The 144179-nt window shown below is 40.8% G+C and overlaps 3 protein-coding genes across 4 annotated transcripts in view; all 3 read left to right on the top strand.

Annotated features, from left to right (window-relative positions):
* Nucleotides 1-869, top strand: part of LOC141804995 (claudin-4-like) — a 1637-nt gene extending 768 nt beyond the window's left edge. Inside the window, exon 2 of the mRNA XM_074689658.1 lies at nucleotides 1-869. This exon is cut by the window's left edge and continues 357 nt beyond it. Within this exon, the coding sequence (XP_074545759.1) occupies nucleotides 1-499 (499 nt within the window). The 3' untranslated portion in view covers nucleotides 500-869.
* A 4054-nt stretch (nucleotides 870-4923) lies between these two features.
* Nucleotides 4924-16927, top strand: slc25a10b (solute carrier family 25 member 10b). The gene is made up of 11 exons (XM_074689646.1): nucleotides 4924-5504; nucleotides 10523-10642; nucleotides 12028-12142; nucleotides 12234-12282; nucleotides 12393-12434; nucleotides 12518-12561; nucleotides 12651-12721; nucleotides 13837-13929; nucleotides 14008-14085; nucleotides 14177-14233; nucleotides 15054-16927. Exons 1-11 carry the CDS (start codon nucleotides 5415-5417, stop codon nucleotides 15153-15155), a joined length of 861 nt encoding a protein of 286 aa, XP_074545747.1. The 5' UTR covers nucleotides 4924-5414; the 3' UTR covers nucleotides 15156-16927.
* An 18760-nt stretch (nucleotides 16928-35687) lies between these two features.
* On the top strand, nucleotides 35688-113734 carry gcgrb (glucagon receptor b). Of its 2 annotated transcripts, none has more exons than XM_074699066.1 (14): nucleotides 35688-36075; nucleotides 92541-92688; nucleotides 92770-92866; nucleotides 93760-93867; nucleotides 97281-97369; nucleotides 99816-99922; nucleotides 100398-100554; nucleotides 102222-102381; nucleotides 104689-104749; nucleotides 104850-104919; nucleotides 108755-108843; nucleotides 108980-109124; nucleotides 109848-109889; nucleotides 110150-113734. In XM_074699066.1, exons 2-14 carry the CDS (start codon nucleotides 92635-92637, stop codon nucleotides 110570-110572), a joined length of 1602 nt encoding a protein of 533 aa, XP_074555167.1. In that variant the 5' UTR covers nucleotides 35688-36075; nucleotides 92541-92634; the 3' UTR covers nucleotides 110573-113734. The 2 variants fall into 2 exon arrangements, with proteins under 2 accessions (XP_074555167.1, XP_074555176.1); XM_074699075.1 differs by lacking the exon at nucleotides 35688-36075 and adding an exon at nucleotides 76290-76353.
* Nucleotides 113735-144179: the final 30445 nt, after the last annotated feature.

Raw genomic sequence — 144179 nt, forward strand, 5'->3', positions numbered from 1 at the left:
GACCACGGGCCACATCCAGTGTAAGACCTACGACTCCACCTTGGCCCTGCCTATGTCCCTCCAGGTTGCCCGGGGCCTCACAGTCCTCTCCCTCCTCCTCTGCCTCCTGGCCCTCATGCTCGGGGTGGCTGGGGCCAAGTGTACCCACTGCATGGGTGACGGGAATCAGGCCCAAAAGGCTCAGCTGGCGAGGATATCAGGGGTACTCTTTCTTGTGGCAGGTCTGGCCTACTTGGTACCAATCTGTTGGACTGCTTATGCAATCATCAGGGACTTCTATGATCCGAACGTTGCAGCTCCTTTGAAGAGAGAGCTGGGGCCAGCGCTGTACCTGGGCTGGGGAGCCTGTTTGATGCTTCTGGTCGGGGGCGCTCTGCTGCATGTGGGCTCTTCTCCACCAGCAGGAAAAACGCTGCCTGTGGGAAGAGCAGCAGCAAAAGACAACCCACACACGGGGGCAGCAGGAGAGGTGAAGCAACAAGAGAAATCCTTTGTATAAGATGGATTCATGGGACATGTGAGAAACAAGAGATAGGTCAAAACCAAATATGAAAACCAGCTGTACGGTGTTTCATGTCCTTGAATGCACAGTTAGTTCATCTTTTCTGTAATCATTTGATAAACCACCATGTAACAGGGTTTTAATACAATCTGAATCATTACAAAGTGTGGGCGTTAACATGGACATGGGAGGATAATAGATGTTTACTAATGTGTGTGACTTACATTTCTTAAATTCCACACTGCCTCTGCTTGTGTGTGTGTTTGTGTGTGTGTGTGTGTGTGTGTGTGTGTGTGTGTGTGTGTGTGTGTGTGTGTGTGTGTGTGTGTGTGTGTGTGTGTGTATGTGTGTGTGTGTGTGTGTGTGTGTGTGTGTGTGTGTGTGTGTGTGTGTGTGTGTGTGTGTGTGTATGGGTATATGTGTGGGTGGTCTGTGTACATCACTGTATGATGAAGTAATAGCTCAGAATACGAGTGGGCAGCCAGTGTGATGCTTGTTTATTTATTTTATCTGAATTGTTCAGTGTTTCTGAAATTCATTTTTTAATTCACTATAATATTTTTTAAGTAGGGTGTCATTTGTCATTTACGTTTTGCTAACATATGTTCCCACAGCTCTATTTTTTTTATCTTGGGCTATTTGTCAACACACTTGAGATAATGATTATTGGTTTTGTGGTATAACTTCCACTTTCACATGTCCACTTGGCTGAAATAAGTATGTTTACTAACCCTGCAGTCATATCACAACAATCTACTGGCTTGGTTAAAATAATAGAATAAATGGAACATTTCTCAACTTGCCTTTTTGTTTCAGTTACTTCTTGCCTTAGAAGAGTCATCAAGGTGTTTTTGAATCCAAGTTTTCCGTGCTTCTTATACAAAATAAATATACAAATCCTTTTTTTCTTTTTGTATTCCTTATATCTATGGAAATGTTATTTTAGAGACACAATAAATTCTGCCTTCATTGTGCTGTACATCCTCCGTCATGCTTTCAAAGAGTATATAGCCAATGGGGATAAAATGTGAATCTACCAACGATGTGTTTGTTTTGCTTCTTTGTTTCCGAGAGGATCTAAACAGTCCAGAAAAACACTGAGGGCTATGAGCTGGTAAAAACAAGAACAAAACAAACTTTCACAGAGGTTGACATTGGGGCCAGTGCAGTCAAAATGAGACGCATTCACAAACAAAAGGCTCTATAAGACGATAGACAACGCAGCATTCCCAGAAAGTGGATCAAACTGTTTTTGAGCTGCTCCTTGAACTCAAATTTAACTTTTATTCATTTGAGACCATTTATACAGTCAGGCAAAGTGGCCTTGTTAGAGCCCGAAATGTAACAATGGCCTATAAAGTAGTTGGAAAAAAAATGACACACAATGTAGTTTAAAAAATGAAATAAAACCTGAAATTTAACAAGTAACCCCAAAAGTGAGAAAAGTGCTGAGCCTTCATCCCCAAAATGTAACATGTTGTTACATTTGGGGTTTTATCACATTGTTTTTAATTACATTTTGGGCTCAGCACTTTTGTTTAATTATCAACAACTTATCTAATTTCAGGCTTCATTACATTTTTTTTTTTCGTTACATTTCAGGTCATTGTTGCGTTTTGGGCTCTAACAGGCCTCCTGAGGCCAAGCCTGGGTGTAAATGTCTGTCCCTGCCATGTGAATGGAAGAATTTGCCCTGTTTATGTTTCATCAGTGTTACTTTTACATGAAGCACGTGTCGGACAAGTTAGCCAACTTCAGGAACTTTCAGGTAGATAAAAAAAAAAAAAAACTGTTACAGAACGTTAAAAAACGGGGTATCTATGCATCCTGCTTACAGGATGGTAATGAAGCTGGTAAAGTGAAAGTGTAATCGATGATTGAACATTTCTCGATAAACTGATTTGAAGATTTTGGTTCTGCCTGTTAACTTCTGTTTGGATAAAATAAACAGCTCTCTCCATTGTTTCTCCCAACTTGTGCAGATATATTTTGATTGTGAAAAGAGTGAAAAGAAGTGTGCTATTTGGCACACACTCAAGGCTCCACTTATGTACACAAGACTATGATCTGCTGCTGCTGACTGTGCCAACCACTGAGACTTGTAAGTTGATTGTGTGATCTGATTGGTAGAAGGGGCAGAGAGGAGATGGAGGCATGCAGACAGTATGTACAGTATAAATACTAAATGTTACACTGTCAATCTTGACTCAGTGTCTGTTGATATGAATAACAAAATTAACTGAGTGAGATTTTCAACTATTATTAGACGAAACAGCAGGAAAAGTGGGCCCAAAGACAAAACGAAACAAAACACTGAGGTCTTAATGCTAACAGATAAAGAGATATTCTCATGTTTAAGTGTATGCTTGCTGTGAATGAAATCTGTATGATTCCTTTGTGTGGAAATGTGGCTGCTGCTCATTTGAATTGAATTCTTTCTATTTTCTCATGATATTTTTATTTGGCCTGTGCTCCCATTCATACAGGTTTTTTGGCCTCTTCAGATGTCATCTACTTATAAAGGCGTGTTCCAACAAGAGCCACCAACAGGACATGTTTGCAACTGTCCCTAAGGGGTTTGTTGCTGATTACATCTGAAATGTTAAAGCTCTGTTTTTTTGTAGGAATGCAACATCTGTTTCGTGTCTGACCAAGGAGACTAATCAAAGGCAATATTACTCAAACCATTGCAGCAAGATGCAAACAGGAACAGATACGTATCATGTAGCTTGCCTGCTGTGACAACTCTGCACAACACCCAGCTAAAAGAACAGAACAGACTCAGACTTGATTATAGGGTAAGAACCTGTTGCTCTTCTGACGGTGCCAGATGTTTGTCTTTCTGTCTGGAAAAAAAAAAGAGTTGTAACTCCCTGTAAGACATTTAAACATGCTGATCATGAACTCCTCCAGCCAGGTGGTTTTATGCTAGATTAACCAGGCACAGTCAACAAACAACTTTATCACTCTTTTATTTCAAAACTAGAAGTAGTGGAGAATTAAAGTGTCATGGAAAAAGCCACAAGATCTACAGCCCCACCTAGTGGTTGCTGCTATAAAAGTTGGGCATAGCCAAGCAGCAACCCCCTGTCTTGAAACAATAGGCTAACATGGAAGTGCTACAAAATTAGAAAAGAAAGAAAGAAAGAAAAAAAAGCTGGGCCTGCATGTTCACAGCCTGGTAAATAGATTACTTTTTGTCTGAAAAGTTGATAAACTAATCAGTCTTAAAGTAACACATGTAAACACAAGTGTGGCAAATGTTAGAAAGGTACAGCCACCACTGGTTACCATCTGTCAGTTTTACAAGACACTACATGTATATAACTTTGTCTCTTCTTTCTAAATCAAATACTGACAAACCCCACTGCCAGGCTGCTATATGTCATCTGTGCTTGTTGACATCTGAAGAGCACAACATAATATCCTCATGGCAGCTCCTGCTTGATGGTGCATTTATGTCAAAAGCTAGTTTTAGCAGACTAAAAGACAAACCTAGCTTGCAAAGGTGAAGATATTTGTTTAGTTGAATGGAAACTGACATCTAGTTTATATGCAACACATATCTGGCATTGCAGGTCTCCTTCACAATGATGCCACATCAAGTTTTTGTATGCATCACTGAATTTTGTATGCACCCCCCACCCCCCTGTAGACAAGGTATCTAAAAACTTTGGTTCTGTGTGAAATGGTGTGTTTAGCACAACAGGCTAGGGGCACTTTGAAATATCTGTAGACACAGGGAAAACACATTTTCAGCTGTTATTTGAGTCAACTCAAGAATAAATTGAGCAGATGCTTGACTATATGCACAACCTGTACTGGTGATGTTAACCCTCATTAAACAGTTTACAATTATGTAAAAGTTACACCTTGCATACCTCAGTACCTACAAAACATTCTTAAAAAAACAGTAAAATAATGTTTTTGTTATTATTATTATTATTATTATTATTTACACTTCAAACACGTGTCAACAAAGCCTGTGTAAAACAAATAATTGTAAAAAGGAACTTGGATTGTATTAAGAGCATCCTAAAATTCACAATTATTATCTAAGTGATGACAGTATTGCCACATCTATATCAAATATGTGCCTTATCTTGTTTTAGAATTAAAGTTTAATGTGTGTTGGGGTGGGGGGTCTATTGGGTTGCATATTTGTGCTGTCACTTTTGCTTGTTTAGGGCTCGCACATAATGTTATCTTTCTTAGGTGTTTCTGGGTAAAAGCTTTACATTATACACAAGACCCCCTCAAGGTGCATGGGCTTTGCTTTGTCCACATGTCAGAACTGGTCTTTCGGACGGCATTTGCATGGTTAACTCACTGAATTTTTTTTACTCATAGAGAGAAAGCCGACGCTTGTCCTCTTAAAGAGACAGTACCGGTGTAACCTCTCCACAGCTGTACGGGTGGGGTGTACCACTTTAAATCCAGCATGTCAGTTCGCAGTGGTGAAAGTGGGCTGTGTGAGTTCGGGCTGTCAGGGGCTCTAGCTTTCTCATAGCCCTCCATCGACCTTTGGATCTCGGACCCCGGGGCGGGTAGGCTGCTCCGTCGTCTTTGGAGCTAATTGGCTGCTCTCCTCTCCACTACTTCTTCCGTACATCGTGGTCCTAACTCAGCAGCCAGTGCGCACACAAACACACGCACAGACTTGTATACGCACACACGCACAACATGTGGCGTGTGTGTGCGCGATGCTGCTCAAAGTCCCCCGGTTCGTGGAGCTTGTCCCTTATCGGAATGTTTGAAGATTAACGAGGTAACCCGCGTCCTGTAGACTACAAGACCGCCAGCTGTAACCTGCAGGCCAGGAAGCCGACAAAGAAGGCGGGCAGTGTGTCATAGCGGACCTGACGGAGGAAAGCCACCGCTGTAGCTGCTTCATACCACGGAGCCCTGAAACATGACCGAGAAACGGATGTCGCGGTGGTATTTCGGTGGACTGGCGTCCAGCGGAGCCGCTTGCTGCACGCATCCTCTGGACTTGCTCAAGGTGAGGGGGCTTGATGGGGGGTAGAGAGTGTGTATCCCTCCGCTGCTGACTGGAGGAGAGCAGGCCCGAACAGCAGGTTACAGCTGTTTCCAACAGGAGTCATCGAGGACAGGATACGTCGCTGTTATTTGCCCCCCTGTCGAGTCATCACATTACTGTATGCCTGTATTAGATATCCTGGCATGCTTGCTGGGGCGGCAGCGAGCTTCTCGTAGCCATGCCATGCTCTGGGCTATCGCATGTCTTCTGTGGCATCACTGAAATGTCGATTGGGATGTTGTAGGCTGGGAAAATAGAGCACAGGCCAGGGCAAAGAACACTGGAAAGCCAAACTGACACTTATGATGGAAATGTCCAGAGAGTAATAACAGACTGACAGAGGGGGGGTTTATGGCTTGGCCACACAGTTACTAGTTTATTTTCATAAAACCCATATAATATCAGCTTACATGAAGAAATTTACTAAAGGAAAATAAGTATCTCTTCACAAGCTGTCTTGTCATCATCTGACAGTGAAGAGTGTGTGTGTGTGTGTGTGTGTGTGTGTGTGTGTGTGTGTGTGTGTGTGTGTGTGTGAGTGCCAGTGGTTTCATGCTTGTTCATTCTTGTTAGTCCTTGCCTGTGCTGCTCATAGGAGTAAATCTGTGCTTATCCAACAATGCAAAATCCTTCCCTCACCTTACTTACTTCACTTTTGGTTTAGTCAAGGAGAGCAGCACATGACCCTGATAACACTAAGTGGTCACTAGGAAGTCATGTGACATTTAATTGTTTAGACAAGGCCGGTAATCACCAAATTACAGTAAAACTGCTCTCTGCAGGCTTCATTTCTGCCCTAAACCGGTTGTTGTCTCGCTTTAATGTTCGCAATTAAAGTAGAAAAAATTAGAGTGCAGTGATTCAATGCCACAATGTGCCCAAAGGTCGTCATAACATGCAGCAGAACTGACTGGAATTACTGGAAGAAATTTCCTTAAAGTGCAGTTGAGTGGTTTCATAAGCCCTTCAGTGTCAGTTATGCTCTTTCTTTATTTGGTTGAATTCAACTAAAAATCTTTTTAAGCACAAACACAACTTCTCCAGTGTAACCAGGCCTGTACAGGAGCTCCCAGTATCCAGATAGAGTGCACATAATTCTGTTCAATAGGTGTTTTATTTTTTAAAAAACAGGAAAAGCAAGGTTTCTGTTGAAAGAGGATGAAACACCTTGGGAGCTGGATGCAAAGGGTTTTTGCATTGTCAGCACTTTTGATCAACCTATGTGAGCAGAAGGTTTGCTTTGAGAGTCTACTTAGCCACATTGTCAGCTGCTTGAATGAAAATAAATGAAACAGCTGTTTTCACAGATGCTGCAGCTCATTTTGAAATCAGTTATTTCCTATCCGTCATCAGCTGTCCTTCAGTAGAGTAAAAGTAATAAAAAATGAAGCAAATTGTCTCTGTGGAGATAAGATAAATTTCACCTCAAGTAACAACATGAGAAATGAAAACACGTTTATCTGATCGTTTATTTTAATCTGACAGCTATGATCATACAGGAGTATTGACTCTTAGGTGTAAGATAACCCTTCACCTTAACAGTGAAATTGTAATGAACATTACTTTTCTGAATGAATGTCATGCCACACAAACTTTGTGTGTTGCTGTTGCTGCGATTGAAGTTGTAACAAATTAATTCCTTAAAGTTTATGAGTTAACTTCCTGCTTCATCAAATAGTTGTAGCCATTTCAAACTTTGCCCCCCCAAAAGTATGAAAATGTTGCTAGACAAGGACAAGATGACACTTTCCCCTGATCATGCAGTTTGGGCGACAGCAGCTCCAGACTGAAGCTGAGTCAGGACTTCAACTTTAAAGTCATCATTTCCCTTCAGAGACATTTCGCTGCTGGTAAAACAACAGAGCGTGTCACTCCACAAATACTAACAGTGTATACTCTGCAGTCATGTGGTTTCACTTCGGTTAAAATGCTGAAGTTACACTGAGGTGAGGAATGTTACAGGTGTTGGTGCTTAGCTTTTCTTTTTCCATTCACTTTGAGAGCTGGGTCTTTGAAGGGTCTGATGTGACCCAGCTGGTGAAAAGGAGGATTTCATTCAAGTGTTGATGTTCATAAAAGAGGAGTTTTTAAGAAAGCTCAAAAACCCCTGAAGAGATTGAAGACATCTTAGGAAAATACTGTAAGAGAAATCTCTTTCTTTACTCATAAGATGAGTAAACTGCTCTGTAGGTGGAGGCAGTCTGTATATTCTGTTAGTTCATCTACAATAGTTCACACTGTTGAAAATGGAGTCGCACCACGCCGGTGACGAATAAGTCAGCTGTTGTCTCACATGCTGATATCACTTTGTCAAAATGAGACAGTGTGATGAAAGCTGATGGTTGCTTTAAATAAATATTTGTGCAGCACACTGGATCCTTTTGCACATAGTAAACATTGTTTACATTTGCATAATGTTTAGTGCATTGCTCCTGAACTTGCGGTCAGTGTGTGCTGCAAGCTTTAATGCGACTTCACTGACAGAAGAACTGGACTTTTGCAAGAATATGTTTGACTCCTGACGTCATTCAGCGCCTCTTCTCATAGTTGCTCAGCAGTTGCCACATCTTTCAACATAAATGAGAGAAATGTCAAAAGTTTTGATGCTTTTTCCAATGCCATTACTCATGGTTTGGGTTATATTTGTTGTTTTCAGCAGCGCAGAGATGCACCCAGCCAGCTCTGCTGCTGCTGTTGTGCTCATTTTTGCAGCTGAAAAGAGGTTAACAGACTCTTTTTCCTGCTCTGATATTGCAAGACGTGCAAGACATCAGGTTGTCCTCGGTGAACATTTTACTGTTGAGGATAGGGATGCACCGATCCAACTTTGGTATTGGGTGTCGTAAAACTCAGCTTAGATATTGGTGGCAATAGACCAATCCACAGGTCTCATGTATTTAACTTAAGTTAGAGAAGCCTAAAGATGACAAATCATCCTTCTCAGTCTCATCCTTTTCAAGAAATAGAGATTTCAAAGTTGATGCTGGTGCATCTGGAGTTGAAAATTCTTTTAGCAGATACTTCAGTTTTAAAAGCATCACATAGGTTTCACTTTTATTAATAAAATCACATTTAATATTTGTAAGCAGTGATCAAACCAAGCTTGTTATTCAAAACAAATGTTAGTAACTAAATTTATGACTTTTTTATTCAAGCTTTTCTTTTTGTATGAAACTACAACATTAGGTTTAATCTCCACTGAACTTTTCTGCTGTAAAAGCTCAACAATCAAGTTATAGATCAGTCAATCATCAGTCATACGTTGCAGTTTAAAGAGATCATTTGTTTGTTTGTTTGTTTGTTTTTTATTTTTGTGTAACTTAAACTTAAGTGGCCTGTAGTGCAAAACTGCAAATCTTTTGAGTTGATTCCTTAAAAAGAGCTTCAAGCTAACCTCTGGTTGTCAAGCTGTAACTGTAGACTTTTCTCAAAGTTCAATAAACAAGGTTGATCTCAAAGTTTATTCCAGTGAGGCAGAGGAAAACTTTGTAGCCAGAACCTGCAATTCTTAGAAAGCAAAGGGTTCATAAAGCTGCACAATAATCACACACTTACAAATACTACCTATATTTAAGTGAATAAACTATAATTTAGTTGAGATAAATTTGACTTTCAGTAGGAAGCAGGGATTGACAAAGCCATTCGCTCATGTTATTCTTCGCCCTTTTGTAAAACCACAGATCCATGACACCATCAGATAGACTGTTGTCATGCCGCCATGTGCTGATACAGAGCTGCTGAACCAGATTTTTCCAACCAGATCTCAGAAGACAATCTCTTAAGTCCAACACTTATTAACTCATCTAGCTGTAATGTTTACAACAGTGTTTATGTGTGTTTGAGTATGAGTTTGTGGGATCCTGTCTATTTGTACACACACATTCACTTTCCTGTGGCTGTTTGACCATGCTTATGCTTTTGTGCTTTCCAGCTACAAGGAAACAACAAAGACAAGGCAGAGTTCAATTCTTCCTCAACACATCCAGATTACCTAACAGCAGGTCATTGTAGTGATTGATAAAAGGAGTGAAGAACAGACAGGAGAGAAAACGTCTTTTAACATAGGCAATCATGGACATGTCGTAAATTTCCAGAATGTGGCATCATATGGTAGAACTGTTGTCACCACCACCCACTTGTTGCAGTGGTTTTCCCCTCTGTAATCGCACTCTGAATCACTCTGACGTCTTTCAGATAGTTCCCTAAAAAAGGCTGCATCATAGTGACGTGTTGTTAATGAAAAACTCTGAGTACGTGCCTGCTCCTGTTCGAGAGTTAGCCCCCTCACCACCACCCTTCTCGTTGTTGTTGTTATTTAATACACAGACAGAATACAGGTTCCATCGCTCGGCCACAAGCCCACCACGCGTTGACTGAGTGCTGTTTTGAAGTGTCCGCTATGCGACCACCTCCTAATAAAAACCAGTGATGTGACAGGAAAACATTGTGTTCTGAAGAGCCCAGTGGTCCCCAAAAGGACAAAGGCCACATTGTCGAGCTGCTGACCTCCTCTGACAAGGACAAACAAGACACGCAGGCACTGACACACACACACACACACACACACACACACACACACACACACACACACACACACACACACACACACACACACACACACACACACACACACACACAGTTGGTTTGTTAGATTGTATGCAACACTTTGTGCTACTTCTGATGAAGGTTTTATAAGAGGGAAGAATCTCATACATGTTAAAGTATTATTCTGCCATCTATTTATAATTATTACTTTGCCAACCTTGTTTTTATCTGCACTTCATGGGGTTTTTTTGGTTTGCAAAATTCCTTTTTTATTTTTGAAATATAAAATCTATTCTATATATATTCTATGAAGTACCTGAAAAGGTGAAACAAAAAAAGAATAAAGCTTAGGTTTCAGGTTCAGCCCCCACCATGTGTGTGCTCACAGATATGTCGTGCCTTGCTAGCATGCTGACACAGGACTGTCTCTACAGGTACACCTGCAGACCCAACAAGAGGTGAAGAAGAGGATGGTGGGGATGGCTATTCATGTGGTGAAGAACGACGGCGTGCTGGCTCTTTACAACGGCCTCTCTGCCTCCCTCTGCAGACAGGTTTGTGTCTCTGTGAGGAGTGACTGAAACAGGATAAAAGTCATAAGAAGAATTTAGACGAAAGGTTTTTCTCTACTAAAATAGATAATATGTGCTTAAGGCTTAAGGAGGCTGGAAACTGACTTGTCAGGATCTGTGTCATCCATTGTACATTTCTAAAGTTTATACTGTCCCTTTGGTGAACTCATTGTAGCTTTCCGGGATTTGTAGCTAAAGAAGTATCATGTTTTTTATCACTTTGGCTTTTTAGAAAACTCTTATTTCAGCCTCTGTCTGCTTTATTTTATCTGCTTTCTTCATGATTAGCCAGAGCTCTTGAGACCATGGGCAGACATGGTTTTTTCATAAACCAGCTAGGAGATCCTGATGCAATGACCTTGTCGTTTTAGTAAATCATTTTGAGCAGTTTACAGACAGATTCAGGGATTTCTACAACATACATTATCTCAACATATTATACTAAATTAAAACAGTACCTCAGAAAAAAATCTAAAAATGAATCTGCCTGAGAGCATTTCAGATATGTTTTTTTTTTGTTTTTTTTTACGAAATCGATCTGTAAAAGAAAGGTTTCTTCTTTTTTAAAATCTGCATTTTTCTCAAACAAGTTCAAAAATATAACCACTAAGGAAATTTTAAAACACAGAAAGTCTGTAAGAGCATTCAAACAGTCGATTTGAAACCGAAACACATAATGTGTCATAGAAGGGGCAGAAGGAAGGAAAAGCTTATCTGGTCTGACTCATTTACTCATGGACTGTGTAAGCGACAACTCACTGCACCCTACTATTATATATTTATTTATCAAAAATACAAAAAAAACTAAGCAAAAAAAATGTATTCTTAAATTGTCCTATAAATATCTGTGACAGGTTTGAGATTAACAATGAGATTGCACACACTAGTGGCAGACTTCTGTTTTTTTTTACATGAAGCTTGTATGCTACAGCATATTCATAAAAAACAACGTTGTAGGTTTCTGTTTGAGGGAGATAGAGGGGGTGGGGGAGAAAGGAAGGGGAGGGGTTGTTAGACAGGAAGAGGGAGACAGATGACAGACTCTAGATATAACGTTTTGAAGACATCTCCTGAGAACGTTTTGATGACATTTATGCTCTCCTGCTGTGGATTCAGGGATTAAATTGTGTTTTTTTTTCACCTGAGTTTATTTATGAAATTACAGAGACAGGCAGTTTGTATTACATCATGGACCCTTGTCATTTATGAGCTGGGGAGGATGGGTAATGTCCAACCTTTTTCAAAATCTGTTTTGAGAAATGAGATGGTTATAAAAAGTCTTTTTCTGATGGGGAAATTAATGTTATTAGTGTTTTCACAGTGTGTGATATATCACTCTGACTCATTTGGCTCTCCTCTCCTCTCAGATGTCTTATTCCCTCACCAGATTCGCTATCTATGAGTCGGTCAGGGACATGATGGGGAGCAAAAGCCAGGGCCCCATGCCTTTTTACCAGAAGGTCATGCTGGGAGCCTTCGGAGGTGGGGACACACTACACACACAACACACAACACACACACAAACATTCGCATTCACACTTACAGCGTCACTCATGTACCGCTCTGCCTGCAGGTTTTACTGGTGGCTATGTTGGCACGCCGGCCGACATGGTGAATGTCAGGTAAGATACCTTGACAGCTCAAACACTCTTTAACATAGAAACGCATATTAATCTATTCTAAACAAGGAGTGGTATCTGTAAATCTCATCTAAGCTATTTTTTGCTTCCAGGATGCAGAATGACATGAAGCTACCCCCAGAACTGAGGAGAAAGTAAGATTTACTCTTTGAAGATTGTTCTTGCTTTCTAGAAGCCTTGAGTTTTTTAACCCTGCCTGTTGATGTACTTCTTTCAGCTACAAACATGCCATCGATGGGCTCTACAGAGTCTTCAGAGAAGGTACATGAAGTAGCATAATTTATCTAACATAAAATTCACAGTTGAATACATTCTGACCTTTGACCTCTGCTTTGCCTCCTGTCAACCAGAGGGAGTGAGGAAACTGTTCTCAGGAGCCACCATGGCCTCCAGCAGAGGAGCGCTGGTCACTGTTGGTCAGGTAGTTCACGCTGCTGATTGGCTGATAATCATTCATACAGAATCAAAGACACAACAGAGGTTTTTCTCCTGCAGTTTCTGATTTCACTTCATTCAACTTGAGCTGACACTCAGTCTCTGAAATACATTAAAAAGATATTTGGTATTCTGGTCAAACCCAGAATCTGTTTATAAGCTCAGTAATAAGTGAGCCGAGTTAAAGAGCGCTGAATTAAATGTGCATGAAATAATTCATGTGGAATCAATCTCCTTGATGAATAGGCTGCCTCTTTAAATGGTCCATATCTAACCAATGCATAATACATTCATCCATAAAACCTCAGCTTCACTTATCTTTCAAAGTGAGTATTGAAAAGAATATCCAAAGGGAATTAACTTCAGTCAGCTCACTTACATAATGTCTTACATCTCTACCCTAATCTCACGCAAAGCTTTAACATGACTTGAGATGATTCATTTATTTAACTGTTTTCCTTAATTCCTCATAATTACTTATTTGAAAAAAAAGGAAATTGTTTCTCTGTTGTGGGCTGCACAGTGGTGCAACGGTTAGCGCCCATTTGTTTGTTTTTGCATGTTCTCACTGTGCACTGGCTTTCCACTACTCTCCAGAAACCTCATTGGGTTGAATGGTCTCTCTAAAATGACCCATAGATGATGCATGAATGATTATCTGTCTCTACATGTAAGCCCTGTGATTGGTTGGTGACCTGTTCCAGGTGCACCTGACCTCTCACCCAATGACAGCTGAGATAGACCTCAGCCCTCCATTGATCCCAATAGTATAAGTGATAAAGATAACGGATGGATGATGGATGGAAACATTTGTAGTGAAGATGTGCTTGTTTTAAACAACCACTAGGGGGACCTTAACATTTAAGTACAGTACAAAAAGCACAGGTGTTATGTTTTGTTTTCACGTTTTAGAAATAAAGCAAAAGACTGTATACGACAGATGTAATTCCGAAAGAACATCAGAATAACAACCATCCTTCTGTTAAAAATCTATTTTCATGTGTTTTTGTCTGATTCAGAGCCAGATTACTTATACGTTAAATATTTTATCATCAAAATGTCACTAATTTTCACCTTTTTCCTTTTTTTTTGCACTTTTAGTTGGCGTGTTATGACCAGGCCAAGCAGCTGGTCCTGGGAACAGGCATGATGGGCGATAACATATTCACACACTTCCTCTCCAGCTTCATAGCTGTACGTACAGTTTTAAAGGGTGACTCCCTGTAAAGTTTTAAAAGCTCTTTTCTTCACTGACTGTCTGCTCCTCTGCAGGGAGGCTGTGCTACATTCTTGTGTCAACCTCTGGATGTGATGAAGACGAGGCTCATGAGCTCAAAGGGAGAGTACACTGTGAGTGGACCCTGTGATTCCTCCTCTACACCTCTTTCCATTTCTCTGATTCTCTGATCCATGTTTTTCTTTTTTGTGTTTCTGCATTCAGGGGGTGCTGCATTGCTTAAGTGAAACTGCAAAGCTGGGCCCACTGGCCTTTTATAAGGTAAAAAAAAATCTTCTACACACTGTAGTACACGTACTGTTTTTTTAGCTGTCGCTCAGCCATAATAATTGCCCAAAGTAAAGCTTCAAGTAATTTAATTCAAAAACTATAGAGGGAGGTATGGGTAGAAGATGATCAGATTTAGGTGTAATGGCATCAATCTGATGACAAGCTTCTCTCTTCTCTAACCTCAGCATATTGTCAAACCAAGTGTGACTTTGAGAGAGCACTTATGGTGTAAACATGCATCTCAACTGGTCCAAATACCTTGACTAATGCTGAAGTCAACGAACATTAAAAACTTTGAGCTCAATTTCCCTCTCTTCCACAAATCTGCATTCATCCAATCTGCAGTGGCTTGTGGGATTTAAAGTGATAATTTGTGCCCCTTCTAACGGCTTAAAAGCTTAGTAGTACTTTCCAAGTGTCATTTTTTTAGGGTGATGCTTAAGTTGGCAAAAGGCTGTCTGCTCAAGGTTTTCTCTAGCCACCAGCGCTCTGGCTCAGCTGTCAGTCAAGCAGAGACTCACACATTCAGAGACCTTTGGGCCAAGTGAGCTTTACTTAGTGTTTCTAATTTATTTCTTAAAATCCATGATTTGAATCCATGGAATAATTTCACTAAAGATACACTTTGACACACAAGAAGAGCTGAACCTGAATTTTTTTAAATTCTTATGAAATGACAGTAGCCACTGGTCCATCTCAGTGATCACATGGTTTACTCTGGATCTGAAGTATTTCTAACAACAGGAGTTTGAAGTTTGCAGCGTGTTATGGCAGAACATTTATTTGACTCTTGTTTTTGTTTTCCTCCTAGGGTCTCATTCCAGCTGGAATCCGCTTGGTTCCTCAGACAGTGCTCACCTTCATCTTCCTGGAGCAGCTCAAGAAAAACTTCGGCATTTGCATCATCTCCTAAGCTCGCCCTGATACCAGCTGATTATCTAACACTCACCAACTCTGCTGCTCACAGCTCCCTTCAGCTCCTTGAATTACGAGTGAACTAAGAAGGAGAAAGGGAGCGATCTGTGGTTTATAACAAACCTTCTTTTTTTTTGCTCTACCTCTGTCACTCAGCTAGTAGTGAAACGATTTGATTATTTTGAGCAAGAAAACCACCAACTGGATGGGACAAATACTGGACAGAACAAACTATTTTCTCTATTAGTAGAGATAATCAATAAGCATGCTAGTGGTGATATTTAACAGAAAGATCTTACTGTGTTTGTTTATAATAAACTGCAAAAGTGAAAAGGGGAGAGTAAAATGAGCTCTAGATGACTAGTGATGTAGTTGTTCAGCGTAAGATGTCTTAGGTTGAGACACATTGAGATTAGAGCTAATTTTTAGTTCAGGAGCAATATACCTGTGATCTTTAACTAATTCCAGATCAGATTTTATGATTCGTGTGAAAATCCAAGCACCAGTACTCACACATACTGGTGTGTTTTGTCTCTTTCAGGATTATGTTTCCTGTTTGTCCTCACCAACATTTCGAAGCGTCACTGTAGGCCAGGGTGGAGTTTAGCATTTCGCAGAAATGTAAAATGTAAACACAGTGTAGCCTTGTTGTCTGTGCCATTCTTATGTACCTGTCAAAAAGCCATGGAAAAACCACATCATTATAAATAGTTTATTCAAGATCATTCCCAACAGTGGGGACCAAATGAGAGGCATCCTGAAATGTAACAGGAATTATTTCTTGTGCTTAATGAATAATGTGGAGCTGGGGATTGACTTTTTGCAGGTCACATGTTTTTCTTGTTATTCCAGTCAGATGTTGTGATTTCACTCCCAGTCCTGATAATGAAGGGGACCAACCTTGTGTGTTTCATCTTTAAGCATACCATGAGTTTATTTGGACATGTTTTGCAAATGGAACAGCAAATGAAAAGTCAAACCAAGGTACAATCTAATTTCAGCTCTTTTATTTTTCTGTCAGACCTGTTTGACCACTTGTTCTCTTCACTGTTAGATTAGAGATGCCTGTAGAGATCTACTGTAAGACTATACGAGTGTACATTTAGCATTTCTGTCTGTAGCATCACTTCTTAGCTGATTGCCAGTCAGACTTTGACTCAGGATGCTTCTGTTTTATACGGCACTTTATGAAAGTCCCTGGACTCCTTCTGACTAACCTGCTGCGTAGAAACACATGCTGCAAACGTAAACATGCTGTAAAAGTAGGATTTTTTCACATGAGTGTTAACGGTTCCAGCTGTTGGTACTTGTGTTGAAGGTTTGACAGTTCAGTGATAAAATGCATTTTTTTCTCCTGTGCCTGCTCTGACAGACTTTGCAAGTCATGTTGCCTTACAATGAGCATCCTCCAGGGGGGAGTATTGTAACGTGTAAGTTAAAGTGATGCCACTTGAAGAGACCTCTAGAGGGTTCTGCATCTCTGTAAGAGGGTGTTTTAATGAGAGGGGAGCCACAATCCCAGAGAAGCCACAGATTGTGATTGTGTGTACCTGCATGCCCCTAAAGCTGAGCGTTCCTCTATAATGTGAGGTACTGTAGACCTGCCATAGTACACTATGCTAACGCCAACTCTGTTCATACGCACAGAAATAAAACTGGAGGGACCCAAAGTTGTGGGTGGTGTAATTGTGTATTTTGTAGAACACTGACTAATGACTTTTGAATTAAACAACTAATGGAAAACATGACATTTATTTTGTTTGTGTTGTTGAATTTGATGAAAAGTTTGTAAGATTTTTCTTGGGAGTCACAATAAATATTAACCATTGATAAAGTATTTCCTGTAATTCTATAAATCTGCTGGCTCTGTAGGCATAATAATAATAATAATAATACTAATAATAATAATGTATTTTATTTAAAAGCACTTTTCAAGACACTCAAGGATGCTGAACAAGATTAAAAAAAAAACCAACCACAGTAAAATCAACAATAAAAATGAAATCAACAAAAGAAAAGCACAACAAAAAAGGGCCGGTTTGGAGAGGGGAGGTAAGTTATTGTCAAGTTGCGTATGCAGCCCTGAACGGGTGGGTTTTGAGTCTGGACTTGAAAAGAGACAGGGAGGTCAGGTTTCGGAGGTCTGGAGGAAGGGAGAACCAGAGCGGGGGAGCAGAAGGACTGAAGGCCCTGCTCCCCATGGTGCTGAGGCAGGCAGAGGGCACAGTGAAGTGGGCAGAGGAGGAGGATCTGAGGGAGCAGGCTGGGGTGGTGATGTGGAGGAGGTCAGACAGATATGAAGAGGCGAGGTTGTGGATGGCTTTGAAAGTATACAGAAGGGTTTTAAATTCTATTCTGGCTTGACTGGTAACCAGTGGAGGTGCTGAAGAATTGGGGTGATGTGATGGTGTGAAGGGGTCTTAGTGATGATGTGGGCAGCTGATTCTGGACCAATTGGATTTTATGGAGTGACTTTTGGGGGAGACTGAAGAGGAGGGAGTTACAGTAGTCTTAGCAGGAGGTAACAAGGCTGTGGACAAGAATGGAGGTACTGTGAGGAGTGAGGGAGGAGTGGAGACGGTTGATATTACAGAGGTGAGAGTAAGAGGACCGGGTGATAATATTGATGTGAGCCTGAAAGGAGATTGTGCTGTCGAGGGTGACACCCAGACTCTTAACCTGAGGGGATGGGGGAACTAGGGAGTAGTCAATGAAGAGAGAGAAGCTGTCAACTTTGGAGAGTGTGGATCTGATGCCAATGAGAAGGAGTTTGGTTTTATTACTATTTAGTTTCAGGAAGTTGGAAGTGAACCTGGACTTGATATCAGATAAGCAGGTGATAAGGGAGGGGGTGAAAGCATGGTGGTCAGTTTGTAGAGAGGTAGAGCTAGGTGTCATCCACGAAGCAGTGGAAAAGAATATTGAACTTACGAAAAATATGGCCAAGAAGGAGGAGATACGTGATGAAGAGGAGGGGCCCAAGGACGGAGCCCTGGGGCACACCTGTAGTGACTGGAGAGGGCCCTGAATGAACTGAGTGCATCCTGTGAGGTGTGAGTGGAACCAGCTGAGGGGGTGTGGGTGTTTCCAATGGAGGAGAGACGACCAAGGAGGATGGGGGGAGAGATGGTGTCAAAGGCTGCACTCAGGTCAAGGAGGATGAGGATGGACAAGGAATCAGAATCAGCTGCAGCGAGGAGATCCTTAGTGACCTCTAACAACCTCATTACTCATTACATAAGTCTTCGTCATAAAAATGACGTCAACTTTGTTTCTTATTTCTTTCTTTCTCTTTCAACACCAGGTTTTTCTTGCTTTACTCTCTAGGATTCACCCTCGCAGGAACAAGGACATCCTTGAACGTGCCTGCTAATGTCCAGACGTCAGATTTGAGACCACTGCCAAGTTTAACCAGATTAAAGTCTTACCACCCAGCACAACCATCCTCAGTAAAGTGATATCCAGCTATAGTGATGAATGGCACCTACATGTGGCTCACTTCTTCAGCCCAAATGAACACTGCTGTCCATTCCTTTATTAATGCAATCCATCACACGCAAAGCATTAATGACTGCAGCCACTCACTCTATTAGCACACGCATGTGTGGGAATCTTCAGCCATATGTCTCTGCATACACTCCCACATTCACACAGTCAGGGGAGCTATTTTTGCAGTGTGTGTGTTTTAGAATTAAAAACTGTGGGCATTTTGTAAAAGTAAAAACTCTGGGAAGACTGAAATAAAAACAAAATGATAAATATGAATGAAATAAAGAATTCAGGCTCTGTGTCCTTAATTAGTTATTATTCTGAAGTCAATCTTTTTTTTCTTCCTTAACCCTTTCTTGCTTTCTTGGTGTGGTTTTAACCAGCTATGTCACATGACAGGCTGTTTCATTCTGTAAGGAAATCTGTGTTGCGCATGACATATTTTGTTTAATGCATATTTAGTACTGGCGCAATGATAATCATACCACACGCAGGTCAGGATGATGAAATATTCATGTACCTACGTTTTGTCAAACCTCACCAGTGAACACAATCAAATGTGTCGTTTCTTCACTCATGGAAGAAGAACAATAATAAGATGATAAATCAACCTCCCAGAGGAGCAGTGACCTGCTGAGCTCTCCTGGGACTTCATGATCTTGGGAGTCTGCTGTGCTGCATCTCAAAAACAGCATGAGTGGGGTATAGTGTGTACCATCAAATGAAGCTGAAACAATACAGTAAACATGGCATATTTCACCACTTTTCATTGCCCTAATACAACAATATATAGAAGCCAAAAAGGCAGCAGCCTCTGACAACCTGAAGCTAGTTGAAGGTACGTCAGCCATTTGTTGCAGGGCATGTTTTATCATTCTGTGGTTCTCTGTGCGTGTGCTGTGAGGCTTCACTGCCTCTTGTTCTGGCAGGATCCATAAAGGGCTCAGCAAACACTCTCTCCAGCCATATGGGAGGCAGAGACGAGCATCTTAAATGAGTAACTTGGTGTTCGTTTGGCAGGGGTCAAGGACTATTGGGCATAGAAGAGCAGGGTTAAATTTCTCTGCTCGCTGAAGCCTGTGGTGCTCGTCACGCTGAGGTGTAAGCTAAGCAGCTGGACATATGGAGCGACTGCTCTGCCTGCCTTTAGTGTGTGGTCTGCTGTGAATGTGTACATCTGAGCATGTTTTGAAATGCACTGCTCTACTGAGGAAGGGTCCAACAATAAGTAGCTCTTTTGTCTTTTTATCCACTTATTTTTCCAACAAGTCCAGATTTGTGATGGACTTGGTTTGTTGATTACAATTTCAGAAACTTAATATTCTTTCAGCTTGGTTTCACCCTGAAATGTATCCATGATGTCAGTCAGTGATTGATTTGAAGGCCGTCTATCTGGCTTAAAGACTCAGGTCTCTTGCTCCATCTGTTTGGTTTACTTGCTCCGTTTTGGCCTTGCCTCATGTTCACAAGATCCTGGGTTTCTATAATTTTGCTAAATGTAACATTGTCATCTAGAAATCCAGACCATCAAATGATCCATTACAAATTTGTACATAGATTTTATTACACCCCCTGGAAATTATTTCATATGAAACTTAAAGACAACCCCTATTGTGATTTCTGTCCAGACAAACGGTCAGGACCTTTATTCACATGGTTTGGCAATGCCTCGAAGTCAGAAGGTTTTGGGAAACTGTTTCTGACACCTTATCTAATATCCTTGGAAGAATGGTCCCTCATTCTTAATGTCTGTTGTTGCTCAATGACACTTCATCTCTAGCACTATCCATTAACGAGAAACGACTTTTGTTGGCTGGCATTACAGCTGCGAAAAAAAATGGTAGCTTGTCGTTGGAAGCAGCCACATACACTGTTGGTGAGAGAATGGCTCCACACTTACAGAGATATCGCCCAGCTGGAACTCTCTACAGCTAGGTTGCACTTTACTAAGAAAGAAAATTCTTATTTTTTTAATTATTATTTGTTGGACACAACTTTAACTGATTTAAGAGGCAAGACACTCCTGTCTTTTAAGACAGCTCCATGTACACTGCCATCAGATGGGGCATCATCTTTGTTGCGTTCATATGGCCAAAGCTGTTGGGAAAAAAAACAAAAACAAAAAACTAATCAATAATTGATCACAAAAAATAGATCCTGTGTTTCTGCAGTCTTTTTTCTCAAAGTACCTCAAATGATGAGACGTGAGGTGAGGCAAACGCAGAGCTCTACCTTTACTCTTAATGTCAGTTTAGGCTGAAGTAACAGGAACACAAATGGGGCCACCTATGATTTGTCCGATAAAGTCTTACTACGGAGCAAATCGACCACCATGCTTTGGACTTGCTTGTGTTCTCCTCCCATCACCTCCGGCTGGTCCATGTCTGGGAGTGGATTGCATCTCGGACCTTCCATCACCTTAAAAGAGAGCTGCTGTAACAGGCAGCCACAACGGAAAGGTGCCTAGCAACATGTAGTCCCAAAGCCTGTGTTACATGATCTTAGCAATGGTCATAGAAGGCAGAATAAATCCATTTGGGTCATGCTGCCTTGGCGGTGTTTGGTTTATGACCCCCTATCATTTGTTTCCATATAACTTCCAGTCAACAAACCAGATGAAGAAAAGCTAAAGCAGAATAGAGTAGAGGTGGATATTATGACCTGGATATTATCTCCAGGTAAATTTTGATTTTGCTGTGATATTATTTCATTATTGTTTGGTATTAAAAAACAAAAGGGCATCAAGCATACAAGTGAATGTTCCCTCACTACTGGTGTTTCTGATTTTTGCCATCAAGACTTAGTCAAAGTACTTAGACAAGAAAACAGTCAGGAAAACAATCAGAGTTGGATTTCACAAAGAAATATTTTCTTCCAACGAGAAAAGAGACAAGAAACCTGGTTAAGCCAAATCACCCCCTGAACAGCTGAAGCAAAGCAGTGCTCACTTATGATGACAACAACAACAACAACAACAACAACAACAACAACAACAACAACAACAACAATCAAATCCTGGGAAATTTGATCCAGAAACTTAAAACACATCAACCTTGGACCTCAAATGCACTTTCAACTTGAAAGAAAAGTGTCATTTGGCCAAAGCAGAGATTTATTTGATAATCCGAGGTGCTAGAAACACAAACAGAGTGCCATTTTGAGTCAGGGGAAGCAAGAAAAAGTCATTTAATACATCAAAAAATACACACAGCCTGAAGTACGATAGATGTACTCCACTCCAGCACTATGAACAGTGCCTCATTTACCCATTTTGTAATTCAAATCAAAGGGAATTCAAAACCACCTTTTCCTCTCCGATGTCACACATAACAAAAATGTCACCCTTTCACAGCTCAAACTACCCACTTACACCAGCATTCACAAACATTTTAGGCTAAATTATTTAGACATAAAACATGCTGCAGCATAGAGGCAGTGGTAATAAAAGAAATGTAGGCTACGTGTTTATTCACTCAACACAGACCACAAAATGGCCAGGCATATTCAGAGACACTGATGTGACTATGAATGCCCACTGATAGAAAAACAGAAAACTAGCACAGAGAGCTTTGCATGCGGGGGAGTGACTGAGCAGCAATCATGTGCACAGTGTGTGTCTGTGTAGCAGCATTGAAATATTTTTTTCTTTATGTGATGTGCTGCTTCACTTGTCAACCAATCATGAGGCTGGGGGAGGGTATTTAAGTAACTCGTCGAGAAGCTCGTTCAGAAGCTGCGGTTGCCTTCTGTTGGGCTGAGCAGGATAGACTGAAGACAACACAGCTTCGCTCCTAGTTTGCAGCAAGAGCTTTTACTTTCCGTTGGCGAACACCTGAACCCGGTGGATAAGTTTCATCAAAGCCTGGGTGTTTGGTTTTGAAGTGCCTCTACAGGTTATAGTCCTTTGCAACCGCAGTGCACTCATTGCAGAGCAAACACATTGGCTTGCCCTCAGCAGTTTCGGTGTACACGTATTTCTCTGTCCAGTCCTTGTTACACTTGGGATTTTCTGCATCCACTTTCCGTTTCTTTTGTGTTGACAGTGACATTTCGCCTTACCCGATACATGTATAACTCTGCTAGCCATAAGCCCTCCACCACACCAGTAACAACACATGCTTGTGATTGGCTGCATGTACAGGGTCAAAGATGTTCTCTTAGGACGCGGTCACACTGGCCAATCGTGCCGTGCCTAAGCACGCTTCAGCCGTAAAGCACGTTTGAAATGGCCAGTGTGACCCCAACTGTGCCGTGCTCAAGCACGAATCCCTTCCGTGCTTCGGCACGCTTTGAAGAGGTGGGCTTTGGCACGGTTTACTTCATGCATGAGCACAAGCACGCGGACAGCGCGTGCGATCCATTACGTATAATCACCGCGAGCGCATCTTTCGACGATCATTTTAAACGAAGCGGGGTGTTAGAGGGCTGTGTCGGGCAAAAACGACTTAATATAAGTCCAAAAGTCTCTAGAGTTGTAGCAGTGCTCTCTGTGTCTCATTGTGCTGATTCTGATGAGATCGCACTTCATGTAAACAGATGCTTCACGATGACGAAGGCGGGCTGTGCGCGTCTGTGATACCTGCTAAAGTCTGGTTCATATTGGGGTAGTGTGACCGCTGGCTGTACTCTACAGCTGGGGAACAGCGCTGCAGGGGGGCAATCGTGCTCAAGCACGGCACGTTTTGGATGGCTAGTGTGACCGCACTCTTAAACAGGAGCGCTCTGTCAGGTTGCACTCATAACCATGAGTGCAACCTGGGAGCGGATGAATGATGCTCTGGGCTGTGCTTGTGGTAAGATGCACATGAGCAGCATATTTGCAAGCTAATGTAGCTTTTTAACATCATCTCAACTCATGTCGGTCTTCTAGGCTTTTGCTAAAATCGTATTTGCTTTTGCAAAATTTTGTAACGATCTATTACATTTCCATGGGTTCTCATCTCTTCCTATTTATGTTCACATAATTATTTTCATTGAATTGACATTCATTTACAGATAAACTTTTTAAGGGGACATCTTTGATGCTTTTCATGATGTTTTCTTTTCAAATCTCCTGAAATTCTCTTAAATTGCTCCATGTATGAATGTTACAAATGCCACACTTGCCTTACTTTACCAGTTATTTTGCAGCTCTTGTATCTTTTTCAACTGCTGGACACAGAATACATCACAAGTTTGTGTAACTTTGATTTTCCAGAAGAACTTTACATCTACCAATATCTCCTCATAGCAATGTCGGATAGAGTTTGCCTTTTCTACAGTAGTATGGTACAGAGAGACTGACCGCATGTTCCTGCCTTCTGTGATGCATTGGCACGTAATGCTTGGGTAAGTCAAAGCAGCTACACTTGTTCATAAATCAGTGAGGAGGGCAAGCTTTATGTTGTTTTGTTGCCATTTTTACTACCTGGAAAAGTCTCTTTGTAGTTTCTCTCCATGAACTCTGCTGAATAGGTCCTTGAGAGAGGAGTGTAACCAAGGTTCAGGGTGTGGATCATTGCAGTGAAGCCGTCATCTTCAACCATTGGTGGAGATGTAATGTCAGTGACCAGCATGATAAGGATGTCATTCATCAAGAGGGCTGCTCCCCAAGGTGAATAAGACAGGTTTCCCATCAAGTGGCTGCTTGTGCTTTGCTGCCGTTCACTCTGAAATGAGAAAGACTGTCCATGTAAAGGCCTGACATCAAACTGCAGATTATGAATAAGAAACTGCTAACAGAGAAGTGCAAAAAGTGACAAATCTCTTGTGAAAGAAGGGGCATCATTTTCCAATATTTTGAGCTTAAGTAAAAAGTAACATAGCTGGATCTCAACACTAAAAGCCTCAGGCTGCTACGTATTCATATGTTGTGGAAATCCCTGAATTTGTTTGTAAACTCCTCTAAATGGTCTGTTCTTAAAAAACAGGAGATCTACATAAGACTTGCAGAAATGACGAGATCATCAAATAAGAATCTGCTCATTGTTTCATGGCATGATCGAAGAACAGGCCTCAAACACCAATGTCTGCACATAGCTCTGCCCCTACTATGCTTCCAGAGAGCTGACCAATCAGAGGGAGGGGGGTTTGGACGTTAAAGGGACACTAGCTAAAATGGAGCGTTTTAAAAAGAGGCTGATAAAAGCTTTTCTAAAACACTGACGAGAAAAGAAGAGATCAAGACAATCACTTCATGATTTTATTACATGAATCACACAAAAAACTAACGCTGCTGAAGTTTACCCTGTTTTACAACATTGCTCACAGTTTTAGAAACCTTATGTAAATGATGTTTGTTCCGTTATCAACAGCAGACAGTCAAATAAGTTAATGTTTTTCCATAGCTTCAGTTTTAAATGGCTGAAAATCTCCTGTGGGAAACATAAAAAAGCAATACGCTGTGTGTGCACGTGTTGTGGTGTGTAAGAATTTGTCTGCAACAAAATAAGTAGTGTTAAAAAGAAGATCTGATCTACATTCATTTTTCAATACAAGCACTCGCCTTGTTAAGAGTCACGTCATTATGAATGTGTGTGTGCAATTCCAGCAAAGGTGTCGCTGCAGTTCACTTAGAACAGATAGCCTGCACAGTCCCTTTAAAAGAATGAATAAAAACATAAATAAAAACATGATTCAAATGTTTCCTCTTTTTCAGATAAACCATCCAACCTAACATTGGTTTAATGAACTTCTCCTGTTTGTCAATGAAGAATGAATCAAGAGTTGGCGTAAGATGAACAAACAGAAAACAAATTACACTCTTTCACTTTAAACCTGAACATGTTTGCTCTGCTGTTGAGCTATCCTCTTCCTCCTCCTCCTCCTCCTCATTGTTAACTTCAACATGTTTTCCTTTAAAGATGCTGTGTCATTGCTATGCCCCTGCAATGCCACATGCTTTTGATAAAGTTTGCTAAAAACATTTTTTTTCTTGTTTTGCTAAATGTGCTCTGCTCCCACACTTCAACTGCTCTTGGTCAAGCTGTTTTCTACGCCTTCATCATATTTCATGATTTCTTTTTTTCCCTTCCACATACTGCCTCAGATCCACCTCCCTCCACTGCACACTGCTGATGTACTATCTACTCATTCATTTCATCACCCAGCCGAGTGTTTCCAGGTTTGTATCCAAGGCTTTGCAACTTTAGCACATTTCATGAACTGAACAGATGGTCCTGGTCAAAAATATGCTCATGGTGTAAATACTGTTTGTCTCATTAGGAGAAATATTTGTCTCTGACTGTACATAATACAATAAAGAAACATTTGCAGTCTTTGGCATCTTGAGTCAATAAAGCGTGTCTGAAGAGGGAGCATTAAGCTTTTCCATATTTCAAATATAGATACACTAAATGTGTGCAGATTTCCAAACCACATCATGAGGTCATCACATAAGGATCTCTTCCCTGGTTTATGACATGTTGGAGGGGCAGGTCTTACACAACAAGATTTACATTTCAGTAAAAGGCACAGATAAGGTTTTTCTAAAATACCAGTGTGAGACAAAAACAATCGTTTTTAGTCCCTGAATACAATATGACCTCTGAAAAACATGATTTCCCCTTATTAAATTATCACCGTACTGTTTATATAGAGAGTCTCATCATGGCCAAGCATCCGTATCTCAAATACTAAATGTCAGCAAATTTTCTCTCTGTATATAACCACTTAGTACAAGATTTGGCCTTCAGCACAGCCAGGATACATCACTCTTAACACTAGACAATATTCAACCTTTTCACAACCTCTTTGTCCAAGATTCAGGAGCAGATCTACAAAAAAAACTGCACATGAAGAGATGGAGAATTGAATTACAGACACTCTTCACGTGGTTGAAAAGAGTGTTGCTGTCGAGCTATTCGTTCTTCTGGAGGGTTATGATGGGGAACAGCGTGTATCTGAGTGTTTTTTTACTCATACACAAAGACATATTCAACTCACACTGCATGGCTCCAACCTTTGAGAATGATGCTACAACAGGGTTATAAATTGTGTGCAAAGGGGGAAAAAAAGTCTCTCTAATAAACACACACACACACACACACACACACACACACACACACACACACACACACACACACACACACACACACACGCACACACACACTGCCTTCACACATAAAGAAACGTCTGAATTCTGCTGCAGCCCCATGATGATGTATGATCGTTCACATATTTCTGTGTGTGTGTGTGTGTGTGTGTGTGTGTGTGTGTGTGTGTGTGTGTGTGTGTGTGTGTGTGTGTGTGTGTGTGTGTGTGTGTGTGTGTGTGTGTGTGTGTGTGTGTGCGCCCCCCCGAAGCATGAGGTTAAGATAAACATCAGGCTTTGTGCTTTATGAGCCCGGAGTTAATCCCCCTGGACACGGCCATACACACTGATCACCCTCTTGTCACCAAAGCAAAAACAACTGTCCAAGACTGGAAGATAAATTGTCTCTGCATGGTGTAATTACCTGTCTTCTCTCCTGTGTGACACATCTTGCATGGTGTGTGTGTGTAGTTGTGTGTGTTGGTGTGTGATTAAGAGTATCAGGAAGGATTAGGATCAGAAGAAAGGCTAAGACATGTTGAATTTATTAGTCTGGGGTGTGTTTTCTGTATGTGTACACATGCCTTCTATCGTGTGAAGGGGTGTAGCTCCCTGTAGGAAACCTGACTTCTCTTTATGTGTGATCGAAGTGATGAATCCCTGTAAAATCTATTGAATTGATCCTCCTCTGTTTTCAGTCTGCTCCATTATCCACAATCATTGAGTCTTTTTTCTTTAAGCCACTTTCTCTTTTTTCTGTTCTCTTTTATATTTTATTGCCTATGTGGCCTAATCTGGGAATATGTGTGTATGCAGATTGCCATCGTATAATCTCACAGAGCTTTAGCATCACAACAGAGTCAGTTAAACCATATTTCATACAAATGAAAGGCGATGAGAGGAACGATGCTGGAGAAGACAAGCCCAGAATATTTGCATACGTGTGTGCTGATCCACATTCACAACTGTTTTGTTTCACAACCAGCTGCTTTACATAGAGGGCAAACACATTTTGTTGAAACAGCAATAACTGTGGCAGTATCTCCAAACAATGATTCCAAAAACATAATTTCATGTCAGGAAGAGATTTTCAAGCTTTAATCAGGAGTATTTATTCTTATAAACAGGGGAACGGGGCTTTGCAGATAAGATTGCCCTTTGAATCTGGCTTTGACTTGTCTTTTTGGTTCTTTTCATGTTCACCCACCACCTCTACCACTGAGTCCAATTTCACACATTTAAAGCTGGATCAACAGGTGAAAAGCATCTAGAGCATTTATGGTTTAATATCCACAATATATATATCCCACATAAATTGATACACTGACTTTTAGCAGGGCAGGGGTTAAAAAAATGAGGCACATGCAGCGTATTCTTATCACTGAAGAGGGTACTGAGTACATGGTATTTTCAAGGAAATTTGATTCATATTTCAATGTCAGGGTCAGGGTCAGTTTATCATGTTTTCTCCACCTAAGAAGACAGTTCAGTGTGTTTTTTTCAACCAAGAGGGCACTTTAAAGCACTTAAGCATGTTTTGGCACATGTTATTTTAAACAACTGGGACATGAGAGGGGGCGACTTCCCACCCTGCCCCTCCCCTGTGCACACCACTGTCTGTTAATCAGGTTTTAAAGGGGCTATGAGGAGTTTCTATGTGATCTTGAAGAAGTCTCCATTCTAGAAATATGCCTGATCATAACTCACGCTTCAAAATGAGATAACCAGGGCCAATAAAGGTTATTCCTAAATGCTACTTTGTGGCTTCCCCATCGGGTCGAGCATGATTGGGTTAATTTACGGAACGATGGTAGAGAGAAGGGAAATCTGTGTTTTTTTCAGCTGAAAACTCTTTCTGTAATTAATTTTGTAGTGATGGTGGACACAGGAGCCTAAATGTTGGAGAGAAAAAGGGCAGAAGAGCAGAAGAAAACTTAACGGGAGAGTGATACAGCCCAAGCTAAAGGCTAACACAGGAGCTAAACTGTTTGTGATAATGTCCATTCCAACCCACAGTCAGCAGTTATTCTGCAGTGGTCTGTTCAAACTTGAGAGTCTATCAATAAAATGAAGAGTGAGGTTTCGTTAGCTCTGCTTGGTAGATGACTGGCAGGACATGACCACTAATGTTACACATTATGGAAATGTCTCAGAGCACCGGGCTGTGAGTAACGCTACATATAGCCGGCCACTGACGTACAGCACAAACTTACAGTTTGCTTGTTGTCACATTTCAAACCGTAACGCTACACAGCTGCACTGATAAATTCCTTACTGTGGCACATTGTTAAAAGTTGTCTTAGGTAAAGAAAACCTTTTTTTTTGATCCAATTACTATTTAATTCCAAAACAAACCCACTTAAAAAAAAAAAAAAAAAAATGTCTTCATGACAGTGTACGTGAGACTCTGGTCCAAAAGGTGGCGATGCAGTCCATTTCAAACTGATCCTCCTCAAAGCATCTTTGAGCTCTTTTTTCTCAGCTTCTCCTGCAAAGTTCTTGTCCTAGGTTGCTGGATGTACTTTTTCATCTAGTTAGCTTTTAGCCCTGCTGCTCAGATACTACACTTACCTTTTGTCTCCCTCTCATGTTTCTGCCAAACTACTTCCTGCAACAGAATCTGACAGCCTGAAGGTTTGTGAACACAGACAGAGACAATATACCTTAACGTCCCCAAAAACAGTGTACTCCAAATAAAATCTACATATTGACAACCATCTACAGAAATACCTTAGTGGAGAAAACATTGTGGACCAAGAGGACAATCATCAAAACCATGTGTTGCATTGAAACACCATGCTTCACAGTGCAGCCCGACTTCCCCCTCTGACATCATTAAGACTTCAATTAGACTGAAATTACTGATGATCAGATAATGCTGCTTATTATAGAGAAAATCTGTTTGACTAATGAAGGAACACAGTGGGCTCTAGTTATGCTGATGAGGTAAAAAAAGAAACTCCCTAGAGAAAGGAGCTCTTATTAAAAACAAGGCAGAAAATTAAACATGCATGGTAATATTTGATGAATAATTGATGAACAGCTCATTGAAAAAAAAGAAAACTTTTGTCACTTATTTTTAGCAACAGTTGCAATACCAGGAGACTGAATCATGTTTCATTTGTAAAATTGTCAGTTTAAAGTAGAGGACCTCTTGTTTTAAGATAATACTGTCAGATTATGCAGAGATTTAAACCCTCCACTTTTTATTTATTTTTTCATCTATTTTTATTTATTTTTTGTATCACACATCAATGATCACGTACATTGCTATTTGACCAAGAGATTTTATAGTATTACCAGCACCCCTGACCTTCCATAGTCGTAATCTTATTATCCTTTCTCCCATTGGCCATCCTGTGATATCCAGGCGATTAGCCAGAGCTGAAAGTCATGGGATTGTGGAGAGAAGATAACAAACAGGATCTCCAGTATCATTTTCCCCATGAGTCTCGCTGCTTTTTCAGCATGTGGGCGCTTTGACACAATCCCTCTCTTTATGTCTCAGAGTCTCATCCACCTACAGGATCAAACACCAACGAGGAGGAAGGAATATGAAAAGAAGAAAAGAATGGTGCTGCTCCATTTGTATCAAAGTATAGGACCGGGGAATAAATCGATTGGAGAACTCCTCCTCCAGCCCCCCTCCCCTCATTTTCCCCTTGTTTTTCTTTTCTTTTTTCCGAGTAGAGTTTAACATCAGATGACTGAATCTTCCCACAAACACACCATCACAGTCTTTGTGCCCCAATACATTTCTGAATAAGAAACATGCACAACTGCTTCAGCCAAATTTTATCGGTCGAGTAAAAGCATCACTGTTTCAGGGCAAGTGCTGAACAGTGACACTGCTTTACCGCTGAAAATCAAGCCTGAACACTGATATCTAGTTTAAAGAGGGGGTATTATTAAAAAAATTTAATATGGAAATAAAGTTACAACTCTGGCTTTCCATATTAATTGGATTGCCATTGGCCGACGGATACAGGAATTTCTGCAACTAATAAATATGCAGTGATTTGGAAATCTGCACATTCGGCATTGTTACTTCATCCATGTTATACATTTGGGGAAGCTTGATACCCCCTCTTTAAAATTATAACTGACCCACCACTGATGATCTAACTTTACTTTGAAGGTCATAAAGAGGCATCAGGGTGAGTAAGGCTATTTCAATATCAGCGGTAAAGTCTCCACAGTCAACATTTATTGCTCTAACAAGCATTGTATAGCAGCATATGAGACACTTTGGGCTCTAATTTCGTGGCGCAGCACAGGGGGCGCAGGCCTGACGCACCCTGTGCAGTGTTAATTTTGTGCCAAAAACAGTGCAGAAAGTGCGCTGAAAGCTTGCCAGCTCCAACCTGGTCTATTCTCGGCGCAAAGCGGACAGGCGCACATGTGCACACATGTCAATGAAGCCTCAGAGGCAGGTTTCCAGAGTGTCAGGCACATTTTAATGCAGTAAACAATCACAGCAATCACTATTTAATGTAACCCTCTGAACCAGCATATACATTTATATCTATATAAACTGTCCCGTCACATCTGATGTCAGATTGAAGCCGTTTGTCATAATGGAAAGTTAACCTAATGGCAGCTGGAAGTTTGAAGCACATCTTACAATTAAACAATAAACAGTCTTAACATCTGATACTGAGTATATCTGGTTCTCTCATTTCATTTAATTCAAAGAAAAGAGGGGGAGAAAAGACGAAGAAACAAAATAAATGTATATCACTCAGGATTTACCCATGATTTCCCATATTTCTCTGTTTTAGTCTTTAATTTTGATGTAATCTAAAAAGATGAAGTATATTAGTGTAAGGATTGATAATTTTGTTCTCCTATTAATGACAAAGGGACACATTAAATCTGTCCCGGGAGCTGGCCCACACGGTCATGCGCTTCGTGTCCTCCAATGCGCCCAGCTGTCCATTCTCCTGCTGCAGGGACAGTGGCTCTGACCGTCTCCGCTATCGGGTCTTTCCAGCACACTCTCCGGGGTGTCAGGGTTCAGTCAGACCAATCAGACGCTGCGCCTCGGCCGCAGGGCATTTAAAGGCGAGGAGAGGCGCTCATTTGATTGGTGAAAACAGCGCTTGGCTGTGTTAAACCCACTCACGGCTTTTCTCCTCCTTCTCTGCCATTTGCGCGGAGGGAGGCGTGGACATGCTCCTCTGCTCCTCTCTGCGCCTTGACTGCGCCTCTCTTGGCACTGCAGGAAACTTGCAAAGTGTGGCGGTCACGCAGGCCAGCGCAGGGCGGGTGCGCCTGCGCTTGCGCCTGTTCTACGAAAATAGAGCCCTTTGAGTTGTTACTGGAGGAGGAGGCGATCATTAACAGAGAACTTTTCCACAGTTTGAAGAGGACCCTGATTCAGCAGCAGCAGCTCTGACACTGAGGATTACAGAACACAGCTGTAATTAGAGTGAGTGATCAAACCTGTCTGACTAACTCAATCTTGTTATTTGAAATTAGAGCAAAGACTGGCGTGTATCCATTTTGTAAATTGCAAAAAAAAAAAAAAAAAACAGGTAAAAAAAAATCCTCTGATTCATGAACACCAATAAAATGCAGACTGTTCCAACTGATCCTTTATCAGCTCAAATTAAAGCAACATTTAAATCTACCATTTAATCCAGACTAGAAGTCACACTGTGGTTCTCTTGGGGAGAAAAGGGTTAAAACTGCCACAACGTGCAGTGTCAGTGAAACTTTGTATAACCATGTGAGTCTTTATCACCATGTTAAACACTTGAGCCTGATTGGTCAAACCCCCATAACAACAGTCTTAAATTCTGAGTAGAAAGAGTGACGCCAGGGACAAACTGATCACAGATGTCAAATTGACTCAGTCTGCAGGAGAGAGTATGGCTCAGTATGGAGCGAATATATTTAATAATACTCTCAATTTATTTAGAGAGGACAGAACTTGCCTTTGATTCCTGGAAGATTATTGATTCGGTACCAGCAGAGAAAAGAAGATGAGATGATGAAGAGCTGAGTCCAAGTGAGCAACTTTGAACTACAACATGTTGAGCATTTAAGAATGCTATTTACCGTAAAAATAAATCTCAGTGAAATTAAAAGGGAAATACTATAAATTCATGACCTTAAAAATGTAAATGAGAAAATGGTCTAGCACTGTTAAACTTACAGTAATATTCCGCAAAATACTGAACTAGAATAGAATAGAATAGAATAGAAAATACTTTATTTATCCCCGAGGGGAAATTCAGGAGTCACCGCAGCATTTAAGAAAACAAAAGTAAGAAAGAGTATAGAAAGAGCAAAAAAGTCCATAAGAAATTAGATGACGACATCCCGTCCACCACTCGTCCACCACTCTCCAGCCCAGCCAGTCTCCACCTCCACAGGGTCCAGGACTGAGCCTCCCCAGAGGTCTGTTCAGTCTCTGTCTCCTGGATCTTGTCTGCTCACAGCAGGCGAAGCTCCTCCAATGTGGCGCCAGCGTCCGATGTCAGCTCTGTCAGCCACGTCCGTGAACAGCACAATACCGCTGGGTTAGCACAGCTAGCTCGTCCATCCCCCGGGGCTAGATTCCACGTTCCCAACAACGATGGATGGAAGGACAGGTCCACGTCGTCACCTCCCAGCTCACATCCGAGAACCAGCACGTCGTCCTCACCTCCTCCTCCTCAGCTCGAGGGAAATCATTAAGCCCTACACTAGTTAGCATTGACATGCTACAGGCTGCTAACAGCTAATTTTGCATGTAAACAATGCAGCCATGGTTACATGTAGGATCTCCAGACAAACACAGGAGAAAAGTAGTAAAAAATACCGCCGAAGCCACAAAAAGTTTGGTGTCCGTGACCGACAATGAACCATACAAAGTGATGATCCACTCCAAATACAAAGATTACGAAAAAGAGACGAAAAAATTACAAGAAACGGACAAAGACGAGAGAGCTGCTGCAACAGGCAGCTACTTGGGTAGCGCCTAGCAACGGAAAAACAAAACAAAAAAAAAACAAAAAAAAAAACTAAGTACAACTGTTAATTTAACAGTATGAACATGTTAAAAAAATCATACTTTTTTGTAATATTTACACATTACTGTTGGTTAAACACAGAAAACCGTAATACAATAAGCAATGCAATACAATAAAAATGACACCATGAGGGTGTCAAAATCATGGTTTTTATACATAGATTTTTTTCCCAGCCTACGGAAAAGAAATGTATTTAATTTTTCAGATTAGTATGTTGCAATCTACAGATTAAATATTTTAAAAACAGGGTCAGCTATAACATGTCGTTGACATCGCCAAGTGCTGAATTATGCCTTATGCATTGCCTCTTATTGCCTTTGGATTCATGAGAGGTCAAATTATCCATTATATATATATATATATATATATATATATATATATATATATATATATATATATATATATATATATTTATATATATATATATATTTATATGTGTGTGTGTGTGTGTGTGTGTGTGTGTGTGTGTATAAAATATACAGGTTGTTTGTCTTAATTGTATTTATATATGTACTGTATTTTTTATGGAATTCTCCACAGCTACCAGTTTTTCAGAAAAAACTACGGGATGTTTTTTTTTTTTTTTTTAAGTGTTGGTAACTACATATTATCATGGTTCAAAGCAGTCTTTAAGCTTTGACGAGCTACTGTTTGTCTTAGAGCCCTCGGTCTAGCTTGTGTTTCTCTGCCTTCCATTGTTATCCTGGTCCTGCCTACCTGTTGCTGGCTGCAGCCCACACCTGCCTAAGGGTCACCTTTAATGATCCTCCACCCACCTCCGTGCTCCTTCCCACACAGGACTCTGCTTTTGAGCATTATAGTACAACATAAATCATTTAAGTACATAAAGTTAGAAAAACTTAAACAAGGATCACCTCGTCTAAATCTCCTCACACTGTTATAAGGTCATTTCTCTATCAATGCAGCGCAAAACAATAATATGCCACGACTAATTAGGCAGAGATAAATGTGTAAAGTTAGCCATAGCCAGATATGAGCTCACGGGATGTTGAAAAAATGGCACTTCAAAATAAGTTATAGTCGCCCAAACTATTTGAAGATCTTGACATTTTCATACTGTTTACTGAGTTTTTAACATGGAAAGCACTATTTGTCTGAACGGTTACCTGTTTGTCTGTATTCAAAATTGCTTGTTGGTGGAGGGGTATGACAAGTCTGTTGCCTTAAAAAGTGTGACACTAGAAGAAACAGCAACAGTCAGCCACAAGTGAAGTCTTTAGAATTTTGATAAATAAAAATATATATATATATATATATATCTTCATCACATTAAGGAAGCCTTAAGTGGCTATATCTATACATTTAATTTAACCCTGTATCCTTGTTATCATGACTCATTACCTTTGTTTTAAAAAATTATTTGTTTATTTTTGTTTTTAGATCTTAAGTTTTTCACCTAAAGTAACCCAATGAAAACACAAGACGTTTTTTTTAATTGTTGAACAATTCATATGATAAAAATTATATGTATGTATGTATGTATGTATGTATGTATTTATTTATTTATTTATTTATTTATTTATTTATTTATTTATTTATTTATTTATTTTTGCATAAGGAATGACAAGCAAGAGAAACAGAGTGAATGCAAGACATGGATCTCCTTGTGGGGCTTTCCTGCATGACTTAATGTACTTAAATAGTTTATCATATGTTTATATTTATATACTCTAAATGACTTTATATACTTCATATAGGATAAATAGTGGTTGTGGTGGAAGTTGTAGGAGAGGGTTGAAAGCCAGCCAGCTTCTTTTAGATTTGTTATACAAAGAATATATATATATATATATATATATATATATATATATATATATATATATATATATATATATATATATATATATATATACATATATAGTCTTTTTGCAAGTCAGACAGTGTGGGTCAAAGATGTTCTACATTAATTTTATTCTGAAACTCTCACCGGAAGTCATCTCGTGTCTTACATTAGCTTCACAAAAACAACAGCTGAGAGCGCAGAGCACCGATAGAGGTCTGCTCAGTCTCTGTCAGACCGACTCGCTTGAGCCCTCTGTCACAGGAGCGATATTAAAGTCAGAAAAGCGATTTTTAGAAATCTACAGAAAGTAAAATTAAAGTAAACCAAATAAAAAAGTGGGGGCTGATTTGGGCAAGAGCTAATTGGAGGAGTCTGAAATATTTTTAATCAAGACATTTATTAGACTACTTTCCTCTCTTACTTTTTTGCTCTTTAAGCTTTTTTTGTCCAACCCTGCGTTTGTGCCTCCGTCTTCGGACACGGTCACGCGTGTCAACTGAGCTCTGTGGACTTTACGGGCAATGGGCTGGACCAGGAGATGAGCGGCGGGCTGTGTGGGGGAACCAGGGGCGCGAAAGGAGGTCTGCACGCTGAGGTGAGAGCGAGTCTTGGAGCTTTGTCCGCTCCTCTCTGGGTCCTCACTCCTCTCCGCTCTTTAAGCTTTAACGAGCTGCTGTTTGGCAACTTTCTGTGAAAGTGGGAAGTTCAGTCTGTTTTCCTTTCCCTGTGATCTGCTCGGTGTTTTACTCTAAAGAGCAAAGATTCAGGCTTTAGAGGACTTAGTTTATGTGGATACACGACGTGATCATCGTTGTCAACACACAGCAACGTAATCTTAATCTTAAATCTTGCTCTTACAGAATGTTTATGCGTGTTTCATCATAGTATGAAGAAAACTTGAAATAGCCCTTCTTTTTTCCGTCTATTTTCACCTGCTCCCTGATTTATTCTGCATCACAGAAAACTAGTTTCATATGTGCCCAATTTTTTCATCTTTCTGTAATGCTGAAGTTCAGAGACTGATAAAAAAAAGTGGGTTTTCTAAAAAGTAAGGTCTAAGAGGTGCAGATGAAAACAGATGAAGTCATCACGAACCTGAGTTGTGTTAAATTTGCTATTATTTGAAAATATTGGCATCAACAGCTGAACTTGTAGTCCTTCCTCCTCTCTCCACTAAAGTGTCAAATAGAAACATGCCATTATTTACAAATTGGCAAACTATTTGTTGACTGCAGAATGCTTTTCTGAAAATCTCACTGTGCATGAAGAATGGTCTCTGCTGCTTCTGTTTCTGCTTAGATTTATCATCCTCTGGCTGTGCAGTGTGCAGGGGGGGCTGAATGTGGCTCTGCAGTCATCAGCAGTTAGTTTACACAGTCTCACAGTGGGCACAGTGGACATGTATTGATGGTACATGTTGTATTAATGGTATGTTATTGAAATGCGAATCAAGTGGACATGCATTGATTTGGACTTCATTAATGCTTTGTTAGGGTAACTGTTATTGTGAGGACATCGATACTATTTACTGGCAACTTCTTTTAATGACCAAAATGTTAATTGAGGGGGCGGGGTGGCATGTTAAAAGCACAGGTACATTACAGTCAACTAGAAAATGGTGGAAAGTAAGCTTATTTCTAAAGACATGGCACTGAACCATCATTGACTACAGAAACTTTACACAAAACTGAAGTCACTTTGTGTGTTCACTCTTCCTCCAGACCCTGAGTCCTTGATTCCCAAATGTAATGAAAAAATTACTTGAATGTGAAAAAGGACTTTGGCTCACATTTGTATCATTGTCCAGTTCTTTTTCTCTTTAGCCCAGGTAAGACTCTTTTGACACTGCTTTCGGTTTAGAAATGGCTCGACACGAGGTATGCAAAATTTGTAGCCAATTTGCCTGACACGTATGTGCATGGTGGCTCTTGATGCGCTGACTCCAGGATCAATCTACTCCATGTGAAGCTTTCCCAAATACTGCAACCAACTTTTATTTGACAATCCTTTCAAGGCTGGAGTTACTCCTCTTGCTTGTGCATTTGTCCTGTGTCAACTTATCATTCTACTTAACTCTTTAGCTGTGTTTCCGTCACACCTAGAATTGCGCAAAGCCTAAAAATTGCAATAAAAAAATGGTAATGGAAACGCCACATTTTCAAAACACCTCTCAAATTTCTATAACAGATTTTTAGGCTCTCATGAGGTGGTTTTTCAAAAGTTTTGATACTTAAGTTTCTTGCAAAAGTGCAATGGAAACACCTCTTTCGCAAAAGTTGTCATAACAACGCACCTCCCTCACCTCCTTGCACATGTCCACTGCCACACGTACAGACTGTGGCAGGACGGCTGTGAGCGGGTCAGAGAGCAGCAGGAGGGAGGGGCAGAGGTCTGTGTGCGTGAGTGTGAGTATGCTAGCTGGAGATGATGATCTTCATTTAGTGTTTTGTTCGTGCCTGTTATGAGTTAGCGTGATCAGGGCCGACAGTTTGAGCAGTGAATAGAAACACTAATGTTCAAGAATCTGAATCATCATGAGTGCAGCGTCCGGACGGACTTTATTTACTTTACTAAAGTTGTGCGCATTTCTGGTGGTAATGGAAACAACAACGGCAAGGCGAAATTGTTCTTTCAACTTCAGAAATATCGCTTGTATTTTGCAAAAAAGTGTAATGGAAACACAGCTAGTGACTGTCTTCTGAACAACTGTTTGTTAGCAGTCTTCCCCATAATTGGGAAGCCATCTGAACCAGACTAAAGCCCTCTACACACGTAGCCAGTTATTTTCAAAAACAAATTCATTTTTAAAAATACTTTTGTCCACATGTAGCGGGCTGATCCACTGGTAAGTGTGGCTCCAAGAGCGCTAAACCCATATCTGGCATTGCTGTCAGATGTGTAACCTGTGCAGTCCAATCAAAATGAACCCCCATCATTGAGCTGTGATGTTTGAGAACCAAAAAATTCAGTTTCTCAGCGTATTAACATAACCACGAAACCAGGGTTTCCCAAAATCTTTGCTTGGCCGTAGTTTTCAAAAAGTATTGTTTTTAGTGACGTAACACTGTGGTTTTGTGTGGATGACAGGCTTAGATATATAAAAATATATGTGGTTTTCCAGATATTTGGGTACATAGTCATAGAGACCATTTCAAGGCTCAGGAAACTTTTGCAGGTGTTTAAACTAATGAATTAGCTAGAAGATTGGAGCCATTGTTTACTCAATGAACAAAAGAAAGAAAGTTATTTAAATCAAATGCTAAAAGAAAAAAAAATCCACAACTTGAAATAGTCAAAATAAAAAAATCAAACTGTCACACTCTTACCTGCTGTATCTTTTCTGCATTCAGGTGGTGTTTTCAGGGCCAATAAATTTTGTATTCAGCACCATGCTCTGAGCCTTCACTGTCAGGTTTCTCCACAGAGAGGCTGACCTGGACTCATCCCAGACTATTTCAAAATTGTCTTGTGCTTTAAAAGGGGATGAGATAGAGGCTGATGTGATTGGCCTTTGCTGAGGCCTGTTCCCCTCTCTTCATCCTCCCTGAATCTTATTGTGCGCTGGGATCCCTCGCTTTGCACTTGTCCCTCTCACAGAAACTGTGTGTGCTTGTGGTCACACTTAGTTTCTACAGAGGAGAGCCCCTTCTCTCCTCCAGTGTTCTGTCATCCTCTTCAGTGTTTTTCTCTCACTCTTTAAGACACGGTATCCAGTGTTATCCTGCTTGTAGTGTCCCAAAAAATTAGACCACTCTTGTGTGTCTGTATCATGCGCACAGATTTGATCTGGGCTGCTGCACAGGGATGGGAACAAAGGACGGATATTGATCCAGAGTCCTTGTCTTCAAACATGAAAAGCTGGCCCAGAAAGCTAATGTCTTTTCCCATTAACTTGTTCTCCTTGCACAATCACGATGATGAGCTGAAGGTCTTACTGGTAAGCCTTTTTTAATGAATAAACATACAAGGAGGGGTTTGAAAGAAGCAGGTCCCTTTCAGCCTCACAGTGGACGCAGCCTTGAAGGACTCTAAAAGCTCTGACCCCTAACCTGCGAGCTGTTTCCTGAAGGGGCCAGTCTTAACCCCAGATCCCCTGTATGTGCTCAGAGACACATTTCTGGAATGAATGTTCATGTTGATTTATAAGCTGGTACTTGATTGGTCATTTTATCATGTCATGTCATCTTCCACTGGGTAGCTGGGGCAGCAGTGCCATCAGTAAAGACCAGTGGCCCCTGTCCCTGGCCACGTCCACGAGCTCCTCTGAGGGGATTTCAGGGCGTTCCCAGGCCAGTTCAGAGAGTCTCTCCACTGTGCCCTGGGTCTACCCCCGGGTCTCCTCCCAGCTGGACATGCCCAGAACACCTCTCCTGGGAGGCATCCGAGAGGCATCCTCACCAGATGTCTATACCATCTCGTCTGGCTCCTCTCAATGCAGAGGATCAGTGGCTCTACTCTGAGCCTCTCCCAGAAGTCCGAGCTCCTAACCCTATCTTCAAGGCTGAGCCCAGACACCCTGTAGAGAAAACTCATTTCAGCCACTTGTATCCGTGATCTTGTTTTTTCAGTTACTAACCACAGCCTGTGGCCGTAGGTGAGGGTCACAACGCCAATTGACTGGTAAATCGAGAGCCTTGTCTTCTGTCTCAACTCTCTCTTTACCACAACGGTGTGGTTCTTGCAGTATTTCTTGACTTGCCTGACTTAAAAGAAAAAAAAAAATGGCCCAAGCTAACATTAACTGTAGACAAACGTTTTCCACATCCAAAGCTGAGACCAAATGACCCACACCACAGATAAGCAACTGTCATCATAGTACTCTTTAAGACTTCACGTAGGATCAGCAGAGCCTCAGTTAAATGCCAGGAACAACAGCACAAGGACATTTTGTCACAAGCACTGATGATTGCACCATGCTGTCATTTCCTGGACGAGTTGAAGGCAATGAATGGAGCCAAGGACGGTTAGGTGAAAGCAGATTGAGGCATGATGCACAGAGGAGAACAGACCAGCACAATATGACACAATACCCCTGCTATCATGCAGGTGTGTTGTACATGGCATGTCCGTCGCATACCTGCAAATTGCACACATTCTTGTGGTTTTTACAAAAGCACTTAGGATTATATTGTTCTACTTACAGTATCAGCATGGCATGCTAAGTAGTGTGTTTGTTTTGCATCAAAAGGGTGCTGTCCACAATTATATTATAATACATACAATATATCACAATATCACAATGTATCTTCTTCAAACCTGATCATGGGAATGTATTTCTGTCTGTTCCTGATGTTCCAGTCTTAGTTTAGGTTGTGTTCAATAGTGTTGCTGTTGTCGAACTGGAAAGTTTAATTAGAACATAAATCTCTCCACCTCAAGACACAAGTTTTGGTTGATATACATTTATAAACAGATGGACAGTAGCATCATCACTAGAGGCTGTTAGTTCAGTGGTGGCTCCTCTAATGACCTTCCATCTTTGGTTGCTATGCGCCGCCCTGTTGGCTATGGCTGCCTTTTGCAGCAGCTCTCTCTTCTTTGTCCATTTCTTGCAATTTTTTCGTCTCTTTTTCGTAATCTTTGTATTTGGAGTCGATCATTACTTTGTATGGCTCATTTGTTGGTCATGGACACCAAACTTTGTGTGGCTTCAGTGATATTTTTACAACTTTTTCTCCTGTGTTTGTCTCAAGATCCTACTTGTAACCATGGCTGCATTGTTTACGTGTGTAATTAGTTGTTAGCAGCCTGTAGCATGTCAATGCTAACTGGTGTAAGGCCTGATGTCTTCCCACAAGTGAAGAGAAGGAGGTGAGGACGATGTGCTGGTTCTCAGGTGTGAGCTAAGAAGTGACGACATGGACCTGTCCTTCCATCCATGGTTATTGGGAACGTAAGATCTATCTCCAATAAAATGGACGAGCTAGCTGTGCTAACCAAGCAACAGAGGGAATACCAGAGGGCAGAGTAGCATCATGCTATTCACAGATATGGCTGACAGAGCTAACTGGACATGAACTCCACATTAGAAGAGCTTCACCTGCTGTGAGCAGACAGGATCCAGGAGACAGAGATGGAGCATGACTGAAGAAGCTCAGTCCTAAACCCTGTGGAGGTGGAGGCTGGCTGAACTGGAGAATGATGGACAAACTGTCAACATCTATTTCTTATGGACCTTTTTCCACTTCCAATACACTTTCTTACTTTTGTTTTCTTGATTGCTGCTGTGACTACTGAATTTCCCCTCGGGATAAATGAAGTATTTCCTATTCTAGTCTGTTCTGTTCTGTTCTATTCTATTCTATTCTATCTCTGATGGTGAGGTGAAGATGACATGCTGGTTCTCAGGTTTGTGCTAAGAAGTGTCAACACTGACCTGTTCCTCCATCCATCGTTATTGGGAACGTAAGATCTATGTCCAATAAGATGGACGAGCTAGCTGTGCTAACCCAGCAACAGAGGGAATACCAGGGGGCAGAGTAGCATCATGCTATTCACAGACATGGCTAACTGAGCTAACATCAGACACCAACGCCAAATTGGAGGAGCTTCACCTGCTGTGAGCAGACAGGACCCAGGAGACAGAGATGGAGCATGACAGAAGAAGCTCAGTCCTGGACCCTGTGGAGGTGGAGACTGGCTGAACTGGAGAATGGTGGACAAGCTGTCATCAACTATTTTCTTATGGACCTTTTTGCACTTTCTATACACTTTCTTACTTTTGTTTTTTGATTGCTGCTGTGACTTCAATTTCGTTGTACTTCTTACAATGACAATGAAGTTCTATTCTATTCTATTCTATTCTATTCTATTCTATTCTATTCTACTTCATTCTGTTCTATTCTATTCTATCTCTCCTCAGATCTTCGCTTCTTACCGCAGGGAGTGTGTTCAGCCACTTGTTTACATTCATATTTGACATCATGAGCAACACAAGTAGATGGATGCTAACACACATGACATGTTGACGGCCAGTCTGAGTGTATCTTTAGCTACAGCATCACACAAACACAGATAGGCCTGATAAGTGGTTGTGTTATGGTTGATGAGTGAGAAATAATCAACAGAGGCTATCTTTAACACGCTGGGTGCATCTGTGCATGTAGAGTCCACTTTAGTCTGTTCTCTACAGTCTGCTCTCTCACCATAGATAGATAGATAGATAGATAGATAGATAGATAGATAGATAGATAGATAGATAGATAGATAGATAGATAGATAGATAGATAGATAGAAGGGAATCATTCATTATACTCTGATTAGAAAATTCAATGACTGCGGCTCGGACACGTTAGTTTTGCACTCAGTTGATTATGTGATGAAAACAGAGGTCATGTATAATATTTATTGGATGGTCTCTTGGGGCAACTTCAGAGACTGGAAGACATTCGCATAAGAAAAGACGTTATGTATGAGCCAGTTGTGTATCTATTATGTATATTTCCTTTGTGGACTCCTCCACTTGATCTCTCTGTTATTTATTCATTAGGGTTGGCTGAGGTACATGGGGGAGTGATTACGCAAGGAATGTCATTGCATTCACTCTCCCCTGCTCACTCCTGACTGCCAAACACACACACACACACACACACACACACACACACACACACACACACACACACACACACACACACACACACACACACACACACACACACAGCTTTGATATATCCACAGGCAGTAAGATATAACACTCATTGTATCTCAGTTTTAAAATCACTAGTATTGACTGATCTGTCTCTCAAACCTCTAAAATGATATATGCATACACTGAGGTATCAATTAAAGATTATGGAAGTAATGATAATTTAATGAATAGAAAATAACATGCAATAGCCACACAGCATAATACTAAATCTATGACACACTTCCCAAGAGTTGTAAAACAGTGAAATGCTTAAAACAATAATAAATAAATGAATTTAAAAAGTGCAAATAATTTCAAGCCTATATTCAAACAACAAAAGTAAATTGAGATTAGATTAAAAGTAGGATTAAAAGTTAAAACTTAAAAATTTGATTGTTTTATCAGTGTGATGCACATCCTATTATGATGCCATCATCGAAAAGTAAAATTTGGCCAATCAGGAGACTAGGAGATACAAGTAAAATGTCTTTTTGTTGTGTTGTGGTATTTCAGTGTCTTTACAGCTTGGAGTCTTATTTATTGTATTTTTTATTTTGTAATAGGCCAAATGTTTCAATAGGTGACAAATCAGGGCTGCAGACTGGCCAATTAGCAATGGGAAAGTGGTTTGGACTGAAATATGTAGGACACGTGAAAGGCTTTATATGTGTAGTAACATCTGTTACTCCAAAACTTTATTAATATTGTCTATTTTCCAGGTGTGTACCCATACCATGGGTGGGCACATGCAACCCCATACCATCAGAGATAGAATAGAATAGAATAGAATAGAATAGAATAGAATAGAATAGAATAGAATAGAATGGAACAGAACAGAACAGACTAGAATAGGAAATACTTCATTCATCCTGAGGGGAAATTCAGAAGTCACAGCAGCAATCAAGAAAACAAAAGTAAGAAAGTGTCAAGAAAGTGCAAAAAAGGTCCATAAGAAATAGATGCTGACAGCTTGTCCATCATTCTCCAGTTCAGCCAGCCTCCACCTCCACAGGGTCCAGGACTGAGCTTCTTCAGTCATGCTCCATCTCTGTCTCCTGGATCCTGTCTGCTCACAGCAGGTGAAGCTCTTCCAATGTGGAGTTCATGTCCAGTTAGCTCTGTCAGCCATGTCTGTGAATAGCATTATGCTACTCTGCTCTCTGGTATTCCCTCTGTTGCTGGGTTAGCACAGCTAGCTTGTCTATTTTACTGGAGGTAGATTTACGTTCCCAATAACCATGGATGGAAGGACAGGTCCATGTCGCCATTTCTGAGCTCACACCTGAGAACCAGCACGTCGTCCTCACCTCCTTCTCCTCACCTTGTGTGAAGACATCAGGCCTTACACCAGTTAGCATTGACATGCTACAGGCTGCTAACAGCTGAGTTCACATCTAAACAATACAGCCATGGTTACACGTAGAATCTCCAGACAAACACAGGAGTAAAAATAGAGAAAGTATCACTGAACACAAAACCAGTTTGGTGTCTATGACCAACAAAAGAGCCACAAAAAGTAATGGCCTACTCCAAATTGAAAGATTACGAAAAAGAAATGGACAAAGAAGAGAGAGACGCCACAACAGCAGCCATGAGGAAGCGCCTAGCAACAGATGCCGGCTTTTCAACTGTTTCAGCCTTTTTTCTTAAGAACAGAGCATCCATGTCAATTATTTTTAAAGAATATCACATTTCGATCCTCCTGACCTCTGTCCAGTTTTCCCCTCACCTGCAGCCCTCTTTGAATGTGTTCACCCCAGAGGAGTCCTTGCCATTTCTCGATAATGTGGATCGTGTCCAACTTTAAACTTAAAATATTGGATGGGCAGTGTTCACAGACAATGGTTTGTAGGAATGATTTTGAGCCCATCGTTTCCTTGCTGCTTTATGTGCCCATAATTGCCCCTCAGGGACAAATAAAGTTTATTGAATTAAAAACTACATCCCAACCACCCATTATTGGTTTTTGGTCTTGAACAGAGAGCTCGACAGATTCTCTGAAACATTCATGATTGTATGAGCTGTAGATGATTAGATAACCACATTCTTTGCTAGAGGAACAGGAACACCGTGAAATTTGCTGAACTGTTTGCTCACACGGTCTCTCACTTAGTAATAATCGATCTGCTCCCTCTTAAGAATCCTCTTTTATACCAATGTTAATATCCTGTTGCAAATTGAACTTAGATTGGGAGGTGTTCTTATTGTTTTTTGAAGCATTACTCAGCTTTTCCACTGTCTGATGTTCCAGCCATAAAAAAAAAGAAAAAAAAAAGCAGTTGCTGACATTAAGTTCAAACTAGGCGGCATATAAAAATATATGCAGCTTCCCAAACACTTGGCTATGTGTGTACAAGGGTTTTGGACTTAGTGCTTATTTTATTTTACTATACAGTTGGTTCTGGAGTCTGGCTTCTGTTTTGTTTGTATTTGTTTTTTCAAAGCAGCTTGTTTTGTGTTATTACATTATTTTATAAATACATTTTTTTTCTGTTTACTTACCTTTAATTCTGTCCCTTTTTTGTCCTGGGTTCAGTTATTTGTTACTCCCCTTCACCATACCTTTAACACCTTCGGAGTCGTAACAGAGTTGTACCTAAAAGTTGTGGCACAGCTGAGCAAATGATAGTCCAGACCCAGGTAGCAATGAGCTGGGCTTGAACACAGATAAGGTGAATAGGAGGCTCCCACAATGCAACAATAAACTGACAGAGTAAGAGAGGAAGAACAGATTTCTAAATTTGACAACAGGGGCATGATTGGACAATAAAATATGAGGTTAATTGGTTTTTGTACTCAAAATGATGATGCTAATAATAAACTACTTCCTGGAGGAAAGAGATAGAGTTGGAGATGCAGCGGGGGAGAGGAAGCTGCATGAATTAATCCTGAGTAAATTAATGAATGAATGAACGGGGAGGGAACAGTGTAACAGAGGCTCATGCCACTGTCTCTACTCTTGACCTCTCAGAATGTAGTATCACAGCGTTTTCCTGCATCTTCTGAGTAGGAGGATCAGAACACCATCATCAGACTGTGTCTACAATAGTAAATAACATACATATACAGTGTTGCATAAGCTATCAAATCTTTATGCCAACCTTGTGAAGCAACTGTATACTACACACTTTCTATTATGTACAAAAGAATCTTGTTAATGAAGTTCAGAAGGTATAGTGCTCAACAAATTTATTAGGCCACCTTCCAGTGTAAGATGTTTGCCACCACTGCCCTATATTAAAAATATCAAGTTGACTACCAAATCACTTTTTTATGTTGCTGTGATGGTTAATCCACCAGGATGTGCAAGCTCTTTAATCAGAGTTATTTATCTAATGCTGAAATATAACTATCGTTGTTATCCATGAATTTTCAAATGCACCAGGTTGATTTACTGCACGTCTGGGTCTCTATGACAACACCAGGCCAGCTAGCAAAGTTTAGTAGAGAGAAGAGATAAAACACCAAGATCTGTGTTTTTCTCTGCTGAAAAAGATTTCTGTGATTAATTTTGTAGTGATGGTGGACACAGGAGCCTAACTGTCAGACAGAAAAAGGACAGAAGAGCAGCTATCACTCTATAACACAGGCTAAACTGTTTGTGATAATGTTCATTTCAACCCACAGTCAGCAGTTATTCTGCAGTGGTCTGTTCAAACTTGAGAGTCTGTCAATCAACCAGGATTCACTAGTGTTAACCATTACAGGCATGTCTTAGATACTGGGCTGCCAGCTGCACTAAATATAAGCAGCTACTAAACTACTTACAAACTGACAGTGTTTGCTTGTTGTCATGTTAGCCCACAGATATGTCGGGGCATCGGGCTAACACACAGCCGGCTGCAGTATCTGCTTGATGTCATGTTTAAGACTGTATTGCTGCGTAACTGATAAAAGCCTTACCTCAGTGCGTCGTATCTAGTAAAAGTTTCCTTGAAAAAAGAAAATGTACTTTGATCTGATCTTCATTTAATTCCAAAAAAAACACACCCCTCGCTGAAAGTAATTTACAACAGTGTGCAGAGACTCCGGGCCACAAGGTGGCGAGGGAGAGCAATTGAAACAGATCCTCCTCAGAGTTTCTTCAACAGACGCTTGCATACCAATTTGCACCCTTGGCTGGCTAAGTAAGGTAATTGTTATTATATGTTTTCAATTACTGTTTTCCATGTTGTATAGGGATTTAAAAGGATAATGCAATGTTGTAACTGACCAATGCCGTTTGTTTGGTCTCATTTCAACTTTGTATGACAAATGAAAGCCAGAAATCATTGACATGTATCTCAGATGAAAGAGTCAAAATGATATAATTCTGCATCAAAAGTGAAAGAAACCAAATGGTGTGACAGTGTAGCCCAGTGATAGATGCACTAGGCCTGTTGGTGTGTGTATGTGTGTGTTTGTGTGTTTGATGCCTGGGTGTTGAGAAAAGGTCTGCTCTATAAACACACTTGTTTATTTAATCAACATTGACCCGGACTGGTTTGTGACGCAGGCTTTTGTCCAACACACACACACACACACACACACACACACACACACACACACACACACACACACACACACACACACACACACACACACACGCACAAACACACACACACACACACACACACACACACACACACACACACACATATATATTCAGATCACATTAGGTGCAGATTGCTGCTGCCTGAGTAAACAGAGACACTTTAGCTGTCGGACAAAATCACATTAATTTACCTCTCCAGAGCAACACTGATGTCATCAATGTGAGACAACCCTTTGGCTAATTATTGCAGGAAATGGTCACAGAGCAGCAGAACATGAGGCTTTATGGGGGCCGTGTGCACCAGCTGGTCATACGCCTGGATCTGGCTGACTCTGAGCAACAAACAATAATTTAACACCTGGGTGAGAGCAGGTTTAAGTTTGTACTGTCTGACCAGTCGGCCTGTGAAAGGTGATACAAATGGAAAAAGATACAGTCACAGTGACTCAGTAGTGATTGCAGTGTCGTGTTTACAGGATGATAAATGTGCATACTTTGAGAGAGGAGATCTGTGATCAGACACTTGTGAAATAGTGGCATGATCCCAAAGTCTTATATTGTCTGGTACACGCTCTGGTTGAATGAATTCAAGAGCTCTCCTCTCAGATCCAGCATGTGTCAGGAACAGGGCGCTGTCCCTGCTGCAAGTGCTGATTGCTCTCTGACTCTGTGCAAATGAGGCAGTCAGCTCTGAGCTATGAACGCTGTCAGGGTCTGCGAAAATAGAAAAGAATAGAATAGAATAGAATAGAATAGAATAGAATAGAATAGAATAGAATAGAATAGAAAATACTTTATTTATCCCCGAGGGGAAATTCAGGAGTCACAGCAGCAATCAAGACAACAAAAGTAAAAAAATGTATTGAAAGTGCAAAAAGGGCCACAAGAAAATAGATGACGACAGCCCGTCCACCACTTGTCCACCACTCTCCAGCCCAGCCAGTCTCCACCTCCACAGGGTCCAGGACTGAGCCTCCCCAGCAGTCTGTTCAGTCTCTGTCTCCTGGATCCTGTCTGCCCACAGCAGGCGAAGCTCCTCATATGTGGCGCCGGCGTCCGATGTCAGCTCCGTCAGACACGTCCGTGAACAGCACGATGCCCCTCTGCCGCTGGGCTAGCACTGCTAGCTCGTCCATCTCACTGGAGATAGATCCCACGTTCCCAACCACAATGGATGGAAGGACAGGTCCACGTCGTCACCTTCCGGCTCACACCCAAGAACCAGCACGTCATCCTCACCTCCTCCTCCTCACCTTCAGGGAAATCATCAAGCCTTACACTAGTTAGCATTGACATGCTACACACTGCTGACAGCTAATTTCACATGTAAACAATGCAGCCATGGTTACATGTAGGATCTCCAGACAAACACAGGAGAAAAGTAGTAAAAATATCGCTGAAGCCACAAAAAGTTTGGTGTCCATGACCAACAAATGAACCATAAAAAGTAATGATCCACTCCAAATACAAAGATGACGAAAAAGAGCCGAAAAAAATTAAAAGAAACGGACAAAGAAGAGAAAGCTACTGCAACAGGCAGCTACTTTTGCAGCGCCTAGCAACAAAGTAAAGGGGGGGATTCTCCTGAAATTTGCTTCACACTATTGATGGACCTTCCCTGTTTTACTGCGGGACGTTTCTGTATGTTTGTGTCATGTTCAGTTTTGGAATGAAAACATTTTTTGTATTGTTTTTCTTTCTCTTGACCCTTCTCAGACAGTTTAAAAGAAGAAGGGAATGGAAAGAAGTGTCACTTGGTATCACTCAATGCTCTGCAAGTACTTAGCTGAACACACATAATAAGACAAGGAGCAGATTCAGTTTATGGCAGCTCTTGAACTGCAGTCCAGTTAGTTTAAATGCAGAATGTAAACAACAATATTTGTACATTAAGACAAAACATAACAAGTTGAGGTGGATTGTTTCAAAGGCTGAGCTCAAAATGATTCAGTAGTTGGGAAAAAAACAGACAGTACCATGAAGATCTCCACAGCTACACAGAAACTTCACTTTCAGGAGTTTACTGAACTCCACAGAATCGTCATGCAGGAAGACACTTTAAACCTTTTTTCCTTTGAGAGACCACAACAACAGACTGTTTTTATCTTTTTATAGACCAGTGTATCCCAAATTGTGGATTGTAAAGTACAGGTACTCATTTATACTTTAAATGCTTGTCGCTGAGAGTGGAAGTGTAGTTTATAATTTATAGGACATGAAAGAAGAAGCAGAGTGAACACTATTTTTACACCACTCCTAACGGGCCGCTAGTAGGTTTCAAATGAAGAGTATTTTAAGCTATTATCTTGAAGGAGACTTGATTTTCTTTTGTACTTTTGATTGACACTCTTTTAAGGCTTTATATGAAAAATCCATTTAGTGCTGCAAAATCCCCAAGATGTTAAAAGGTGCTGAGAGAGAACAGGGACATCTGTGAAATAAAATAATAAGAGGAACCTTGAATACAAGCTGTTAAGTGGGTGAAGTGCCGTTCTTCAGCTGCATCATTGCGCATTTTCCCTGCTGGTCATTTCCTCTCTTCATCCACTTCCTGCCTCTATATTATCTGATCTGTCTTAAAATGACAATTCAAATCAAACAAAAAAGTACCTTTCTTTGAAGTTTTGTCAGCATCCTCTTTATAAATGCATCTCTTCCATTAGGGACACGTGTTATAGATTTCCTGCATGAATCTAATTGTGCTCTTTCCATCCTGGAGAGATTTCCTATTTCCTCACAGCAGTTGGTTGTGAGAATTTTTTTCATAATGAGACTTTAGCATCAATTAACACTTGACTCAGAGAACCAGTACTCTCCAAATGGTTGATTTCCAACCGATTGCAAGATGTGACTGTGAGACCTGTGGTGACAGCTCCTTTGGCAGCTTACCCCTCAAATGCACCAGATATATCTGCAGTCCGGCTCTGTCCCAATGCATGTTGATTGCGTTTGTCGGGTCACACCAGCTGCATGTTCAGTCCAGCAAGCTGCATGACCGATAGACAACTAGAGTCGCAAGACTGACAAGTTCTCGTGCTTCCCACTAATAAGCCTCTATTCATTCATGTTGAGGTATAAAACTTCAAACCTCTTGACTCCTGGCCTGGCTCCGCTCATTATGTCCCTTTGTCATCGAGGTCAAGCTAAATACGAAGTGATTTTAACATGGTTTGTTTTATTTGTAAGTCACTGGGTGGTTTTATGTAGATTTTGGTCATGACTTCCTGTTGCGCCTATGCTGAATTTATGCTCTAAGGTCGGCTGGGTGTTACCTGCAGACCAGCCTCTCAGCCGGACTGCAACAGAGTGGATCCAGTGTAAGTTGACAGATTGATTTGAACGGCTGATCTGTTGCCGTGACGGAGAAGCATGTGGTGTATTTCGGCCATTTGAGGTGGCATAACCTACATACCCAAAGCAGACACATTGTCATGTTTATTTAGAGATACAGTAGGGCTAGACAATTAATTGGATTTAAATCGTGATTTCAATTTTGCCATCTGATAATCATAAAAACAATATAGTCGAAGAAAAACAATTAAAATGCCACACAGTGTAGATGTATGCAAGTTCCTGTGCTTCATAGCTCTTCTGTGTTCCATGTGCAGCCACAGCGAGTGTGTGTGACTTATGTGTATCAATAATACTGTATGTGCCACTTGCTGGTTCTTAAAAGTTGTGTTTAAATCAGTACTGAAGTTTTTGAATAAATGAATAATTGTGTAAATTAATTGTGATTTCAATATTGCTTAAAATAATCGGGATTCTTATTTTTACCATAATCGCCCAGCCCTAAGATACAGTGATGTCTGCCAACAGTTACTCATTTATTTGCAACCCTTGCTTCACTGAGTTAATAAATAGAATAGTGGCTCTGGGGACAGACGCTAACTCTCTGGTTATGCCACAGAGTTATTTATGGACTTGGAGCTTCTGTGTGGTACATACATCTGAATTAGGTCTCACTCCAACAGTAGACTATCCGCTCTCGCGGAGTTTTGGATTATTTTGTCTTTGATTTTCTGTTTTGAGTTGTAGATTTATCTTTTGTGTCTTGTTTCCTGTTTGTCTGTAATAGTATGAGTAATAAGTGAATCTTTTCCTTTTTGTTTTTTGTTGTTTGTGATCCATGGCATGTTTTGTATGCTATACTATGTGTGTGTGTATATATATCACGTAACGTTACATAGTCTAGTCTACTGTGTTTCCTGTTTTATTTTGTAGTTCTTGCTCCCTGTGTAACTGGTTCAGTTGTGCATCCTGTCCCTGTGTGTTTCCCTCCACAATTTCACCTGTGCTGCATCCACACCTGTTACTCGTTACCTCAGAGTCTTTCTCATGCATCTTCCCTCTGTCATTCCTCATGCTCCCAGTGATGTTTTTGTTTTTTTCTTTAAGGGACATATTTTTTTTTGCCTCATTGATCTATTGTTTGATAAATATTCACAGCCCTCATAGATCCTCCACAATAAATCACATAGAAGCTGATTACTGACTTTGGCTTACTTCAGAGGAAGGCACCAGAAACCTACTTTCTAAAGGGGCCCAGAGCTCTCGGCTGTTGATTCTCTCTCGTGAGGCATGAAACAACACCACAACATTGAGTCTCTGTAAAGGGTACAGCCTTTTCTTGACTGTTATATGAACTCTGTGGTACAGACAGAAACACTCACAGGCATTTATATATCACTTAAAGAAACATGTGATAGCAGGAACTGGCTTTTATGAATGCATACCACCCATACCGACCATGGGTATTACTGCAATGGCTCTGTGAGTGCTTCTTCTGATGACTATATGAATAAATCTAATCAGCATGGAGCTCTGAATTACTCTGACTGGCAGCGTAATCGAAAACCCTGAATGAGTTCCTTGCATTCATCTCCGCGTCCTCGGTCTTTCTCCTTCACTCCTCCACACTCTCTTTCTCTTTGTATGGTTTTTGAAACGTTCTTCAGGCCCGCATTGAAAAATCGTATCACTCCCACTTCTCTTATTAACAGTAAGAATCCTTCCTTTTGACACCCTGTGTGATAAGAGGCTCGTTTTAACACACACCCTTAGTTGTTTGACTAAACATCTTTTTTTATGTTCTCACATTAACTATCTCACTGCTCTCGCTACTCTTTCTGCAACACTTACTCTCAAATTGGCCAAGTCTTTGTCTCCTCACATTTTTTCCTCTCTCTTTCTTGAAGCGTAAAATTGAACTTTTTACGCCTCTGCATACTCCACTCAGAGCAGGGTGGGAGGAATGGGGGGGTCTGCATGACCATTTTCCCAGAATCCACAGGAGCAGGAGTGCTGCATCTTCGCCAAGCGCAGTGCGGAGAGCAATGTGAGAAATGTGAATGCGACAACCTACAGACAAATGACAGCCTGTCACATAAATAAGAGAAAAGGTCATTTAGTCTGTGAAATAAAAGAACAAGTTATAGACCTTATAGACCTGCTATGGAAAATGAAGTTTACTTGACTTCCTAGAGAGGGGTTGATTTAATGATGACTCTGCATGATATTTTAGATCATTTTGATAGTCAGCATAAACTCAGGAGATAATGTGTAACAGTTAACAGCTGTCCATTATCTGCAAGGATAAGGCTTCTTTAAACCAATACATTTGGGTTTCTTTCTGTGGCCTTTATGTGGTCACAAACTTTCTGCTCCCAGGTGGTCTCTGTAAGTACTGGAGTTTAAGCCAGTTAGCTGACTTGAGGCTTAACCCTCAGTGTTTGTCTTCAGTTTTGCCTCAGGTGAAAAAGCCTCCCCTACACAGCTCCCCAGGCAACTCTGTGTGCTTACATCCTCCAATAATTGGACCTTTCTGTACAGCTTACCACTGGTATGGAAACCTCAAGCACACCAGCAGAAATTTCACTTGGATCTTTGAGAAATTACACTTTCAAAGGGCATACTCTGGAGAAATAAGAGGATGAAATAGCTGTGACTAGACCATCCTCAAAGCATGTAAGCCATGAGAATTTAAGTCTGCTATCTTGATATGGTGTTAGTAAGACCTTTACTGCTGTTTGCTGCTTCATAGTGTTGGCAACGTAAAGTGTTGAAGACACTGACACAAGGCGGAGAGCCAAATATTTCCACTTGAAAAACACAAATTGCATGAAAGTGGCCAAATGCAAGTTACATCAAAATTTGGTATGCTTCTGATATGCTTACATATGCTTTTGATATGCTTACACTGCACTTCTGGTGCTTTTACTCCCCTCAGCATCCTTCCTGCCACATCTATTGCTACTTGCACAAGTGTCCACTGAAACTTACACAAATGCAACGCTGCATTGACTCCTGTGGCTGTGCCTGTCGTTGTGTGCTCCCTATGCTTAGTGCAGGATCACATAACCGGTCTCTTGTAAAACCTCTTTGAATATCTATAAGACCGTTATATAAATCAGATCTTCTTCTTCATTATTATAATAATTAGGGATGTTCGATACCACTTTTTATGCAGACCGATACCAGTACAAGTACTCCTTCTTGAGTACTCACCGATATCGAGTACCGATACTACTGGTACTTTTGATACATAAAATTTCAATTAACAGTGACAGAAGTAAACTAAAGTGCAAAATAAAAAAAAATAAAATAAAGAAATAAAAAAGTGGTGTTAAACCGCAGCAATTAGCAGCATCTGGTGGCGAGGAGGACTTGCTTGATGTAAGATATTTTTTTGCCTAGAGTATCTCCTGCTGGTATCTGCAGCCTTCTCGAGTACCGATACTTTGAAAAAAGGCTGGTATCAGCCCGATACCTGGTATTTGTATCTGGCCATCCCTAATAATAATATTCATTCACCCATTTTCTATACCGCTTATCCTTTTCAGGGTTGTGGGTGGCTTGAGCCTATCCCAGCTGTCATTTGGCGAGAGGCGGGGTACACCCTGGACTGGTCACCAGTCAATCACAGGGCTGACATATAAACAGACAACCATTCACTCACACACTCACACCTAGGGACAATTTAGAGTGATCAGTTAACCTGATGAGCATTTTTTTGGACTGTGGGAGGAAGCTGGAGGACCCGGGGAGAACCCAAAGTCCACACAGAAAAGCCCAAAGGCCAAGGTGGGGATTTGAACCGGTGAGCTTCGAGCTGTGTGGCTGCAGCGCTAATTGTTGCGCCACTGTGCAGCCCTAATGATAATATTGATAATTATTGTTATTATTGAATTTATTTCCAAGTTTAAGCCCCAGTTGTAAAAGCCAAGAGCAAAGCACTAAATGATTCTGTTATTTTTATGATTTGTTATAAAGCTTTCTTACTAATTGCCTGGTCCACATATTTAATTCTCATTGGTCCAAACCTTATAACCAAAGTGATTCATTTTCAAAAGTAAGGGACGTGGAACGACCAGATCACAAACTCTTGTCAAATAAAGCCATCACATTTCACCTCTGCCGTTGATGCTGTGGCACAAATGTTTGTTAGAGTTAGTAGTTCTTGAGAGTTGCGGTCCAGCTCACCCTGCTGGGATTCTAACATGCACATCATAATGTGAAGTTTTACATGGCTGAAGAGGCTTTGTGCGCCAAGTGTGAAAGAAAGCAAGAGTAGACCGCACTGTGTAATTCAGTGAAGGTTTATTAGGAGGGCAAACAGACCAAAGACATGCCAGGGGCAATGCAAAGCAAAGCTGCATGGCCAGCGATCTGCTGCCTCTGAGCTTATCCATTATACATGAAAAGCTAATACATTATGTGCTCCAGAGTACACAACTGTACGGAACAACAGAGAGAGTGACAGAGGAAAGGAGAGGAAGAGAGGATGGACAAGGCTTGTCTCTAATGTCAGCCTGACATTGGATAAGTCATATGAGACGTTTTATGACCATCAACACTGATCTGCTGTAGCTGCTGTTCTCGGATACAGCTTAATCCCAACTGACGAAGTGGCTGCTTCACCAACTCATTAATTACTGGACATAAAAAGAGCACAGACACTGTGATGGATTTACTCACTGTTTGATGCTCTATTCAAACCCTGCGGGGACAGAAATGGATTTGAGCTTTAACTCAATCTCATACATGAGTGAGGACGTGTCTAAGCTCGTCACCCTGATGTTCCTCTGAACTGTACTTATGAAATTTTGTCTGCCTCGTGTGTGAATTACTGCACTTTCTTTGAGGTGCATGGCATTGTGCATGTTGTAACATGGAAGACAGACGTGAGGCATTGTTAATATCCTTTTTGCTACTGCCTTTGAAGATATCACGCGTCTCTCCACCACCCTGACTCATCTTCCGGCCACGCTGCCTGTTCGTTCAAAGGACACCCGTCATTGGGACAGTTATTACCTAACCATCACACTACAGAATTTTATCTCGAGGTCAGTTCACTCTGGTGAAAACTTCCAGTTCAACACATCAAAGATGAACTCAAGTTGGTCCTGACAAATACACAGTGAATGAAGTGAATTAAAAGGTCAGGTTTCTCATTGGGTTTTAGAGGGAGTTCAGAAGTCCAGCTGGGGAAGCCGTGTAAATGCCAGCAGTAATTGGTGGCGGACCAACTAATCTGAAGGGCCAGCACAAAGGGCTACGTGGTAAATGGACTGTTTTTATATTACACTTTCTCATCATCTCTGACCACTCAAAGAGCTTTTACATAGCATATCAAATCCACCTGTCCACACCACATAAGTACACTGATGGAAAAGGCTACTTTGTATAGTCCATCAGTATAAGTCTATGTACAGCCAACAGAGCTCCAAGCATGGCAGAAAACATGTTCCCCATCAGGATTATGGCCATAATAGAGTTCAGTAAATCTCTGGGCCTAACATGTTGTGTAGTCCTGCACAAATTGCTAACCAAACCTACTTTCTAATGCCAGCACTGTCTCTCTTTGCTTTACAGAACTGTTTTATTAATCCAAAGCCCCGTTTCCACCAAGCAGTTCCGTTCAGTTCGTCTTGGTTTCAGCACACATTTTACGGCATGTCCACTGACTAATCCCGCGACAGACCCCAAATAACCAAGACGAACCATCCCACTTTGGGACCCTTCTGTAGGGGAGCCACACTAAACCGATCCAATCTCGGAAGGTGAAGCTACTACACTGCAGACCGCTGATTAGTCGAAAGAATCATCACTTACCATGTGACAACGGCTGTATTCCTCCAACAAAACTTGATTGCATTTTGTATCAAAGAGCCACATGCCAAACACAAAGAGGACGAAATGCTGGATGTCTCCCATCGTTGCTCTTTGTTTACTGTGTCGTTGGATTTATTATCGGGGTATACTGTGTTGCACTACTATGGCGTCACGCTATTATGTTACTGATGCGGCGGTTGGCATCCAGCTTACACGCCGCCTACCACAAGGGGGCATGGTTGGCTGTGGAAACGCGAACAGGTCCAAGCTTAACCGAGCCAACCAGTAGCAAACCATACTGATCTGAACCAGACTTCTTGGTGGAAACTGGGCTAAAGACTACTTAATTTGCTTGAATGGGTATCAGCTGCTGAAATTTTTTGTCGGATTTTGTCTTTTTCTCTGTTGTACTGGCTTCTGCTCTGTAGAGTAAGCTTGGTGTGTTGGAGAGAGATGCGGCATACCAACTCTTAGGGGCAGCAAAGATTTAGGCCAGAAGGTCTGAGGAGGTGAAAATCTGTTGGTAGTAGGGAGGAGGACTCTTGAGATGCTTAAGAGTTCCTGGAGCGAAGGGTTAGAGAGACAATGGAAATGTTGACTGTTCCAAACACTGAGTGATGCTTGAGAGATGTGTTCACATCTCTTAGAGTGCATAAATGTAGTGAAAATAAATTGATACCAAAACAGCATCAGAATGTTCATATTTTACAGAAGATTTGCACCGTACTCAATGCATTGAAGAGGTACAGAACAGCAGAGATCTCCCACTCTCTAATGTGGCTTAATGGTCTGAAAAAACCTGGCCTGCTTTAATTCTCTTTCCCAAGATTAAGTGTGTCATTGCCCTTGCTGGACCTGGTCACTGCTAACAGAGCTGAACACACCAAGCTATGCTGCTAGCTTATATGGCTAATGCAACATGGCAAAAGCCAGAGGTCATCATGCCGTGCTAGCAGAAGTTAAGTTATTATAAGTCCTGTCCCCTTCAGGCTGAACAGTCGTCACGCAGTCATTTACTATATTTACTCATTATCTGCTCCACTAACCATGATGTTGGCCTCCTTTTTCCTCACTCTTTTCTCACTCCCAGATGAATCAGTTGTCCTCATGTTTCATTGAGTGAGTTTCATTGAGAGACTTTTGCTCAGGGACAATGCAGTGATGTTTTGCAGCACAAGGAGGGTGAGTCAGACGGGGTCTCTTTGGGAGGACTCTTACTGCCAGTACAGACTTCACATATTGAGCCTCTGCTGTGGTTTACAGTGAGTCAGGCGTTGGGGACACACAGTGGCCTTGGGCTTCATACAGTTGATTGCTTTGACTGCCTGTATGGAGGAAATTTAATCATAACCACTATAATTATCAGCATGTGAAGAGGCGACTGCCCTGAAGTGGCCATGTGCTTCAAACCTTTTGCAGGCTTTGAATATCGGTTTATAATTCAGTCAACAGAGATAACAAGAATTTTACGCTAACAGTATCTCTGATTGGATTCTCAGGTGGACTGACTTCGCTGTCTCTTAAATCTATTATCACTAAAGGAGTATTTTTAATGATTTCCTCACTTTTTTTGGATCAATCCTCCACAGCTTTTGAAAGATTTTGTCAGACCTGACAGCAGGATTAACCAAACCACATCACTGAGCTCTCATGGTTTGATAGTTTCAAAGATTTGTTTTGAAGATGTTCAAAATAACAGGCTTCACTCAGGACTTCTGAGAGGGGTTTATGAAGCTAAGTTGAGATTTTTTTTTGAGAGCACTCGCAATATATTTGAAGCTGAGAAAGGGACTTGAGAAGTTATAAATCCTCACAACTTTTGACCCTTAAAGGAAATTTGATATTACAGTCTGTATCACAAAGCTATAATTGCCAGCATGGGAATAATTATAGAAAATGTCCATATATTTTCAATTGTTTTAAAATAAAAGATATTGGATGTAGTTTTTTGCTAGAGCATGAAAAAAGTTCAAATTTCTTAAACCAATCCTTTTTTTATTTCATACTTCAAAAAAGAAGGTTTTTATGTCATACAAAAACAATTTCAGTCAGGCAACTCACGTTTGAATTGTTTATCTAGCAGCAATACATTTACATGTTTGGTGCCCAGGCTCCAGCCTCATCACTCCGTACAGATAAGTTTACATAGAGACATTCAGGAGTGATGAGCAAAGCAGACTGAACACAATCCCCAGGAGCCTGCAGGTGATTGCTGGGATGGTGGGGGATGAAAGAACGTGCAGCATCACAAACACAGGGCAGCAGAGGCATTGAAAGGCAGAAGGAGATGGGAGATTTCCAGTTCAAATAGACTGCAAAATTGAGAGGCAGAGGATGTAATTGGACGATGGTTATGACGAGTGGGACATGTGATATGTGCATGGCAGCACAGCTCCAGTTGTCTACCCGAGCTAGTCGCAGGCTTCGCTCTTTTTATGACAGGTGGAATCGATAATTCTGCCAGCACCAGCCATTGTTGTCTTTGTGGATGATTGAATGGCTCCAGTTTGTAGCCTATCTGATCAGATGTAATCACTTTTCCTGGTACATGAAATAGTCACGGGTCTATGTTCGCTGGTGCACTGAACCTTTCATCCAAGGAGATGCCAGTTATTACACGCTTCTGGTCATCAGAGCAACAAACACAGTGATTCATTCATGGTGTGAGGAGATGCTGAGGAGATAAGTTTCCATGTGTCACAGGCTGGCCTGTAACACTGCGAAGACATATTTGAAGGGGTTCTTGGTCATGGATTGTGAACTCTGGTATAAATAATTGATGTAATTGATATAAATGTTTGTCCGTGATTTTCCGGCCTTTGAATCTTACTCTGGACACAATTGAACCACTGTATTGCCATATATATTATCAAACATTCATACTTATTTTAAAGGCTCCAAAACTGCTTTTTTGTTTTATGCAGTGTTATGGTTTCACTTAAAGCTCACTGTGACCCAAAAGAGCTGCGCACTATTTGTGCTGTTGCCTTTGGTGAAACCCCTCTTGGCTCAGGCCAAAAAACACAGTTTAAAATTGAGTAATGAATACCAGTAATTAAATTAAATCTAAAATGAGTGAATACATAAAAAAATTGAGATTTAGGCCTGAAAGGCATCTTTTTAACCCACTTTTTGTCGTGAGGCCCCAGTAGCTGCTAAGCATAAAGACATTAAGAAATTATAAAGAAATTGTGTAGGTGACAAGTTCTCATGAGAAATATATAAATGTTTGAAATTAAAATTAATTTTTAAACTATTCCTTTTAAAGCTGTCCATTGTTAACCCGATAAGGTGCTGTGCAAGATTATTACAGCAATATCTAAAGCCCCTGTGAGCAGTTTTTATTGGTTATTAAACAGACTTAAAAGAATACTGTACCTCTTTATTTGCTACATTAGACAACAAAAAAAGTTTGGACCTCGTATAAAAGGTCAAGAAAAGCAGGTTTTGGTGGTTTGCGAATCATCCAAACATTTGAAGAGAGGACTGCAACAATTGATCGTGGTTTTCTACGGAAATCAATTATAAAATTTGTCACCAACAAATTCATTTGTCCATAATAGTCAGTAATGACATTGTTCGTTTTTTTTGGTTGAAAACAAACATGCGTGAGTCAATGTGACCAGTGACTGGCCGACAACAGAGGGGAAGACGGCTGCGGGCACTGCCACAACACCGAAAGTGAAAACATAGGAAGTATAGGAACATTTCACCCTAAACACTTCAAAGACATGGATAATGTACTTGATTTGCAAAGTAGGCCTCGCCTTTCAAAACAGTACGTCTGTGATGAACATCCACCCTGACGGAGCAAATCTTCTCTGTAGCAGGGAATATCTGCTTTAAGGGTGTAGCTATAGAAAAGGGCCCAACTTTTACCCCACACAAAATATTCAGTTTCTGCAAGTCTGATGCTGGTAATCTTTGATATATTAATTCAATAGTTCTGTTTAACTCATCGCTGAAATACAGATTAAACTGTTTATTTGATAAATAAATCACAGACTTGAACTGTTTTGTGAACTGTCTGGCTTGTTTAGCAGCCCTTGGTATTTTTTGAATAAGTAAATTGTGACTGAGCAAGAACAGGGAATTGGAAAAAGGAAGATAACAGGTTTTGAGGAAGTGAAGCTCTTTTGGTGTCTCGTGTATTTTGGGATGTAGCCCAAAGAGGAGTGGGGCATGTGTGACTGTGTAATCTGAGGATACAAGTTAAGAATGACTGTCTAAATCTTTTTGTAAATAAGCACTGAACACATTAATTCAGTCTCTGTGTCAGTTAAGTACGATATCTCCTGAGCCACAACTTTTTTAATGTAAATAAACAGGTCACAGATGGTCAATAGCGAGCCCACAAAGACAGCAAAACACAGCAGTATGAATATTGATTCTTGAATGGCAAGGAGTTATCCAAATCCAAATTGTAATCCCACCAGAGGCTGGTTAAGGAACACTAATCCTGATTTGAAACACTTGATCACAAAGCTGACCTCTGTAGAAAACATCAGTGTGAAAAACATGTCCCTGCTAAACCCCTGATCAATGAGAGGTGGACCAGAAGCTACTGCTGGATTAAAAGATGTTTATGGTCTCTATTACCTCCCTGAGTGTTTAATCTCAGTTGTCTGCATACATCTTTTCTCTTCTCTCACTATACTGCCCAACACATTTAACCAAAAGCTCCCATAAAAAAGTAAAAAATATCACAGAGAAGAAATCACTGGACAATCATTCATCCTTTCTGAAGGTTAAAAAAGAAAGGTGACTTAAAAATCGTGTCCATGTGACCATGAAGGCTTTCCATGGAGAATAAAAGTGCTTCATTCAATGTCTTGATGCACCTGAATTTCTAAATCTGAATGACCCTGTGATCATAGATTTTAAAATAAGAATGTGAAATTTCTTGCTCGACCCCACCACTATACTTCTTAAAAGATCACTGTCAGTCCTGTGCCCTCAGGATCACCCTGACTTTCCTCCATCATATCCTGATTGTCTGCAACCAAAGTAACACTAAATTGTATGAAATTTCTTTTCTTCCCAGGATACCTGGCGAGACTTTCAGCTATCTAGTATTATAAGGAAATTTATCCGGACACTCTCGCGCTACAAAAACGCTAAAACAGACAGAAGCACAGAAGTGATAGTGAGCCTCCTCACAGCACGCTTGGCATCAAGCCGTGAGGATGAACAACCATCCAATTCCAAAAGCCTTCAAACTTATCTGCAGGCACAGCTGGCTTTAAGAGAAATGAAAACAGCCCTCTGTTTCTTTGGTGTCGTTGCTTTTCAGCTCATTACCATCACTCTACTTATATCCATCACTCTTCCATGTGTAACTCTTAAACACTGCTAACAGATCATTTGAGCTAGAGAAAAAGAAAGTCCAACGCTGGAAGAGACAGAAGAGGTTCATGGTGCTTTTGCACTGCGATCTATGGTGCACAAAGTGAGATTTCAAAACTTTAAGGTTGTCAGTAATTTATCAGTTACAGAAAAAAATAGGATTTATTGAGCTGTACCTGTTCACTAGTTTGGTCAAACACACCCTCACTGGAACGTATTATTACTTTTTAAATCACCTGAGTGAGCATGGGAACACTTTTGGATCGCAGTAGTAAACTAGAAAAGCTCTCAGAGAGCGCAGACCTCCACCAAGCATATTGTGATTGTCACGCAACACTTTGGTCCTACTTTAATGTTATACTCTCTTTCAGCAGACTGTCTGCCACAATCTGGTGTTAGTTGCAGGTTTGTACAATAATTTGTTACCTGATAGTGTTGAAAATTACAATGACCCAGTGCATATTTCATATTCTGGATCTTAGTATCCAGAATATTGCCAGGATCTGGATTGTACTTTTACATCTGTCAGAAATTATGGTGACCTTGTCTTTTATTGTTTTGAAAAAAAAAATCCGACCATTTGTCGTAGAGTTATATACACATAGAATCCTTTTTTAAATCACCATTTGGAACATTTCCTAAAAATTAATCAAGGTCTTTTTGTTACTTTTGAGTGATGTTGTTCACAGAAAAACAGACAAACTCTCCCAAAAACTTTACCTCCTTTGCAGCAGTAAGTGCTGCAGCATTAAAGACCCATTCTATCTTTTCTGGTTGAAAGGTTTGACCTAAACATCATCTCATGTGTAACTAGTTAAAATGTTTACCTTGAAAACTAGTGGATTTTTTTTTGCATTACAAGTACACTGGTGGGATCAAATTATACTCAAACCAGTTAAATGAATGCAAGTCTTCAAGGCAAATATCTTAACTAGCAGGCATTATGTAAGGGGGGGGGGGGGGGGGGTCTGACAGAGAATGAACACATTTTCTTTCCTCTCAATCATTGGGTTGCTGAAATACTATGATGAACAAGCTTTTTGCTTTGAGTTGCATGACGAGTGGATACATTTAGTACAGTTTTAGGCTGAAACGCAAAAGTTTTGTTGTGTTTCAGCCTTGCATTTACACAGAGAAAAACATTTTGGCCGACCTAAAATGCACACTTTTGAAAACGGCCTCCAGAGTGAGATTTTTCTGAAACGCTGTCATTGCCTTGTAAACAGTTAGTCGGCGTTTTCAGTGGAAATGCTGACATCATGCTTCGCTTTGCGCGAGTGCATACAATATGACAACAGTACCGGTGTTACGATAGTCGCGAACTACCGTGTTGTGCTTGTGTTGCTCAATCTGCTGTATCTGCTGACTGTCTTTCAACAAAATGTGCATGTGTTGCTCCACTTATACTTATACTTCGGTGGAGATCTCCCAGAAGTGGCTACTGGACAAGACAGTTATAGCACCACCTGCAGGCCTGGCATGCTTACTACAGCGTTTTCTGTCCCTTGGCGTTTCTGTGTTTTTTTACTCTCTGCCAGGAGTTGCTGCTTGGCTCAATGAGGAGTTCAGTTTTTAGGGGGTTAGGCACTCAACATTTTCAAAATCTTGTCAAATGACAGCAGATACTCTAGGTCCCTAACACAACTCTGGATTTTATTTAGTGGAATGAACAGGGACTGTTTCCTCACTGTGAATAAAAATAAAATCAGCTCCACTGTGGCTGAAAACCTCTGCTGATTGGAGGTCAACTTTTCTTCTCTCCTGTCCATCTCTCACTCTAACTTCATCTGTGTGTGCTTGTTCATGAGCGTGTTCCCAGCTGTAATCTGTAACATGTGTGTCCCACTCTTCTTGTCACTATAATTGATTTTCTGTCATTTTCTCCTGCCTCTTAATCTTGTGACAGAAAGAGCCTGAGGCTGGTTGGAGGGATGGCTCAGGACTCACAGCGGTAATTAATATAACCACTCATCTCGGCTCGCCCATGCTGACAGATCAGCAATGACTGACGTCTATTGAAGTGTGCATACTGGTCCCTGCTGGAGCTCTCTGTTTTAAGTTTCCACATCTTCAATGCAGCCATTTCTCCACTTTCCTCTGTCGATCCTGCTTCGAAAAAGATCAGATAGCGAGTGAGAGTGCTGTCATTCAAACCTACTGCCACAGTGGCACTTCTTTCTTTCTGTCGCTTCCTTACATGTACTTGTGCTGGACAGAAGTGTATGTATCTCTGCTTTGAAACTAAATAAATAAAAAAAAAGTAACTTTGTGTTAACGCTTGAATTGAAATTTCAGGAAATGTACATGAGCTCAGTGCATTTGTGAATACAGGAATACACACACTGGTAAACTGTGACTGTTAGTAAGCAGTTTCTGATCCACCCTGATCGGTGATGTTGACACAACAAACTCGTGCTGAGTTTGTTGTTGCTCTGCAGTGCTCTGACCTGCTTACACACATGCAAAGTTCTGCTTTTCTGACCCAGTGTGCAGCACTTAACACGACTTTAATCTGTGCTACACTCAGTCAGACACATGCATACTCGCACTAAGCCTGCTGTTGATATATAGGTGCAGCAGCAGTTTGTTGAGGCTCTGCAGAGCCGGCGTGACTCCATAAATAATGAACTGTGAGATGAAGTTGAGACAACAGCAGGCTGCAGAGGGGATTACTGAAGGGACAGTGAGACATACCAGCTCTGACTCTCAGGTTACATGAACTGTGTCTCCATAGGGTGGATGAGTCACACAAAGATGGCCGTCAGGGGTGCCTCAGAGGTGGAGATGGTTGTCTCTTGATCAAGTGGTTGGCATTTTTGTGTCCCAGTCCACATGTCAGAGTGGGTAGGAAACTGAGCTCTACATTGTTCAGAGGTGTGTGAATTCATATGAATGAAATAAGGTGACACTGATGGGCACTCGGCATAGCATCCTCAGACAGCGTATGACTGTGATGTGAGTGGGTGAATGTCTCAGGAGTCAGTATCTAACAGTAAAACATGGCCGTCTGTCAGGAGAAGATTATGCTTGGATCAACACACAGAGGGATGAGAGAAAAGCTTTATTTATTTGCCTTATGAGGAGTATGACTCATCCATGTGTTTGGCAAATGATTTGCCAACTTGTGGTCAGATGCTGGATGGCTTACTGGAGTGAAATCTTTACAAATCCAACTTGGACAGACAAAAATTTACAAGGCGTTCAGGAGATGCTTCTTAATACCTGACAGGAGCAAACTCAGTACATCAGCCCAAAACATTACCATGATAAGAAATGTTAGGCAACATCAAAGAAAGCTAATTCAGACAAACAAAGGCACATATATATAAGTGGTGGCTTATTTTTTTACTAGGTGCTGCATGAAAATGTGTTTCTATAACACCTAATGCACTCTTTACAGCCCCACAGTGTAGTAATATAAACCCTGTTTCTGCAGTCCCTCTCCTGTGTGTTAAGATAAAAATGTGTGCAGTGGGAACATAATTTTACTCAAGGTCTTAATCTATTCACATAACTGACATATCAATTACTGTACACAACATATAAAGTGCCTAGTTTCCCCCTTGGGTGTAAATTTAATTCAAACCTTGCAGCGATGCCTCCCTTTGTATAACGGAGAACAGATGGTTTTCTTCCTCTGCTTGCTCTAGAGGCTCAGTATACATACTGGCGTTCTCATGGTTCCCTGTAATAACCTGCAGTTATCTGATGTAACACATAAGGACCAAAACTTTCATCCCTTAAACCCCAAAGTAGCTGTGATGAAGACCAGTGACCCCCTGCTGTGGGACCACATTAATGGGTCAATCCAATAACTCAAAAACAACCACCTTAATGGAAACCGTTACGTCTATAAGTCAGTGTGTTTTTCACCATAGGCTGGCCAAGTGGGGCTGTGTACTTTCAGTGTATGCAGAGTTAATTTATTTGTTGCATGCGTGATTACATGTCTACTGAACATGTCTTGAGGGCTCAACAGTGAATTATGTGTTCCCATAAGTGTGTGCGGCCTCCATGTGAGGGCTTATGCATCGCTAATGTTAATTAAAACTAAAATTACATATAACATGAACACATGTGAACAGTTGGCCACAACAGATGAACGGCTTGACTGTCTTAAGAAACATTTAATCATCAAACACCTTGGGTTGGCAGCTGTGAGAGCCTCCGCATGACGTTCATCAGCTGATCCAGCCTGTGGGTGGACAGACACAGTTTTGAATTTCTAATTCGCTCTTGAGTTCCCACTTTTGAAATTATGATTAGTCAGTGCACAGCCTGTGGCAAGCGATAATGAATAACAGTTGGTGATCTGATTTAAGGAGCGCATGTGTTTTTGTCAGATGGGATACAAGTGTTCAAGCACAAATTGGCAAAACTCAAAAATGAGACAGTGTTTTGGTCTCATTTCTTTTTTGGGAAAGTGTGTTACAAAAACAAATACTTGCCAAGTTTATTGAATTCAGACAAACATAGTTGTAAATTTTATGTCTTCCTTACTGATTTATTATTTACTCATTAAAAGTAATTAAAGTCTACTCGTTAGCTTGAAATGCCTCCAATGTGAATTTAGCTCAATTTAATCTGATAAAACATTTCTTTAAATTGAAATTTGACAGAAATGCGTGCCTGGTTTTTGAATTCCTACAGTGCATTCACTTGAATTGTGTATTCAAAATCTAAATGAGTTCAAATTTTGCCCAAGTTGATAAGTTTAGTTTATTTTCCAGGCACCATGCATAACATAACAGCTAAACCAGAGTTTGCTACACTAGCTCATTTGCATTTGTTGTCTCTGTTTTTGAATCTAGTTTTGTTCCCTCCTATTCAGCCCTCAGTATTTGCTTTACTTTGTTCTGACATGGCAAACAGTGTAAATGTAAAATAGCTCATTTTGTTAAATAGAAGTGCACTATAACTAGGGTTGGGTATCAAGAAATGCTGAAAGGATAGAAATGAATTTTGGTTCATAACAGCAACCAGCATAAATCTGTTAGGATCAAACCTCAGTAAAGATTATGCAGTCCTCAGAATTCTGTTTTTTGTTGTTGTGCAGACAGGCTGGACATATATGACCATTTACTTTTCACAAATCAACATCAAGTTTAAACATTGACAAAGTTTTGAATTGTGAGCTAAACTTGTGTCAGAGTAATTCCTGGTTGATGCTGTTCACAGCAGCTGTTCAAAAAGATGTCAGAAGATCAGTGCAACTTTGCTGAACTCATGACACCACCAATCAGTGATCTGTGATTTAAAAAAAAGAGAAACACAGCTGTGTTGCATGTAAACAGTGGAGGAGGCTTCCAGAGTGCTTGGGGGTAGTAGACAGATGAAAATGTTTCAAATAGAGGCTAAGATGAGGGGTTTAAAGACAGCAACCAACTTTTTACACCATCCTCAGTCAAATATAACTCACAGCCCCCGTTAAGCAGGATGGATGAGCCTGTCAGTCAATCACACAGAAACAAACAGCTGCATTGGCAGCAGTCCCTCCTCCTCATCTTCATTATCATTTGCTTGTAAGGTGATCACACTTACCTCAGTTGGCTGCCATGTTTACTTCCGTAAACACAGATTGGTGTCATGTTGTTGCTTTTTGATTGCAAATTTGGATCAATTTAAGACCATCAACAAACCACATAAAATCTGATCCGAGCCACATTGAGAGGTTAAAGAAACTAGAAATGGTACCCATTTCTAATTTGATCTTTTGTTTTGTTTTTGTTTGTTTCACATTTGAAACAATATGGTACCGATGTCCAAAACCTTGAAATCAGTATGGGTACTCAACGGTACCAATTTTTGGTACTTTTGTGTGTTTATGTGGTAATCTATTTACAGCCTGGTTCAAAAAATGTCTCCTGTCTGAGTCGCTAACTTTACTACCAGCACCCACTGTACGGGGGATGAATTTTTTTCTAACTCGGCCGTTTGGAGGATATTAAGATCGCGAGCTCCCCCAATAAGAGGCACAGCTGAGGGCCACGTGACCAACAGGCGCCCTGTGCCATTTACAATATGGCCGCTGTAGCCGATGTGCTTAATTTTCCGTTTCAGAAACAGAGGGGTGACGTCGGTGAAACTACGTCCATGTTTTATACAGTCAATGGTTCATGTCCAGCATGGAAAATCACATACTCTTCCACTCCCTCACAATCATAAGGATGTGTTTAGGTACCGGGAGCTTTAAAGTAAACACGGTACTGTTTGATTTTACATGAATCAGTACTTGGTGCAACAGACAGAATTTGGTCGGTACCCATATAAGTATCTAATTCAGTTCCTATCACTAATAGAAACAAACAATGGTATCAGAGCAATGAAGCCAGATTGAGCATGGAGGCGTGTTGCAAGAGCATAGCCTGTGTTGAATATACAGTGAAACTGAGACCCAACAAAAAAAATTGTGGACCCCATAAACATCCAGTGAGATCAATGTTTGTGTCATGAAGTCACGGGTGATCCATTCAAACTTAAGATATACTAAGATATACTTTATTATTAATCCCCGGAGGGAAATTCATGTTGTTTGGGCACTCTTCCAAGCTGCATACTGCATTTTCATACTGCATTTTCATTATTTGACACCGTTAGCATTATTTTTGGTAATTTCAATTTGAGCATTTTGACTACGAGTTGGGTTGAATGCAAGATGATGCAAAACTGAATTGTGCTGCTTTCAGGTTCACATCACCAGGATATTAAAAAGTTTTCTAAAGGCCTAAGTTTATCAACTTTGATCTATGCATCCATATCTTGCTTCACTGCAGTAAGCGTCATTAACCTCCAACAGCTTGACAGCTGATACAAATCTGGCACTTGTAGAGTAAAACATGGTGTTACGCTTCATTTGACAGAGCCCATTTAGATCTGCACCAAAGGACCCACAGCTAAGAGGTTTACATGTGTAGTAGGTGTTCTTGCAATTATGCTGATGAGAGCTGGTTTGAGTGCTGTTAGGCTGACAGTTTCCTTTACTCAGGGTCAAATCTCAACCCTTCAGAAAGGAGGAAAATCCAAACACTCAATTATTGTTGTTAGTCAGATTGAAGCTGTGGCAGGGCAAAATGTCACTTGCAGGTTGTGTTTTACCGACCAATTTTTGATGTGCAGTGAGTGGCGAAATTACATACCTCAAGGTGACCTCAGGGAAATCCCAGTATGGCTTTTAATGATGATAACCTTCAACAGGTTACTTATTATTCAATAGTGGCACTTTTTATCAGTCAGAATATATGCAATGTAACTCCAGTAAAATCCTGAACAATGAGCTCATTAGTGGGTTTTCTTTGGCCACTGCATTCAATGCACCAAGCCTCAGTTTAACCTCGGTGTTAACACATCTGATGCTCAGCTCCCTCAGCTCCTCTTTAGCATGTGAGGAGTTAAGAGGCAGATTAGAAAAATAATCATGTACCTCTGAACTGGAAGGAGTCACTTGGTCCTACAAAAGGTTGAATTTCTTTTTGGCTCAATGCTATCATGTTGTCTGTTTACAAAATCAAGTGGATTCATGCCAAGCTCAATATTGTGTTTACCTTCTAGTAAAAAAGGACGTAAACCATGACACAGACGCCAAACAACATACAAACAGAAGCTTCCTTGTGGGAAGGATGTGTAAACTGGTACTACGGTTGCCAAAACCCCTGAGAGGTAGCCAACTACTCAAAAAATTATTTCTCTTGTGCCGATAATGCCTCCAAATCTTGGTTAAACAAAAACCAAAATAAAGGTGTTTGTATAAGACAAGATGGGTACTTTAACCCAGATATATGCTTTGACATTTCCTGTCTGAGAGCGCAGTCAGAAGCAGTGGCGTTTTCTCCCGGAGGCCAAGGGAAGCCATGCCTCCTCTCTTTTTTTAGACTGTAGCTGTGATTTAATGAAAATACTCCTTTTTAACAGTTTCGATAATTCTTCTGTGTTTTGTCACTGTCATCTCTTCCTTATTCCTCTCCTCTACTTATTGAGCATTTTACAATGTGTAAAACAGCGAGCTCATAAATGTTATGTGGCGAATGAGTGGTGAAAATACGATACTGCACGCTGTTGTCCGCAAGGAAGCCAAGCTGAGTTGGCGTTCCTTGGTGAAAAAAAAGAATGATTAACCAATCAGATGAGGCCGCGGTCATGACACTGCTCACCTGTGATTGACCAAGACTGTGTCAAGGGAAGCCACCCTGTCTTTGGCCTCAAACCAATCACAGTATCGTCATCATCGAGCCACTGAATGAAATCAGGGAGGTTAGCACATTAGCAGTGTGCATGAAGCGGCTGGTTGTGTGTTTGAGCGGGCGGTTGAGTAAATTGATATTATATTTAAGATAAGTCAAGAGAACAATGTATGTGTGTGAATGAGTGAGTGAGGGTGGGAGAGTGAAAGGGCGTGTGTGGATGTTCAAAGTAAGTAAAATGAGCGCTCTCTGGGCGCTCTAACAGGTCATACCATTACATGAAATAGCGATAAACAAACTGCAACATAGTCTTTTATGTACCACACTCCCTAAAAATCATACAGATTAGAGGCTTTGTTTCACTTGGCTTCCTCAAAAAAAATCCCCATGCCACGCCACTGGTCAGAAGTCATTCAGAGCATGTTTTCTACTTCGATCTGATATAAGGAGTGGCCTGGGTCTTTTGCGTCATGACACATGGGGTGCGCTTACTCAACATCTTGACAGGTAGGCACACTGCAATAATGCCACGTGCCCAGTGCAGTACTTTGTTCTGAATATTAATTGTTGTGAAACAAGCTGAGCTAAACTTTGACATCTTAGGGAATTTCATAAAATCCCCCCCATGACATCATTTTACGTTGAAAAAGGAGGACATGTTCAGGCAAAGGGGCCATATGGTCACTCTAAGTTAATAAAAAAGAATTGTGCAATAACACAGCTTGTATGCGTAGTGGATCATTCCCACACCCAGTTAACCACTGGTTATTATAGAAATAATCATGTTCAAGTAAAATTAACAGACATTATGCACAGTTGTATTATTTTAGGTCAACCTGAGGTAGATTGGTCACTCATGAGTTTGAGCAGGATAACCCTCATAAACACCAACAGCTTGTACATTTTGCACTGGAGAGGTTTGCACGATTTGCAATGAGGCATGTTTGTTCCAAAGACGTGTAATGGCTCATTTAAACGTCCTGTATGCAGACAGTACTGGTGCACAGAGATACTGTTTGCTCAGTCTGTGGAGCATTTAACTCTTTGCTTGTGTTTTGTGATGGTGTCTTTTTGGCTTATGTAGCAGAGGAAAAAGTGTATACATTTTCCATGTGAATCAGGCCTTGATTGTTGGCTTGCATGCAAAGGTCTTAAACTCCGAAGTCACCACACGTAGCAGGGCAGTCAGGTTGTTGTAAACAACATTAGGGCTTCTGCTGCTTCCCTGCAGGACTCTGGGAGCCTGTGGAGAGAGTTGCCTGTTTGTCTTCACTTGAGAGCCACACTGTATATATATATAAAAAAGAGTACATGCTGTTTCATAGAGTTGTTTAAAGTCATTTTAAAGCTTGGACTTTGTAAAAATGGAAACCATAACAACTGGAAAGGCATTTACTGCTAGTTTAACAACATCTTTATGTCCTCTTCAGACCTAGAAATAAAATCCTCGATTGTCTGGAATGTTGTCAGTGAATTTAAGAAACTGGAATGAGACCCTATTAAAATATACATGAAATGCAAAAAAACTGCTGTTCCTCAAGTGTCCACCTAAAGCTGGATCAGAAATCAAAGAAACCCCAGTTAAAATGTCTGAAAAGCACAAATTCAACATGTTTGTGTTCCTATCTTACACTGTATTATGTGCATCGCTGTCCCTACCAATCAGTTTGCAATCAGAAGTTTTGAAGCATTTTGTCTCCAAACTCAAGAGGCGTGCTCTGAGCCTCCTCGCTTACAGTCTGCCAGGAAACTTCTTACCTTCCTCAAGGAGATTATGTTTTGGGTAGAGTTTGTCTGCCTGCATGTTTGTTTGTCAGTTTGTTTGTCTGTGAACAACATAACTCAAAAAGTAACAAGTGGATCTTGATGACATTTTCAGGAAATGTTCAAAGTGGGATAAGGAAGAAGTGATTACATTTTGGTGGCGATCCAGATCACTGTCTGGATCCAGGTTTTTTTTTAAAGGATTCTATATCATTGTGAGATAGGACTGTTTTCACCATATGTGTATATAACTCCATAATCAATGGCTGGATGCTTTGCAAAACAATACAAGACAAGGTCACAATAATTTCTGACAGATATAAAAGGACCATCCAGATTCTGGCAAAGTTCTAGATACTAAGATCCAGAATATGAAATATGTACTGGGTCATCATAATTGTCTTTTTTTGGCCAGGTGTACATGTGACTCTTGGTACTTCAGGAGCCAGCCTCAAGCTGACACTCAACGAACTGTGGTTTTACGCTACCAGAGCTTGCTGCCTGATTCATACACCCTGCATGGGGGTTTATTAGTCATCTGTTCTGATGATATTAAGTTTAAAGTTATATTAAGTTTGCAAGAGTGATGGATGGACTTGCGTGTATAGGCACCTTACAGATGTTTTCTCCGCCTCTTTGACTGTGTGGTTGGATTGGTTGACAGTTAAGTCCTTTTTTTACTCCTTATGTCCATTCAGTCTTGGAAAACAAAACCAACACAAAGAAGAATGAGATAAATCTGATCTGATCTGTAATACGATTTAAAGGCAGCCAGGATGAGACTAAACTACGTCAGAGTCATGAGCCAGGCCTTGAGTAAGCAAATGCACACACACACACACACACACACACACACACACACACACACACACACACACACACACACACACACACACACACACACACACACACACACACACACACAGAGGAACATTAATCTTTGTCTCTTGATGCCTCCAGCACATATGGTCTATTTAGCTTAACAGAATTATCCAATTATGTCTTTTTCTAGGTCTGAAGTGTATTTCAGGGTAAAACACGTCCAATCGTCTTCTCTTTTCTCTTCTTCTTCTTCTTTATCACCTTTCTGCTCTCACAGATTATCTCTTGAAATGGAGCTCTCACACTGTAATGAGATAATGACACTGTGGCTCATTTAATCATTTAAGCAGGCAAAGAACACAGTGCAGTAATATCCTGAGTGTACGCGGGTAATTTATACTTAAGGATTAGGTGAAATAAATTTGATTGGCTCTATTTATTTATATATTTACTTTGAGTGGAGTTCAATTATTTTGTGAAATGATTCAATTATGGTCAGTATTTGCATAAACAGAAGCAGAATGAAAACACCTCTTGTTCTCCTACAGCAGTAGCGGCTGCTGGTCAGTCAAGAAGGGGGTGATCTGTGACCCTATTGTACCAACCAGGTGTTTTTTTCCAGGGATTTGACCAGTGTTCTCTCAATGGCCAGCAGAGCTAGACAGCTTAAACGGCCTTGGCTCATTGTTGCGGGTGTAAGATTTGAGCCGCTTCAAACAGGAGAAGCTCCTCTCTACACCTACAGGCTGTAAGTGTGAGTGACCGGGGGAGAAGCTCCACAGCTGTAGCTGCTTATTGGTGAAAAGAGAGAGAATCTTTAAACACAATGCTCGTCATTTTTAGGAAAAGTAAACTTGCTGGGGATCGATAAAGCCTCCGGATCAGTCCAGAACAACTAACTGTAAAACTCAGAAGTTGCTCTGGTAGAGGGTTATACTTCAAGATCCCTGACTCGCTCATTTCACTGTCAATCAAAAAGGGATTCAGCCTCAGACAGATCATCCAATCATCATGCAGAAGCCCAGCGTCCAGGCCAGCCCACTGCCTCATAGACCCCCAGAGACGCTGAGCATCCGATGGGCGGGACAAAGCCCAGCGTTTATCCAATAACCATCCAGTTTTCACAGTGGAACAACCCACTCAATGCTTCCCCGCTGAAGTCAGAAGACGCTCAGCGTCCGACTGTGTTAAAGCGCTGAGACGCTGCGGGGATGAATGAGAAGGTCGAGCCATTTACCTGTGATAGATAGCTGATTCTGAACAAAAGATGAAGGAATTCTAGCGCATATTTTGTCAATGAAATGTACACACAGCAGTACATATCACCACTTTTTTAGGGACATTTTAGGGGAAGCTGAGCTTCCCTTGCAGTCTTAGAGCAATCACCACTGTCCTACAGGGATATCTAATGGTCAGAATGGAGTGCTGTGTTTACCATGAAAACATGTTAATCATTGGCACTGAAGCCAGTAACTGTGGAATTCATGCTTTTTATATTATATCTACATATATCATATACTATATATTAATTCTGTTGCCAACAATACATTTTGAATGTATTTCATTTGAAAAAGAAGAAAAGAAATAGGTAAAAAGGTAAAAATAAGTAGTCACTGTTCCCTACTTACTGTGATGGATGGTGGATCCTGTCAGACTATCATCATTTAAAGTCCAGCACATATTTGTTGAAATATGAAAGAACTTGAAATGATTGTAATTTTAAAGCTGAGCCACCAGAGACACTTAGTCACAAAGTGACAGTTAAGGTTGACCTGAGGGCGGTGACATACACATTATTTTAATAATGCACTTCCCTCTCTATTGATAAATCTCTCCTCATTCATGCTGAGCTGTAAAACCTCAGACCTGTTGACCCCTGGTCTGGCTCCGCTCATTATGTCCATTAACCATCGTAGTCGAGCTGAATACTAACTGATTTTGACACGATCTGTTTCATTTTTAAAGTCTTTTTTTTCAGGTAGTTTCCGGTCCTGCTCAATCTTCCCAATGATAAATTTATGCGTCACAGCTCACCATCCATTAAAAATAAGAGGGCTGAGTATTAATTGCAACACAACGTACCAGCCACACAGACATACAGCAACAGAACAGATCCAGTGAAAGTGACACATTGACTTGAATGAATCCTATTTGATCCGTTTGCCGTAACAGAACGGAGACACACTGCAGACACATTTGGTGTAATTTAGCTGTAACAGTTTCAGGTTTGATAAATCACTCTGCAAGCACTATATGATTATATTTGCATCTCCTCCTAGATATAATTGGCTAATCATATGTCTGTCAAAATGTGAACGAATGAATTCTATCGACTATGTCTCATATTTCAATCAAGAAAAAGTTATTCCGTAACATGTATCTTTATCGTTTTATTGCCCGGGCCTATCACAGCCCCAGCTCTCAGTCTTCTGAATGTTGTAGAAGGTTGAACGACATTGTTGCAGTGACTAATTGCAGTCAAATATGGCTGCATTATTTAACATGCAGAAAAGCACTTTTCTTACACTTAACGGCAGCCCTGCAGCCAAAAAACTTGAAGCACTTTGTTGCACTAACTGAGGTCTTCCCTTCTGTCTGAATTCTTTCTTGTGTTGCATGTCGCTTTGGACAAAAGCGTATGCTAAGTGAAATTGGAGAATTGGAGAAAATTAACTAAGAACATCACGCCTGGCTTTGGAAAGAAAACAGCGGACAAACTGAATGCATGCAACACCATAGTACACGATATCTGTGGGTCTTAAAAGGCTGGATGCCAATGAAATGAACCACGGATGTTTTTAACCACACAAAGAGATGTTGGGGGTCTTTGAGGGTCCTGCTTCCCTGCTGTCATGGTAACTGAACACAATAAAGGTAGTTCCATTTCAAGGCTCCACTTGTGTTCACGGTGTTATTTTACCACATGCATCATTGCTGTCACGTTTCCTTGTTTTTGAATAATTTGAGAAATCTGCCTGGTAACAAAAGTCAAGGTCAGCATGCCAAAAGTGTTCTGCACTGTATTCTCTAAACAGCTTTTGTTTGTGGATGTTTTATAACAGAACAGAGGTTTTTTTAAACTCTAAATCTATTTCAGCCTGGGGAACGTGTGTTACGTGACAGTTTATTTGAGGCGCGGTGATGCAGGGGGCTTTTTGCGCTTCATAGCTGCTCTGATTTTCAATCAGCTTTTCCATTTTGTTGGCTTTTCAAATCTCATTTATCACTCTAAATAAAAGAAAAAAAAGTGGAAGACATGGCACAGATTTCAGCATCTCTTCAGTGACATTTTATTTCCAATGCTTCCAGGTCAGATTTGTTGCTTTACTTTTGGACTTCATCGGCTTTAGTCAGTTCTTCTGAATCTCTTAGCTGGGTATTGAACCCTTATTTATAATTTTGTTTGTTTTTATGTCCAGGGGTAACGATATGGGTGCCAGGATGCAGGTACACTCACAGTTGACCGAAGCGAGGTAACTCTTGTTAAAGGTACAGGTCTGTTTAATGTCCTCTTCATTCTGCACAGATTGTAGTTCATTCATTTAGTTATTTTAAGATTTTTGTGCTTTTTGAAGCTATTAGTTGATGTGTTTCTGTGCAGCTTTAATTTATATATTCTTCACTGTAAGTCGCTGTGGTGTGGTAGGCTAACAGAGACTAATTTGTGTCCCTCATGTTTGTGGCTGTCAAAGGTGTGATGGTGTGAGTCATACGTGTTTAGCAAATGTACTTTTGGCAGATGCATGACGGGCAAGCTGGGAGGTGACTTCAGATATGGCAGCACTGATACACCCTCCTGCTGTGATATTTTTCCACAGGGAAATGGCTGCAGTAGATTTGTCAGGCAAATAACAAATAGACTTTAAAAAAATAAACATTTGCACAGTAGTAAGTATGATAAGATCAGGATGGTAGTCGACCAAAGAAATACTGTGTTGACTAAAATGACACCCACTCATCAACCAATAGATCGAAAAAAAAAGAAGAAAAAAAGCACATGATCTCATATCATTGTAGTTATTTACAGCATTGTCAGTGCACCCATGTAGGTTTTTAAATAGAATTCAGAATGTACACAAGGAACATAATAAATGGTTCTCATTAACCCCATGACAGTAACTCAACAATTTGCTGTTATCGTTTGTGAAAAAGTTGGTTTAAAAGAAACAGCTGATTAAATCGGGCTATTAAAAAAATACACAGAGTGCATGGAGGCAGGGGCTTTACTTGCAGGAGTGTTGTTCAATCATTTTACTTGTTTTAATGAAAGGATTGGTTGAACCAATCACCTCCCTGCAGCTTCCTCAGGCAGTAGTCACAGACGTGTACTTTACTGTAGTGGTATTGCAAACAGCTTTTGCAAATTTAAAGCTTTGTTAACAATTATTACCAAAACTGTTTTAAGTTACATCCTCCAGTTTTAATATATCAGATATTAAAGTGGAAAACAGCATCGAGAAGGTCCTCCCTGTTTTATGTGTGTCAAGGTGTAGCGTTACATGTCGGCGTACAGAGCTGCTGCTGCTGCTACTGCAGTGTTTGTAAGAGAAGGTGCAGTGACAATTCCTCTAAATTTTGACGCTCTATGAAATGTGAGCACACCTGGGGGAGCAGAGGTGTGACTATGTTGAAGCCTGGGCTCCCCCACTCTGCATCATCCTAATGAGTGTAGCTGCAAGAGGCTTAAAACACAGGCTGACTTTACTGACAAACCTACAAAACAAAGTTTTATTATAGTGTCATCAGTCTCTTTTTCTGTATTTGCTTCTTTCTATTTCTCTCACTTTACTGTCATTAGCCTTTAAAAATGTCAAAAAAAGAAAAAAAAACTAGTATAAAGAGCAGATTCAGAACCAGGGGGAGCAGTGAGATAAAGCGCAGAGGATGATATAATGAGGCGACAAAGCTTTTTGGTAAGCATGATTATTTCTCTGCAATTCTACGTTTTATCAGTTACAAATGAGGACAAAGCAGCAGACTGGAGTCTTTGATTACAGCATAAAAAAATAATAATCCCACCATCTATGTGAGTAGATGTATCTTTTTCAGCACAATCAATTATTGTGCGCTTCAGTGAAACACTGGCTGGTATCATCTCACGATCGTATCGATAAAAGCGCGCCAAGACAGCTCATATATCATCACTGAAGTGGACAGGAGAGATCAAGACCTTCACACTGCTTGGATTACAGTATAAATGTTGCCTTGTGATTGTTAGATGGTAGACTTAAACTCACACAAGTAACTTTTCACTTAAAAAACGTCTCTTAACTCTTTCACTACCAGATAGTTTGGTTTTTCAGTCTTTTTGCTTACACTCATGAATTACTGCAATTATCTGGTGTCTGCCTTACTTTATGAGGAGGAAAACAGCAGTTAAGATTAAGAGACACACAAAGCTGAGTGAATGAGACCTCCAACAAATTGAAGAGGACGACCACAAAGCAAACACAACAGGGAACATGGTGTGGGCTTTGGCAGTGTCAGAGGACTGCTGGAGTGAGAAAAAGATGCCAACAGACTTTTAATTTGACCTGAAGGAAGGCTGATAGGAATGTGAACACACTGTTGTCAGCCCTAACTGATGTGATAATCTGTTCGCTATACATTATCCTTTGTTTATTTTATAATAAGTTTACAACTAATCAATTTATTCAGTGGTTATTCCTAGGCCTGGGACAATAGTCAATAAATCAATTAATCTTAAGATAAATTAAATTAACTTGGTAATTTTGCCAGCCTCCATATATTTCCAAGTGGATGCGTGTTTGTTTACCTTGTCTCTCTCCTCCAAACAGGCAGGATGTCAAGATGGTTTCAAGTGCATCGCTCTCAGCACCTGAGCGCGTTTGGTTTGTAGAAGAATGAATAGAGTGAACCTTCTTGTCAGTCATCCAAAACCTTTGTCTCTCGGGGGAGGTGGTGCTGCAAGCAGCAGGCTAGCATAAACAGGCAATGCAGGGTAACGCAGTCGAAATCAGGAGGAAAAAAGATGACTGTATAGTGAAACTCCACAGCCTCAGTGTGGAAATATTTCAGCTTCTAACCAAATGAGCGAAGTGAGCGCATCAACATAACCTAGCCAGTGTACGGCAACAAAAAAGGCAACACAACAAACTCGCATACCAACCTAAAACACAACCACCTGACCAAGTTTTCGCTGCTAACTCTGACCCGGATGAGTGAAAAGTTACATGGACACAGAAAGTGTAGTTTGTTACATTGCAAAAGAAATACTCTACTTCAATACATTTAAAAAAAAAAAACTTCGATTTTTAACTGAGAGCCCATTTCATTTTTATTGTTTTAGTAACACTTTACTCCAGAGGTCCGCAAATTTCATCACACTTAGGTGATAATGAGACAAAGTTTTTCTTATTTCTTTAAAATTAGCACATAGCTTCTTTAAAATTATGTCCACATTTATTGTCACAATTGTCACAAGTCACAATTGGTTACTGTTTTTTTTCCCAGTTTCTTTGAAATTTACTCCAAATTACAGGGTAATTAGGTAATGATTTGCAAATAATTTACTTGAAATAAAATCACAACCCACCACAAAATGTTATGTCCCAATGCTATTTCCAGAGAAGCAGGTGATACCTGGCTGCTTAGTTCTTGAATACAGAAGTTAGGTTCATTGTTTCCGCTGATGATTACCTTTGAAATGTAAATAATTCAATTTCCCAATAAGCAGTTGATAGTTAGCTGTTTGCTATTTAATTTCACCAAGTTCTTTAGTACCTAGTTTGTTGATATGCATGATTGAGATCACTTGCAAAATGGTCAACTTTTATGATTAGGCCTACAATGTTCTACATGATTTTACATGGGGTTGTAAATTGGCCTTACCTGATCATGATAGACACTGCAAGTACAGGCACACTACAAAACAGAATCTGGACAGAAGTCATGTGCTAATTTTCACCAAATTATCATGAAATTTCGGGGCTAATTTCAAAGAAATAAGAAAAAGCGTTGTCTGATTATTAGAGTGGTGTGATGAAATTTGCGGACCTCTAAAGTAAAGTGTAACCATTGTTTTTTGTTTGCTTTAAGGATATTTGAAAGTTATTGATAATCCAATTAAAATAGTAAAAAATACTCAAGAGAAAAAGTTTATTGCATTTGAAGGGGTGTGGTGCATTATTATGATATATTATTTTTTCATATCAGTGGTTAATTTGGTCTCACAATAGTATTATTAAAAATATTGTTTATGGTCAATAATTGGGGTACAGTATATGATTCAGCAACATTTGTTATTGACTCAGAGTTATTCCTGTGTGATTCCTTTTGAGTCAGTTGTTGACGAAATAAAGACATGCCTCTCTATCTTTCCAAATCTAATTGGTCTCTATGCCGGCACTGTCTGAATCATGTATTTTGGGGAAATTATTCCAACTTGTGCCCCAACAGTATATGACTAAAAAAATCCCCGAAAAACTATTTTTTCCATTATGTGCTGGGATTTCCTCGAGTGAGTTCAACTTTGGGACGGCAGGCAAGCTGTTACTACTGACTCAGGCCCAAGTGAGAGTTTGACAAATGGTACAAACTCAACTAAACAAAATTAAACTCTATCATCACTCACTGTGTTGAACTGCACAGCTGATTCCCATATTTTCAGCTTTATTGCTCAGCTTATCAGTCGTTTTAAGTAAAACTCAAAGAGTTCAAGCATGTTTCCTACAACATCCCTTAACTCCTCAAGCTTTGTGATGTGTGTTTGATTGATGTTTTCCAGATTAGACATGATTAACTGGCACTGATAGGTCAAGAAGAGGGCAAAGCTTGTAAATACTTGTCTGTTTTCCACATGTTAGCTCCTCCGCTTACACGTCCAGCTGCGTAGAGCCCCAGCAGTTACATAAGGCTGTGTTTTCTTTTTCCACTGAACTAAACTAAATAGTTAGTGTAAGGAGTGTTTGTGTCCATGTATTTCTGTTTGAAGGCATTGTGCTCCTGCCTCTTCCATAGTAGAAGAGATGAGTAGGAGAGCGATGTCAGGCTAAGGGAGAGCACACAAGGAGCAGGACATCAGTGTAAGGAGAAGTATCTTTATGCAGGAGTCCAGGGAATGCATGGCTGAGGATTTAGGGTCTGGCTCTTGGCATTCTCCACAGGACTCTGAGAATGGTATGTACTGGCCAGGCCCTCTTCCCATGTGCAGTCCCTCTTCTGTCTCTGCCTCTCCTCAAGCTCACATGCAGATTTTATGATTCTCATCTGGACAAGGCTCTTATGGACCCTTGCCATCAGACGTAGTGTAGCCATGATTCTGTTGTATCAGACGAAAACACCACTGTCTTCAGCTGAAGCACAGAGCTGCGCGGACCATCTGTGAGTGGCTCAGCTGTACCAAAACTTTCTTTTTCTCAAATCGCAGATGTCTCCGGAGTACAAGTGGTGATGACTCTTTTTTTTCCATTACTGGCAACTCTGATTACCTCCCTGAACTGAATATGAGAGATAATGATGAGCTGTTGTGTTTTTGTACATGCAGTTTGAACATAGGCTGTAAAAAAAATGGACGTCATCTTGCTCAGCTGGAAGTGAGGCCACCACAAAAACTGCTCCCCCTCGTGGCTGGCTGCAGCATAGGTCAAAAAAATCTGTCTCTCCCGTCATTCCAGACGGGCTGTGGTCAAACTTTAAAAAATTAGTATACCCGGTAGAAATGTTTCTCACGTTCAGTTGTTGTGGTGATTTGAAGATATCATTTGGCTGCCTTGTATTCAAGCCCTCTGTTTTTCTGAAAAGTTTTGTTTTCATTAGTTATATGAGGTTGAAAACAAGGTTTTACGTCACGTTTAACGATGATTGACAGCTGCCGTTCTTGTGTATTTTTTTTTTTGAGGATAGAAAAATTTGTCGGGAGGTAGAGTCTGGAAGTGATTAGACTCTTGAAAGAAAAAAAAAATATATTATTTCTGTACCCGGCTCCACTCAGATTCTCCCAGAATCCCTCACAGTCTCTACTGCGCAGACTCTGGCTGCACAACAGCTTCAATGGCTGCACCTGTGACGGGGGTATTTTGGCTTCCAAACCGTACAATGGTAAACGGCGCAGCCATGCTGTCCACTCTATATGCAGTTTATCAGTTTGAAGAGGAAACTACTGTTTGTTTTGGGCTAACATACAAACAGTTGAAGAGACAGAGTTAACAAGAGCTTATGCACAGAGCATTTTACATACTGTCTGGTTAAAATTGTCTCTTGGTTGGAGCCGATCCTGGATCCTGAATTTGAATGAAAATACGCTTTTTAAAACAAATATTCATTTATTTTATGATTATATAGTAGCAGTCAAAAGGTTGGACAGTTTCTTCAATTCAATGTTTTCCTTTTTTTAATTCTTATTTTCTACACTGAGGATTAATGCCAAAGACATCAAAACCATGAAGGAACACAAAGGATTGATGAGATAACCAGCAGTCCAAGGATTAGTTTGTTTCGGAACTGCATTAAAAGTCCCTGTAAAATCACCTGCTATTCAGAAAATTGCTGTCCATACATCTGGTAATTACTGCGTTCATTCTCCCTGATGGTATGCATCAGGTTAAAAGTTGTTTCGAGCCAGCTTTTTGTTTTCTGTGGGGAACCTACCCTGCAACATTCAGTGTAGGTTTGCATAGCCCTGTACTGCAAGTCCAGTTTCCACCAAGCGTCAGCCTTTGGTCTAAAAATGAGACAATGTGGAAGTGCTAAAATCTGCTGTTTCTCGACTGTCCACTTAAGGCTGGCTCCAGAAGTAGCGGAAGTCACATACACATCAAACCAAAAAAATCAGTTTTAAAAAGCAGAAATTGACCTATTTACAGCCTGGTTCAAAAATTGTCTCCTGTCTGAGTCGCTAATTTTGCTATCAGCACACACTGAACGGGAGATCATTTTTTTATAACTAGGTGGTTCAGAGGTTATTAAGATCGCAAGCTCGCCCAATCAGAGGCACAGCTCAGGTCACGTGACCGACGCGCCCCATAGCTGTATGCAAAGCCCTTGCCACTTCCAATATAGCCACGATAGCCAATGTGCTTCATTTTCTGTTTCAGAAACTGACGGGTGATGTCGAGGAGACTACGTCCATTTTTTATACAGTTTATGGTTTCCACCATCTACACTGATTCATAAAGCTTACTATCCATCTCCTCTCATATATCATCTTTTTTAGTTTGATAAGCAGATGCTTAACATTTATTAGGGCTAGAACACTGTTGGCTGGGATAACAGTGCTGCAGGTTGCATCAGCTGGAATCTAAATGCAGATAAAATGGGTAAAATAAAATCCATATCCCTGCCAAGGCCTCAAATACGTCATCTGTTTCCCACTGTCTAGTATCCCATAATAACCAACTGATGGTCAGACAATGCTCCCCTGAGGAGGCACAAGAAAAAGTGAAGAGAGAAACAGGGCAGGATTCTCTGAAGACTTTAGCTGATGGAGTTTTTTTTTTTTTTTTTACCTCCTCTGAAAAGTTGGTTTTCTCCTGAGTGGCTATAGAGTAAGAAAGAAGTCAGAGGAGGACACAGAGAACCTGAGAGAAGAATGAGACTAAAAAAAAGGTGAGAGATAAGTCTTGCTCTGTTTGTGAAGCATGACATCTGCTGAAAGAGCAGATTCTGGTTTAGTTGTGTCACCTACCTCTGTTAATCATAACACACAGCTCCACACGCCTGCCTGCACACACCTGCACACACACATGCCTGCAAACACACTCACATGATGGTCACTAGCCAGGGTGCGAGAAAGAGGGTCATACAAGGATCACTAAAGGACGAATGAATCTGTGCGTCAGAGGATCAGTTCAGAAAACCTCTAGGAATCATCCTGGCTCTTTTTGACCAAAAGACTCACATGGAAATGAAAAACATTTGCTTGTGAAACATGATTTTTTTTCTAAAGCTAACACTGCACTTTTGTTCATGGTGATGGTACCATGTACTTATAATTTGTTTTAGCTCTACTACACCTATTTTTTTCAAAGTTCAAGTCATCTGTGTAAGAACAAACTTTTGCTGAAGAGCTAATGAAGGACATAGACAAGCTAAATTAAAAACCAAATTTAAAAGAGAGAAGGATGAACTTAAATGGGAAGCTGATATTCGAGTTCACTTGTCAGTCAGTCCCCGCGCGGGGCTGAGTGACTCACTAAACAACGTTAGGGCTCTGTTTAGCTACATTACAACCACTGCACTCCACCCACACACTCTCCACACTCAGCCTAATTACCCACATGTCATCACATAATGCCAGTTTATTGATTTCAACAACATCATTAGAAGATGCCCATGGTGGGAAGCGTGGACTGAATATATCTCATGACAATGAAGGTTGGTCGACTGATAAAATGAGGTCAGCCTTTGTGTGTCCGAAACTTTGAATAGTACACTTCCTGTTTTTTTTTTTGTTTGTTTGTTTTTAGGCATGGAAAAACAACATTAAGCTTATGAAAAGCTCATTTGAGATGCAGGGTCTTATTTCAAAATGATGTAGAATGAATGGAAATAAAAGCTTCACTGAGTTAGAGAAGAAGATGGGGAAAGTAAAAGACCAAAGAGGACACTGAGTTTTTTCTTTTTTCTTATTTTTTTTTTTTATTAACCAAACCAAATGGTGTTACTGCTGTGGGATAAGGTAAAGCTATGGTTTGGGTTTGATGAAGCTATGTGTGTCTTCACCTGTGCATAATAAACCAGAGGTATAGTTATGAAAAAAATAGAAGAAGAAGAAGAAAAGGAAGGAAAGGTGACAGTGATCATCCTTTCTCTTGCTCACATGAAGTTATATTAGAAAGAGCAACATGTGTAAATTTGAGTGTGTGTGTGTGTGTGTGTGTGTGTGTGTGTGTGTGTGTGTGTGTGTGTGTGTGTGTGTGTGTGTGTGTGTGTGTGTGTGTGTGTGTGTGTGAGTGAGTAAGAGAGGGAGGTATATGATCTATGCAAATAACGGCTTAAACCAGCCTAAGTAAATATCTCTGGGAGCTGAAGCTGTTGCATAAACAAACACAAACAGAGAAATAGTGCAGTTATGTGTCTGATTCACATCAACGCTGCATTATTCTGATGTATTCAAAAGACGGCATCATGACTCACATGGACTGATTGTTCTCATCCAGCAGGCAGAGCTTTGTAGCAGCTTTGTTTCACTCCCTGATAACACCACAAACATGTGCAGCACTATATTTACCACATGCTTATCAAACAGAGGTGTGTGTGTGTGTTTTTTTTTTTCCTGTAATCTCATGTAAAACAAGTCCTGCACAGATATGAAGAAGAGCGTTGCATTGGTGTAGAAACAGCACATGTTCAAAGAAAGGATCCTCTAAGGAAATGCAAAGGATATACAGCAGGACAGCTTTCTTCAACTTACAGCTGTGCAGGGCTGACATCAAACCCCACAAACCCTGAAATATGCAGAGAGAGAAGATATCCAAGTGAGAGCTTCAGAGCACTTGAAATACAGATGCATTTTGTTTGAGTTAAAGCTCCTGTGAGGCGTATTTAACTTTCTTTAAAAGGCTTCAAATGAATAAAATCATCTTTATGAGCTCCAGAAGTAAAAAGACCATCATCGTGGGAATTAACTATTTTTATATGGTAATTTATGTCAGAGTAGCTCCTCTGGGACATCTTTTAGTATGAAAATGTGCTTTTTTTTCCATTTTAGAGCTTTTAGTGTGGATGTGAGGTGCATGGTGTGTTTTTTGTACTCCCCTCCTGCCCTGCTTTTTGTCATTTCCAGTCTCTGCTCACCTGCTCTGGTGCAATACATCAAAAATGTTTGCATGCCCAGATGAAGCAATTTAGACTACTTTTCTTACTTCTCTCAATAAGTTGGTCTAGTTTACTTTCCTACGTCTTTCTTTACAACCTGGCTTCTTCTGTGCTTTCAAGCTGTCAAGTGAAATAAGCTGTTATGCATTGATTGAGCAATTTTTCATGGGCACAACTGTGGCAGAACAGTTTTGGAAAATAATATAAATGCAATATTTTTGGACCAATTGTGATTGCAATTTACCATGCATTTTTAGGGGGGTTATCTTCTGCATTAGTCACTAAAACAAGCAATAAATGATTCTACAGTATGACCAACATGACAAAAAATACTGTTAGCATTTAAAAAAATCTTTCCTGCACTTTTCATTTGAAAAAAAGGAACACTGAAATTATACTGACCTCCAGCAGTCAGTGAAAGTAACAAACCATGCAGAAGAAAGTCAACAAGGGGTGGCTCTGCCAGCTGCAATCATTGTACTGTATGGCTCTCTGAAGCTCACTGAATGTTTTTTATTTAGTCTTTTGCCAGAAAAACCAGCATATTGACTTTTGCTGGTTTTAAGGACGAACAAATACAAGTTACTATATTCCCTCCAGGTCTGTGTCCAATAAACATATTTTTTTTCAAATAGTTAGGCCATGTAGGTACATGTAAACAAGTATTTTAAAAGTCCAGTTTTATTCATACTAAATAGTTTGTTTTACATCATGTAAGTATTTGGAAAAGCTCACAAGAACTCAAATCCCCATTTCTTCCAGACTGCCTTGGCACCTTACAAACCTGTCAACCAGTAGTTTCCCTGGCCTGCATTTCTACATCCACCAGCCTCCCTCTTTCATTCATTATATCCTGCCAACTTCAAATAAAATTTACCTTCGACCCCTGACCTCATTCCGCTTCTGAGTTCAGCCATTACTCATGACATTTTTAAAGCAGCTGTGAGAAGCTTTCAGTCTCAAAGAAAAAAAAATCATTCTTCTCTCTCTCTGCAGTTCACTCAATCCCTCATGTAGAGAGCTGACTGCAGGGAATGTCAACAAAAGCTGTTTGCAGCCATTGATCAATGGGTGTGACACCAAGCAGCAGCAGTTTTTTGGCACAATATTTCACTAAACAGGAAAAATATCCTTGCGTTTTTGTTTGTATTTACTCTAAAACCGTGTTTCTCAAATTGTTTCAGACCAAGGACCACTTATCCCCCCAAAAAACTCATGGACCACCGAGCTAAATAGCCACGGGACAATAGCCCAGAAAGCAAAGAGATGTATTATAAACTCACATCATGTCACAGCCTGAATATCACATTGATCTGAAAAAAAGAGGATCCTGGACGTAAGACAACCTCTTTTTCCAAGACAGATTTTTAGGGGAAAATGCAATTGGATAACAAGTCTTGTTTTGTTTGCTGGAACCTTTGTTTTTTCTTTTTGATAAAACAGATTTTTTTTGAAAAAAGGAAGAAAGAAGGCAGGCTGTTTGTTAATGACATCAACAGCTGGAAGTCAAGTTGCATTTGTTTTGTTTACAGAACCATATCAGCAAAAGTAATTTAAGGTTTCCTTTCTTGTAGATTAGATTTATAGTTTGTTTTTAATTTCACAGATTGAATAGCCTGATGCTATTTCTCTGGTTTACATGACGGGATGTCATTTCTGTCTCTACATGGTTGCGGCATCACATTTTTCCTCTGCTCTCTGTTTCCTGCACTGCAGGTTTCCAGCTCACTGCAGTCACAGGGGCTGTTTACACGACAACAGTTTTAGGTTGAAACCGCTTCATGCACGGGCATACAACAGTCCAACAGTCCATTGTAATGATCCGTGGCAGACTACTATATTGTGCTTGTGCTGCTGAATCTTCTATCTCTCTTTCAACAAAATGTGCATTTGTTGCTCCACCTCTGCACTCAGCATTCGCCAATACACCAGATGACTTTACTTCAGTGGAGTTCTACCAAAAGCCGCCTCTGGACAAGACAGTTATAGTGCCGACTACAGGCCTGGCATGCTTACTACAGCGTTTTCAGTCCCTCTGCATTTCTGTGTCAATGTAGTTTTTTTTTTTCTCTGCGTTGTAGCGTTTTTACATGAAACACCATGTAAACAATACACAGAAACTTGAGCCCACACACAAAGACGAATACATTCTGTATAGCAAACAGAGAGTTGGGAAAAATAACGTTGCAACCACCACAAGAAACGCAAGAAAAATATTTTTTAGAGTGCTCCCGTTATCTTGGCACTGGCATTGGTCAGCCACAATCATAAAAGTAAAAAGACATACATTCAAAGTAAAAAGAGTTCATTATTAGTAAAAACATCAAACAAAAAGTAGAGGCTTTGAGAATTGAAAAGCTGAGGTTTACAGCCTCTCTCCAGCTAGAAAAACGCATGACATCCTCATTCCTCTGCATGCTGGTGTGTGTGTGTGTGTGTGTGTGTGCGCGTGTGCGTGTGTGTGTGTGTGTGTGTGTGTGTGTGTGTGTGTGTGTGTGTGTGTGTGTGTGTGTGTGTAATGTAAAACCTGACTGCGATCGATAAGGCTATCAGTAGAGCACAAACCTGTGATTATTCAGTGAGCTCTGCAGTCTTGTGGTCCAGTTGAAGCAGACACAGAGACGCTTGCAGCACGGTAGCACACTCACACACACACACATGCGCACACACACACACACACACACACACACACACACACACACACACACACACTCACACACACACACACACACACACACACACACACACACACACACACACACACACACACACACTCACACACACACACACAGACACACACACACACACACACACACACACACACACAAACATATGGTCTTGTGTGTCCTGCTAAATGTGAAAATCGAGTAAATCTCTGAGGAACTGTGACATTGAGGGGGGGGGTTGGAAATACATGAACTGCAGATCTAATTTAACTCTGTGTTTCAAGCTGGATCAAGAGCTCACATGATGGTTTTGTCATTCATGAGGCTGCATGACTGACTTATATATGTGCTTATATAATGAGTAATAATATAAAGTAACAGTATGATCATTTTCACTAACTGTTTTCTGAACGGTAGACATCCTAACTATCATCTGTTTCATGTGTACCAAGTGAATCATCTGACAGGATAATTTGCTGTAGAACAACTTGTGCTCGACATTAACATGAAATTCCTCCCATTAAAAGAAGTTATACACAGATAAATAGATTCTAGTTATGGCCTCACATCAGCACTTTTTATTTCACGGTACTTTATGAGTCAAGCCAGCAGATGAGGTCAAAAAATGATGAGAAAACACCAAAACTAACCATGTGTAAGACCCAGCCTGACACCTGAGCTCAACTCACCACTGAGACAGTCTTTCCAACAAAAGCTCAGCTAACAAGCAACATTTTAAGTGTTTAATTATAGTGTGTACTAGCCTTGATAACGGGAGTTATTTGGGGCTTTAATTTGTGACGTTCTTCCCCAGATCAATAAGAATCACTTTCTCTGGTGAGTATGAAAGGTCCAAGGATATAGCTCTTCAACAAAATAAACATTCCTTTTTTTCTAGAAGAGGAGATTAATTCACTCCTGCAACAGTGATGTCCATTGATTTATATCTTAACAGTGCATATACATCAATATAGCTCACAGACATGGCATAATGTGATACAGTATATCAGGCTATGAATGCAAAGTCAATACCTGTTGAAAGGTTCAGTGTGCAGAGATGGAACTGTTTTGGGAAACTCAAAGGTCAAAGGCCAGATCAAAATCCTCCTCAGGCTCTGCATGAGAGATATGATAAGCGCTCTTTGTTATCAGTGTATGAATGTGGTGTGACTGGGTGAAGGAGGCTAGCAGTGTACAGTGCTTTGAGTGGTCAGAGAGAAGAGAAAAGTGCTGTGTAAGTACTGCTCCATATATCATTTGGTCCATCCTTTTAACCCCCCGCCTCACTCCACACACCCCGATTGAAAAAATGAAAAGAGAAACAGGAAGTTAAATATTAGAGCTTAAATGTGGCTTTTTAAAAAAAAGTTTTTTAACCATTTGACTTAGTATCACAGCTCTCTTTGAAATTTAGCTTTTAGTTTTTTCCTTTAGGGATGGAAGTTGATAAGATTTTGTCGATACTGTTGCCCTTATCGATTCTGCTTATCAATCAGATTCTGTATCGATCCCCTTATCAATTCCTGTTTTGAACTTTCTTGGTACAAAAAGTAGCTTTACAGATTTTCTGTGTCAACAACATTTAATTGAGTTTATACTGTAAGTGAATAAAATGTAATTAGTCCCTGAATCTGGATGTTTCTGGGCATAATTATACAGAAACAGTTAAAATTGCACACAATGTGACGTTGATGTGCTGTGTTGTAATAATTTAAATAGGCCATCTAGAGTCTCAAAGTGGTTATAGCAATGGTTTAAGTTGTTTGGAAGCTTTCCACAGTTATGAAGTCAGCCATGAGCCTTTCAGTTGCCTGTTAGCTTTTGACATTTGAAATTCTCAGTATTTTTTGCGAAAAGTTGATGTGATATGTTTCTGTGGTGAAAGTTGAAATTCTATTCTGAAGCTGAAGTTATACTGATGTATGCTAACTGCTAGCATATCAATGCAGTTTCCCATATACGTAGGCTTCAAGCTTGCACTGTTTTTCTATTTTGGTAAATAAGGTGATTTATACCATTTCCAATGTACTGTCAGTTCTTCAGTAAAACTTCAAGCTGAAAATCCTGAATCAGAGTTTTCTTGGGAAACGTTATCTAACTGCTAAGCTAAGGTAGCTGCAGCAGACTAGTCGACGTAAGGCCCGGTGGCTCCAGCACAATGTAAAGAATTGATAAGGGAATCGTTGCACACAAAGGCTAACGGTATCGATGGATTGAAACATATCTATCGATTCTCAACAGGACCCAGTTTTCAATTCCCACCCCTATTTTCCTTTCAAAGCAAAGTCAAGCAATAGCAGCCAGTGAATGCTGTTTTTGTGTTTGGAGTGATATGGTGCCAGTAAAGTGTTACATTCAACCATCTACTCACAATAAACCTGAGAACAGAGGAAACCAGATGGTTTGTGAGCGTGTGTTTTTCTTTGTGGGCTATTTCTCTGGAACAGTAACATGCAGCATCATGCTCTTCAGCAGCAGAAATAATCTTAAACCACTTCCTTATTCTCAAGCTTTTTGTTTTGCCTCACATAAGGATGATATTTTTTGAATTAAACAGCAAGTCGAACAAAACAATCATGAAAGGATGTCAAAATCATGCATTAAAAATACAATACAGTACGACCCTTCACTCATCAAATATTGACGTACTTGCTTTGTTCAGGTTTTTAGGGTGGTCACATTAAAAAGAGAAGATGTTGTTGTCTAAGTTAAGCTGAGTTTTTCTTTCTGATCCATAAATCATATTTTCTTCACCTCAACAAAAATGTTTAAAGAAAATCCAGTTTTATCCCCTGCGTAAAATATCTGAATAATCTTTACAGCCCTGGTTGCAAGGTGTGGTCTACACGGATCCAGTCAAATCTTGACCTAGCATTTTAATACCCAAGGGCACCTTTGGTCTGAAATTTTCAAGTAATTTGTTTGTAAACTAGGTGCTGTTTCAGTGGTTTTCCCTCCATGAACCTCCTTTGGGAGGTTCTGAATCCTGCACACTGGAAACACCTCACAGGAGCTGCAGTTTTCTGATGCTCCAAATTAGTTGTCTAGCATTCAAACTTTAGTCCTCTTCTTCAAAGATGCTTAAATCCTTACCTTTCCTTTTCAACTCTTCGACTCACTGTCAGGGACAACATTTTCCCTTCACTTCTTCAGGATTGTTGCCTGCCTCCCACTGACAGGTGTCTCTTGAAGAGATAATTAGAGTTTTCACTTCACCTGTCAGTGGTCATAATGATCAGTGTGCAGTGTTTGTGGAGTGAATAAGAAAAGTGGCAGAAATCATCAAGCTTACTATAAAAGATGTGTGTTTTAAATAATGCCACAGAGGGATTGGATGGAAGCGGTTTTGTTGAAACCCTTTTTCATACATCCTGTGATCACCTTACCCTGCTGCATACCAAGGCTCCAACATAGAGTCCATATCTATGTTAATAGTAAGAGAACGTCATCCTCTTTATATCTTCTAACAGGTTTTGTTTTATCTCACAGGACTTGTAAAAAACATGGTAACCTCCCCACAGGTCTGTATGGACTTTCTGTGCAGCTGATAAGAGCTGCACGCGAAACATTAAATCAAAAAGAAGAAACAGAAGCAGCTCGCTTTGTTTGTTGTTTTCTCTGATCCTACTTTAAAAACGAAAGTGACTCTTTCTTTACTCAGCTTGTATCTTTGTCAGATGCAACAGAGCAGACAAACACTCCTGCTCTGATGCTGGTGGTCATTATTATGACCAAAATCATCACTATCATCTCACACACCAGCAGGTGCACAGAGACTGGAACAGAATGGAATTTGAAACGTTTTAGCTAAAAATGTTTCCATGGTCAAGGTGTTTTTTGCAGAAACGTTTCAGATTTCGGTTTGTTCTCCAACTTCGTGGGTGAAGACGGGCATCTGATATTGTTGGTGTTCAACATCTGTGCTAATAAAAAACACAGCTGTGTTTTTTTTTTCTTTTTGAGATTTCAAAGTGAATCTAACGTTTTCTTTCTCAGAATTATCATAGCATATTCACTCTGACTGCACATTTCCTCTGACTGACTGTTCCCTGCTGTCCAAACCAATTATCCACTTATCTTTGGAGCTCTATAATTGATGTGAAATTGTTCTGCTTGTCACCCAAGGCTGCTTTCTTCTTACTCTCTTTTTGATTTTTTTTTTTTTAGTGTCAGCTAAGCAACCTGGCCAAACACACCTTCACACTAACAAGATCCTTTGTATCGTGTGTGTAGGCCGCACCGTGAGCAAAGGCGGAAGCTGCCTCATGAGTCAGGCTTCCTCTTTAATCTGGTCCCCACCAGCCCCCATCCTCCCAGCATCAGTGGGATGTCCCAGGTGTGTCTCCTTTTGACCCTGCTTTCACTCAGCAGCTGCACAAAGGTAACACACTCTTTTTTTCACTCACAGGTTTGTGTTTTTAAAGTCGTCATAGAGCTTCAGGACGCTTGCTTCCCCTTGCAGGTCTCCTCTGCTAACTCCCTGGAGCTTGTGAAGGAGCAGTGGAGCAGCTACAGAAACCAGTGCCTGGACTTCATTGACAACACGCCCCCTGCTACAGGTGAGCCCCTGATCCGTGCACAGGGTTGGGAATTGAAAACCAGTTCCTGTTAAGAATCTATAAGAAATGTTTAAGTCCATCAATATCGTTAGCCTTTGTGCTAAACAATTCTCTTATCGATTCTTTACACTATGCCAGAGCTGTAGGACCTTATGTGACTAGTCTGCCGCAGCTGTCTTAGCTTTGCAGTTAGATAACATTTCCCAAGAAAACCCTGTTTCAGGATTTCTAGCTTGAAATTTTATTGACAAACTGAACACAGAAATCTACATTACTCTCTTACAGGATATTCCTATTTAATACATTCAAAATAAACAAAATAGCGCTAGCTTGATGCTAATGTATACAGGAAATTGCATTGATATGCTAGCGGTTAGCATGCATCAGTATAACTTTGGCTTCAGAGTAGAATTTCAACTTTCATCACAGAGGCATATCACAGTTACTCTTTTGAAACAACACTGAGAACTCCAAATGTCAAAAAACTTTCAGGCATATGAAAGAAAAGTTAGGCTCATGGTTGGTTTCATAACTACGGCAAGGTTCCAAACAACTGAGAATAATGCTATAACCACTTCGAGACTCTAGATGGCTTACTTGTGCCAATAACATATTACAAAACTATACATCAATGTCACATGATGTGCAATTTTAACTTATTTCTTTATATTTACACCAAGAGATATCCAGATCCAGTGACCAATTACATATTTATTCACTTGAAAAAGAAGGAATTGATAAGGGAATCGATAAAGAATTGAATCAATAAGCAGAATCGATTAGGGCATTGATATCGATAAAATCTTATCAATGCCCATTCCTATCCCTGCAGCGTGAGCGCCTGGCTGAACCAGACGCAGGGACACAGTTCACAGATCTGCTCTCTACTGCAGGGCTGGTGTGTAACAGGACCTTCGACTTGTACGCCTGCTGGCCAGATGGACTCCCAGGAACCACTGTTAATGTGTCCTGCCCATGGTTCCTGCCATGGTACAAAAAAGGTCTGTGCGTGAGTGTTCAGTGAAGAGGGTTGGATGATGGGGATGTGAGCGTCTGTACAAAAGCTTGGAATAGAATCACAGAAGAACATAAGGAAGAACAAAAGGAGGAGTTATTACCCTGGCCGTCAATTCTATAACAATGCACAGTAATGGGTTACAAAGAGATACACAGAGTGTCTTTTCTGACTAAGTGCATGGAATTGTCCACAAGGTGTTGCCATAATGTTAGCCTGATGGCATAATGACCTAAGTCAGATATTACATACATTTGAATTATTATTTTGTCAGCCATATAATTTCCACAGTCAAAGAAATTTAAATAAGATAAATGTTAATGATAGCAATATAGATTATATAAACATAATATTACAAATAGAGAGAAAGATATACATAAAAATGTGTTTTTTTATAACAAAGGCAATTATGTTTTTTGGCTCACGATGTGCATCTTAAACTGAAGCCTGGTTTATAAGCTATAGTGGCCTACGTAGTCGTGTGCAATTGTACGTTGATGTCTGGGTTTTTTTGCTTTTTGTTTTTTTTGCTGGTGTTCTGAGCTTGTTTTGTGTTACATTTTGCTGTTAAATCTACATAAGTCATTAAAAGAAAAAAATAGAGAGGAGATGTCAGAGGAGCTGAAATGTATGGCTGATTAGCAATCCCTGGGCTGTTCCAAAGGCAGGAAATACCATGTTGCCCAGAGGACCAATCATAGGGCCTGTAGTCTGTGTTGTTTTGACAAGCAGTTAAATTTTGGAGGATGTGCACGTTGGCTTCTGTATTGGAAAAAGAAGACTACTTAAACCAACAGAAAAGGCAACACGTGAGTCTGGTACTAAAGTATAAATCAGGCTCCAAAGTTTTTGGCACAAAGTTTGAGCTGGTGTTAAGTAAGTAGCTCACAAATGAAAAGAGAAACAGGAAGTTAACTATCAAAGTTAAATGTGTATTTTATTTTATTTTATTTTACTTATTTTAGCATTTCACTTAGAGTCATGGCTCTCTTTGAAATTTAGCTTAATTTTTTTTCTTTCAAAGTCAAGCAATAGCAACCAGTGAATGCTCACAATAAACCCGAGAACAGAGAAAACTCTTGTATGTAATGTATTTTTTCTGGATCAAGTTGCCTCCAGATAGTTTGTGTGCGTGTGTGTTTTTTGTGAGCTTTTTCTCTGGAACAGTAACATGCAGCATCATGCTCATTAGCTGCAGAAATAATCCTAAACCACTTCCTCAGTCTCAAGTGTTTTCTTTTGCCTCACATAAGTATAATATTTTTAGATTTAAATAGCAAGTTGAACAAAATTTTGATGTGAGGATGTTGAAATCATGCAGTAATAAAATACAGTATGGTACAGTACGACCCTTCACTCAACCAATATTGACGTACTTGCTCCGTTCAGGTTTTTAGGATGGTCATATTAAAAAGAGAAGATGTTGTTGTCTGAGTTAAGCTGAGTTTTTCTTTCTGATTCATAAATACTATTTTCTTCACCTCAACAAAAACTTTGACACAGGAAATTAAAACAAGTCTGTGGTGTAACTCATTTGAATTGACAGCTACCACATTACAGAGTGAGAGGGATATGAAATAGCAAGATATCTTGCTTGGATGTTTTTATTTAGAGGCATCAATATCGAATTATTATTATTATTTGTTTTAATACTCAGCCAGAAACTACTCACAGTAGATTTGGGGCCAGTTGGTCCAGATCAGTTGAAAGGATTTCTTGCATGCCTCACATCCACAACAACCAACATCCCACCTTCACTTGAGCTTCGTGAGGAACTCAAGGATATTTGATGCTATTGTACCTGCACAAAGCAGGCAGGTATTGTGTGGAGCTACAGTGGCAGCACGCAACATGCCTTCGACAACTGAATCAGCCACAATAATGAGAACTGCACTCTAAAGCAATCCTATACAACTCGCCCACAAGTTCTGCTTCCAGCTTTAGTCGTTATTTTGAATGTTGGAAATATCCTTGATGATTGCATTTCTATGTTTCTGAATTCAATATCTGTGCGTGAGCGTTTGGACAGGAAGGTTGTTGAGACATTTCAAATCTCCATTCTGATTTAACATGCATTTTGTGAGCACACAGGTTGTGCCTGACAGTGTGAGCACATGAATCTACCTGGTGTATAAAAATGTGTATGCCTCGCTCAAAGGCTCAGAATTATTACATTTATTAAAATTCTCCATTTTAACTGGACAGTTGTGTGAAAATCTTGTCAAATATACTAGAAAAGCACTCATAGAGCGCAGACCTCCACCAAGCATATTGTGATTGTCAGGCAACACTTCTACTTTAGTCCTACTTTAATGTTATACTCCCTTTCAGCAGACTGTCTGCTACAATTTGATGTTAGTTACAGGTTTGTACGATAATTTGTTTCCTGACAGTGTTGAAAATGATGATGACCCAGTACATATTTCATATTCTGGATCTTAGTATCCAGAATATTGCCAGGATCTGGATCGTACTTTTACATCTGTCAGAAATTATGGTGACCTTATCTTGTATTGTTTTGCAAAGCAATCCGACCATTTATGGTGGAGTTATATACACATATGGTAAAAACGGCCCTATCTCACAATGATAAAGAATCCTTTAAAAAAATCCTGGATCCAGACAGTGATCCAGATCACCTCCAAAATTTAATCACTTCTTCCTTATCCCAATTTGAACGTTTCCTGAAAAATTCATCAAGATTCATTCATTACTTTTTGAGTTATGTTGTTCACAGACAAACAGACAAACAAACTCTCCCAAAACAGAACCTCCTTGGTGAAGGTAAAAATTAAAACATACAGATATATAGAGAGAATTCTAATCAAAGAGTTGTCTCTACTTTCAGTCATGGTTGTTAGAAAGTCATTTAACTTGTAAATTATTGAGTCTGAGAGGTGTTAAAATGCTCTTCCAGTGTCTTTACTAAAGCAAGCTGATTGTTTCTGGCAGGAAGGTCAGGGTGAATTATTTTCATACTGGTGTGAATAGTGTTGTCAATCACAACATCTAAATTAATCAGTCCATTGATTTGTAAATATCAAGGTTAAAATCAGGCAACGAAAGTGATCACGGGACACCTGGAAGAAAAAGAAGGCCACAGATTTTCTTGAAGTAGTGTTATTCAAGGACACAGGTGCAGGACAATTTTGGCAACAACAGCCACGAGAAACAAGAGTCTTTCAGAATTTCCACCCTTGAATATTAAAGCATTCAGCCGCAGGGTCCTCTGCAGGTGGAGTTAACCTTAGTGTCCTAACATGAACGAGATGGTAAGTGGACAATGAGTTTTCAACTGGTTTTAAAATTAAACTTATTTGATATCAAGTTGAGTTGAACAAAATAACACCAGAGATTGTTTCTGTATTAACCTTGTAATGTGTGTGTCTGTGTAAACAGTTCAGCGGGGTCATGTCTACAGAGTCTGCAATGAAGATGGACTGTGGGCTCGTAAAAACACCAGCGAATGTGAGGACGACCCTGGTGAGGTGAGGGTGGATATTATTGAAGTGTGTGTTTGTTGTCTGCCTGTGGACATAACTATTTCCATGTTGGACTGACTTGACACCTAAACATGACAGAGTCTCTAATTATTCATGGTGTTACAATCCCTCCATTTGTTTAAAGCAGCCCTATTCAATAAGCGCCCAGCGGGCCTCATGTGGCCTGAAACTAACCCCTGAGTGGCCAAGCTGCTGCCAAGTGATTGGGATTCAGTCGGATCTTTTACCCACAAAAATTCCAACATTATTACAGATATTGACTGCAACACCTATCGTAGCCTAACAACTAACCCATTGCATTGTGTCATTGAACATTAGCAGCCCTACGTTGGTGAAAATAGCATGTCTCTGTCTACCTTGAAATGAAAAGTCAGCAAGGATAATCGTCTGTTTAATTCTGCGTGGACAGGAAAGTATTTTTTTATTTCCCCACCCTGTCCAAAAACCAAACCAATGTGTTTGCTCTGCAACAAGTGCGTTGCAGTGCTGAAAGTTTATAATGTCCAAAGACCCCGCATCGGAAAGCATGCCGCATTTTGGACAGACTTTCCGAGGGATCTATGCTTAAGGGGGCTGCTAATATTCAGGGTCTGACAGCGTCTTGCAATCAGATCTGCACCACAGTAAAGCAGAGTTGTACAGCTCAGGAGAGGGCCACAGCAGCCTAACTTTACTGCTATAAATGTGCTGCCCAACTGTATCAGTGTATTACTAGTTAATTCCATATACATTTTAGAATCCAAAATCTGAAAATGGATAATGTCTTATTTCTTTTTTTTTTTTTTTCAAATCAAAAATCGGAAAACAAATAATGGCCTTTTATTTTTTATTTTTTATTATTTTTAATTAAAAATTGAGTATGAGAGAATGGAATTATAATGGGAATTTTGTTTCATTCATTTTTGGTTTGTATCATTTTCGATGTGTTGTGACCCAGAAGTTGTTGACTTTTTTTTCTCAGGGAGGTCAGTCAGTCTCTTCCGGGTGTTTCCATTGATGGGTGAATCGAGCAGCACGATAGCTAACGTTTTACCCCTAAATTCTGCCGCATGCGCAGCAGAGCGCCGTGGTCTTGCTCCGATTGTCAAACCTCACAGGAAGCAGCGCGCTGCACAGCGCTGCGCCGCTCAATCCGGAGGGGGAAGGGCTGGTCCTCAGAGAGTCTCAGGCTCTCGTGTGAATAGCAATATCACAAGATCACCATCCACTCCCATAACTTTTGATATGTCAGTCCACACCTTGTCCTTTCTGCCTGTATCCTTATTAAAAGGATGTTTGGGATCATACAGAATGTTGAACTTATCCACTTCCGAGATCAGCTTCTCTTCATCCATGCCTTTGTGTTGCGTATGGGACCCTCTGACCGACTGTTAACCTGATGCACGTGCCTCCAGATGTGACGTATTTATAACATATGGGGGAAATTTACGTTCCAGAGTTCGTGCATTGTGTTTTAATTGGAATCTTCCGGGTACTTCACACGGTGACTTCCTGTCTAGTGCTTTCTTATCGACTGTGAATTTACGAGGTTTGGAAGGGGCCATGCAGAAAATAGACCTGAAGCCTATTTCTTACGCCTGGGCGTGTGCCGGCGCTTCAGCAGCGCTTGCAGTAGAATTTGCCTGATAGATTACAATGGACGCTGAATGCGACGCTGCGCTGTGCAGTGGAATTTAGGGGTTACAGTTATTTTTAGTTAACGTTTTTGTCAAGGATGGCGGACGTGTACGTACTTTTTAAAGAGGGGAAGCTGTATCACACTTTGGAGGCATTAGTAACATGACGTTTCCACCTTAGGTTGTGTTGTATGCAGAAACTTCTGACACTCATTGCAGAGCATCTCCGGAAACTCATGTCCTGCAAGGTCTCCAAAACGTCTGTGTGGGTCTTACCAGCTTCGAACAACTGCTTAAAAAACATCAGCGTATTGTTCTAGTGCGGCCATGGTGGTCTATTTATACGTCACTCACTGTATATCGCCTTCTCTATCTCTATGAACAGGTTTCAAGATCTGTGTGGTTAAAGACTGGCCTCCCTGAGAAAAAAAAGGTCAACAACTTCCGGGTCACAACACATCGAAAATGATACAAACCAAAAACGAATAGAACAAATTTCCCACGATAATTCCATTCACTCAAATTCTATTTTTAATTTCAAAACAGCAACAAACAGGCCGTTATTTGTTTTCCAATTTTTGATTTGAAAACTAGAAATGAAATAACAAGTTGTTATCGATTTTCCGATTTTGCATTCTAAAACATGGAATGAACGAATGATTCACTGATACAGCTGGTGTCTTGAGTCTGAAAATCCGGCCTGACCTAATTTCTTATTAGATAGCCTTGGTTTAAAGTCTGTAAGGACCTTCCTTACATCTTTCATGCCAAATTAAAACAACTGTGTGTGTTTCTCACTCTTGTTACCTCTGCAGCAGCAGTACGGCCGCATCCTCAGTCAGCTACGCATCATGTACACGGTGGGATACTCACTCTCTCTTGGAGCTCTGCTATTGGCCTTGGCTATCCTCATCACCTTCAGGTACAACATGATCCAGTAAGGCAGAGGGGGAGAGACGAGGGGGAGAAATAGGTAGAATGTAATAGAATAAATCAATAAGTAAACAGACAGAAGGAAAAGAGAATAACAGGAAGAGAAAGCCACCACTGAGAACAGATGAACAGCAAAAAAAAGATCAATAAATAAAAAGGAAGGATGGATAAAACTAGGCAACAACAAAGAAGAGGGCTGGAAGGGAATGAGAGTGGGAGAATGGGTGGACAAATAAAATAATGTGTTTGGAAAAAAAAGGAAAAAAATCTCAACGGGCGAGGGAAGGTAAAGTAAGACAGGCAGGAGAAGAAAGAAAACAAATAAGAAACATGGGAACGAAGAGGAGCACGGGGAGACTAGGGCAGATGGAGAAATGAAAAAAAAAAAACATAAAATGATGTTGTGTAAAGTAGTACAGAAGGTTAAATTCAAAACCCATGACATCCACACACCTGTGTGCCAGGAAGCTCCACTGTATGAGGAACAACATCCACATGAACCTGTTCGCCTCGTTCATCCTGAGAGCTGTGTCCATCCTGGTCAAAGACGCCCTGCTGACCCTCACACTGGACCCCGCCGGCAGCAGTGACACCCGGACACAAGATGGGGTCAACATACCGGTCAGAACAAACACATCACACCCACTGAAAATTATGTTTACCTGTGAAAACATGGAAACAGATATTTTAATTGAAATGTGCTGGTAATGTGGTAACATAAAATGGTACATGGAATTCATGTAATGAGCTTCTCAGTGTGTCAGCGCTATATTATGCACATCTAATTGGGTGCCACCAGTGTTCACAGACCTTAAAACCATTATTTGAAGGGCTCCCCCTGCTGACTGGCTGCAGTATAGCCAGTAAAACTTGTCTCCAAAATAAAGTAAAATGTAACATGAGTTATTTTGCTTACTCATATTTTTAAACATGGATGAAGTTATGGTGGGAGGTGATCGTACGAGAGCTTTGAACATTTTCAACCACTACAGATTCTTATGTTGCAGAAATCCCTGCATCTGTCTGTTTACGAGCCTTTTTAAAAAATTAAGTCATAGCATAAAGACCTTAAAAATTAACCATAACTTGCTGAAGGGATAGGCCTCAAACACCAAGGTCAGCAAACCTCCAGAAGGCTGACCAATCAGAGGAGAGGGGGTTTGTGAAGAGAGGAGCCTTAAAGAGACAGCAGTTAAAACAAAACATTTCAGAAAAATGCCGTGAAATGAGGGTTTTCTAAAGCACAAGTGGGAGAATAACAGGGATTTTTTAAGTTGTCAATCATGTTATGCTACTACGCGGGCACCAGCTGGACAGATTAAACCCTACAAAAGCATAATACCCCCTCTTTAAATGTGCACATGCAGAACATGAAGCATTTTCAGGATCAAGTTCACAATTAGACTTTAACTGTCATGTCCAGAAGTCTTGAATAAATAAAATGAGAGCAGTTGAGAAGTTCTTCTCACCATCATTAGCTGCGTTCCCCCTTTTTTGAAGAGTTGTGAATTTCCAGGCAGGTAACAACAGGAGGCTTTCTGTGTCATTTCACTCCTGGTCTGCCTCTGTTTCCTTTGCTGCTTCTCTGAACAGCATTTACAACCTCAAAGAGTGTTAAGTTTCTTTATCTGTTGGTTATCATTTTGTAATGAGCAATAACATTTCCTGCACTTCACTGCAGGTCAAACTTTTTAATCACACACTCACTTACTCACTCAGTAATGTTATTTAATTTTCTCATTGTAACCAATTAAAATTATTATTCATTAATATTAAAACATAATCTTCCTTCCTAGTCTAAGAGAATGGAGACAGATAGAAGGTATAAAAACAGGTCACTTGCTCATCAAACCCGGTGTAGCTGTTTTTTTTAATGAATAACAAGAAGTGCACAGTAGCCTGGCGTTCCTGAGCGCTGTGACACACAAATGAAAACTATTCACTGTGAATGAGCCCTGCACAGCCTTGAAATATTTGTTTTTTAATCAATTGTTGTGCTTCTCATTCAGTGTGTTATGTTACATGAAGGTTTTGTTGTGACATAAGTGCCGTGAAGGATTGTGAGCATGGAGTAAAATAACTGTTGATGCCAGGACTAATGGTTCATTGTGCAGGAAGGAATCGTTACCCTCCAAGCAGCAGGCGACAGTCAAGCTTTGAACAAGGTTTCATGCTGGAGCGTGACTCAGTATTTGCTTAAATGAGCATGAGCACGTTTCAGCTTTAAAAACAAAAAGTATGAAGCTTGTTTTGTGAATGCTCACCATCACTGTCCTGTGTCGTGTCAGGCTGTCACATGGTGCAGAGGGGCCATGGTGATGATGCAGTACAGTGTGATGGCGAACAACTACTGGCTGCTGGTGGAGGGCATCTACCTGCACAGCCTGCTGGTCATCACCGTGTTCAGCGAGAAGAAGTACTTCTACATCTACCTCGCTATTGGCTGGGGTAAGAAACATAACTCAACTAGTCTCAGAGGAAGTGTTTCAGGGTTGCACAGTCATAGCTGGAAGAACAATTTTTGCAATAAATAAGACAAACACTTGATTATTCTAGTTTTTGCAGAGCACGTGACAGGTGTGGTTTGTTTGACTTTCAAATAAGATGGTAAGGTGGTTGCAAGGTTATAATAGTTTTGGATTTGTCATTATAGTTTAGTTTTATTTAGTTTTGATTTTTGCAACAAGGCTTAGTTTTAGTTTAGTTTCAGTTTAGTTTCAGTTTTTCATACCTTATTAACCAGGTGCAGGTATCAAAAAGGTCAGAATATATATATTTTTTAATACTGTTTATTTTCAAGTCCAACATAGTGCTCACTGCTCAGTCAATGCTGATACCGAAATGTTGGCCCCTGCATTAAACACATGGAAATAATATAAACTTAATATAAAAAATATATACATAAATTATGTAAAAAAAAAAGTTAACCTAAATTACATAAAATTAATATAAATTAAAACTATATAAAACAATATAATATGAGCTTAAATATTTAGAAACTTGGACTCTAATAAGAAAGACAGACTTAAATACAATTAAAGTCAGACTCACATGGAAATAAACTATTACAGATGCTCTGATTCATTGCTCCACCACGTTTGGTCACAGCACAGAGCACAGCCAGTCAGTGCAGTAAACAAGCACGTCCCAGTACATCGCTATGATGGAGCTGTACGGCACTATCAACTGCCTAAAACTGTCATGATATTGGTTGGAAAAATATGTCAGATTAATTTAAATCCTAAAGGCTATTAATAGTCAGAAACTAAAACTAAGGGTATTTTCTCTATAATTGTAGTTAGTTTCAGTTAGTTTTGTGAACACAAGATACAATTTTAGTTTACTTAGTGTTTTTGTTTTCTTTTTTAGTTTTTATTAGTTTGAGTTAACTGCAATGTATCTTAAATTTTAGTTTTTGTTTTTAGTGGCGTTTTAGTTAAATATTATAACCTTGAGTGGTCGCACCAAAAGCTGACTGAGGGGAAAATCATCATAAATGGATTGCAGCTGCTGATAGTACCACACGTTGCTCTCCATTTACACCGATAACTACCCCATCTCAAAGCGTGTTGCCCACCAGGTACTGAGGGGAAGAATGGCCCATTGAGTTTTGCAGCTCAATGCACTTTGCTCTTGCTTTGCATCTAACTTGGTGAGATGAATTTAGAGCATTTATAAATGAGCTGTGTGTGCCAGTAAATCCTTGTCTAGCCTCAAGCAGCTGAATAAAGCATGTTTAATTGTAAATTTCACAGACAAACCCATGTTTTTCTACTTCATTAATGGCTAGCCTATATTACCCACAGTGCACCACACGGTACAATCAAGAACATCAGTGTGTAGTGCTGGTCACAGCTGATGTAGCCTCAAGCGCTTTCTCTTCTCACACCCCTTCTTTCAGACCTAACCACAGCTGACCCCAGTGACATCTTTTGAGGCGATGAATCATTTGTGAGCTCCCGCTCTGTAAAATTTCCCCATTTTAAGTGTGATTAATTATCTGTTCTTATGAGAATGAAATTTGTGATGGCCTAAGTTCTTCATGATGTACACAAAGAAAACTAAACATTAACAAGCACTCGTCCAATCAGCTGTTTTTGAAGCCCTGATTTTTAATTTTTTAACAGATAAAAAAAGGAAAAACCCACAGATCTGCATTACTGAGCATTTTTTAAGCAAAGAGCTTATCTTTTTTTTTTTTTTTTTTTTTTAACTAAATAAGGACATTATCATTACATTTTCAGCTCTAAAATAATTACAAAACTATCTTGAGGTTTCAGAGCACAGGTTCTGTTTGATGAAATGAGATTCCTCTCCCAGCAGAGATAAGAAATCATGGACTAGCCACTAGTATTAACTGTATTGTCACAATGATGTTGGTGCGTCAGTGTAGGCTGACAGGGCTGATAATGTCCAAAGAGGATCTGGGGTTTGAACAGATGGGGTTTTAATTTCAGCGTGCTTCACACAGTAGAAGACATTTTCATTTGTACACATCATTCAAGTTTTAAACAAACATGGAAAGAGATATTAAAACCCAGATCCTATAGTTTCACAGTACAAACAACTTCTCTTTGTATCATGCATCAATGTGTATTTCATTGTCATAAAGTTGTGTGTATGTGAAGTTAAAGAAAGCTTTCAACTGAAGGGCCCATGGGACATTATCAAAATCGTCACTACCACACTCCCATGTTAACTTGCTTGTTGAAATTCTGCTCAGACACACTTTTAATTTTCTCTCTTCATTCTCAGGTGCTCCACTCATATTTGTGCTGCCATGGATCACTGTGAAATACCTGTATGAGAACGAGGAGTATGTTTCTTTTATGGACACTTTCACATCATTTAAAAAGCAGTTTTGCATTGTACTAAACGTATGACAAAAATGTGTGTGTGTGTGTTTGCTTGTGTAGGTGCTGGGAGAGGAACATTAACATGGGGTATTGGTGGATCATACGCTCTCCCATACTGTTCGCTTATCTGGTAAGAGCACGCTTTATCTGTTGACCTTTTACGTTCATATTCTTTGTTGACAGTTTTGTCAGTGGGATGAGAGCATTGAGTGTGCATGTAAACAAGGCATAAGGCAAAAATGCAACTTTATTATTGCAAACGTTGTGATAGAAGACACATTAAAGCTAATCTGTGGAGCTTTAAGTGTGTTACAAAACAGACTGAAATAAACGATTAGGTCATCTTCAGAGCCTTTCATGGATGCTACCAGTCATCCTGGTTCTCCGTACATCTGGCCAGCTCATTGGTACTTGCACTCCTGTGCTTGTCTTGAGAACATCCACGTGTGTTAATGTTGAAAGGCCCTTATGACCAGCCCCCATGTGTTGGTTCCTGCTAGTCTCATCTTCCTAGCCGCTTTTTTCTCATTCACTCTTGGTGTGCCCTCATACAGAGTCCTGTTGGTAACATTTAGTCTTGCTGATGTTAATCCTGGTCTAGCATCCGTCTAAAGACTTCTGCAGTATTGGTTTTTGCACTTTCACTGCTGTACAGGAGAACAGACTCTACTGTTGCATAGAAAAGTCCAAGTTTGATTTGTCCGAGGAGGTTGGAGTTACATTTACTGGGCGTGCTGTTCAGGGCTCTCCATGCAAGTGCCTCCATACTTTCAGATCTTGCTCAGTTGAGTTGACCCATGAGCCCAGGTGCTTGAGGTCCTTGACCCTCTTTAGAGCAGTGCCACCTGTTGTTGTGAGAGGAGGATGATCCAACAGGATTTTATTGGTGATAACTTCAGCCTTCTTGGCATTTTCCTGAAGGCCAACTTTGGCACATTCTGACTCTACTCTGTGTGAGACCTCCTGGTCTTGTTCCACAGAATAGGGCAAAAGCAAACTGATGTAGTCCAAGTCAGTCAGGATTGCTGTGGGGTGTCGTCTTGACTTCCTTGGGTTGTGTTGTTATTGGGGAAAATGATGCCAAGACACATGGATTCAATCGATTTTTGCACCTCCATTTATTCTGGCACAGAAGATAATTTCAGCCTCCAGTAGAAACCCAACTCTTTTTTACATGGATAAGATAAAAAAGAGAAGAGGACATGGTATGAGGAACAACCACCAAAGAAGAAATTCACAGGAAGGAGAGGCTGCAGATATAAACCCCTTAGTTAAGTTTTCAAGGATCTTCGAGTTACATTCCAACACCTGCCAGGTATATCTTCTGTAGTTATACAAAAAATAAATACACAGAAACAAGTTTAACCCTGTTATACACACTAGTGTTTTCCTCTTGGATCTGAAAGTCAAAACTCTGCTGAAGCAGAAATCCATCTCTACCTTCATGCATTCACTTTAGGGGTTAGGCCTGAATCAGCTGCAGCAGGAGGCCCCGGCTCTCTCTCCCAACACCAAGGCTTTCAGACACAGTCCAGCCCTGGAGGTGTGTTCGGGGAGGGCTCCTTAGGACTCAGCCCCTTGCAGTACAACAGTGCTTTCATAATGTTCATAGCCTGTTTGTTGTATCGGAAATATCCAGAGTTTTCATTATCAGTGCCTTTTATAGAGTGCCATGAAATCCGTCCTCATCATCTGCACAAATACGCTCCACTGTTCCTTGAATCCATCCTTCTGTTCTGACAAAATAACCTTAGCACCGGTTGTGAAAAACATGTGCTTAGACTGTTCAAGTCCTTGGAAAGTCTAAATGTGGTGTGACATCTTTTTCCAGGCTCATGTTGTGGTGAGCGCCCGCACACTGGTCACAGAGCTTTTTTTTTTTTTTTTTTGAGTTCTTCCATTCATAAAGTATTTTAATTAATTTTAAAAGGATTTTCAATGAATGGTGTTTGGTAAAAAAAAAAAAATGAAAAAAGTAAGAAAATGTGATGAAATTAACTAATAGATAACAGCTCTGTTTAATCAGATTTTTGAACGTATTTTGATCAAGATAAAACAAAACTGGAGGCAAATTAATACTTTCCAAACTTTCTGCTCCAGGATGTGAGGATAGATAAGGATCAAATGATGTAAATGTGATTTATATAATCTCTCCAGCCTTCTTGTGCTACAACACGCAGACGTAATCTGTGGAATTTGTCTTGTATGTTTCCTTCCCCTTGTTTCCATAGAGGCAAACATCATTATAAATGGACACACGCATAATCATAAGTGCACATTAAGAGAAACAGCAGCGACCTTTGTGACCTCATGCAAAGGCGTACGTGTAAACACACACACGCACACACACACGCACACACACACACACACACACACACACACACACACACTAAAATATTCATAAACTTGCACATTTCCTGCACTGTGTCAGTTCTGAGGTCTGAGGTCTGTGCTCTGTGTGGAAAAATTGCTCTTAATTGTAATCACTGAAATAGCTGCTCCACAGTTGTGTAACAGACATTATGCCATTTGTCATCCTCCGACAACTCCAAACACAACCCTGCAGTTTAACCTTTGTTCTCACACACAGACACACAGGCACTCACACATACACACACACACACATCTTCACAACTAAATCAATTGGGCTTGTGTGAACAAAGTAGTTACCAAACTTGGAGTGCTTAGAACCTGAGAGCTGTTTTAACAAATGTTCCTTGTCACCAGGAAGCACTCTGCACTGGATCACAATCTGTGCTGTGTGTCTGAGTGTGCTTGTGACTAGGGCTGGACCTTATTGGTTGTGCGGAGGATTACAGCTCACAGGTGCTGTGAAGACTATCTGTTGATGTTGATACCAGGGACAACTATGGCAAGCACAGCAGCAATGTTTCCAGGCTCTCATAGCTTCTCTGTTCTGATTCAGTGGGCGTGACCTTCATATGTAAACGAGCCACTGCCAATACCGCATTGTAACAGAAAACAGCAGAGCTCGTTTACCGTAACATTACAGGCGAAAACAACAGGCTAACCGCAGCGAAAGTTAGCATCCTGAAGCTAACACAGAGACAGGGGGGACACTGAGGAAAAGCTCTTACATCTGCTCCACAGCACACAGCATTTAAAATACTCACATTTCCAGGGTCCGAGGTTTGTTGGCGGATGGTTGGTAACGCGCCTGCTACACTCAGTAAAACTGTGCATGTATGTGCTAGTCACTTCATGGCCGACTGCTTTTCCAACTTTGGACAGTACAACAGAGGGCATTTAGACAAAACCAGTTCAGGAGCTGATAATCTTATTTTTAATCGTGGAATATGAACAAGCAAATAGATAAAAGTGGTACTATTTCTAGATCACTTGTAAAGTCCTCTCAGGGCTTTAAGTTAGCTAACAGAGATGTTACAGACTTCACAAATGGGATAAATAGTATAACATGTTGCTTTCTTTAAAGGCTGATCTTGAGCAAATACCTTTTAAAGATTGCCTCCATCCTCTCTCTTATGTTTGTTTTTCCTGTCAAACATGTTGCTCTGTTTATTCTGTTCATCGTAAATTCAAAGGAATTTAGAATTTATCGCCCTCTTTAGACAACCTGGCAGTAAACTGTTGCTGAACAACACGAGCAAGTGTAAAGCCAAACACACAGAGTAAGCAGCTGTTCAAAACTCAATAAATCATGAGGGCTGTGAATAAACAAAATAAACAATTTCACTGTCTGTCTCAAGATATACTGTTTGTCTCCTCTTTTCTTTTCACATGTGTTCCCATAGTCAGTCTTTCACACAAAGCAGGTTGTGAGTCATGTACCACAACACTGGTTTGAGTCAGTGGCTCATTCATATCCCACAGAAAGACTTTGTACAGGGTGTCTTTGTCTCACTTTTACTCATGAAGTCATCCAAAATTACCCTTAAAAAATGAAGTTTCCATTGAATTTCCTTCTTCCTCTCTTCTGTGTTCAGATCAACTTCTTCATCTTCATTCGGATAATAAAAATCTTGATGTCCAAACTTAGAGCTCATCAGATGAGATACACTGACTACAAGTTCAGGTAAGAATTAACCTCATGTTTTATATAAAAAGAATTGGATTAAACTAATCAGGGGGTATTCACTCAGTAGGTATGTAAAATGTGTTTGTCAAAGGTTGAAAACTCCTCTCTGTGTCCCTTTTCTTCTCTGCCCTAGATTGGCAAAGTCCACTCTGACTCTCATCCCCCTGCTCGGGATTCACGCCATCCTCTTCACCTTTGTCATTGATGAGTCCGTCCCCAAGGGCTCCATGCTGCGCCTCATCCGTCTTTTCTGTGACCTGCTCTTCAACTCATTCCAGGTCGGAGATCAGCTCTGCTTTGATTTATTCTCACTGACGTCCTCAACATCGAGCTCTCTCTAGGTTTTCTCTTTGTATTTCAAATAGACAAGAAATACATTTAACTTTTTAGCCCCCCAAACTCAGAGCTTACTTTTGGATCATTTTAGGGAACAAAAAAAAATCAAAAATCATTGTTTTTTTTGTTTGTTTTTTTGTTTGTTTGTTTTTTTGTCACCTGAAGTGAAAAATTAAACATAAACAATTTGAAAACAAAGTTCCCGTTTGCATCCAGTGTTACTCATCATGCTTTGTGTTATAATGAGGTTAAACAGAGCTCTTTTAGACCATCTTAATTCCTGTAACTTAAAGAGTTTGTGCCTTAAACCCATAATGCCCCATCAGTAATTCTGTTCACACATTTCTAGCACCTCTACTGGGGTCAGTTTTGGGGTTAAGTGCTGAAACACACTTGAGCATGGGGATAGTAGGGATAGTGGACCTGGGATCAAACCCCAACCTTGCACTCAACTCTGTGAATTATCTGGTTGTCCCTAGTTTTGCCCTAGCTTTTAGGAATTTGTTAGATATGTCATGGTTGACTGAGTGTTTATCTCAGCCAGGTACTGTTTTTCAAGATTTCTGTTACATTCACGAGTCAGACATTTCAGCTAACAGCCTTTTGTTAAGAACAAAGTTGCACTTTAAACTTTTGAAGTTATTACTGTGTGTCTTGTGTTCCAGGGCCTGCTTGTTGCCATCTTGTATTGCTTTGTCAACAAAGAGGTAAGACTGATGTGCATTCATGTTGAGTAACACTGTAATTGAATTTCTCAACATTGGCACAGTTCCCATCTTTGTCTTTGTGGAGAAGGTAAATTGACTTGTTTCATTGACTGTGTGTCTGTTGCCAGATGTTATCACACTTTTGTCTGCAGAGTGGAAGAGACAAAATCTCATCCATCTACTCATCTTTTAACCTTTGAATGTTGACTTTGGCTCAAGAAGTCTGTCTAAGTTAGTGTCTGGTGACCATCATTCCCTAGGTGCAGTCAGAGATGCTGAAAAAGTGGAAGAGGTGGAGGCTGGGTAAGGACATAGATGAGGAGTACCGCCACACCCACAGCCACACAGCACATGCCAAAAGCGGCAGCATCGCCACGGCCAACCTGCCTGATCGCCATGAAAACAACGTCAGCGACCCCAGTGGTGACTCACCTCGCCTTAAAGGAGCTGAGCGAGGCCCATCCGGCTCCGCCGGGCCCGAGGAGAACCGGCGGCTAGTCGTCTCTTTCTGTAACGGGACAGAGAAAGGAGGACTTCGAAAGAGCAGACACAGCCTGCAGTTTTGTTTCCTACCACGAAGAGACGCCGCCACTCATGTCAGCACAGCCATGGAGGGCGTTTGTCTGGAGGAGAGGACGCAGTGCTGCAGAAAACCTTTGAAAAATGAGGAGTCTAATGTGTAAAGACAAGTTACTGAAAAATAACACTTTGTTCTTCTCTTAGTTTTCATTTTATACCATGGGCCAAAAAAGACAGAGGGTGAGGATGTGATCCCACTGATCAAGAAGTTGACCTCTGTGGGATGGTGAAGGAAATGTTTTAACTTGTTCAGCTGCAAACTATTATTTATTGGTTTTGGGACCTTCAGCATGTCTTACTTATTTGAGATGGTTAAAACGAAATGCGTTTGGTCTTAAGAGTGAGAGTATGTCTGTATGTGTTGGTGTTTTTGTGTGTTTGTTTGTGTGCATATTGAGGACTGTAATGTCAAAAAAACTTGCTTCACATTTCCATCTGCACTGCTATGAGTCTTGTGTCCTTGGAGTGAATTTGCTTTGTGGCAATCAGGAGCAAACACACTGCAGCAGCCTAACTTTTTTTTTCATCAGAAAACAAAGCAGTAAAAGAGAAAAACAAAAGAAATGTACAACACATGGCCTGTGCTTATGTGCCCCAACAAACTTTGTAACAAGTACAAAGAAATCCACAACTCATGAAGTCCTAAAATGTGGTTTTATTTTTCATTGTTGGGTGCACATTATAAATATCTGATGGGAAAAAAAATCTTTTTGAGTTCATAAATTATTTACTTATTGCCCTTTTTTTGTTCTTAAAAGATAATAACTTTGGGGAACAAGAAAATAACTTCTGTAAACTACACCATAAAATATGAGCCCAAGATAATGATTTGAGTGCACAAGAATGAGTTTATTATCTTGTGTGCAATTCACACAAACTCAACAGGTTTTGGACTTTGGGAGCCTGGTACATTTGTATAAAACTGGTTCCCTTTTTTTTTAAATAAAGAAATGGTCTGTTAGATAAGAGCTTGTTGAAAAATGCAGCAGCTGTTAACTGCTTAGCCCAGTTAGCAGGGTGTAAGATGTGGTGAGTCGATGAAACTGATGAATGTCAAGTGCTTCAACTGATGTTTCTCATAAAGAATCTGATTTTGTGCAAAAAGTTACTATAATTATGATTTCACCGGTCTATTACACTGTAAAAATGATATTTAAAATGATTTTTAACCAGCTGACCCACATAGAGAGGATATTTTACAACTTATTTCATCAGTTTCCTTTCAATTTACTGAGACTAATTCTTTGGTTTAAATGGTAGAAATGTCATGAAATACTATGACACCGACAGAAATACAAACTAAACATTCAAACAAACATCTAATATGTTGTTTTAACAAGTTTAAGCACATTTTTTATAACAACATTTAAAACTGCCTGAACCCAGTGAGGAAGCGGTAACTTCTAACTTACAGTCAATTCAATTTGATCTTGTCACTGTCGAAGCATCTTCTCCCAATCCACTTAATACAGGCTCCACACTCTTTTTTTTTTTTTTTTTGTCTTTGCCATTTTTTTGTCATGCTCATTTGCTTTTCACAATCTGGCTGAATTTGCGGCATGTTTCTCCCAATGAACTGTCTTTGTGCAAGTTGGTACTTGTTGGCCTCTGTATTCTGCAGTCATGGACTCAAATTTAAGGCACTGGTAAACAGTGACTAAAGCCAACAAGAGGATGGGAATGATATATTTTAGGGAAAATAACCCCACTTTTCGCATTATGCATGAATGATTTGAACTAGGCATTCAATCCATTTATTCATCCATTTTCCTGTGTTTATAATTGTACCATAAGGAGGGGGTATTGTGCTTTCCTGTATTTTAAACATGAATATAAGTTCACAATGCTGGCTGTTCACAATAAATAAATGACACTTTGGAGGGAAAGGCCCCAAACACCAAGGTCTGCCCATAGTTCTGCCCCCTGACAGGCTTCCAGAGGTCTGGCCAATCAGAGAAAAAGGGGTTTGTGGAGCAGGGAGCCTTAAAGAGACAGCAGCTACAAAATAGATAGAGGCTGAAATGTTGGTTTTCAAAAACCCCAATGTGAGAAGAATGGCGATTTTTTTTTTAGCTGAAAAATCCAGTAAAGCTCCTACAGGGGTACCAGGGGGTCATCATAAACCTTAAACAAAAACATTATACCCCCTCTTTAAAGGTTTAAACACAATCAACTGATATATCAGACATGAATTTTTACCCAACTTTTTAAATTCTAAAGCATTTATTTATTGATTATATTTTGACTAAAAAGCAAATGGGTAGTTGTGATCTTTAGTGTTTTACATAAAGCTTAACTCCCACATCAGAATTCTCTGATTGCTGCAGTGGACTTTATTTTTAATATTAATGAGTATCATTCCAGATGGCATGAGCGTATTCCTGTTTGTATGTTTTTTTACAGTTGACAGTATGTCTAAGCTAGAAAATCTTTGTTTTCCAGAGACATTCCTGACCATGACACAACTCCACATAAAGTATTGATGAACCTCTTGTTTCTGGTGCAGGGCTCAGATATCAAGACAGTGAAAGCAGCAAAGAACAAATATCTGTCATTTAGATTGAAAAACTGAATCAAAGTTTAGCTTGATGGCTCTTTACATTAACACCTAGTTTAGAAATGAGCTGAATTTAATGTTTGTATTCCCCAGATATGAAAGATTCTGGTTCCTGTGGACTATTCCCTTTGGGGGTTTTTGACCAGGAAAGGGAATAACTATCTGTCTTAAGTGCCAGAGGAGAAACTGTGCACTGTAAATAGTGGTAAAAATATAAAAAAGATGTACAGTTAAAGTGAAGAATATGTTGTTTTGCGTTTTTGCTTGCAGTCCAGGTGACTTAAAAAAAAAAAAAAAAAAAAAAAAAAAAAAAAGATGGAAAGAAACACAAAGCTTTTCATTTTGAGAAAAGGACTCTTGTTTCACAAATAAAATGAATGTACCAGTCCTGTTTTTTCAAATGTTGCTACTGTCAGGAGGGGCCAAAGCAAACAACGTCACGATGGACTGCAAATTGTTTTCTATAAAAGCCAAACTGATGTGTGTAATATGTGTCTGTGGATCTAATTAAACTCAGATGTGTCAGCCAAAATGTGTCAGTACAGAGTGCATCACTTTAATGTGTGTCAGAGACAGAGAGAGCTTTGTATCTTACAGGTTTGACTCCAGAGGCATCAGTGCACACTTTGTCAGCTTTCTGTTTCTATTGCAAGGGTCTGCAACATGAAGTTATTATGACTCATCCGTGTGTTCTTGCAGGGGGTGTTGAGCTGTTAGGAGCTGAATAAATAATGTTTTTGTGTCATACTGACATGTCAGATAATGTGGTTCTATGTGTGGTCATGTGTATGGTAATAAAATACAACAGGGAGCAGAAACCAATGCAGCAGCAGCTCTGTGCAGAGCAGGACAGAGACAGCACTGAGTGTGAGGACAGCTCGGAATAACTCTTAGGAGAATTACCTGACTTCCACTGCCTGTAAGCTTTGGTGCAAGGAAAAGATACATGTGTGCCACAAAGAAGAAGCAGAACTGACGAAATCTGGTTTTGGTTTTCTCTGGGACTATGTGTGAAGGTATAAATCACCGACATCACCTATCTGTTTCCGAATCAGATTTTCAAAACAAATTGGCTATCATGGCCATATTAGAAGTGACAGGGGTTGGAGTACAGCTATAGGGCACCTGTCAGTAACATGAGCTGAGCTGTGCCTCTGATTGGGCGAGCTCCTGATCTTAATATCCTCTAAACTGCCGAGTTAGAAAAAAAAAATTCAACCCCTCATACAGAGTGTGCTGATCATAGACTGTAAAACAAATTGACGTCATCTTGCTCGACTTCAAGTGAGGCTGATGCAAAAACTGCTCCCCTGGTGGCTGGCTGCAGTATAGGTCAAAAAATCTGTCTCTCAAGTCATTCAAGATGGGCTGTGGTCAAACTTTAAAAAATTGATACACGTAGAAATGTTTCTCATGTCCAATTGTTGTGGTGATTTGAAGATATCATTTGGCTTTTTTGTATTCAAGTCCTCTTTTTTCTGAAAAGTTTTGTTTGCATTAGTTATAAGAGGTTGTGTTTAACAATAATTGACAGCTGCCGTTCTCGTGTATTTTTTTCAGGGATTGTAAAATATGTCAGGAGGTAGAGCCAAGAAGAGAATGGACTCTCAAAAGAAAAAATATATATTTTGTTTTTGTCAACCGGTCCCACTCAGATTGTCCCAGAATCCCTCACAGTCTCTACTGTGCAGACTCTGGCTGCACAACTGCACAACTCACAAATTAGTGATTCAGACAGGGGACGTTTTGAACCAGACTGTAAATAGGTTAATTTCTGCTGTGAAAAACACCTTTTTTTTTTTCTTTTTTGACTTTGTGTGTATGTGACTCAAGCAAAAAATTGTATCATATTATTAGACCAGAGGTTGCATCTTGATGAATAAGTTCATCCAAGATTTATCTTCTGTTAACTTCAATTAATTTAAAGGTAGATAGATTAGATTTTGGTGACCTCAGGATTGGATCGCTGCTTTTTGCAGATGATGTGGTCCTGTTGGCTTCATCAAGCCGTGACCTTCAACTCTCTCTGGAGCGGTTCGCAGCCCAGTGTGAAGCGGCTGGGATGAGAATCAGCACCTCCAAATCCGAGTCCATGGTCCTCAGCCGGAAAAGGGTGGACTGCCCTCTCCGGGTCGGGGATGAGATCCTGCTCCAAGTGGAGGAGTTTAAGTATCTTGGGGTCTTGTTTGCGAGTGAGGGAAGGATGGAGCGAGAGAACGACAGGCGGATCGGTGAGGCGTCTGCAGTAATGCGGACTCTGCACAGGTCTGTCGTGGTGAAGAGGGAGCTGAGCCGGAAGGCGAAGCTCTCTGTTTACCGGTCGATCTTCGTTCCCACCCTCACCTATGGTTATGAGCTTTGGGTAGTGACCGAAAGAACAAGATTGCGGGTACAAGCGACCGAAATGAGCTCCCTCCGTAGGGTGGCCGGACTCTCCCTTAGAGATAGGGTGAGAAGCTCGGCTATCCGGGAGGAGCTCGGAGTAGAGCCGCTACTCCTCCGCGTTGAGAGGAGCCAGATGAGGTGGCTCGGGCATCTGATGAGGATGCCTCCCAGACGCCTCCCTGGTGAGGTGTTCAGGGCATGTCCCACCGGGAGGAGACCCCGGGGCAGACCCAGGACACGCTGGAGAGACTACATCTCTCGGCTGGCCTGGGAACGTCTTGGGATCCCCCCAGAAGAGCTGGACGAAGTGGCTAGGGAGAGGGAAGTCTGGGCTTCCCTGCTTAGGCTGCTGCCCCCGCGACCCGACCCCGGATAAGCGGAAGAAGATGGATGGATGGATGGATGGATAGATTATGTTTTTTCACCTGTTAAAATGGCGCAACTATGAAGTCTGACTCCTGAATTCAAACCTTTGCCTGCGTGTCGGTCATTTAGTTTCATCTTGGCATGAACGCCAACTTTATTTCATTTCTTTCTTTTTAAACGTTCATTTCTGATGCTTTCAGCATTCTTGAAAGGCAGACAATGTGTGTGTGTGTGTGTGTGTGTGTGTGTGTGTGTGTGTGTGTGTGTGTGTGTGTGTGTAGGTGTGTGTGTAGGTGTGTGTGTGTGTGTGTGTGTATCCTTAAGAAATTGAAAACTTTGAATAAAGGAATAATATAATCAAGCAAGCTCAAAAGATGATAGAGAAAAAGGATTTGTGACTTATCTCAAAAACACAGAGCTGCTTTTTAAGTTAAGTCTTGTTAACTCTTAAACTCTGAAGAATTAGAAAATATCCACGTCATAAAGAGTAGGCTTTAAATAAAACTATTGCAAAACAAAAACATTTTTACAACTTCTAGATGCAATTCACAAGATTCAAAACCATTCAACAATATGGAATTATTTAATAAAATATAAATGTACACATTTAAACTCATTTCTCTTAAAGAATTATCCAGAGTTTTCTTTGTGAGTATTTGGACAGGGTTTATGGATGTGTACTGTGGAGACGTTTCATGCTTGTATCGTTGCTGCAGTGGCAGGATGTTTGGTGCGGAGGTGTCAGCCTGAGTGCTCACAGCCGTCCATCATCATTGGCTGCTCTCATTATCCAGCTTTGACTCCTGTTAGCTGTCAGTGATATCAAAGCTCTCTTCAAGTTTTCCAAGTGTCTGTTGGTTTTTTTTCTCATTGGATTTTCTGTGCCTTCACAGTGAAGTCCACATTACCCTCAACACCTCAACCATCTCTTTGCAACTCACCTTCACATGGAAAACCTCTGTTTCAAGATCCTTTCTCAGTTACCACAGTTTTCATATAAATCCCTATTACTACCCACAGCCTGTGTGCATCGTGCTCTTGGGTCTACTATTATTCCATGTTTATTATTGTTGTCCAGATTATCGAACTATACGTTGTATAATTCAATCTACTCCCTCTGGAAGGGCCTCAAAACAGGAATGGCGGAGGACACAACTCGTTTCTTCTCTTTTCCTCGTTTATTTATCTCACACGCACATAAACGCAGGCTGGTAAAGACAACTAGGTTGTAAACCTGGAATGTACAAACACACAAAACTCAAATTTAGCTCAAATAAATCCACCTATCTTCATAAAGGCTTATAAACCACACTCACCGACACATCATCCCTGTCCTGAAGGTCAATGTAATGAAAATGAAACTATTGATTAATTAGGGAGGCAAAACCCCACCCACCCCATGCATACAGCATGTGATACGTGAATGTTACTTAAATGAACATGTAAGACATACGAAAGTTATACACCTCCCACTTGGTCTACTGATTCTGGAATCCAAGTAGGCCACCATAACTAGTAAATAGATATAACATGCACTATAACCAGTCGCATAACATTACATCTTTCAACATGAACATACCACTTTTCAATGTGAACAGTCATAAGCACAAACATTTCAATGTTCATTTTCAACACACATTGTCCATGATGTAACATCCAATACCGAAACACACCACGTGGCGGGGATCCATCACCGAAACACACCACGTGGCGGGGATCCATCACCGAAACACACCACGTGGCGGGGATCCATCACCGAAACACACCACGTGGCGGGGATCCATCACCGAAACACACCACGTGGCGGGGAATCTTTACTGTTCCTCCACTGGCAGCAGAACCACCAACCTCCTAACGTCCCTGTGGAGGATGGTGGAGGGGTAGTCTTTTACACTTTGTCCTCTTTTAGCCTGCCCAACGGAAACTGGACAGCTTTGACATGTCTTCACTCTCACATCCCGAACAATCCCCTTCACATCAGGACAGATCTCCACGACTCGGCCCAGTCTGAACCTACCCCTAAGTTCGTTCTGGTCAGCCAGCCACACCAGGTCCCCTACTGCAACATTTCTAATAGGGGTGTGCCACTTCTGACGAATGAAGAGACCCGGACCTGCCAGCTGGCTCCACCGCCTCCAGAACTTGTCGACCTCAATCTGGACCGCTCTCAGACGCACAAATGGGTAAGTTGGGTACTCAAATCCCTGGGTGTCTCCACTGCGACCTGCACGACCAAGAAGAAGGGAGTTGGGAGTGATGACTTCCACGGCCTCGTCTTGCAGCTGGACCCTGGCTCCAATTGGTCTCTCATTTGACAGGTTAGCAGCCAGGTAGAGGAGGGTCTGAAACTCCAGCGCTGTCAGGTCACCTTCTTTGCCAATGCTGCTTAATGCCCTCTTGAGCACACGAACTGCTGCTTCAGCTGCTCCATTTCGGTGGGGAGAGTCCGCTGGATGAAACACCCACGTCCAGTCGGTTCCTGCAGCTACTGCTTTCTTTTGGACCTGATCCTTATCGATATTACTTAAGAACTCGTAAAGCTCCTGTAACACTGGTCTGGCACCCACAAAGTTGGTTCCTTGATCGGACCAGAGCTTTCTTGGGTGACCCCTGAGAGCCGTGAAGCGCTGGTAAGTCTTCAGGAATCCTTCTGTTGACAGATCTTCCACAATGTCTGCATGCACTGCTCTCGAAGCCATACAGCTAAACACCACGCCCCAGACTTTCATCTTTCTTCTTCGTCTTACAGTGTCCCGGACAAAGTAAGGGCCGAAAAGATCCAGAGCAGTGAACTCAAAGGGTAAAGCTGGTTCAGTGCGTTCGAGGGGAAGTTCACTCATAACCTGTTTGCACATCCTTGCTTTGATCTTTCGGCAGTGAATGCAGTAGTCAATGATGCTCCTGACGATCCTTGGTCCTTGCACCACCCATGCCTTAGATCTTACTCGTAAGAGCGTGCCAGCAACACCTTCGTGATTAACTTCGTGTGCTTCCCGTGTGAGAAGGGTACTGATCCATGCTCTGTAGGGAACCAGGGGAACACCAGTCCCTCCTTGTGTAATGGTTTGGACCCTTCCATGGCATTGTAGGAGCCCTGAAGCTTCATCCTTACTGACAACGAGTCTGTTTAGAGTAGTCGAAGGAAACGTAATTCCCTTCTGGGCAGCCAAGCACAGTTCTTGGAATGCAGTTTCGAGTTCTCCCACTGTCAGTACTACCTCCCACTTTAGTGGCTTGGTGGCTCTCCCTATGCAGGCCAACCACTTCTTCACAGCTCTGCGGACATAACTTACCACCCCACAGAGCTTAGCTAGGGAACTATACTTAGTAGGACCCACTAAGTCTATGAGGGCGGCTCCCCACAGTGTCTCTGCTTTGTTGGTCTTAATGGGAGTCAGTTTTGTTTCATTCCCTGAGGACTCTGGAACCCCCACTTCATCCTTGACCACAGGATTTTCATCAACAGGTCCGTCATTGTTTAACAACTTCTTGGCTTGAGCCCTGGTGAGGACCGCTGAAAAGGCCTTTCTCTGAAGCTTACTCACAGTTTCCCTCGCATTGGCTGCAACTTCTGCAGCGGATTTGATGGGCCAGTCTTCAACTGGATCAGACAGGAACTCAGGACCTTTCTGCCACTCAGAGTCCTCATCCAGCTGTTCAGGGGGGCATCCTCTCGTGATTAGATCTGCGACATTGACTTCCCCTGGAATCCACCACCAGTCAGTTACAGGCCCAGCCTTTTGAATCTCTCCAATTCTGTTCGCAAAGAACGTTTGGAATCCATAGCTCTCCCTTTGGATGGCTCCCAGCACCGTCTGACTGTCGATGAAGTGATACCACTTTTCCACGTCCAAACGTCCATGCTTCAACACATGAGTCTTCAGGCGTGTGGCGAAGACAGCCCCACAGACCTCAGCCTTGACTGCGTCACCCTTTTGATCAAGAGGAGCCAACTTTGCCTTAGACTCCACTAGCCGTGTAACCACACCATCTGATGTATCCCACCGTAAGTACAGCACAGCGCCATAGGACTCACAGCTCCCATCAGAAAACGTGATCCCCCAGGGTTTACCCCTCCAACCGGTAGGTGTGAGGCTTCTGTGGAACTTGATGCTACTCAGGCGAGTGTACTCCTTAAACAGCTCAATCGCCCTTCCCCGGAGCTCGTTAGAAAGGGGTTCATCCCAGGTGTCTTTAGTAAGCTTGCCAGCTTCCTGGAAGGCTCTTCTCACAAGAATAACTCCTTTCTGTTTCGCGGGTGTTACAAGGCCGATTGGGTCATACAGCCCAGCAATCTGGCTCAGTAAAACACGGCGGGTTAACAGGTTTGGTGTTTTGACTTCTATTTCCTCTTCAGTGAGGTCAACCTCAGTCCTCATTTTCTTCTTCCTTCTGGAGAAGTTGATGGAAACCATCACGAAGAGTTTATCCTCTTGCACGAGGTAGCCAACCCCCAGGGCTTTGTTGTCATCCACCCCGAGCTGGTTGGGCAACATCAGAGTCACTGGCATAGACTCGGTTCCGTCCCGCCTCCCACTTTGACCAGACCGGACCCAGGGCTTGAGGTAGAAGCCTCCTGCTTTGAGTATTTCCTCCACTCCCTCTAGGATCTTGTCGAGGTACTGTGGGTCGTTGTGAGACGTTAGGAGGTCGTCAACATAGGAATCTTCCTCAATGACTCTTCTCTCCTCCTTTAGGTCAGAGAACTGGGGCAACTTCGCAGTCTCTCGCATGGCTACTTGCGCAATACATCCGGCTGGTTTGTCCCCCATGTTCACTCTTACAACAGCATAGTCCTCAATCTCTTCTTCCAGTGAGTCTCTCCACAGGAATCGATGAACATGGACCTCTTGCTCCTCCAGCCACACTGAATTATACATCTTAGTGATGTCTCCAATGGCTGCATGTTCCCCTTCCCGGAACCTCAGGAGCACCGCCCGGATGGGATTGAGAACGTCTGGGCCTTTGAGCAAAATGCTGTTCATACTCACTCCTCTGAACTCCTGACTACTGTTCCAGACAAGGCGCACTGGCGTAGTCACTGAGTGGGGGTTTGGTGCAGTCAGGTGGCTCACCCACCAAACGGCACCCTTCCAGCTGTCCAGCACATCCTTCGTGAGTTTAACAGCGGCTCCTCTCTTCACCATGTCATGCACTTGCCTCATGTAGGCTTCTTTCCACATGGGGTCCTTCATGAGCTGCTTCTCGGTTTTTAGGAATGTTGCTTCCACTGCCTTCCGGTTATTAGGAAGAGTAGCTGGGTCTTCCTTCCAAGGGTATTTTGCATCCCAGTGAGGCTGGTCGCTGTGGGCATCACACTCTTTGAAGGTCAGGCCTGCCTTTATTATCCCCAGCTCCTTCTCGTCGGCAAGAGACATCTCCTTTCCTCCTGGTGGGCACTTTCCACAGCGACACCCTCCACAGGCGGGATCACAGGCAGCTCCGATGCTGTCCCATTTTAACCACTCAAGGACCTCCTTGGTGCATGCTGCTGTTTTCCTGAAGTCCACACTGCTTTCTTGTCCCAATTGACCGCCCAGCTTCCCCACAAAGTGTTCTTCTACTTTCACAGCCGCTGCCCTCATGGATTGGGCAAAGTGAGTCTTTGAGCGCCATGTGGTCACCTCCACTTCCTCGAAGAGGTCGGGATGCACGCCACTTACGGTCTTGCCCAGTGGACCGTCCCACAGTACCAGGTTGCCGACCCTCTGCAGTCTTTGTGGAGCTAATCGGCCTTCTCGAGTGCTGATCAGTAGGTCAATCCTCCCTGGGCGAACCAGTTCCCCCGGCTTAACTTCTGGGAAAAATTGCTCCAGTCTTTTTGATGACACCACTTGATCCACTTTGGCAATGTCATCCATTCCATAGCAGATCATCTCGTGGAGCTTCAGGGTTCCTCGTGAGGTCCACACCTTTATTGTCACGAGATACCTTTTTGTATCCACTTTCACCTTCATCGTGCCAACACCATACACGATAAGTGTGACCGGTTCACCAGTCAGTCCGAGTCTTTCTGCGGCCTGGTGTGTGATGTAATTAGTATCAGAAGCAAGATCAACCAAAGCTCCGAGGCTGTCTCCTCTCTTTGTCGTAACAGGTACAAGCATCATAAGTACTGGATACTCTTTTAGACCATTATGTTCTATTAGATCTTCTTTAGAACATAGCCGTGATGCTGCCTTGTTGGTACAGGCTTTGCGGACAGCTTCAAGCTGGTGGGGGGTTAGCCCTAATTCAGCAAACACAGCTTCTTGTTCCTCAGTTGGACCACAAGGTCTCTTCCTTTCCTCTTCTTTATTCCCCTTTCTTGTGGGATCTTTCTTTACTGGTGCCCTGGGACAAAGGAAGTAGTGGTGGTCTGCTAGAGTGTCACCCTTTTTACACTCTTCCTTGCGGCAAAGGAACTTTGGAGTGCAGGTGCCATCGACCCCGTGAATATCCAGACACTTTGTACATGCTTTTATTTTCTTCACCTGAGCTTTCTTCTCTGATAGGCTAGCCTTCCTGAATGCTTTGCAGCGGAAGAGTCTCCCTCCATGTTCTTCATCCCCACACACAGCACATGGTATCCGCTGAGAGTCTCCCTTAACCTCGCTTGTTGTAGACTTAGTGAAGGACTTCTTTTCCTTCCTCCTGTCACCTGGCTTCTCTCGGTAGCTTGGTTTTTCAGGAGTGTTAGCAGGCCAAGGTTTGCTAGGTAGCAACTGTTCCAACCTCACAAGTAACGACTTCTGGTCTTCCAGAAACAGCAGGAGTCTGTCGAAACAGTTTCCTGGTTGGACATTGTTAGCAGGGTTTCTCGCATACAAAAGCCACTCCCTTTTCATGACATCAGGAAGTTTGCTCTCCAAAGACCTAATTACCAGCTGGTTCTGTATGGCATCTACACATCCCAGGTCTGTGAGGTCCAGCGCTGCCCTTTCCACAGCTAGGATCAACTCTAAAGTCTCCCGTGGCTGGTGGTTCTTTACAGCAGGTCGGGACTGTAGCTCAAGTACGATCTCTTCTGCTGTTTGTGCTTTATCACCGTAACGATCTTCGAGTTCTTTGAAGATATCGTTCACATTTCTGCACCGCAGCAGTCTGAGTTCGTTCTTCACAGTCTCGTCTACACTGTCCAGCAAATGAAGTTTCTTGCATTCTAGTGACCCTGTGGGTTCTGCTTGCGCCTGGATACTCTCCCATTCAGCCTTCCAGCGCCAATAGTCCCTTCTGTCCCCAGAGAATTTGGGTAAACTTATGGGTGTGAGCCTAATCTTGGGTCGTGCCCACTGATAGCTGTCACCCCCTCCTGCATGTGTACCGGGGCCACTGTGTGGTGTGCTACCCCCTTGTCCCATGTAAAGACTGATGGGTGCAGGAGCGCTCAGCAATTGTGGTGTGCTGGTGAGAGCTGGAGGTGGAGCGAAACTAACATTAAGCCCACCTTCAGATTGCAGTGACTGTGAGGTAGGCTGCAACGCCTGTTGAGGTGTACTTAGCATAGCAGGTGCTACATACCCGCTTGGAGGTTGACTACCGATGGTAGCTGCTGGCGGAGAGCTGGTTATGATGCCTGCTCCATTAGTAGACGCGGATGGATGAGGGCTTGTGATGTTTCCAGTCTCCTGAGTGTAAACACGTGGAGTAGCAACAGCAGACACAGTGCTAACAGGTGGTGTAGCAAAGGCAAGGGTTAATGGTTGGGTTAAAGCAATGTTATCAGGAGCTATAAGATCATCATCAACTGTCTTGACATGCTTACCCATCACAGTTTCACCCTCCACATTTTCATCTCCCTCCTTTTCACCTCCATCGCTGTCACCACCATCACTGTGGTTTGTACTGCTCCTCTTCACTCGGTCAGTATCCCGCCGACTCGTCCAGTCATCCATCAGTTGCTCCTTATCTTCTTTCAACGCTAGAAAGAGCATCCATTTGCCTTTTCCATGTGGGCGATAGTCTCTCCAGTTATACACAATGTCACTGAGATCATTGAGTTTCCGATCCAGTTTGCCACTTTCAACTCCCTGCTGCGACCATGACACGACTGTATCCTTCCCAAATGCTTCAGCTTTCTCAAAAGCCGACTTGAACTGCATTACGAGGTTATCTATGTCTGGCTCCGCATACTTGGACCACAACATTTCCATAACCATGCTTTCAGTCTCAAAAAACTTCTTCTCATTGGCATCTCTCTTTGTTACAGCATCCTGTGACTCACTGACGTCACCTGGTTGGTCAATCTGCCCCAGTGAATCAATGTATTCAATACTGGCATCGAGGAGTTTATCATAATCATCTCTTAATCTTTTTAACTCTTCTGTCAGATCCAATTCACGTAAACGGCTTGCACTGACACTAAGACGGTTTATCCGTGTTGTGAAGTTCCGTTGTGTGTTTGAACGCCTTCGCTTCAAACTCTCCAAATCTGGCTTGTCGTCTGCCATTTTAGCTCCTCCAAATGAGCTGACTCACTATAATCACTTTGGCAACAAAAAGAATCGTTTAGAAGATTCGAATTGTCACAAAGAATCAGATCGTTCTCCAATTCAACAGCTCGTTCAGAGATTTGTTCGAAACGAACGACTCGTTCGCGAACGGCCCGTCACAGACTTCTTATGCCCGTAAGTGTGGAGGGCAGCTTCGATGCACACACAGTCACAGTTCTGACAGTAGTACTCCAGAGACACGTTAGCCTCTTCTAACAGCAACTTAGCAGCACTTCAGTCCAGAAACGGGAGCTTTATCAGCCTCTTAGCCCATCTACACGACTTTACCTGCAGGTTTGGAAACTGTCCAGCCCCTGAACGGCCCCGTCAGCTCGTGGCTCCGGCTCCTCCGTTGCAGTAGCTGCTCAGACGGCTTGTTATACTCCAACTCCGGGTCTCCGGTCCCGATGCTGGTCCACTATCACGTCCGTTCTCCGCCCGGGGTCCGTGTAATCCTTTGCACGGCTCCGAAGGCGGTTTACAACTGTCCAGATTATCGAACTATACGTTGTATAATTCAATCTACTCCCTCTGGAAGGGCCTCAAAACAGGAATGGCGGAGGACACAACTCGTTTCTTCTCTTTTCCTCGTTTATTTATCTCACACGCACATAAACGCAGGCTGGTAAAGACAACTAGGTTGTAAACCTGGAATGTACAAACACACAAAACTCAAATTTAGCTCAAATAAATCCACCTATCTTCATAAAGGCTTATAAACCACACTCACCGACACATCATCCCTGTCCTGAAGGTCAATGTAATGAAAATGAAACTATTGATTAATTAGGGAGGCAAAACCCCACCCACCCCATGCATACAGCATGTGATACGTGAATGTTACTTAAATGAACATGTAAGACATACGAAAGTTATACAATTGTGCACTCTCCCCCCTGGGTGACAAAAATAATAACGTAAAAAAAAAAAAAAAGGAAGTGTACTGTATGATACATTTGATCTGATACAGATAGTTATGACTGGTAATAAAAGACCCAGTTTCATTCAAAAACAATACAACAGGTCAGGATGATAATCACTTTTTGTTCTTTTGGTCTTCTGCCCCTTTGGACAGCATAAACACAAAAAAAGAAAGCAGGAAATCATTGTTTCAGAGCTGCTAAGTTTGCATTGGCATCATGTATTATCTGCTCAGTAATAAGAGTGCCAGAACCTATTTCTAACTTATCATCTGATAAACAAAATAAACTAAAATCAAAGTTAGAAAGTTTGCAAAACTTAAGTTGAGATGAGAACTGTTTCCCTCCCTAATGCAGGAAACACATAAATCAAAGCCGGTCATGATGTTGTAACAACTTGGACCAGCTGATGCTCCAGATGGGCATTCAAAAGTCCACAGGGAAGCCTGTGGAAAATACATTACATAAATGGAGGGTCCCTGAACCCCCCCCAACATCCTCTGTAAAGGTCCCCTCAGGATCACTCTGTTTAAAACATTTGTGAGTAGTAAATTCAGCCAAATGGGAAAACATAGTGCAGCAATAATAGGATCTAAAGCTGAAAAACCGAAGCCAAGTGGGCTGCTGATGTAAACTGTGATGCCAGAAATGTATCAGAAAACTTTGGATTTCCATCCAAAAGTTTGATTTCAGTGACACATTGGCCCTCATGAATCAATCTTGCGTGGAAATTGGCGCAGATCTGTGTGTACAAACAGGTTTACGGCAACGTCCATGTGTGATTTATGAAACGTGCATACCAGGGCCAATCACGGCGTATGCCTGATCAGCTGTTGATAAATGTGGTGGCTGAAAACAATCGTAATTTACATAACACGCCCCTAAATATTCAAGGTTCAGCTGGCCCAACCCACAGAATTTACAACATGGAGGGACACATCACGGGAAAAAGGGAACTTCTCCATGCCAGTAATCGACAACGCCATAGCAACAGAGGTAGAGGAAATGATGCTGCCTTGTTTAACAGCTCGAAAAAGTGGCATTAAAGCTAGTTAGAAAAAAACTCATCAGCAAAGAAAATCACAGCAGTGATTCAGCAGCGTGGATTTGACAAACTAGAATGCAGCAGAGTTTTAAACATTAAATTTACACAGCCTTTGTTTATACCTTGATTAATTCATCTGTGATGTCTGACTATTAAAAACCACACCATTATTTACTGTTTTCTTCAGGTCCAGAAACGTGGAAAGTTGTTTTTAAAAGATGTGCTCTGAAAGAAGCTGCAGACTCCAGCCTAAACCTGAAACCTGGCATGATACCTAATTCAACGATCTAAATATTAATCTAAGAACATCAGTTTTTCTGTCTGAAAATGTTGGCGCTTGTATGATCTAATAATTCTCCTCCATAGAGGAATTTCCCTTGCTGCACCACGCTGCCTACAGACATGAAACTTGCGTACACAAACTCAGACCTGGCGTGGGATTTAAGCGTACCCGATGCCCAAGTTCAGATTGATAAATGCCGATCTGTGCGTGGAAAGGAGTGTACACCCATTTTTCAGGTTTACGCACGTTTGATAAATGAGGGCCACTGTGATCAAATCCCAAATCACAGATTATATGATACATGGATGAAGTTTATATGAAGTCAACTATCTGTTTTAAAGACTGCAGTCACCGGGTGCCATATTGGAAATGTTGAACTTAACCTAACTTCAGTCGAGGTAATGAGAGGTAGAGGCAAGTTGAGGCGGGTTTTGAGTCCCTTTGCTAACAGTTGCAGGGTGCCCACTGGTCAATCAGCTCAGGTAACTCTGATTGTTCACCTCTGTTCAGTGTGTGCCATTTTCACAACAACACCAACAACAACAAAAAAAAAAACAGACAAAAATCTTAACTAGCTTACTATGGTACAACCATTGCAGATTTTTACAGCAGATGTTAAAATGCTGTTAGATCAGTCTCAAAAGTTTTACAAAAAGGTTAAGATTTACACAATCTATGCACATTTGGAAATGTTTGGCTGAAGTATAGAGAGTGATATACAAGTGATACATTACAGGCACTGACTTAGAAATTCTGTTTTACAAGTCACACATTACAAGTCACAGATATGAAACAGGGCACCAGTTACAGGGTCACTTGTTTTCAGGATGGGATGCAGCACACTGCAAAAAACTGAAAATTTATGAAGTGTTTTTGCCTTACTTTAAGTAAAAATGGTCTTATTATTCTTGATATGAGCCACATTCAACTGGTCCGTCCAGAAAAATGTCTTGTTTCAAATTATGTAAAGACAAAAACGAGGTCTGAATTGCTTGTAACAAGTAAAACTAATCTGCCAATGGAACAAGAAAAAAATGCTTGAAAATTTGCTGAAACTAGAATAATGTCTCAATACAAGTCACTTTTGTCTTGTTCCATTGCCATTTTTTTTACTCGTTACAAGCAATTCAGACCTAATTTTTACCGTTGAATAACTTGAAACAAGACATTTTTCTGGACTGGTCAGGTGAATGTGGCTCATATCAAGACTAAATGGACATTTTCTACTGAAAATAAGACAAAAACGCTTGGTAAGATTTCAATTTTTTCCAGTGTAGAAGTTAGCCTTGGATACTGCAAATAATGCCAAGCTTTACTAGCTTACTAACTATGCCAAATAAGCAGCCCCCTATTCCACTAATGCATGGATGGATACAGTTTAGCACCATCAGGATGAGACACAGAGCAACTTTTCACAGCACAGTGTAATAGCTCATCTCAGTCACAGATGAGAAACTGAAGCAAACTGAACAAAGCTGCAGAATTGCAGGGGCACTTCTTGGTGGTGTAACAACCTCCAATCCATTGTTAACTGGCTCTTTTGACCTGCTGAGTTTGTGGTTTGAAGGATTTTTGCTTTAAGTTCCAAGCAGGCTCCGAAGGAACCTCAGTTTTGATTCACTCTGCATATGCGTCTTGTGTTTGGACTGTGGGTTAGTGCTTGGACAGTTTTCAAAGCATTCAACATTACGTATGATGCAAGCTGGGATGCTAAAAATGGATTCTCTGACTAAATGTGTTTGTCTTGGTGTTAGAGATGGACCCTGAGAGGCAAAGATCACGTCTTGCTTTTCCTTGCCCCTTGATCCCTTAGAATCCAGATCCATGTGTATTGTTAGGCCACTGTTGTGCGGATAAACTCAAGGTTAGAGAGCAGGTGTATCTCCACTCTTGGATGTCTAGACCCTACATTATGAGCTTACGCTGAGTTGCTATGCATTCCACTTTCCACCACAGTGAACAAATAAGCATAGCACCTGTCATCCCCTGTGTTAGACTTCAAGAGAGTTGAATAAAAAAAAAAACTGTAATGCAGACTTAAGGCACACATAGATGACTGCATTGCTGTGGAGCGTCAGGGCAAAAGAAGTGAGGGAACCGCAGAGATTATCTGATAACATAAAACAAAATTTTGATCATCTAACATCATCTGCAGCAGACAGAACTCTCTGTAATCATTAAAATAAATAACAATAGAAATAAAATTTAAAAAGGTCTTGATGTCCACGGATGGGGGTTCCATGTTAAGACTTGGACTAGAGAAACACTTAAAGATGCTTTGAGGAGGATCTGTTTTAAATGGACTGCCTCGCCACCTTCTGGCCTGGAGTTTCACTCACCCTGTCATGAAGACGTGACTTTTAACAAGGTGTGTGTTTGTTTTGGAATAAAATGGAGATCAGATCAAAACAAATTTCTTTGTTCAAGAGAACTTTTTACTGGATACAACACACTGAGGTCAGGCATTTATCAGCACAGTTACTTAGTGCTGTTTGAAATGGGACAACAAGCATATGTAGCGCTGCTGACAGTGCTCTGAGACATGTCACTCTCCTGTTTAGCTTTTCTTTTCTTCCCTTTTTCTGCCTGACAGTTAGTCTCTAGTGTTCACCATCACTACAAAATTAATCACAGAAATCGTTTTCAGCAGAGAAAAACACAGATCTATCTTCTCACTTCTAAACTTCATTAGCCGGCGTGGTGTCCTCAAGGAGACTTAGACGTGCCATTAATCAAGTCCTGCTTGACCTGATTGGGAAGCAAAGAAGTAGCATTTGGAAATGGCCTATATTGGCACCAATAATCTCATTTAGAGTGTGGATTACGATCAGGCATATCTAGAAGGAAGACTTTTTCAAGATCTCTTAGAAACTCCTCATAGCCCCTTCAGGTTTCACACAAACACACTTGTGATTTGATGTGGGGAAATCCAAGTCAAGCCTCATGTGTGTTATAAAACTGTGAGTCAGGTCCCAAGTGTATCATAACACTACAACTTTCACAGAGTGGAAAAATATAAAACCAGTTGACTTTGTAAAGCATGTGGTCTTCACTCTGCTTGATCTCTGCTGGGGAAACAAGGAGAGTGGCTGATCAGAAATATGACTCAAAACAAATAAGTATACACACTGCAAGACCAGAGTGAACAAGTTCATGCCATACAACATCTATATGGTCTCAGTGAGGTGCATTTACATCTGAAGATGGTTTACCTGTGATCCATTATCCTAACAAGGCCCAGTTTGGGCTTTGTTAGTCTGTAAAAAGACCGTCATGTAATCTGACAGCAGCCTATGGGGTTTTCAGCGTCTATCCAGGCACTGTCCTGAGTAGCACCCACTCAGCTTCAGCTCTCACATGAAAACACATCCAGCAAATAGTCCATCCCATAACAATCTCCAATCCCATGGTGGGTGTGAACACAATGATTGAAAAACTCACAGAGCATTTCAGAGGGGCCATCATGGAAAAGGGCATCATAATTATTGGATGGATGATTAAACCAATGAGATTTGATTCCAAATGATTAAAAATTTAGAAGCTGAATCCAATTTTCCTTATTGGCTTCCTGACCTTTAGTGACTGGAATGTGGTTTGAAACCAGCAGCTTCATTATCAGCCATGTGGGTGTGTGAGTACACATCAGTGAAGATGTGGAGCCGAGTAAGGGGGTGTGGAGTGTGTCCATTCAGAGAGAGACATGTGTAGCAAGGCAAGGCAAGTTTATTCATAGAGCTTTACAGCTAAAATAAAATAAAATCACAAGAAGGAAAAATAAAACCATTCATAAAACATAAAAAGTACTTAACTAAATCCAATTTAAAGGGAAGAGTGCAGAAAAAACACTCTTAGTTGTCACGTCAAAGCTAAATAAAACTGTTTTCAGCTGGGATTGAATCAACTGTGTTTCTTTCTCTTCCTTTGGTTGTAGTTCCTGACTTCCTGTTAGTCAAAACTGGGGAGGAAGTCGTTTACACGTGTTAGGAGAAGTTATTTTCGGAATAGACAAAAACACTTTCAAACAATGACATGGCAGCTGTGTAGAAATCAATCAAAAGTGACAGCTCTATTGTAATAAGTGCTTAAGTCTGAGAACAGGCAGGTTGGTCTACGACATAAAACTGTCCAATAAAAGTAACGGAAAAGGAAAAAACACTGCTTACATCTTTACAAGCAGTTTTAGTAACACATGAGAGTTTGTGTTTATCTTTGGATAGCTGGTGCATGAAAATTTCACGAAACGATTAGCTTGGCCTTGAAAATAAATCAAATCTTATGTAATGCCTCACTTTAAGCAGCCTTTATTTCAACAGATTCAGAAAGTGGATGTTTCCTTTTGTTTATTCTTTTAAACAATGTAATTGCCATCTATTACCTAACTGTAATAAATACGTCCTCTGCACTTTTCTTAAAGCTCCACTGAAAAGGAAACAAAGCCACTCACGGACAAAACATTGATCTGCTCCAATTATAGACTCTTAAAAACTAACAACAACCAAACCCTGTGTCTGCTCAGTGTGTGCTTGTTTTTGAGTTTTCAATGACATCACCATCTAATATTTACTGGTTTCATGTGACATAAAACACAGCATTTGTGGCGCCCTCTCAAGGACCAACCTGGGACCTAACACCAACAAGTGCTATCTGCTTTACTCAGTATAAAAGTACTGGCGCTACTTTGAGGGAAAAAATTGGGATTAGAGTCAAAGGGCTAAAACTATAAATTTGTAAAGAAGGAGTGAAAAAATCAGATTTTTATTTGTGGTACTCTACACTTATCTAAAAAAAAAAAAAAAGATAAATGAGTAGCTTTCTGAGCAAAACTGATGATGATGAGGCATGTGTTTCAGTCGAGCTTTCCATGTTACCAAGTGACTTGTAGCTCAGTGTTTTCTTGATAATAGTTGGATTAAAAAACAAACAAACAAACAAAAAAAAAACGTGCACATAGTTTTTCAAGTCTTTGGTTCATTTTATGTTGTTGTTTTTTTTGTTTTGTTTTGTTTTGTTTTTTTCCACATGTTGGGGGCTTGATTAGGGAGGACAAGCAGAAGGATGATGGAGCCCTTTGACCCACTGGCACTGCCAGAGGAAACAGTTACATAGCTGTGACATGTTGACATCGTGTTGCTGGAGGGCATAGTGATGTTGCGGGGAGAACACTGACATTCCCTAAGTTCAATTTGATGATGCTGGAAGGCATGTTGATGTTGATGCAGGTGGTCACTGTATCATTCAAGGGGGCATGCATGGAGTGGTCATCTAGTGCTGACACTGGGCTGAGCCAATCACACTTTTGGAAACTAGCCCCTTTCGCTTTGGTCCTGTCTGTGTTATGCATGTGACAAACAAAAATAGTCAGCAAAAGTTTGTTTCCCGCCCACCGGCCCTTATAACACTTTGGTCTGCGGACATTTGGTTGGTTGTTGTTGTTTTTTTAACTGGCATGGGTTGGTCAAATCATGGCATGAAGCATCTCCTCCATTTTGCTCAGTGTTCAAGTCACAGACACAAGATGAAATATGATTAAAAGAAGACACATCCTTTGTTGCTTGCTTTCAGCTACAAGTGCATGAGCAGCTACAAGCAGCATTCTCCCACGCTGATGAAAACAGGAAGTGCTAGACAACAAAACCTTGGCAAAACCAATCAGTCACTGGGATGAATTTATAGATAAGCAGTCAGTTAGTCTATGTAATGAGTAGTCTAAAGCAACTTGGTCCCTTGAGTAATCTGATAAAAATTATAATTTCATTATAAACAAGTTATGAACAGTTATTATAAATGAGCTTCAATGTCTTTAATTTCAGTTACATTACCTGATATAAACCAAAATCTGTACAGCTCAACTTAGTCTTAACATAAGAAACTAAACCAGGACAACCAGAGGCCTATATCACGAAGCGCGGTCAGCTTATCCACGGTAACTCACACCTATCCAGGATTGAGTAACCATAATAATTGCAATCAGGATAATCGATAGCACGACGCGAGTTAGCAACATGGTAACTCAACCCAGGATTGACTCATCAAGAGCCGTGAACGCGCACGTAAAAGAGGAGGGCTCGAGGCAGCTGACCAATCACAATCGTAAGGGACTAAGAAAGCTCCATACGTCACCGCTGAAGAGCAGTGGCTGATAAAGCACCAATACAAGGAGAGAAGCAATAACTCGGTAAGGGGGAACACAGTAGCAGTGGCCAACCGGAGGCAAAATGCATGGCAACACATAGCAGACTGTGTAAATGTTACTCATCATGGCTCAGTATGACAGTGATCACACTTCTAAATCTCATAAAATAATAAATACTACTGTGCAAATGACTTGCGTGTATTCCAGTTATCATGTCATTCTCCCAGATGTAATCCTTTTGGAGTCAGAAGAACATGGGAGCAGATAAAAAACAAATACAAGAACATCATCACGTCTGATGAGTCTGTTTCAAGCAGTGGTGATTGCTCAAAGACTACAAGGGAAGCTCAGCTCCCCCTAAAATGTTCCCATAAAGGGGTGATATGTACTGCTGTGTGTAGGCCTACATTTCATTGATAAAATCTGCGCTAGAATTCCTTCATCTTTTGTTCAGAACCAGCTACCTATCACAGGTAACTGGCTCCACCTCCTTCTCATTCATCCTGGGAATGCTATGAATTAATCTCTAAGTTACGTGAGGGCAGCAGCCAATACGGGATGCCGTAAACTTGCTCAGCCGCTCTTCATCCCTGACAGAGTACATGTAGCTGCCCGTGGCAAAGAATCGCAGGGCGATGCTCAATGTCTGTGGAACAGTCAGTGCACCGCTCCTGCGAGTTGCACGGGCAATGTACGGCTCTAATATTTCACAGAGGTAGAGTAGTCCGGGCCGTGAAAACCTATAACTCTCATACAGGGAATCGTCGCTTTCGAGTGGATCTGATCGATCTTTAACACCCTTTCTCCTCGTAAAGCTCTTCTTACAACTTGTGTGCCTCTGTCCACCGGGTTTGGGAGAAAAGGGCAGGCCATCATTTCTGAGAAGCCGATTGGCCAGTGGGAGGGGCTTTTGTATAGGATCATATTCAACCTCCAACTTATCCTGCTCCAGAGCAGGATAGCCGTTCAGAGTAGGTCACCTTGGTGATCTACTCTGATAAAAAAGGAACCGGCTTCGTGCTATCGGTAATCGAGAGTTAACCCTGAAGTTATCTTGCTAAGACACTAATCCTGCTTCGTGATATAGGCCTCTGGACCAGGCAGACCAAACAAACAAACAAAAGAAAACACAATGTTTATCAGGCTAAAAATGAATTTCCTGGAAGCTCCATAATGTGACACAAACAGCCTGTGTGAAGACAGCCAATAGTCTTTCACACAGAGGCCTACACAGGACAAAAAGGAACAGAGAGTCACTCACTTATCTTTGAACAAAAAACAAAATAACAAGCTCAATTTGATGGAACAGCTCTAATTAATCCCTGAAATCCTCTCTAATCCCTAAAGCTGCTCCTGTAACTTTTTTTTACTTATTGTTGCCAAAATAAATGGGGCGAATGTGTTTTCCATTTTTTGGTCCCAAGTTTCAACAAGGACTAAATCCTCAGAGAGATCAAGAGGGTTAACTCTGTTTATACCTGCTGTCTGAGTGCTTTGTGGAGTACTTTGAACCGTAGACCTAAATCTACAGCTGTAAATGTTCACTTGAAAACTTTGGGTCTGTTTTGGATGCTCTTTTTGACCTTTTCTCAAAGTCTGTGTGTTCTGCGGTCCAGAGATCCCCAAAGAGCCATCAAACACTAAGTGTTCCTGCATGGCGTCTGAAGCTGAGCAGCAGATACAGAATGCAGATGAGTGATGGTTCATTAAGTCCTAATATATGTAACAGCAATAAAAGCAGACAGAGATGGATGCTGATTTCTTCCACACTTGGCTCAGACTTCCATTCCCACTAACGACTTGTCAGCTCATCTGCCAGCAAAGTGCAGCTACTCCTGCCACTGAAATGATTTCTCCTCCGCTCGGCATTGTATCATTCAATCAAAGTAACTGTCTCCATGTCTCGAACATCCTTGTCCACCAACTATGAGCCTCAGTTTATTTTTTTTCTAAAGGTTGCACTTGACTCTCTGAATATCAATTAGTTGGAATGAAAAGCAGAGCGAGGAGACCAGTTCAGCATGGCTCCCAGTAAATGAATTGGTATTACTAATGAAAACCCAGACATCAGAAGTGAGCGCACCTCAGAGAGCTCTTTTATGAAAGTCCTTGGCTTTGTCCCAGCTCACATGATATCCATGTGTTCGCCTTCATCTTTGACTTTCAAGCTCCATTCTTCATGAGCCTCTCTTAGGAGGTGTAGTGCAGATGATGAACCAGTTGTTACATATGTCACCCTCCAGGCTTAAAATAATTAGACAGAAACACGCGCAATATCAGTTTCCTATTTCAGCATGTTTCTTATAAATTGAAATGTTAAATATGTAAAAGTGTAAGTGCAACTTGCTCCAGGTTAGAGGTAAGTTATGTACGTAGGTATGTATATTTATTTTTTAGCTTAAACCTATAACCTGATCAAACTTTAAGAAATTATTTCCTTTGTAGTTTTAATTCTTTTTTTAAAGCCAACCTTAACAACACAAAACAAAAAGAAAAAATGTTAAATGTTTTTTTTTTTGTCAGTTTTATCCCTCAGAGATGTGGGTGTTCATCTAATTCAACCATAGACCATGTAATATATGGACCTAGTCTCTGTCATGTCACCCGCCTGTTTTTGATACAGAATATTGGAGCCAATCATCTACAAGGGCCATATTTGACTTGCTGGCTTAACAAACTGGCTTTGAGCCGACAAATCTAAAGGGCTCCGGACGTGAGATGCACCTCTGACTGAGCAAACTTGTAATCTCAATATCTTCTAAACTACTTTTCACTAATTCAGTCATTGATTGATTTATTTATTTTTGAATGTCCTTTTTTATTCCATCTAGATATACACATGTATGCCTTTGACTCCAAAAAACAAAAACTGAGTAAAAAGAGTGTAAGATTATCTCCTAAACTGCTGAGTTAGATTAAAAAAAAATCCCTTGTACAGAGTTCGAGAAATGAGCCAATCGGACCCAAGACGTTTTTTAAAACAAGCTGTGAATGCATTTTTTGATGCTGTAATAGTCTGTTGACTTTTTTTGGTGCATTTTTTGTTTGGCTTGGTGTGTATGTGGTTTTCAGTCTTTCTGCAGCCAGCTTCAAGCAGACCATCAACAAACTGCAACTTTTAGCACTTCCATATAGGCATCATTTTTTTAAAAGATGTTGCCTCTTGGTTTTAAGTAATGAGACAGATGCAAAGTGTCACATAGACACTTCTCTCTGGGTTACCCCAGCGATGTGAGGTGGCAAAATTTTTTCAGATCTGACTAAAAAGAAACTTTTAAATGACTGATTGTTCAAAAAAAAAAAGTCCATTTGATCTTCTATGATGCATTCTAGTACATCAGGAAATCTAAACTTTGCTCCACTGTAATAACACAACTGTTTGCCGTTCATGTTAAAAATCTTAATCTACAACAGTTTTTTTGTTACTTTTGCACAAAGAAACCCCTTTGATAGAGATAAACATCCATCAGAATGTCATGACAATGGTGTGCATTCTGCCTGGTTTAGTAAACTCACTGTTTTCACTGCAGACACTAAAGCCTGCTGATGATCAATACTACTCAGACTGCATTCAGAATAAAAATAGAAACCAGAACCCTTCCCATGATTCAGATCCTACCTTTTATGTAGAATTTGTAAGTACAGGTATTAAAAGTGAGCAAATCACCTGTGATTTGATTTCGTGCCATTTCCTCTTTTCTCTCCCATAAGTTTCTACGACCTCTGGCTCTTTGGTCAAACTCCATGACAACAGTGATCTATTTTCAGAAGTAAAAGTAACTCCAGGCTCAACCAGATCACACACACGTTTAAGATTACATCAATCCATGAAATCAAAAACCTTTCAGCTCTGCCTGTTGACACTGTGGTAAAAACACTCACTGACATTCTTAATCTTAAGTGAATTAATTTTTATTTATTTATTTTTTGGGGCATCATTTCTTATTTATTGGATGAATACCTTTTACCTTTGGATGCCCTGTTACCTTGGCAACGTGAAACATGACTTTGTCCTCTTTCAGTAAAATATTCTAACCTCAGATTGAGGAGCGCAGTGCAGCTACTTTTTCCACCTGGTCCTGAGAGGAAGACAATAATGACAGTTTTGGAGCACAGATGAGAGAGCAGTCTGAGGAGCTGCTGGGCCCCAACCATCTCTGACAGAGAAATGAGGAGCAAGATCCTGTCCTGAAAATCTGGTGAGAGGGCATCGCTAGTTTGCAGGATGCTGCAAAATAATTGGAACTTTAAGAGGTATCAGTAGAAAAAACTACTGTTATAAGTTGTGTCTTTTGTGTCATTTGTGTCTGAGGTAAGATCATATCATTGAGACTTTAATAAGACAATTAGGCAACTGTTAAAGCAGGTGTTAGAAAAGCTCACACTATGGGACAATTTGGGATATATAATACATAAAGGTGTGACTTTTGCACCTTCTCTTTTGTTCACCTTCTCTTTATTGACCTTCATTGGAAATTATCAGACTTTGAGCATTTTCTGACTCGACTGTAGATACAAATGTTGAGTTTCATGATAAGTCATCCCTACAGGAGGCTGTTAAGAATCAGTTGCTGTGAAATAAATTATCAAGCATGCAATGTAATGGAATAATTTGATTAGCTGTATGAAAAAATCATTTCTAAATAAATAAGTAGGATGGTGTCAAGGGAACAAGTGGCTCTGTGTATCAGGATCCCTTCAGAGCTGTGAGGTCTCGATCACCATGAAGGGTTTCTGATCTGCACGATCACTCACTTGTGACACTGGGGAACAAATTAGAAAAAAAAAATCTGTGGAGTTAGATTTTTATGCTGATTAAAGCTAAAATTGGCATGCTGGTTCTAAAATTTCAGTCAGTTTTTTTCTAGCACGTTAAGTTTTTCTCCACAGCTTACCCTCCAGATAAGCAAAATTCCACTAATTAGATGAAGTAAGACTTGCCAGCTAATTTCGGACTCATCTTCAGCTATGTGGCAACTTGTTTGTGCAGTCACAGTTGATACAGTGCCATGAAAGATGTGTGTAGCTCCCAATAGGTCAGTACTATCAATATCTGCAAACAGAAAGATAGCACGGTAGGAATTAAGAGGATTTGAGCTAGCTTTTCTCTTGACCATGGGCATCCTGTTGTAAGTTCTATTTTGTTTTTTGCTGTGCTTTTAGTTTTCAAAGTTTGTAACTTTTCAATCTTAGTGTTTTATTTACATAGGTTTATATTTCCTTTGTTCGAGATCATGTCTTGACTCTGTTTTTAAAACTAGAACTATTCAGAGAGCAAGGGCCATTGTGGAAAACCCTGTCCATCCTCTACGCTCAGAGTTCAAAATTCTCCCGTCTAGGAGAAGGTACGCTTTTATCTGCAAGGCCAAATTAGATACCTTAAATCATTTGTCCCTGTGGCTATTGGTTTATTAAACAGGTTGAAGGCGAGCCAGTTTGAAATGGTGCACCAGTGATACATGCCGACTCTGTTTTTATTTATTTATATATTTATATATATATTTATTTATTTATTTATTTATTTATTTATTTATGTATCTGTATTGTGATGAACTTGTTTTTTTATGTTTTGGCAAAGACTTTGAGTTTTATGAATGTATAAGACATTTAAGATTTTTAATCAATCGATCAATCAATCAATCAATCAATCAATCCTCCAGTAGCCAAATCCTTTGTAGAAACAAAATAGTGTTAAATAAACATCATAGTCATGCCTGTTTTTTTCATATTTCATTTTATGTCTATATTTGAAGATTTTTTTAAACAAGCACATATCTGTTAAGTGAAGTATTTTTCATATTTATTAAGAAAACAGGGACCCTACAGTTCAAAAACCAGACATGATAGAGAAAAACTAGGATAAATTTTGATTCCACACCCAAAAATTAGTTAAACACAGCTGTCAGACCTAACTCAACTAAAATTGTGTTCCCCAGTGTTGTAGATTATTCCTTGCTCAGAAGCAAGGGAAAGTCAAGGCTTTGGATGACCTAAAACACACACAAACTCTACAATGCAGCTTGAAAAAGGGTCCATCCATGATAACATTATCTACTACATGAGCTAATGGAGGGCACATTCTAATCAACAAAGGCAACATTTCCAAATGCAATTCCCAGTATCCAAGGTCCAGGGCCGATTTGCTTTAAGGCACATAAAAAGTCCTATGACAACACCATGCCAGCTGACAAAGTTTAGCAGTGAGAAGAGAGATCTGTGCTTTTTTTCTCTGCTGAAAACGATTTCTCGAACAGGAGAGTGATAGAGGCTAAAACACGTCCTGAACTGTTTGTGATAATGTTCATTCCAACCCACAGTCAGCAGTTATTCTGCAGTGGTCTGTTCAAACTTGAGAGTCTATCAATAAAATGAAGAGTGAGGTTACATTAGCTCTGCTTGGAGAGGTTGATGTCTGTAGATGAGCACTGGCGGGACATAACCAGGATTCACTAAAGCTACACGTTACTGACTCATAGCCTGGTGCACTAAAACTGAGTTTACCAAGCTTGCTTGTTATGTTTCAAACAACAGTGTTGTGTAACTATTAGTGAATACATTACCTCATCACTTTGAACCTGGTAAGAAGTCTTGAACAAAGAAAAGTAATGTTGAAAAGATCTGCTTTCCATTCATCTGCTTCAAAACAAACACGCCTTTGAAAGTGTCACATCTGTACTACGGTGAGTGCTAGCACTCATGGAAAACACTGGCTTTCCGTATAGTCCTAACATCCCCTTGAAGTGCTGAATCAACAAGGCTATAACAGAGGTGGAGAGAAAACATCTTTGTTAACAGCAGAGAAAAGGGGACAGAAGAAGTCCATGCATGCTCGGGTCTGTGTGTACTCAAAGTCAGTGCCATTAGTCTGTACACCTGATTTTAAGCAGGAGGGGCATGAAGATTGAGAGAGTGAAATGTTATTAATAACTAAAGATAGTGAATAATGTTACTTGGTAGAAGATATTTTTTCAAAGGTCTCTAAAGGGGTATTTTGTGATTGTAGGGTGCCTGATCATGGAGTCCAGACCTTGCGCTGGTGACTGATGATTTGCTGGGATGAGATGAATAACAGATAAAGACTGGAGGGGAGGAGAAGGAAGTTCGAAAACTCTTATACCAAAAGAGAGCAGAAAAGTGACAGGATGCTGAAAAGGGTTGGCCACTGTTTCATTGGATGAAGGACGAGGAGTGCTACAGCTAATTAACCAACGACAGCTTCGGTAAAAACAGCTGAAAAAGTTAAGCAACCAGGAGAGGGTAAAGAGAGTTGAACAACTAAAGCAAATATTTCCCATGTTGATGTGTGATCTATGCTTTTGTCTACAGGGTTTACACCTCAAACACACTCTGTTCTGTTGCATGTTAATTGTGTTTGTCAGCTCGCGCCGCTGCTTGTTCAGTCCAACAAGCTGCATGACTGACAAACAGCTGGAGTCACGAGACCAAGAAGTCCCTGCACTTCCCGCGCCACTGATAAGCCTCTGTATTCATGTTGGACTGTAAAACCTCAAAACTGTTGACTACTGGTCTTGCTCTGCTCATTATGACCGTTTGTTGTCCTAGTCAATCTAAATACAAACCGATTTTCACACGATTTGTTTGATTTTGAAAGTCACTGGATGGTTTTAGGTTGTTTTTGAGTCACAACGCCCGTCCCGCTTGATATTTCCTTCGCTGAATTTTTGCATCACAGCTCTGCATCTGCCAAAAATAGAATGGCTGCTTATTACCTTCCACATAATGGATCAGCCACACAGACGGGCTGCAACGGAACGGATCCAGTGTAAAACCGGTTGGCTTGAATGGAAACTTATCAAACTTATCTGATCTGCAGACGCATCTGGTGTATTTTAGCTGTTAGCATATCAACTCATGGAGGTGTAACTTGAAAGAAATAAATCAACTAAATGTCCCACATTTTTGTCAGTGATGTGAGTTTAAGTCATGTAACAGTTAAAAGAAGAAAAAGAAAGTAAAAGCCAACCCAAGTTTTTGCGTAGCTCTGTTTAGTGAGAACCATCCAAACAAAAGTAAACTACTCAGTAAACTGAGTTGATTGAGCAGTCACTCGTGCTGTTTGGTTAATGTGCATGCTTCTTATGTTTACAGGGACACAAAGTAGCACAAACACTCGTCCAATCCATAAAGTGGTCTACCAGTAACCCAAACTGCTGATTCAAAGTGAAAACTGAAACCACAAAGCTGAGGACAGAAGTTATCTGATTGCCTGTAAATTAAACTCCATGTTCCATATTGGTGTTCAGTGGGTTCCCAGAAAGTCTCAGCAATGTTCAGTCACTGCTCTTATCTCCTCTGATGCTGTGGTCTGTATAAACAGTAGCACATTTTGGAGAAATGTGTCCTCAGAGACTGTGCAGTGTTTGTTCAGGGTTTCATTAATGACAAACAGTTTGGCCAGTTTACGGTCACCCACCTCTTTAATCATCCTTCTAGCATGCATTTCATTGTGTGCGTGTGTGTGTGTGTGTGTGTGTGTGTGTGTGTGTGTGTGTGTGTGTGTGTGTGTGTGTGTGTGTGTTCTAGGTCAGGGTTAATCTACGACATGTAGTGGTCAGAGCTCAGCTAAGGGGAGGAAATGTAAACACTGGAAAATCCTCAAAGTCAAAATGTGTCCCTACTGGTGTGTGTGTGTGTGTGTGTGTGTGTGTGTGTGTGTGTGTGTGTGTGTGTGTGTGTGTGTGTGTGTGTGTGTGTGTCTCTGTGGTCTTTCAGTGCTTATCATTTCAACATGTTCCCAGTAATATGGAGTGAGTAAATTCCATGCTTTGAAATGCAGAGCTGGATTTGGTGCGGATGAGGTCTGACTTTCAAAGCGGAGCAGGCTGAGCTGGGATTCCCACAGGGACCATTTCAAGGTATCAAAGCTGGTGGGCCTCTTGACCTCACCGTCATTTGTTAGTCAATGACAGGAGGCAAAGCAGGGGCTGAAAAATGAAAGTTATGTAGAAACAAAACAAAGTTGACACATGGCTCACCATGTAGTTTTGTTTTGAATTACAGAGGTATTTTACTGTTGTTGCTCCATTTTTTATAGATTTTTATATTTACCAACGGTAAAGGTCCCAGATGATAAAATATATTTTTCCTTTTCTTGCCTTTACGAGATATAATCATGAACCTTCAGCCCAGCAATCCTGTGACTGAGTGCACGTTCACAGACTTGAGTATCCCATTTTGATCAGGTTAAAGTAGCCTATTTTTATGTCTTATGCATGTACAAACATAAAAAGAAATATGCCAATTGCAAGAAATAATTTAAAAATAGCACATCACGGTTTTGAAAAATCCATGTACACCCCTCATCCTGGTTCAATGCAGAAAGGAGATGAGATGATCGGTCTGTTGAGCTCTGACCTCATGAGGACATAATGTGCCCTGTATTTAACAAACATTCCACTCAAATGCCACTCAAACCATTAGTAGAAATGACTCTGAATTACTCTTTCCCTACCTCCCAATCACATGTGACTGATTGAATTTTTCTTTGCATTCTTCTGTCCTATCACTCCAATTAGCCTCACCTGTATCACATGAAGAGGTGGAAAGAGAACTAAAAATTTATACTCAAGTACAAGTACTGTTACATAGCTTAACTTGTACTCAGTTTAAAGTAAAAGAACTGGTGTTAAAATAATTCTTCAGTAAAAGTACAAAGTTCTCTTTTCAAAATCTACTCCAAGTATCAACTACTTTTTGATCGAGGGATGTTTTATTAAGTTGTCAATAGCAGACATTCACATTGTTTAGCCGAGATGTTGCTGCTGGAGTGACGTTTACTATCACACACTCACCAGCCACTTTATTAGGCACACCTGTCCAACTGCTTGTTAACGTAAATTTCTGATCAGCCAATCACATGGCAGCAACTCAATGCATTTAGGCATGTAGACATGGTCAAGACGATCTGCTGCAGTTGCCACTCCTGTCAGCTAAGACCAGGAAACTGAGGCTACAATTCGAACAGGCTCAACAAAACTGGACAATAGAAGATTGGAAAAATGTTGCCTGGTCTGATGAGTCTGGATTTCTGCTCCACATTCAGGTGGTAGGGTCAGAATTTGGTGTCAACAACATGAAAGCGTGGATCCATCCATCAGGCTGCTGGTGATTGTGTAATGGTGTGGGGGATACACACTATTGGCCCCATTGAGCATTGTTTAAACACCACAGCCTACCTGAGTATTGTTGCTGACCATGTCCATCCCTTTATGAGCACAGTGTACCCATCTTCTGATGGCTACTTCCAGCAGGATAACGCTCCATGTCATAAAGCTGGAATCATCTCAGACTGGTTTCTTCAACATGGCATTGGGTTCACTGTACTCAAATGGCCTCCACAGTCCCCAGATCTCAATCTAGAGCTGCATTTCCACCAAGCAATCCGGGTTGGTTCAGTACGGTTTGGGACGATTTGGGACAGTTAAGTCTGATCCCGTTTGCGTTTCCACAGCAAACTGTGCCCTCTCGTGGTGGGCGGCGTGTAAGCCGGATGCCGGACGTCCGCATTGGGGTACAAGCAGATGCATGTTTTCTCTGTTTTTTTTTTTCTTTTTTTTTTAAGTTTTTCCCTTTTTCTTGTCTTCTTGGAGTCTAAAGAGGTGAAGTGAACTCCTTGTTGATTTGCATCTGAAGCAGGGAAGTGAGCCCACTTGGTGAGTGGTCACTGGAGATCCCATGACTGATGCAAGGTCTGAACTGCCACGAAGGGGCTTTGATTCCTGTTGCTCCCTTCTCCTTGCTGGAAATGAGGCACACGCTGTATCTACGTGGTATTAGCATATGTGTTTTGGTCAGTTATGGCTTGCTGCTGAGTTTGACTGAGTGGATGTGTCCTGGTGGGAAAGCAACTTCAGTGCATACCCCTGTGCAGTAGACCCTTTCCATAAAGGTCAGACAGTTTCTAGGCATGCAGCTCTGATCAAAAACCCCAGAGAAATAGGAGAGGAAGAAATCCAGTCAATTTGATATTTGAAACAGAAAAGAGAAGATAAAAAGAAAGAAAACAGTGGGAAAGAGCACACAAATAGAGATTACTCACGAAAGTGAACACTAATCTAAATATGACACGGAAAGAGCAGAGTTTGAAGACAGCAAATAGAAAAGAAAAAGCCAGACTTTGGTAGTGAAATTCCTGTGGTGGAAATGCTGTTCTTATATATACAATGAAACAAATTCAATACTAGTCATATAGTCAAATCACTGGTTTCTAAGGTAAATGTTACATTTCTTAAGCTTGTTGTTGTGGGACAATGTGGGGTTGAAGGGGGCCAGGCAGAGTGGGTTCGACGCTGACTTCTCGTCTCCTCCCCTCTCTCTCCTCTGTTTCCTTACTTCTTGTAATGATGCTCTGACAGAAATGTTGTGAGAAAGCAATGTAACTGTCGGGGTTGTGATGTGGTAAAAACAACACGATGTAATCATCTATGAAACAATCGCGGCTGGGCTGGTGCTCAGTGCATCATTTGTGATGGTGTTTGAAAACATGGTTTGAATTTAAACTGCACTGACTACACAATCCTCTGAAGGCAGC

Source organism: Halichoeres trimaculatus, unplaced genomic scaffold, assembly GCF_033239565.1.
Source record: "Halichoeres trimaculatus isolate MK-OKI-2021-1 unplaced genomic scaffold, fHalTri1.1 fHalTri1_scaffold_2, whole genome shotgun sequence".
Taxonomy (NCBI): domain Eukaryota; kingdom Metazoa; phylum Chordata; class Actinopteri; order Labriformes; family Labridae; genus Halichoeres; species Halichoeres trimaculatus.

Coding starts and splice junctions, on each gene's coding strand:
- slc25a10b (XM_074689646.1), top strand. CDS start 5,415: ATGACCGAGAAACGGATGTCGCGGTGGTATTTCGGTGGACTGGCGTCC. Junction 12,435..12,517: donor CCCCCAGAACTGAGGAGAAA/GTAAGATTTACT, acceptor TACTTCTTTCAG/CTACAAACATGCCATCGATG. Junction 12,722..13,836: donor CGCTGGTCACTGTTGGTCAG/GTAGTTCACGCT, acceptor TTGCACTTTTAG/TTGGCGTGTTATGACCAGGC.
- gcgrb (XM_074699066.1), top strand. CDS start 92,635: ATGTCCCAGGTGTGTCTCCTTTTGACCCTGCTTTCACTCAGCAGCTGC. Junction 104,750..104,849: donor TACCTGTATGAGAACGAGGA/GTATGTTTCTTT, acceptor TTGCTTGTGTAG/GTGCTGGGAGAGGAACATTA. Junction 109,890..110,149: donor ATTGCTTTGTCAACAAAGAG/GTAAGACTGATG, acceptor ATCATTCCCTAG/GTGCAGTCAGAGATGCTGAA.